General features: G+C 42.2%; 5 protein-coding genes across 12 annotated transcripts; 3 read left to right on the forward strand and 2 right to left on the reverse strand.

Annotated features, from left to right (window-relative positions):
- The first annotated feature begins 10,101 nt into the window (after positions 1-10,101).
- On the forward strand, positions 10,102-11,460 carry LOC139839227 (uncharacterized). Its single transcript, XM_071829277.1, has one exon. It carries the CDS (start codon positions 10,102-10,104, stop codon positions 11,458-11,460), a length of 1,359 nt encoding a protein of 452 aa, XP_071685378.1.
- Positions 11,461-27,739: 16,279 nt separating this feature from the next.
- On the forward strand, positions 27,740-30,780 carry LOC127295420 (nicotianamine aminotransferase 1). Its single transcript, XM_051325367.2, has 8 exons — positions 27,740-27,892; positions 27,975-28,279; positions 29,086-29,428; positions 29,586-29,798; positions 29,884-29,943; positions 30,052-30,207; positions 30,286-30,379; positions 30,470-30,780. Exons 1-8 carry the CDS (start codon positions 27,875-27,877, stop codon positions 30,607-30,609), a joined length of 1,329 nt encoding a protein of 442 aa, XP_051181327.1. The 5' UTR covers positions 27,740-27,874; the 3' UTR covers positions 30,610-30,780.
- On the reverse strand, positions 30,768-33,663 carry LOC127295419 (uncharacterized). 3 transcript variants are annotated; one of them, XR_007847819.2, is made up of 3 exons: positions 31,446-33,663; positions 31,152-31,228; positions 30,768-31,041 (listed from the first exon to the last, which is right to left on the reverse strand). XR_007847819.2 is itself a non-coding variant. In XM_071818964.1 (2 exons), exon 1 carries the CDS (start codon positions 33,584-33,586, stop codon positions 31,484-31,486), a length of 2,103 nt encoding a protein of 700 aa, XP_071675065.1. In that variant the 5' UTR covers positions 33,587-33,663; the 3' UTR covers positions 30,768-31,041; positions 31,446-31,483. The 3 variants fall into 3 exon arrangements, 2 of the variants coding, with proteins under 2 accessions (XP_071675065.1, XP_051181326.1); XM_071818964.1 differs by lacking the exon at positions 31,152-31,228; XM_051325366.2 differs by lacking the exon at positions 30,768-31,041 and having other exon boundaries at positions 31,050-31,228.
- Positions 33,664-33,761: 98 nt separating this feature from the next.
- LOC127295421 (uncharacterized) lies at positions 33,762-37,674 on the forward strand. 6 transcript variants are annotated; one of them, XM_051325368.2, is made up of 6 exons: positions 33,762-35,063; positions 35,189-35,267; positions 35,612-35,685; positions 35,795-35,858; positions 36,170-36,312; positions 36,651-37,665. In XM_051325368.2, the coding sequence occupies exons 2-6, from the start codon at positions 35,201-35,203 to the stop codon at positions 36,741-36,743; spliced, it is 441 nt and encodes a 146-aa protein (XP_051181328.1). In that variant the 5' UTR covers positions 33,762-35,063; positions 35,189-35,200; the 3' UTR covers positions 36,744-37,665. The 6 variants fall into 6 exon arrangements, 4 of the variants coding, with proteins under 4 accessions (XP_051181328.1, XP_071675066.1, XP_051181329.1 ...); XM_071818965.1 differs by having other exon boundaries at positions 33,762-34,818; positions 34,910-35,267; XM_051325369.2 differs by having other exon boundaries at positions 33,762-34,610.
- Positions 37,675-37,703: 29 nt separating this feature from the next.
- LOC127347624 (uncharacterized) lies at positions 37,704-94,005 on the reverse strand. The gene is made up of 5 exons (XM_071829278.1): positions 93,875-94,005; positions 93,553-93,776; positions 93,372-93,444; positions 93,023-93,286; positions 37,704-37,774 (listed from the first exon to the last, which is right to left on the reverse strand). Exons 1-5 carry the CDS (start codon positions 93,969-93,971, stop codon positions 37,704-37,706), a joined length of 729 nt encoding a protein of 242 aa, XP_071685379.1. The 5' UTR covers positions 93,972-94,005.
- Positions 94,006-144,179: the final 50,174 nt, after the last annotated feature.

Genomic DNA, 144,179 nt, shown 5'->3' on the forward strand with positions numbered 1-144,179 from the left:
TGCCACCTACTATGGAGAGTAAATTTTGTTGTGATTATACTATGCCTCCTACACTTGATGAGAATAATAATGATACCTACTTTGTTGAATTTGCTCCCACTACAACTAATAAAATTAATTATGCTTATGTGGAGAGTAATAATTTTATGCATGAGACTCATGATAAGAATGCTTTATGTGATAGTTATATTGTTGAGTTTTCTCATGATGCTACTGAAAGTGATTATGAGAGAGGAAAATATGGTTGTAGAAATTTTCATGTTACTAAAACACCTCTCTATGTGCTGAAATTTTTGAAGCTACACTTGTTTTATCTTTCTATGCTTGTTGCATTATGCTTCTTGAACTTGTTTATTTACAAGATTACTCTTCATAGGAAGCATGTTAGACTTAAATGTGTTTTGTATTTGCCTCTTGATGCTCTCTTTTGCTTCAAATACTATTTCTTGCGAGTGCATCATTAAAACTGCTGAGCCCATCTTAATGGCTATAAAGAAAGAACTTTTTGGGAGATAACCCATGTGTTATTTTGCTACAGTACTTTGTTTTTTATTTTGTGTCTTGGAAGTTGTTCACTACTGTAGCAACCTCTCCTTATCTTAGTTTTGTGTTTTGTTGTGCCAAGTGAAGCCTCTAATCGAAGGTTGATACTAGATTTGGATTTCTGCGCAGAAACAGATTTCTATCTGTCACGAATCTGGGCTGTTTTCTCTGTAGAAAAATCAGAAAAATATGCCAATTTACGTGCGTGTTCCTCAGATATGTACGCAACTTTCATTAGTTTTGAGTTTTCTGATCTGAGCAACGGAAGTATTTATTAAAAATTCGTCTTTACGGACTGTTCTGTTTTGACAGATTCTGCCTTTTATTTCGCATTGCTTCTTTCGCTGTGTTGGGTGGATTTCTTTGTTCCATTACCTTCCAGTAGCTTTTAGCAATGTCCAGAAGTGTTAAGAATGAACATGTGAATTTTTGATTATGTACTAACCCCTCTAATGAAGTTTATGAGAAGTTTGGTGTGAAGGAAGTTTTCAAGGGTCAAGAGAGGAGGATGATATACTATGATCAAGGAGAGTGAAAGCTCTAAGCTTGGGGATGCCCCGGTGGTTCACCCCTGCATATATCAAGAAGACTCAAGCGTCTAAGCTTGGGGATGCCCAAGGCATCCCCTTCTTCATCGACAACATTATCAGGTTCCTCCCCTGAAACTATATTTTTATTCCATCACATCTTATGTGCTTTTCTTGGAGCATCTGTGTGCTTTTGTTTTTGTTTTTGTATGAATAAATGCTTGTGGGAGAGAGACACGCTCCGCTGTAGCATATGGACAAGTATGTCCTTAGGCTCTACTCATAGTATTCATGGCGAAGTTTCTTCTTCGTTAAATTGTTATATGGTTGGAATTGGAAAATGATACATGTAGTAATTGCTATAAATGTCTTGGGTAATGTGATACTTGGCAATTGTTGTGCTCATGTTTAAGCTCTTGCATCATATACTTTGCACCCATTAATGAAGAAATACATAGAGCATGCTAAAATTTGGTTTGCATATTTGGTCTCTCTAAGGTCTAGATAATTTCTAGTATTGAGTTTGAACAACAAGGAAGACAGTGTAGAGTCTTATAATGTTTTCAATATGTCTTTTATGTGAGTTTTGCTGCACCGGTTCATCCTTGTGTTTGTTTCAAATAAGCCTTGCTAGCCTAAACCTTGTATCGAGAGGGATTACTTCTCATGCATCCAAAATCCTTGAGCCAACCACTATGCCATTTGTGTCCACCATACCTACCTACTACATGGTATTTCTCCGCCATTCCAAAGTAAATTGCTTGAGTGCTACCTTTAAAATTCCATCATTCACCTTTGCAATATATAGCTCATGGGACAAATAGCTTAAAAACTATTGTGGTATTGAATATGTACTTATGCACTTTATCTCTTATTAAGTTGCTTGTTGTGCGATAACCATGTTTCTGGGGACGCCATCAACTATTCTTTGTTGAATATCATGTGAGTTGCTATGCATGTTCGTCTTGTCTGAAGTAAGAGAGATCTAACACCTTATGGTTAGAGCGTGCATATTGTTAGAGAAGAACATTGGGCCGCTAACTAAAGCCATGATCCATGGTGGAAGTTTCAGTTTTGGACAACATCCTCAATCTCTAATGAGAAAATTAATTGTTGTTACATGCTTATGCATAAAAGAGGAGTCCATTATCTGTTGTCTATGTTGTCCCGGTATGGATGTCTAAGTTGAGAATAATCAATAGCGAGAAATCCAATGCGAGCTTTCTCCTTAGACCTTTGTACAGGCGGCATAGAGGTACCCCTTTGTGACACTTGGTTAAAACATGTGCATTGCGATGATCCGGTAGTCCAAGCTAATTAGGACAAGGTGCGGGCACTATTAGTATACTATGCATGAGGCTTGCAACTTGTAAGATATAATTTACATAACTCATATGCTTTATTACTACCGTTGACAAAATTATTTCATGTTTTCAAAATCAAAGCTCTAGCACAAATATAGCAATCGATGCTTTCCTCTTTGAAGGACCATTCTTTTACTTTTATGTTGAGTCAGTTCACCTATTTCTCTCCATCTCAAGAAGCAAACACTTGTGTGAACTGTGCATTGATTCCTACATACTTGCATATTGCACTTGTTATATTACTCTATGTTGACAACTATCCATGAGATATACATGTTACAAGTTGAAAGCAACTGCTGAAACTTAATCTTCCTTTGTGTTGTTTCAATGCCTTTACTTTGAATTATTGCTTTATGAGTTAACTCTTATGCAAGACTTATTGATGCTTGTCTTGAAAGTACTATTCATGAAAAGTCTTTGCTTTATGATTCATTTGTTTACTCATGTCATATACATTGTTTTGATCGCTGCATTCATTACATATGTTTACAATATGATCAAGTTTATGATGGCATGTCACTCCAGAAATTATCTTTGTTATCGTTTTACCTGCTCGGGACGAGCAGAACTAAGCTTGGGGATGCTGATACGTCTCCGACGTATCGATAATTTCTTATGTTCCATGCCACATTATTGATGTTATCTACATGTTTTATGCACACTTTATGTCATATTTGTGCATTTTCTGGAACTAACCTATTAACAAGATGCCGAAGTGCCGATTCTTTGTTTTCTGCTGTTTTTGGTTTCAGAAATCCTAGTAACGAAATATTCTCGGAATTGGACGAAATCAACGCCCAGGTTCCTATTTTGCCCGGAAGCATCCAGAACACACGAGAACCGCCAGAGAGGGGGGACAGGGCCACCAGACCCTAGGCCGGCGCGGCCAAGGGGGGCCGCGCCCCCCTATAGTGTGGGCCCCCCAGAAGTCCACCGACCTTGCCCTTCCGCCTATTTAAAGCCTCCGTCGCGAAAACCCTGATACATTGGACGAAACCCACGGAAACCTTCCAGAGCCGCCGCCATCGCGAAGCCAAGATCTGGGGGACAGGAGTCTCTGTTCCGGCACGCCGCTGCCATCTCCACCGCCATCTTCATCACCGCTGCTGCTCCCATGAGGAGGGAGTAGTTCTCCATCGAGGCTCGGGGCTGTACCGGTAGCTATGTGGTTAATCTCTCTCCTATGTACTTCAATACAATGATCTCATGAGCTGCTTTACATGATTGAGATCCATATGATGAGCTTTGTATCGCTACTAGTTGTGTGCTACTCATGTGATGTTATTAAAGTAGTCTATTCCTCCTGCATGGTGTAAAGGTGACTAGTGTGTGCACCGTGTGGTTCTTGTCGTAGGCTATGATCATGATCTCTTGTAGATTGTGGAGTTAATTATCATTATGATAGTATTGATGTGATCTATTCCTCCTTCATAGTGTAATGTGGGTAGTGTGTGCACTATGTTAGTTCTTGGTTTATTTTGCAATGATCTATTATGCTCTAAGGTTATTTAAATATGAACATTGAATTGTGGAGCTTGTTAACTCCGGCATTGAGGGTTCGTGTAATCCTACGCAATGTGTTCATCATCCAACAAAAGAGTGTATGTAGCACATATGAGAAAGAGTTATTTATTATGCGATCAATGTTGAGAGTGTCCACTAGTGAAAGTGTAATCCCTAGGCCTTGTTCCTAAATACTGCTATCGCTGCTTGTTTATCGTTTCTTGTGTTACTACTTTGTTGCGTTACTCGCTTGTTTCTTGTCCTGGGCAAAGCACTTTTCTGGTGCCGTTGCCACTGCTCATATATATTCATACCACCTGTATTTCACTATCTCTTCGCCGAACTAGTGCACCTATTAGGTGTGTTGGGGACACAAGAGACTTCTTGCTTTGTGGTTGCAGGGTTGCATGAGAGGGATATCTTTGACCTCTTCCTCCCTGAGTTCGATAAACCTTGGGTGATCCACTTAAGGGAAAACTTGCTGCTGTTCTACAAACCTCTGCTCTTGGAGGCCCAACACTGTCTACAGGAAAAGGAGGGGGCGTAGACATCAAACATCAACATGTTGATCATATCATCCATATGACTCGTGTTCAACCTTTCGGTTTCCGTTGTCCCGAGGCCATGTCTGTACATGCTAGGCTCGTCAAGCAAACCCAAGTATTCCGCGTGTGCAACATGGATTACACCCGTTGTATATGAACGTTGAATCTATCACATCCGATCATCACGAGATGCTTTGAAACGACGAACTTTGGCAACGGTGCATACGAGGGGAGAACACTTTATTATCTTGATATTAATGTGAGGGATCATCTTATAATGCTACCGTCGCGTTCTAAGCAAAATAAGATGCATAAAGGATTAACATCACATGCAATTCATATGTGATATGATATGGCCCTTTTGTCTTTGCGCCTTTGATCTTCATCTCCAAAGCACGGACATGATCTCCATCATCAACGGGCATGATCTCCATCATCGTCGGCGTAGCATCAAGGTCCATGGCGCCGTCTTCATGGTTGTTCACCTCATGTAGCAACTATTACAACTACTTTGAAATACTACTCAACATGAAAATTAAAGACAACCATAAGGCTCCTGCCGGTTGCCACAATACAATAATGATTATCTCATACATATTCATCATCACATTATGGCCATATCACATCACCAAACCCTGCAAAAACAAGTTAGACGTCTCTAATTTGGTTTGCATATTTTACGTGGTTTAGGGTTTTCGAGTAAGATCTAATCTACCTACGAACATGAACCACAACGGTGATACTAGTGTTGTCAATAGAAGAGTAAACTGAATCTTCACTATAGTAGGAGAGACAGACACCCGCAAAGCCTCTTATGCAATACAAGTTGCATGTCGAACGAGGAACAAGTCTCATGAATGCGGTGGTTAGTCCTCCTAAGGATGGCGTCTCCACCTCCCCCTCCGGTGGCTCCAAGGTGTCTCCCCTGATCGACGTTGATCTCCTCCTTCTGTTCCGAGCATCTTGATCTCTTCTCCAAGGTGATCTTCCCCATGGCTCCTTGCCCCTCCCCCCTTGGTCGTTGGAAAGTTTCCTTTGAATCTCTCTCTGTTGATGGTGTTAGTGCTCTTGGCTCTGGTTTTCTCCTTCTGTGCCCGAAGAACTGGTTGGCTTTGGTAAATCACAAGGATTCTCCTTTGGTTGGCAAAACCCTGCGTGAGGGTGAAACTTTTTATCCTGGATCTTCCATCAGATTTCCTTCCCATTTGATCTTTGTGACAGAATGCCTTGTTTCACCCCCTGGTTTTTCTTCGTTCTCAGAACCTGTTTCAATGAGGTGGAGAGTTACTTACTCTGATCTGGGTAAAATGGACTCAAAAATACCAATGGGTAGATCTGCTTTCCTTATGTTGAAACCCCATGCACAGAGGCTTATTCTCCTAGATCCAAAGGAGCAGGTGATCTCGGCTAGATCTTTGCTTGAGGGTGAACAAGTTGTAACTGGCAATATATTGGATTTCAAGGATCATTCCGTTTTGGTGGGAGAATGTATTGGTTCCCCTGTCTCTGGCCCTCAAGATCCTTCATTTGTTCCTGGAGCTAAGGCTCATGTTGCCTCGAGAAGTTTTGTGGATATTGTGAGAGCTTCAAAAACCCATTCTGTTTCACCTCTCCCTGATGCTCCTCTTGTTCGTTGGAAAGCTGCATGTTCTCATTTTCAGAATGGCTCTTCATCTTCCCAAGCTTTCCTTATTCTTAGGCCTCAAGCCAAAAGATTAGTTCTCCTTGATATGCAAGAGGAGGTGTTGGATGCTAGGTTTCTTCTGGAAAATGAAAAGATTCATTCTGGCATGATATTGGACCTAAAGACACATACTGTGGTTGTTGGTGAACGCATCATTTCTGACTCTCTTGAGTTTGGGGTCAACTTATTAAAATCATCAAGCTCTACAGTTCATCCTGACAAGTCTATACCAGAGCATCTTCAAGAGGATCTTTCACTAGATTTCTCGGCTGGTTTATCTTTTGAAGCTGCATGCAAAAGTAAGTTTGGCCATTCTGTAACTCTGGCAAATTACTCTCGTAGAAGAGCTTTCTTGCTGGTTGCATCATTTGGAAGAGCTCGTTTCAAGCTGGATATTCATACTGTTGCCATTGCTTTACAATCTTGCTTTGGTGGCTCTGCATCTTGCTACAAAGTTAGGTTGCTTAGGGATAGAACTTTTCAATTCTCTGTGGCCTCAACAGCAGTTGGTTTTGAAATTTACAACAAGTCCAAGATTTGCACCCCTATGTTTGATTTGTTCTTGAATCTATGGGGGAATGGAGGGCCAAATTCGTTAATTGAAGAAAAGAATTTTTACAAGGAAACTGATTCTGAATGGCAAGTGGTGCAAAGGAAAAAATCAGCACATTTGGGAACAAAAAGAGTGTCCGTTTTTCAGCGCATGCAGTCTCAGATTCAACATGCATCTCTATCTTTTTCAAATCCACCTTCACAAACGGTAACTCCCGCAAACCGTGCCAATCACTTTCAAACCTTGCCTGCGCAGCGAGCCTCTGTTTTGGCGCATTTACCGGGCCTGTTACCTTTTTTCAAATTTCCATCCTTTAATCCTATTAATTGGCCCGATGATTCCTACTTGTCCTGGTTCAAGGCCCATGGGCCTGCTCCCGCTATCCAGGAGGTTGCCTCTTTTAGAGATTTCTCGTTTTTCTGTTACGGGAAAAAATCCTTTCCTTCCTTTGTCGCTTCTGCCTCCTCGCATTCGCCGCTCTCGACATCTCCGAAACCGCCATCGCCATTGCTAGCAGTTGCAGAGCAGTTGGAGGTTCTTCCTCCGACAATGGCCAACATTCCCATTGATCCGCAGCCTTTTGTGCCCCAAGGCTACCAGATTCAAAACATCGCTGGGAGGGTGGGAGTCAAGCGGGTGGTGGTTCCGCGGCGCCCCAAGGAGCATGAACAGTATGCAATCTCCACCATTGCGCCGTTCCCTGAAGGCTTGGTCCCTTTTCAGAATGTTAGAGATGTTCTTGAAGAATATTTTACAGAAGTTGCTCGAGTGGGATTTGTTAGCCTCCATTCTTGCCCCTTTGGGGCTGCATATGTGCAGTTCAGAAACGTCAGTGATAGGGACAGGCTCATTGCTTCTAGCCCTAATCCGTTTGGGGATGTCAGTATTTCCTTTGTTAAGCATGATGAGGGAGCAAATTGGAGAGGGGTCACTTTCAATAGGGATGCCTGGTTACTTCTTGTTGGCCCACCTCTAGATCACATGAATACTGATGACCTCAATGCATGCTTTGCTGATATTGGTTCTGTGTTACTCTGGGAAAAGGATCCAAACAGAAAATGTTGAATTCTTGTTAAAGTTAGGGTCACTGACCTTATGGATATTCCCAAGAGCATTAGGATGACTGAGAGTTCCAGACCAGAGGCACAATCCTGGACTTTTCTTGTTGAAATCCTGCTAGATAACCTTCTTGGTGGTGGACCAGCAGATGAAGATCCTTTACCAGATGATGGAGTGGACCCACACCCTCTACCTGGACATGCTTTACCTGTTCCACAGTTTAACCCTGCTCCTGTGATTCCAGCTGTGCAAGATGATCAAGTTGACAATGAGGGGTGGGGTCACTGGGCTATGGGGGCTCAACAAGAACAACCTCAACCTATGGAGATTGAACAGCAGCAACCAGCTCAGCAGGAAGAAATGGTTTTGGAAGATCAGCAGCTTGGACCCCCTTTACCTGACACAGGCAGCATGGTTAATATTTCATCCTCTAGCTCTGAGAGCTCTGCTTCTTTTGGTTCTCTTACTGATGTTGGTCAGTGTAGTGGTGCTATTGATCAAGCTACAGAAACTGAACAGCAAATGGATCAGCCTTCCTTGTCCTTGGGTGAAGGCTTATTAAATATACTTCAAGCTTATTCTGCTCAAGAAGATCCTTTGACCAATGTTTCAGAAGAGATTGCAGCTGAACCCTCTTCACTTGCTCTAACTGCACAGGGCTTGTCTACTACTGATGATGGTTTTTTTCTCCCTGCTGATGTCAATATGGCCTCACCAAATGAAGCTCATCTACAGTTAACTTTGGGAAGAGTGCAGACCTTTTTCTCCCCAGTTCCTGAAGAACATGATCTGTCAAAAAAGATATCTGCTGAAGGCATGGCTTTATGGGAAAAATACTTTGCCCCAAAATCTTCTGATTATGCAAATAATGATTACTCATCATTGGTAGACATCCCTGTTAGCTGGTTCAATTTCATAACTCTTATGCTTGTTACCCCTGAAAAATTTGATTGGGCTAAAGGATTTCTATCATCACAGCTCTGGGATATCATGAAGGAGCCTATGCACAAGGAAACATCTGTCAAATTTGCTATTCCTGATAAATGTGTTACCTCAAAAGCTCCTACTTGCTTCTCTCTCACTGAATTGGTGGAGGAGCCTCCTGCACCTGCTGAGGATGCCCATAACACTCCTAAAAGGAAAAGAAGAGATAATAAGATTGCTCTAGTTGAGTCTGAGGTAAGAAGGAGTCCCAGACTTGTCCTGTTAAATGATGGTTATAAAAACCATGACAATAGCTCTGACAAACATTGTCTCACTTGCAATGTTGCTCCTCCCATTATCAACTCTAAAGTGGTTAAGAATTTAGCCATGTCTTTTTGTAAGGTGTCTGAAGATGTTGTGGAGAAAAGAATTCTGAAGAAAGGCAAGAACACCTTAGAGGAGAGCAAGACAGCTGCACCCCATGGAGTGATTGGAAGAAATAAGAGCAAGGCTCTCCCCCCAAGTGACAATGAGAAGGGGCAACAGAAGGCTACTGTCCTTGCACAGCAGGCCAAGAAAAAAAATCCTCCAAGTAGTTCTTAATGCATACTTCTATATGTACTTTTGGTTCCTTTGGGGCTTGCTTCATTCCAGTGTTGTTCCAAGAGTTGTTAAGATATGATATTGCCATGTGGCTTTTGTACTCTGTGAACCTTATGAGTATCCATGCTAATATTGGAGTCATGACAATTGTGTTAATCCTGATGCCTAGAGTACCCCTTTACTTTGGGCAGGTGATAAATTTATCTCCTGGTTTTTATGGATAATTACAAATCCTGGAAAATTATGAACTGGAATTTAAGAGGCATTAATTCAGAGAAAAAATGGATAGCTTTATCCAATAAAATTGAGGAATCAGGCTGTGATATCATTTGCCTCCAAGAAACAAAAAAGAGAGTCCTTTGATCTAGCATACATTAAAAAAATTTGCCCAAAGAAATTCACAAGGTTTGAATTTGTGCCTTCCATGGGGGCTTCTGGTGGTCTGATTATTATTTGGAATGGCTCTCTTTTCAAAGGGGAACTGGCATTTCATAATGAATTTTCTCTCTCTGTGAACTTTCAATGTAATCTATCCAATGATTCCTGGATTTTAACTAATATATATGGACCATGTCAACCTGACAAAAAAGCTGCATTTATTGATTGGTTTGCTAATATTGACATGCCTCAAGACTCTGATTGGATTATTATGGGGGATTTCAATTTCATTAGAAGTCCATCAGATAGAAACAAACCTGGAGGAGATTTAAATGACATGCTGCTTTTTAATGAGGCAATTAGTAACCATGGCATTGTGGAACTACCTCTAAAAGGGAGAAAATTTACTTGGAGTAACATGCAGAAAGATCCCCTGCTTGAAAAGCTAGACTGGTTTTTCACTTCTGCCTCTTGGACCATTTCATACCCTGCAACATTTGCTTATCCTCTTGTGAAACCCACCTCAGATCATGTCCCATGTGTTGTGGTGTTTAATACAAAAATTCCTAAGGCCAAAGTGTTTAGAATTGAAAATCATTGGATGCAACACAGTGAATTCAAACAAATTGTTCAGGCTGCTTGGAACATTCCAGTGAACTACAAGGATAGTGCTAAAAACATCAATGCAAAGTTCAAAAACCTGAGAAGAGGCTTGAAGCTGTGGGCAAAAAATCTTCCCTGTTTAAAGATCTTGATCAACAAAGTAAATGAAGTGATATCTCTGGTGGATACTATGGAAGAATACAGAACCTTGACAGTGCTTGAATGGGATCTTAGATATGTCCTCAAAGCACACCTTCTCACCCTGTTGCAAAATCAAAAATCTTACTGGCAACAAAGAGGAAAAATTAAGTGGGTCAAACTGGGGGATGCAAACACTAGGTTCTTCCACTCAAAAGCCACTATAAACTACAGACACAATTACATATCTATGCTTCAGAATTCAGACCAAGCAGAAATTCATGATCATGAAGGGAAGGCTGCTATTTTATGGCAAGCTTTCAAGGAAAGGATGGGTAATTCTGATAACCCTGATATGCAGTTCAATCTTGAGGGCATTCTGGAATCAAATGTCACTGAAGAAATGAATAATCTTCTACAAGCCCCTTTTTCACATAAGGAAATAGAAGATGTTGTCAAAAATTTGCCAAATGATAAATCACCTGGACCTGATGGTTTCAATAATGAGTTTGTAAAGTGTTGTTGGTCAATTATTGCCCCAGATATCAAAAAACTGATTAGTGACTTCCATGCTGGAAGCATTTCTTTGGAAAGTATCAACTCCTCTTATATTACTCTAGTTCCAAAAACAGAGAACCCTTTGACTCCTGGTGATTTTAGACCCATATCCTTGCTGAACTGTGTCCTTAAGATCATCACCAAACTGTTGGCTAATAGATTACAAGACATTATTCTCTCTCTTGTACACAAAAATCAATATGGATTCCTCAAGAAAAGGTCCATACAAGACTGTCTTGGTTGGGCATTTGAATATCTTTATCAATGTCAAAAATCAAAAGAAGAAATTTTAATCTTGAAGCTGGACTTTGAAAAAGCTTTTGACAAGAATGAACACTCAACAATTCTTCACATCCTCAAAGCAAAAGGATTTGGTGACAAATGGCTACAATGGATATCTATGATCCTCAGTTCTGGGACATCTGCAGTCATGCTGAATGGGGTTCCTGGAAAAAAATTTACTGCAAGAGAGGAGTGAGACAAGGTGACCCTCTATCACCTTTGATTTTTGTCTAGCAGCAGATTTCTTACAATCAGTATTGAACAAAGCTATGGAGATGAATCTCATTACAAGGCCCATTCCTTGTGCATCATGTCCAGATTTTCCTGTGATTCAGTATGCAGATGATACCCTTCTTGTTATGAAAGCAGATGCAAATCAATTACTATGCCTTAAAGCTCTGCTACATTCTTTTGCTGCTTCTACTGGTCTCAAAGTAAACTATTTGAAATCAAATATGATGCCAATTAATATGACTGCAGAAAGGCTGGCACACTTTGCAGCCACTTTAAATTGCAAAATTGGATCACTCCCTTTCACTTACTTAGGGCTTCCTCTTGGCATCACAAAACCATCTCTGGAGTATTTCCTTCCCATGGTTCAAAGAGTTCAAACAAGACTTGGTGGAATTGCAGACTTCCTCAACTATGGAGGAAAGTTACAAATGGTGAAATCAGTTCTAGCTTCTCTCCCAATCTTCTATATGTGCTGCCTGGATGTACCAGTGACAATCAAGGAACAGGTTATTAAATACATGAGGCACTGTCTTTGGAGAAAGAGAAACAATGATGTACAGGCAAAAGGGAATGCTCTTGTCTCTTGGAAAAAAATTTGCAGACCAAAAGAACAAGGAGGTTTGGGAGTTCTTAACTTAGATATTCAGAATAAGACTTTGCTGCTCAAGAACTTGGATAAATTCTTCAATAATCTTGACATTCCTTGGGTGAACCTCATAAGAGATACATATTATGATGAAGACAATCCACCAGGAATTAAAATGGAAGGATCATTCTGGTGGAAATCACATTTGAAGCTCTTTGATACTTATAAAGCTCTAGCAAGATGTAACTTGGGCAATGGAAAAACTGCTTTATTTTGGACAGATTTGTGGGGAGATTATTGCCTTCACCAGAAATTCCCTCATCTTTTCTCATTTGCTAAGAAAATTGATATCTCTGTAAACAAAGTGATGCAAATGGAATTTCTCCAGGACCTATTTCATCTACCCCTCTCCCAACAAGCATTTGTTGAGTTTGAACAGTTGGAAGAATTATGTGATTCTATCCAGTTAAATATGCTTCAATCAGATTCATGGAGCTATATTTGGGGTTCAAACAAGTTTTCTACTGGGCAAGCATACAAGGTTCTGATTGGCACTCAACATACTCCCAAATTTTTCACCTGGTTATGGGAATCTTCCTGTCAGCCAAAACACAAATTCTTTTTCTGGCTACTACTACATGATAGATTAAACACAAGGAATCTTCTGAAGGAGATATGCCCTAGAGGCAATAATAAAGTGGTTATTATTTATATCTTTATGTTTATGATAAATGTTTATATATCATGCTATAATTGTATTAACCGAAACATTGATACATGTGTGATATGTAAACAACAAAGAGTCCCTAGTGTGCCTCTTAACTAGCTTGTTGATTAATAGATGATTAGTTTCATAATCATGAACATTGGATGTTATTAATAACAAGGTTATATCATTGTATGAATGATGTAATGGACACACCCAATTAAGCATAGCATAAGATCACGTCATTAAGTTATTTGCTATAAGCTTTCGATACATAGTTACCTAGTCCTTATGACCATGAGATCATTTAAATCACTTATGCCGGAAAGGTACTTTGATTACACCAAACGCCACTGCGTAAATAGGTGGTTATAAAGGTGGGATTAAGTATCTGGAAAGTATGAGTTGAGGCATATGGATCAACAGTGGGATTTGTCCATCCCGATGACGGATAGATATACTCTGGGCCCTCTCGGTGGAATGTCGTCTAATGTCTTGCAAGCATATGAATGAGTTCATAAGAGACCACATACCACGGTACGAGTAAAGAGTACTTGTCAGGAGACGAGGTTGAACAAGGTATAGAGTGATACCGAAGATCAAACCTCGGACAAGTAAAATATCGCGTGACAAAGAGAATTGGTATCGTATGTGAATGGTTCATTCGATCACTAAAGTCATCGTTGAATATGTGGGAGCCATTATGGATCTCCAGATCCCGCTATTGGTTATTGGTCGGAGTGAGTACTCAACCATGTCCGCATAGTTCGCGAACCGTAGGGTGACACACTTAAAGTTGGATGTTGAAATGGTAGAACTTGAATATGGAATGGAGTTCGAATATTTGTTCGGAGTCCCGGATGATATCCCGGACATCACGAGGAGTTCTGGAATGGTCCGGAGAATAAGATTCATATATAGGATGTCATTTTATGTGAATTAAAATGATGCGGAAGGTTCTATGGAAGGTTCTAGAAGGTTCTAGAAAAGTCCGGAAGAAACCACCAAGGAAGGTGGAGTCCACATGGGACTCCACCTCCATGGCCGGCCAACCCTAGTGGGGGAGGAGTCCCAAGTGGACTCCCCCTTAGGGGGCCGGCCACCCCCCCATATGGAAGGTGGAACTCCCACCTCTAGTGGGAGTCCTAGCTTGGGTAGGTTTCCCCACCATATGGAAGGTTTTTGGTTCGGGTCTTATTCGAAGACTTGGAGACCAACACTTGGGGTTCCACCTATATAATGAGGGGCCAAGGGGAGGGGGCCGGCCACCCAAGAACCACAAGGTGGCCGCACCCCTATAGTGGCCGGCGCCCCCTCTCCCCAAACCCTAGCGGCCTCTCTCCTCCACTAAATCCCGCACGCTTAGCGAAGCTCCGCCGAACTTCTCCACCACCACCGACACCACGCCGTCGTGCTGCCGGATTCAAGAGGAGCTACTACTTCCGCTGCCCGCTGGAACGGGGAGGTGGACGCCGTCTTCATCAACAACCGAACGTGTGACCGAGTACGGAGGTGCTGCCCGTTCGTGGCGCCGGAAGCGATCGTGATCAAGATCTTCTACGCGCTTTTGCAACCGGCAAGTGAACGTCTACCGCAGCAACAAGAGCCTCCTCTTGTAGGCTTTGGAATCTCTTCAAGGGTGAGACTCGATAAACCCCTCGTTGCTACCGTCTTCTAGATAGCATCTTGGCTTGGATTGCGTGTTCGCGGTAGGAAATTTTTTGTTTCCTATGCAACGTTATCCTACAGTGGTATCAGAGCCGTGTCTATGCATAGATGGTTGCACGAGTAGAACACAATGGTTTTGTGGGCGTTGATGCTCTTGTTATCTTTAGTTTGAGTACTTTGCATCTTTGTGGCATAGTGGGATGAAGCGGCCCAGACTAACTTTACATGACCGCGTTCATGAGACTTGTTCCTCGTTCGACATGCAACTTGTATTGCATAAGAGGCTTTGCGGGTGTTTGTCTCTCCTACTATAGTGAAGATTCAACTTACTCTTCTATTGAAAACATTAGTATCAACGTTGTGGTTCATGTTTGTAGGTAGATTAGATCTCTCTCGAAAACCCTAAACCACGTAAAATATGCAAACCAAATTAGAGACGTCTAACTTGTTTTTGCAGGGTTTGGTGATATGATATGGCCATAATGTGATGATGAATATGTATGAGATGATCATTATTGTATTGTGGCAACCGGCGGGAGCCTTATGGTTGTCTTTATATTTCATGTTGAGAGGTATTTCAAAGTAGTTGTAATAGTTGCTACATGAGGTGAACAACCATGAAGACGGTGCCATGGACCTTGACGCTACGCCGATGATGATGGAGATCATGCCCGAAGATGATGGAGATCATGTCCGTGCTTTGGAGATGAAGATCAAAGGCGCAAAGACAAAAGGGCCATATCATATCACATATGAACTGCATGTGATGTTAATCCTTTTATGCATCTTATTTTGCTTACGCGACGGTAGCATTATAAGATGACCCCTCACTAAAATCTCAAGATAATAAAGTGTTCATCCTTAGTAGCACCGTTACCAAGACTTGTCGGTTCGAAGCATCTCGTGTTGATCGGGTGTGATAGAATCAACAAGTACATACAACGGGTGCAAGACAATTTTGCACATGCGGATACTAAGGTGGCCTTGACGAGCCTAGCATGTACAGACATGGTCTCGGAACACGTGATACCGAAAGATAGAGCATGAATCATATGGTTGATATGATGAACACTTTGAGTGTTCACCATTGAAATCACACCTTGTCTCGTGATGATCGGACTTAGGTGCGGTGAATTTGGTTCGTGTGATCACTAAGACAATGCGAGGGATATTGTTTTGAGTGGGAGTTCACCTAGATTTTTAATTATGTTGAATTAAAATTTGAACTCAATTTATCATAAACATAGTCTGAGTAGTATTTTGAATTAATTTTGTAGTACTGGCATCCGTTTACTACTATGCGCTAATCTTGTAATTGAGATAGAAATACTGTTAAAATCTGACAAGATACTTTACGGACTGGTACCGTATTGTTAAAGAATCAAAATATAATTAAGTCCTATTGCAAACTTTTAGCAAACCTCACATTGTTGATTCAAAGAACTATGTACCTAAAGTTATCTTGTCTCCATGAAACTTGAAGTTCAAATCTGTTTGAAAAAGTAAGGAGCTGAAAATTTAGTTTTCAGAAATTATCAAGGTATGAGATATATGTGATATCTAAGACCTTATTGCAAGATGATAGAATATAATTTGGTGAGACTACATAAACTCATAAGTTTTATGGGAATGTATGAAGGTTGAAGACGCCAGACGTCACAATCCTCCAACTATTGGGGCACTAACGATATTCGCATATTCATGAAGTGATTGTCCTTAGTATGCACCATTGCTATGACTCGTAGTTTCGAAACATCACGTGATGATCGGGTGTCATAGATTCTACGTATGCATACAACGGGTGCAAGCCAGATTTGCACATATGAATACCAAGGTTAAACTTTATGAGCCTAGCATCTACAGACATGGTCTCATAAAGTCGTCATGAATTGATGGATAAAATTATGAGTGAAATTATTCATCATATTAAAAGATTACTAATAGTGAAATCCGGAACACTTGTCATATGATGATCAACTTCAAAAATAAGAACCTCAAGATTATTGGTATTTGACCAATAAATCTAGAAGTTATTGATGTTGAAGTGTTTTTCTGAATAATGAGGAAAGCTAAAAGAGAAACTACAAAAGATATTTTGGCAGAAAGAAATAAAAGACTAGAAAGTCTAGCTCAGGTGTATATAAATGATATACATGTTATGGTTGTATTCTTAGTTAGGTCACACAATGAAATTCTTGGGTGTTAGTACTATATTGGTTGGTATGAAGTGTCATACAAAACAACGCAATACAAGAATACAATGGCCTAAGTGACTGACAAGGAATATGATAGGAATGCACGTCTAGAACAAAATAAAGTGTTATTATGTTCGTCGTTGGCATTCTATCTAGCCCTTAGAATTTATAATAAAGAACTTAATAATTGTTATTTTGCTCTGGTCAAATGAAAACAATGAGTTGTTCAAATTATGACATTACTCCATGTACGATGGATAAGTTATTATAAATCTTAATGGTGAAACACACATACATAACACTGACGCTAAAATGCCATAAGGCAAATGATTTGAATTCCACTTATTTGTGGAACTGCCATTTAGGTCATGTTAGAAAGGAACGCATGAAGGAACTCCATGCAAATGGATTTTTGGAGTCATTTGATTTTTGAATCATTTGGCGCTTGCAAATCTTTTCTAAAGAGAATGATTAAAATACCGTTCATAGGCCAAGAGTTGAACGGACAACAAACTTAGTGGAAAAATACATAATGATGTATATGGTTCACTGAGCATAGTTGTGTGCGGGAGATTCTTCTACTTCATGAAAACTTTCAACAATGAATTGAGTATATATATGTGGATATATTCGATAAGGAAGAAGTTTGAAACATTTGAATGGGTTCAAATAAATTTCAGCATGAAGTGGAAATCATCGTAATAGAAAAGTCAAATATCTATGATTGGGTCATGGTGGAAATATTTGAATTACGAGTTTTAGCGAACATCTAAGAGAGTCATGAAATTGTTCTACAACTCACATTTCTTGGAGTATCATAATGATGATATAGTATCCGAGAGATGTATCCAAACCTTGTTGGATCAATGATGAGATAAAATATTGATGCCATTATATTTTGTGGATTATGCTTTAGTGACTACCGCTTTTACACTGTATAGAGCATCATCATGATCCGTTGAAATGACACCATACGAGTTATCGTATGGGTATAAACCCTAATAGTCTTTTCTTTAAATTTTGGTCTAAGAGTTTACAACCAAAATCAGATGAATGTCTTTGTTGGTTATCCCAGAGATTTAATTGGGAATTCTTCCCACGAGACAAAGACAAAAATGTTTGCCAATGTTTCTTATTTCCGAGAAAATTGTTTCTAGTGAAGTATTTGAGTGGGAGGACAATATAATTAGATAAGGTTTATGAACCTGAGCATAATGATCAAAGTAGCGCAGCATCGGAATTGGTTTCGGAAGCGGCCACGACGATCATGGATCCCATGACTACAAAGTGTTTTAGCCATGGAGATCGAAGTACATATTGAACCTTGTAGGTATGGTTTACTTTGTGATCAAATAAATGATTTGTGGACAAAGGATTGATTTTGAAACAATGATAAACCAACTACAAACAAAGAAGTTATGATGGGCCCTGACTCCGTTAAAAATGGCTACACGCCATGAAATCCAAAATAGATGAATACTTTTTGAAAGTAAATGGATCTATAAAATTGATGGACTTGGATGGAATATCCTTGAAGAAGCTCGACTTGTTGAAAAATTGTTTACAACAAAATTCAAAGAGTTGACTACGATAAGATTATATCTTCCGTAGCAATGCTTATAGTCTATGTGGATTATTCTAGTAATCACTACATATTTCTTTTATGAGATATGCTAGTAGGATGGCAAAATACACTACTTAACAGAAGTGTGTATTAAAGGTGTATACAAGATACAACCAATTGATTTGCTAGTCCGTAAAATACTAGATAGGTATACGAACTTCAATTGGATGAAGTGAGTATCACGGAGTTGGAATCTTCACCAGATGAAATAGTCAAAGAGTTTTTGATTTCATCAGAGACGATGAAGAGACTTGCATTTGCAAGAAATTAAGTGGGAGCGCTGAGACATATTTATAATACTTATGTAGATGACATATAGTTGGTTATAAATGAAGTAATTATATACTTGATTAAAAGGTTTCATTGAGAAATTAACTTCAATGAAAGGATATAGGTAGAAACAAATTTTGTGTCAAAGATCTATAAAGATAGATTAAAACACATAATATGTTTAAGTCAAAGTACATAGAATAGATATTGAAATAGTTCAATATAGAAAATATTCTTGTCATGTTAAGTTTTAACAAGACTTGAGTGTATATGACACTCAATGAGTAAAAACACATGAGTGATTATAGATCACGAATAATATGTACACAATCAGATGTCATGTGCTATAAAGTGTTATGAGCATATACCAGAATGATTCATATGATGATCATTGGACGACAGTAAGAGTATCCTTGAGTACTTTAGAAAAAACCAAGGATATATATATAGTTTTGCATGGGAAATGACAAACAAATCACTGTAAGATGTTGCACCGATATTTGTTTTGTCACATATGAAAATAAAATTTCAATCTCAAATTAGACTAAGTGTTGTTTAAAAGGTAGCACGATGAGCTAGAAGTTGTCTATGCTAGATTTAGAAGAGTTCTAAATATTATGACGGATTCTACAAAAGAAGGCAGAATATGTCATTGTTTTGACAATGACAAAGGATGTTAAAGTCAAGAGGTTCTTTGAGAACTTGGTGTAGTTCCGACAGAGTCAGAACTTTGAAGCTATATTGTGTGTGACAATATTAGTGACATATTTCAGACCGCGGAATTAAGGTTCCACCAGAAGACCAAACATATTTAATGCCGCCTCATTTGGAAATGAGTAATGCGATTGAGACGCAAATGAATTACAAAATACATACGTTTCTGAGCATGTCAGATCCGTTGACTAAAACCTCTCCCGTGACCAAAACATGATAAAACACCAGAAGGCCAAGGTGTTATATCTTTACAAATGTAAACTAGATTATTGACTCTAGTGCAAGTGGGAGACTGAAGGAGATATGCCCTAGAGGTAATAATAAAGTGGTTATTATTTATATCTTTATGTTTATGATAAATGTTTATATATCATGCTATAATTGTATTAACCGAAACATTGATACATGTGTGATATGTAAACAACAAAGAGTCCCTAGTGTGCCTCTTAACTAGCTTGTTGATTAATGGATGATTAGTTTCATAATCATGAACATTGGATGTTATTAATAACAAGGTTATATCATTGTATGAATGATGTAATGGACACACCCAATTAAGCATAGCATAAGATCACGTCATTAAGTTATTTGCTATAAGCTTTCGATACATAGTTACCTAGTCCTTATGACCATGAGATCATGTAAATCACTTATGCCAGAAAGGTACTTTGATTACACCAAACACCACTGCGTAAATGGGTGGTTATAAAGGTGGGATTAAGTATCTGGAAAGTATGAGTTGAGGCATATGGATCAACAGTGGGATTTGTCCATCCCGATGACGGATAGATATACTCTGGGCCCTCTCGGTGGAATGTCGTCTAATGTCTTGCAAGCATATGAATGAGTTCATAAGAGACCACATACCACGGTACGAGTAAAGAGTACTTGTCAGGAGACGAGGTTGAACAAGGTATAGAGTGATACCGAAGATCAAACCTCGGACAAGTAAAATATCGCGTGACAAAGGGAATTGGTATCGTATGTGAATGGTTCATTCGATCACTAAAGTCATCGTTGAATATGTGGGAGCCATTATGGATCTCCAGATCCCGCTATTGGTTATTGGTCGGAGTGAGTACTCAACCATGTCCGCATAGTTCACGAACCGTAGGGTGACACACTTAAAGTTGGATGTTGAAATGGTAGAACTTGAATATGAAATGGAGTTCGAATATTTGTTCGGAGTCCCGGATGAGATCCCGGACATCACGAGGAGTTCCGGAATGGTCCGGAGAATAAGATTCATATATAGGATGTCACTTTATGTGAATTAAAATGATGCGGAAGGTTCTAGAAGGTTCTAGAAAAGTCTGGAAGAAACCACCAAGGAAGGTGGAGTCCACATGGGACTCCACCTCCATGGCCGGCCAACCCTAGTGGGGGAGGAGTCCCAAGTGGACTCCCCCTTAGGGGGCCGGCCACCCCCCCATATGGAAGGTGGAACTCCCACCTCTAGTGGGAGTCCTAGCTTGGGTAGGTTTCCCCACCATATGGAAGGTTTTTGGTTCGGGTCTTATTCGAAGACTTGGAGACCAACACTTGGGGTTCCACCTATATAATGAGGGGCCAAGGGGAGGGGGGCGGCCACCCAAGAACCACAAGGTGGCCGCACCCCTATAGTGGCCGGCGCCCCCTCTCCCCAAACCCTAGCGGCCTCTCTCCTCCACTAAATCCCGCACGCTTAGCGAAGCTCCGCCGGACTTCTCCACCACCACCGACACCACGCCGTCGTGCTGTCGGATTCAAGAGGAGCTACTACTTCCGCTGCCCGCTGGAACGGGGAGGTGCACGTCGTCTTCATCAACAATCGAACGTGTGACCGAGTACGGAGGTGCTGCCCGTTCGTGGCGCCGGAAGCGATCGTGATCAAGATCTTCTACGCGCTTTTGCAAGCGGCAAGTGAACGTCTACCGCAGCAACAAGAGCCTCCTCTTGTAGGCTTTGGAATCTCTTCAAGGGTGAGACTCGATAAACCCCTCGTTGCTACCGTCTTCTAGATAGCATCTTGGCTTGGATTGCGTGTTCGCGGTAGGAAATTTTTTGTTTTCTATGCAACGTTATCCTACATCTTCTCCGGAGGAAAAACTGCAATTTACAAACTTACAACTGTGCAACTCTACAATGTAGTCAAGAAGAAAATTTAGGTCATCTTTTCTGGAGTTTCCCATTTGCACAGCAATGCTGGTCATCTATCTGCCCTCTTATTTCAAACCAACAATCTATCATGGAAGCTCTATATGGTATCAAGGACAAGCTGAATTTACCTTTTGCAGTGGAAATCATTATTATCGCCTCATGGTCCATTTGGATAATCAGAAACAGGAAAAATTTTTAAGGACAAACACCAACTTTACAAGCCTGGAAGGCGGTTTTCAAACAAGAGATCTACTTGCTTTCTTTCAGAATGAAGAAAAAATGGGAGAATCCTTTCAAGACTTGGCTTCATAGCTTCATGAGCTTTTAGAGTTCTCTTTTCTTTTCTTCTCGTTTTCTTTTTCTTTCTTTCTTTCTTTTTCTTTCCTTTGTACAACTTGTACATCTGTAACCTTTTTTTTATAAATAAAAATTGCAGTGGGGTTTTTTCCCCACTGTTGACCCTTCAAAAAAGTCTCATGAACGCGGTCATGTAAAGTTAGTCCGGGCCGCTTCATCCCACTATGCCACAAAGATGCAAAGTACTCAAACTAAAGATAACAAAAGCATCAACGCCCACAAAACCATTGTGTTCTACTCGTGCAACCATCTATGCATAGACACGGCTCTGATACCACTGTATGGATTCGTAGCATAGAAAACAAAAATTTTCCTACCGCGAGAACGCAATCCAAGCCAAGATGCAATCTAGAAGACGGGAGCAACGAGGGGATGATCGAGACTCACCCTTGAAGATTTCCAAAGCCTATAAGAGTAGGCTCTTATTGCTGCGGTAGACGATCACTTGCCGCTTGCAAAAGCGCGTAGAAGATCTTGATCACGGTGCCACAATCGGGCAGCACCTCCGTACTCGGTCACACGTTCGGTGTTGATGATGACGTCCTTCTCCCCGTTCCAGCGGGCAGCGGAAGTAGTAGATCCTCCTCGGAATCCCGGCAGCACGACGGCGTGGTGGCGGTGGTGGTGGAGAACTCCGGCAGGGCTTCGCCTATGCGCTGCGGGAGTTGTATGTGGAGGAGGGGAGGCTAGGGTTTGGGGAGAGGGGGGTATGGGCGCCGGCCTCAAGGGGGCAGGGGTGGTGCGGCCAAGCCATGGGCAGCCCCTCCCTCTCCTCCTCATTATATAGGTGGAACCCCAAGGGTTTGCCCAAAGTCTTCGAATAAGACCCCAACAGAAAAACTGCCTTATGGACGAAACCTAGAGGGACAGGGACTCTCCCCTTTCCCTCTTTTCTTGGCCGGCCAAGGAGGTGGAGTCCACCATGGACTCCACCCTCCCACTTGGTTGGCTGGTTAGGGTTTGTGGAGTCCCTTCGGGACTCCTCCTTCCATAGTGATTTATTCCGGATAATTTCTAGAAACCACCTTCCATAAATGCACCGGATCATTTCCAAACTTGGAAAGTGACTTCCTATATATGAATCTTATTCTCCGGACCATTCCGGAACTCCTCGTGATGTCCTGGATCCCATCCGAGACTCCGAACAAAACTTTGAACTCCATTCCATATTCCATATCTACTTAAACGACATCAAACCTTAAGTGTGTCACCCTACGGTTCGCGAACTATGCAGACATGGTTGAGACTTCTCTCCGACCAATAACCAATAGCGGGATCTGGAGATCCATAATGGCTCCCACATATTCAACGATGACTTAGTGATTGAATGAACCATTCACATACGATACCAATTCCCTTTGTCACGCGATATTTTACTTGTCCGAGGTTTGATCATCGGTATCACTCTATACCTTGTTCAACCTCGTCTCCTGACAAGTACTCTTTACTCATACCGTGGTATGTGGTCTCTTATGAACTTATTCATATGCTTGCAAGACATTAGACGACATTCCACCGAGAGGGCCCAGAGTATATCTATCCGTCATCGGGATGGACAAATCCCACTGTTGATCCATATGCCTCAACTCATACTTTCCGGATACTTAATCCCACCTTTATAACCACCCATTTACGCAGTGGCGTTTGATGTAATCAAAGTACCTTTCTGGTATAAGTGATTTACATGATCTCATGGTCATAAGGACTAGGTAACTATGTATCGAAAGCTTATAGCAAATAACTTAATGACGTGATCTTATGCTACGCTTAATTGGGTGTGTCCATTACATCATTCATACAATGATATAACCTTGTTATTAATAACATCCAATGTTCATGATTATGAAACTAATCATCCATTAATCAACAAGCTAGTTAAGAGGCATACTAGGGACTCTTTGTTGTTTACATATCACACATGTATCAATGTTTCGGTTAATACAATTATAGCATGGTATATAAACATTTATCATAAACATAAAGATATATAATAACCACTATTATTTTTGCCTCTTGGGCATATCTCCAACATGTTCGAACTCAGAATTTTCCTAATTACATGTGGGTCGCAACTAGATTTTACCAGTTGAATGTGGGTCGTAACTGAGAGTTGCATGTGGGTCGCAAATGAGACTTTTGAAAGTGCATGGAGCCCCCATGTGTGGTTTTGGTAATTAATGACAATCCCTATGGACTAATGTTTGCATTGAGTTATATTTGTAGGAGTTGTCCATAGGCAATGCTTGAACCATAGGTTTGCAATAAGAAGCTAATGAAGAAGATCAAGTGTCAAGTATGTCTTGAAGATGAAGATGAAGTGAGCCCTCAAGTTCTTCAAGACATCAACATGATGAAGAATGAAGAAATAAAGTGCAAGTTCAAGATGAGCCAACTTGAAGAGGTCATATGCTTGAAGCTTGCCATCCTTATGGTGATCATGGATATGTGAAGACACGCCGAAGAAGTAGCTCTCCCATAGTGGAGTATGGGGAAGCATTTCGCATGACTTCATTTAGCAAGCACAATCAAGAAATGCGTTCCATCTTGTTGCGGTCAAGACCATCATCATCAAGCTCAAGTGGAATGCGCAAGGTTAAGGTTAGCTATTGGTAGGGTTTCTTTCTCACCGGTCTCATGGTGTAGTTGGAGACCGATTTCTAGTTTAGTTGCCGTACTATCAAGAGGGCTCTCAAGTGAGTAACTAGATCGTATCCTTCGGAGAGCTCTAACCTTTGCATCCTTGCATCACCTTTCTTGGTTGTTATTTGGATCTTATCCATGTGATGTTTTAGAGCTTGTGCTTACTCTCATGACAAGCTCTAGTTCATCGAAAACGGATTTTGCATAGATCACTTGTTGCGTTTTCGTGTTTGGTGATTTTCTCGGTTTCTCATGTTGAGGTATTGCACCTCTAAAAATAATAGAAAATCACCCCCCACTGATTTCCATATTTCCACATTTTGTTGAGTAGCTCTTGTCATCCTCTTTCCAACAAAATTGTTTCACTTAAGTCCGAGTTTCCTAACTCAATTTATTGCATTTTCGAGGTTGGAGGTTTTACCGATATGTCTTTTGCTCCTGGCGGAACTTTCGGCCTCTACTGGCGGAAGTTCCGCCCAGATGCTCCTGACAACAGCATCTCCGCGCCTCTCTCGTTGTAACTCGGCGGAAGTAGGCTGGAAGTTCCGGCCAGCGGAACTTCCGCCCTACTTCCGGCCAAGTTCCGGAAACATCGTTTTTGCTCGCAGATGGTTCCAGTATGGTTTTCGCGCTATTCCGGAAGTAGGCCGGAACTTGGCCGGAACTTCCGCCCTAGTTCCGCCCACACTCAGTCCATCAGCTGCACATGTGCGAAGGGGTCCAGCTGGAACTTCCGGCCCCTGTGGCCCGAACTTCCGGTGTTATACAGAAACGTGCATAATGGTCAGATCTGGAGCATCTTCTCATATAAATAGCTTTCTTCCCCATTGGAACAAGTGCTTCTTCTACTCTCTCTCTCCTCCATTGTTGATCTTGAGAAGCTTGCCATATCTCTCTATCCCTCCATGATTCTTGCCCCCTTTTGAGAGAAAAGAGAGAGGAGATCTAGATCCACACTTTGACCAAACCAAATCATCTCTTTGTGAGTGAATCTTTGGGATCTAGATCTTGGAGAATTTTGTGTTCTCCTTTTTGTTCTTCCTCTCTTATTCCCTCAATAGCTTTTGTAGCTTTGTTGGAATTTGAGAGAGAAGGAGTTGAGCATCTTTGTGGTGTTTTTGCCATTGCATTTGGTGCATAGGTTTGAGTTCTCCACGGTGATTCGTGGTGGTGAAAACAAGAAGGTTGTTACTATTGGGTTCTTGGAACCCTAGACGGATTCTAGGCCTTTGTGGCGATTTGTTGGGAGCCTCGAATTAAGTTGTGGATGTGTGCCCCAATCTTTGTGTAAGTTCCGGTTTCCGCCTCGAAGAAAATCCCTTAGTGGAACCGTGACCTAGGCCTTTGTGGCGAGGGTCACCGGAGAATAAGGTGAGGCGCCTTCGTGACGTTCGGTGTGTGGTGTGAGTACCGCATCTTGGGGTGAGGCCTTTGTGGCGTTGGTGTGCATCGAGCAACCACACCTCAAGGTGAGCCTCTTGTGGCGTTCGGGAGCACTAAGCCACCGCACCTCTCCAACGGAGATTATCACTCGCAAGAGTGTGAACTTCGGGATAAATCTTTGTCTCCCGCGTGCCTCGGTTATCTCTATACCCGAGCTATTTACTTATGCACTTTACCTTGTGATAGCCATAGTGCTTGAAGTTATATATATATCTTGCTATCTCATAAGTTGCTTGCATTGCTTAGAATAAGTTGTTGGTGCATATAGGTGAACCATAGTATATAGACTTTGGGCTTGACAAAGTAAACGCTAGTTTTATTCCGCATTTGTTAAGCCCATCTCTTAAAAGTTTTTAACCGCCTATTCACCCCCCCTCTAGGCGACATCCGTGTCCTTTCAACTTTCCAACCAGTTGCATGTTTTTTTAGGTGCATGTTGGTCGCAACCAGTTGCATGTTTGTTCGAACTCAGAAATTTCCTAATTACATGTGGGTCGCAACTAGATTTTACCAGTTGAATGTGGGTCGCAACTGAGAGTTGCATGTGGGTCGCAACTGAGACTTTCCCAGCTGCATGATGATCACAACTGAGACTTTCCAAGTTGCATGTGGGTCGCAACTGAGATTTTTACTTACATGTAGGTCGCAACTGAGATTTTCCAATTTAAGTGTGGGTTGTAAGTTGTAACTGAGATCTTTCTTGTTGTACATGAGTTTAACGGGTATTTTTTTAGTTACATGTGGGTAGCGACTGAGATTTTTTCAGTTCCATGTGGGTTGCAACTAAGTTTTTCAGTTTCACGTGGGTCGCAACTAAGACGTTTTCAATTTCATGTAGGTTGCAACTGAGTTTTTCCAGTTTTACGTTGGTTGCAATTGATATTTTCTTTCAGTTGTGTTTGTATTGCAACTAAGTTTTTTCAAATTACATATGAGGTTGTAGCTAAGTCTTTTTTAGCATTTTTCAGACCGGAAGATGTGAGTACAAACTTTGCTTTTTCTCTTCAACTCTTTATGTAAGGTAGCTAACCTCGCACTACAAAAAAAATTGTAAATGCTTGTGCTTTGTATGTCAAGAAGTGATAGGCAGTTTGCTCTTTGCTGCAGCCCGACGTAGAAACAACAAGCAAAGACCGTTGCGGCTCATGAAACGTGATTGCAAAAATTAGCTCGGAAGCTAAGCACGTAGGGATGGCTTAACAAGCATGTGACGCCAGCGACTGAGCTCAGTTATCAATCATATATTAAATCTCAGTCGACTTAGCTCCAGACATGCCCATATTAATAACCTGTTACATGAGCCCGGTTTTGTTACAATGGGAAAATAGTGAAAACTGCAAAGGTAGCCCTAGATGTTAACAATCATGTATTCCACAAATGTGTAAAATTTCAACTCGAACACCTTGTATTTCAGGCTATTTAAAAAGATAAATTTAACAACTTTTGAAGATTTTAATATTTGCACTATTCATTACTTCACAGTGACGGAGCTATTATTTTATGAGTGGGGGCTCTCTCCAATATATACGGGGAATTGCATTTGGCCTTTACAACAACAGGTGCCTGCTGTTGTAGAGGCTAAATGCAATTCCTATCTTTATGATATTAAAATATATGCTCTTGTAAAAAAAATAGTATAAATCCAACAAGCCAGGCCACCCAAATCAAGGGTGACCAGCTAGCTAGCCTGTTCCGATGGTCATCCCCGTGATCTGAGGTGTGAGCTCTATCTGGTGACACGACAGACGTGCCCTCGTTTGCTTTTGCATCCAGCCATGCATACTTGCAAATCTCTCTCTCTTTCTCCCGCGCGTCTCTCTCTAGCAAACTATTCCTCTGGCTACAACCAAGCAAAACCCCAAAAAATACTCTTGCTAGTTCTGACCATCACTTGTGCGCTTCTGAGCCACAGAACAATCAGCCACCGCTACAAATAAGACTGGGCCTCGTGAATAGCAACGACAAAACTCCCACGCGCGCGCGCACCTAGATCTCATCTCTTGTTCTCTCTCTCGCATTTCCTCTTGTGCTCCGATGGCGCCGACTGCCCAGGTACTGACCTCAGCCTCCTGTCAAATGCCAGCCATCGCGGTTACTTGCCAGATGTGCGTGCCTCATTTTCTTGGTTCCTCAGGTTTTGACGGCACCGGGGCAAGACCGCCGCGGCGATGGCGGTGGCGGGGAAGTGCGCAAGCCGGCGGTGAGGTGCCACCCAGCGCTGTCCTCGGAGGGGAAGGCGTCCATCAGGGGCGTCGTGGGCCAGCTGCTCGCGGCCACCGGCAAGGACAAGGACCTCGTCTCGCTCGGCGTTGGCGACGCCTCCGTGCATGCCTGCTTCCGCCGGGGCGGGGAGTTCGCCGCTGACGCCGTTGCCGGCGCCGCCAGGTCGGGGGAGTTCGACTGCTACGCGCCATCACACGGTTGTCCCGCCGCGCGCCGGTGAGTAGGCATGCCATGCATGGTTGATCATCTATTGCCAGCTGTTTCGACAAGTAGTTCAACATATACTTCCCAAACAGCTAAACAGCCTGACTCTGATGCATTCTAAGTTTCTTTCCGTTTTGTTACATCGATTTTTTTTTTTTTTTGAGATGTTGTTACATCGAATTGATACCGTTAGAAATTGCAAAGCACTTTCATATCATCTTGATTTCTCATGACAAAATAACGCTGTCCCTGAAATTTGGGGAGGAGAAAGTTGTCTTTCATCTTTAGAGACGATGCATGGTAATGGCTTCAGTACTGTTTCCATTTTGCAACACTTACCTTCGCATTGCTGTTTTCCATTTGCAACAACTTACCTCAAAAGATAGTACCAGATGTGGTACGACCTACGTGGCCAGCCCAGCTTCATGCCGTGGACTATCAACTATCAAGTATCTTTCTGAAAGTTCTAACTTGCTAGTCAATTGTACAGTGATTGCTAGCAACCACACATATACACTAGGTATAAAGATAGTCTGAATCTGATATACAGACCACGGGCTCCAAAAAGCTAGACAATCCCAGGCCATTCATGTCACTGGTACACCTTTTCCAAGCAATCTCTTTCAGATTTGTACTTTACCGTAATCCAGTTCGTTGTCACATGATCATGTAGCGAAGAATTTTGTGCATTCTAAAGAGATGTTTCAATTTGTACCGGTAGTTCTAAATACTAATTTTCTCTTGATAATATTTCAATAGGTTTGATGACATCTCTGGTCATTCCGTATCTGATGCAATGGACCTTTTCTTTGTAACAGCGCTGTGGCCGATCACCTCTCCGCCGGTGCGCGCCACCGCACCCGGGAGTCTGACGTGTTCATGACAGTCGGTGGCACGGGCGCAATCACGGCAATCACAACGGTGCTTGGTGGGGCTCCAGGGGCGAATATCCTGCTACCACGGCCAGGTTTCGCGCCCTATGAGTCGGCCTGTGAGCTTGTCGGTGCCGAACCTCGCTTCTACGACCTCCTGCCCCGGCGCGGTTGGGAGGCTGATCTTGCAGGCGTGCGTGCTCTGGCTGACGGTGCCACAGCAGCCATTGTCATCATCAACCCAAACAATCCGTGCGGCGCGGTCTACTCTGTGCAGCATCTTATTCAGGTGATCCTGAAGACGAAATAAAAAGTATTTTTACTAAATAAAATCTCTAAAGAACCAGGATGCTGTGAATAATCTGAAGAAATATACCTTTATGTACCCGTTATATGCATGATTGGTTGACATATCGCTGATCGCCAACTACATCCTTCATCTGCAGATCGCTGAGACTGCAAGAGATTTGGGGATTCCAGTAATAGCAGATGAGATATATGCACATATGGTCTTTGGTGGCAGCAAGTTCATTCCCATGGCCACATATGCTCACATTGCACCGATCATCACCATTGGAGGGATCTCAAAGAGATTCATGGTACCAGGATGGCGTCTTGGTTGGTTGGCCTTCTGTGATCCTAATGGTACACTCAAGCATGTAAGATACTAGATTATTTTCATGTTTCTGCATTTCTAGCTATATTCACTTTTGTATGCAGATCCATAACTTTCTTCTTCTAAAGGTTAGAACTGCGACTGAGATGCTACTGAATGTGACTTCAGGACCAGCCTCAATCATCCAGGTGAGGAACCTACTACTCACCAATGTTTAACCTACACAAGCCCCTACTACTAACCAATGTTTGACCTACACAAGCCCACTAATTCGGATGAATTATTTTAACACGCAGGCAGCAGTTCCTAAGATTCTTACTCATGAACACAATGAGTTCCATCTGAATGTGGTCGACTTGCTCGAATCTGCTGCAGATGCTCTCTACAAAAGAATTAACCAGATTGAAGCTCTCCAATGCTACTCAAAGCCTCACGGTTCAATGTTCATGATGGTTGGTTTTCATATATGTACTGTCATTAGATTATGATGAGTATCCTATGTCTGAACTGATGATCACAAAATCATGCAGGTTGAAATCAATACTTCACTTTTATCAGGCATTGCAGATGATATGGACTTTGCTCGTGAATTGATCAACGAAGAATCCGTCCTGGTTTTACCTGGTATAGTTCACTATATCTTTCAATTCCTAAGACCTTTCTGTCTACTAGCCCTTTTAGACTATATTTACAATTTCAGTATCACCCTTTCAGGTTTTGTCCTTGGGTTGAAGAACTGGGTTAGGATATTCTATGGTGCACCTATTAATCAAATACTGGAAGCCTGCGATAGGATTGAGTCATTCTGCCAGAGAAGGGCATGCCAATCAAAGCTATCAAAAAACAAGTTCTGAAACCAGCACTAGGGTTTTTGTTAGCTCTCTGGCCATTTATAAGGCTTTTAGTTTCATTTCTCAGGAGATGAATTCATGACAATACACGTGAGATTTGTATATAAAATCCTAGGAACAATTATACTAGATAGTAGAACAGAATAAAGTTTGCAACAAAATTTACAGATTAAAGGTGAAGCATTCCTTCTATTACTTCACAGCAGCAATTTGGTTATCATCTAATGGTTGATCAAATAACTAGTGAGCTACAGGCCATATTTCCAGTCGAGCTACAAGCCTACAAACTATTGAAAGAACTGAAAACCATATTGTCATATTGACAGTGGTTGGTATCAGTGTACAAAGTAAGGCATGTGTGCAATGGGGCCCAAGGAGGAACTGCTGAAGTTCATAATCCAATCCCTTCGTGTCCAAAAGCAGAGATCAAATACACTGCATCATAACAAACAAAATGAATTGATTGTATATAAGACAATGGTTTATGCGCTTTCTTCATCTGTTTAAGTTTGGATGTGTTTATTGAACCGATCGGACAGGCATGCCATGGTGTCTTTACTCCTCCTACACGATTCAGTAATTTTCTTCTGTAATTCTGGTTATCATCTCAAGTGACTAGGAACTACAGCATAGAAGATGGATAATCAGTTACTAATTCTGACAGCACACAGTGCAAAACTTGAGCAAAATGACAACCTCAATTCCACGGGCACATGCAAAGTAAAGGTAGAGACACTTCGATTCATAGTACCAACCAAGAACGGTTCATCATATAGCAAGCAGCACGTATAAACATAAGTGGCAGACTGCAGGTTATTCTTATTTAGGCATATACTCACCAGGGAGCGAACAAAACATGGGTAAAAGAGTTTTCTGTTCACCCTCTACGAGCAGCGTAGGCAAAGGACGCGGCGGCGATGACAGTCGTGGTAGGGCACAGCCATGTCCACACCTTGCCGCTCTTCCCCCTCTCCTCTGCATCAGCGACTGCTAGCTGCAGCTTCTTAACCTCTCCATTCAAGGCATAGATCTGTCCACGCTTATTCTGAACTTCGGTCTTCAGCTCCTCAACCTGGCGCGCCTTGTCGTCACTGTTGCTCTCGAGCTCCCCAAGCGTCGACCTGAGCTCATCTCCTTGGGCTCTCTCCTCGCCAAGTGCTTTCTTAACCGTGTCCAGCTCATCTTGGAGTCTAGAGGACTTGGCCCTGAGATCATCACAGAGAACACGTTGTTCAGCAAGGGAGTCACTCAGCCCATTCAGCTGGGATTTCAGCTTTGCAGCCTCGGCATCTTTCTGACGGCAAGAAGTCATGGCAGCATCCTTGTTGGCTCTAATCGACTCAACCTTCCTCTTCAGTCCATCTAATTCCTTGTGCAGCTGCGTCTTCTCAGTAGCAAATGCAGCCGCAGCCGCATCCTTTGTCGCCATCATCTTGGCCATCTCCTTCCGAAGACGATCCGCCTCAGCCATCATTGTGGTGTACTTTTTACCGACATCTGCAACCTCAAATCGGAGCTTCTCCAGATTTCTGTTTGCTTCAGCTAACTCTGTCATGCTGGTCTTCACCTCCGACTCCAGTTCCCAGTTCTTAGCCAGGGCTGCAGAGAGCTCTGCCTCCAGAGACTGGAACTTGTCCTCCATTTCTGCCTTGCTGGAACTCAGAGCCTCCAATTGCTTTGATTTGTCATCAAGCTTCTCCTGGATTTCCTGCTGATACATCTTAGCTTTCATCTTGTAATCGTCCAAGCTTGTCTCCAACTCTGCCTTCTCAGCAAGGACGCTGCGAGCAGAGGCGCTCATCTCCCCCAATTGCTTCTCGAAATCGCCTTTCCGTGCACAGAGCTCAGTACTATTACCCGCCAATTCAGAAACTACGGCCTCCATTCCCGCGACATTCTTGGACGCGGATGCCGCCTCTGCATCCTTCCTCCCGAGGAGCTCCACGAATCGAAGATTCTCCGCTTCGGCCACCTCGAGGCGCGCCGCGGCATCCTCCTTGGCATCCGCCTCGCGAGCAGCCCTGGATTTCGCGGCCTGAAGCGGTTCCTGGGCGTCGACGAGGTGACCGCGCAGCGCCGTGCAGTATTCTCCGGCGGCGACGAAGGGGAAAATAAGGCCGGCCTGGAGAACATGTTGTTCCAGGTCGGCAAGAGCGGCGGCGTCGGCGGAGCGCTCGTCGACCTGCGCGGCGAGCGCGGCCACCTGGCCCCGCGTCTCCACCGCCTCCTTGACGAGCTTGCTGTTGAGCGCCTTGAGTTTCTCCGCCTGACGGTCAGGTTGCGACGACGAGTCCGGCATCACCTCCGGCGCCTTGTCGTTCAGGCCCCTCTCCGCCTTGAGCTCGCCGACATTGTCCGCCTTTTGAACCGCCGGAGAATCCATAGGCGGCGGAATCACGTCTCCCTTGGCCTCCGCCGCAGAATCGACCGGCGTGTTGCCGTTGATGGGCGCGGGCGGCTCGACCGGAAACGGAGGCGGCGGCAGCGGTCCGTCCTCGTTGGCCGCTCCCGCAGAACCCAGCGGCAACTCGTCGTCATTGGCCGGCTCAAGCGATGGAGGCGCATCCCCGTCCCCGTTGGCCGGATCAACGGAAGTGGGCATTGGCGGCGGAATCCCATCTCCGCCGCCCGCCGCTCCAGAATCGACGATCGGGTCGCCGCCACCGGCCGCCTGAACCGAAGGAGGTTGCGGCGGGACCTCTTTTCCGTTGGGCGCCGCCGCGGAATCCGGCGGCAACTGGTCGCCTTTGGGCGCCTGAGGTGAAGTCGGCCTTGGCTGCTGGTCGCCGTTGGTCGGCGGCGGGATCCCATCTCCGCTGGCCGCCGCTTCAGACTCCACCTTTGGTTCGTCGGCCTTGGACGACGCTGCACCAGCAGTGCCGGCGGCGGCGGCGGCGGCGGCGGCGGGGGGCGCCTTCTTCTTGTTTTTCTTGCCCATTGGTTCGTGTTTCGTATTACGGTTCCTACCTTTGCCCCCCATGTCTACGTGTCTGTACCTAGGGTTAGCGACCTCGGAAGGATGGAAAGCACAGAGATTACGCCATGGGAGTGCCGCTTAATATAGTACCGAGCTTAACTGAAACTGACGCGTGGGTCTGGGCAGGTTGTGCCCCGAACCGTCAGTGGCGCGGGAGCGGGAAGTGGGGAGTGCGTGCGGGAGGCGAAGGGGACTCGACGGGAGACCGTTGGGGTTCGAAACACGCGGTGCGGTGGTGGAGCGGAACGGAACGGACGGTCCGGATGCGGCGGAGGCTTATCGCGTCCTGCGCCGCACGCACATGGAGACGAGCAGCCCGGGGAAAGGTGCGCAAAGGTCGCCGTCGATTGTTCTTTTTGTTTTTGTGTTTCTGTGGACGGCGTTACCTGTGGATCTCGATGTGCCGCCCGTCGCGCATGCGTCGCACGTCGCATAGCATGCTATCTTCTCTTCGCCTCTTCGGCCTGTGTTACACCGTGTAGCATGATGTTTTTTCTCTAACAAATCCACCGATTTATTTGTAATTATCTTTACTATTATATTGCAGTTGGTACGTCATCAAAAATGTTTGATGTTAAAGATTAGAGACATCTGAACCGTCTAATTGTACTAAATGTCTCCCGCTTTCATCCAGCCATCCGTCCGATCCACCTACTCAAAATCTCCTAAACGCGGATTACTTTCCAAAATCAACGTCAAGAATAATAAAACTATCATGCCAGATAAGGAAGTAAATAACCAGTATTAGTTGTGAGATAGCCACAATCACGCGATAGGCAGGATCAAATAATCGCCACAATCAATTAGTAGATTGATTCCTCACGGATAGCTCCTATTACCAAGGAAAAACGGGAGCACTGCAGGCTAACTCATCGGAGTGGAGGCGTCTGTGTATTCCCCTCCTCTTGGTGGCCAGCCGCCATACTCGTGGTCTCGTAGTCTCGTGGTCTCTCCGGTGGTCGCATCCGCCACGGTGAGCAGCAGAGGACAGGGGCAAGCGAGCCAAGACCAGCGTACACGAGGCCTGGTATCCTCCGGATCGCGTGTTCCAGTCCTCACTCGTCCTTTCTAGCCTCTCTGCCTTCTTCCCTCTGAAATCCCCCTCCATCATCTCCAGGGAGCTCGTATTGGTTGGGTTGCATTGCACCGGCGTTGCTTTTTTCTGCTCGCGTTGGGTTGTGGGCCTGGGAGAGGTGGTTTGATTGGTGTTCGGATTACCAACTGATTAATCTCGAGTAGGTCTCCCATTCTATAAGAAACGGAACGAATTAAAGCACGTCGCTGCTTGGATCGGATGAATACTTTTCACATCGTTTTTATGTGTAGGTCGCCGACGCTGGGGTTTAGTCGGACAACATTTGTGGGCCAAACATGATCTTTCATTTGCTCATAGTTTGTGACTGTGCCAGGTCACGCTACAAGTTGGATCATCCAGTTTGCTTAACGAAATTGGGAGCAGCTCCTGCTAAAAATTATTCTGGTTGCAATAGTTGTTTGGCTTACTTTCCTTCATTCCTTTCTGGGCCACTGCTAAATTGCTAATGCTTGCAAGTTGACCATAATGAGCTTGTCTGATGAATCAAACATTTTTTCTTGTGATTGCAGAGAGAGGATAAGATGATATTTACCCCTAATGATCCACGCCCTCTAATGAAGCTCAATGTCGATTTTCGGACCATCAAAGGTACTTACCCTTCTGTCCTATGTAGTGTTGGTTTCAGGAACACACTGGAGTGTGTTACAAAATCAAAGAACTGTCATTGTCCCGATGACTTATGTGTCATGAAACTATTAACTGTGTACATAGCTGAGTATCTACTGGATGTAGTTTGTGCTTTACTGTGGAGCTTTTTGAAATTATGTACCAGAAGAGTACATAGTAACTGAATAAATACATCCAAGGTTACATATTAAGCTGTATTAGAGTAGGTCATGCATGGTGGTTGAGGAAACAACTTAAATTGATTTCATGGACATTGCAAATATGCTTGATGGTAATTATGTAGTTTATTCTTCCATGCGCTTCAGGTGACAAGTTCAACAAAGTAGATGGCAGCAAACCAACACAACAATTATTGAATCTTTTAAAAGATCCTGACAAGGTACGATCAATTAACTTGAAGCGTCATGTTGTGTTCTGGTTTATAGGCATATGCTCTACATTTGTTTCTTTCACCAAGGAGATTGTGATGTGCATGCTTTTTTTCTCAGGGCGGTGGCTACATATTTGAGTTTGATAATGTTGGTAACGGTGATTCATGTCCTGACTTTGTAGGTAATGCTCATTCAGTGTAATCCATTTGCTACAATCTTTTGCGTCAGACTTGGTTTTAGTACGCTGTTATGCAAAAAAATATGTATCACATATTTATATTATGAACCCTTTCAATATTATGAACCCTTTCAAAAATATGCAGTGGTTAATTCGATATGTGTATTGAATATTTTATCACGTTCAATAATTGTCATGTACCCTTTATATGGTCTTTGGCCCTGTACTTGCTCTTATTCAGGCAATTCTTCCCTTTGCTCTAATTCAGTCCACCAATTGGTCTCACACTTTCTGCCTTTTCTACTGATTTGAAGACAACCATGAAGAAATCTCATGTGGACAGATTGAAAGCTTATATTACTTCTGCTTATACTACTCTACTATTGGTAGTCATGTGTGTATGCTACCTTTATCACTGTTTGGGAGTACTCTATTTTTAAGCAGCTCCATCTCAGAGGTTACCTTCTCATCTATATGCCCAAGAAAATTCTCAAAACATATGATAAAATGGAATCATGGATGACAGTTAGAATAATTAGTTTTTTCCTACCTATATGATAGGTAAATTAAATATTTTGATATTATCTAAAGAACTTCAATATAAATTTACATCACTTCAAGGAAATTCAAATTATTGTATTTTACTTGATTAATATGTAATTCATAGCTTATCATGAGCACTTCAGTTTTAATGAATGTTATGATGGATAACTATTTTCATGAATAGAAATCTGAGGAGACATGTAGACAAAAGGGGAATTGACTTATTTCTTCAATGGTCTTAAATGGAACTAGGCATGCTTTGGACAATTAATTATGGGGAATACATGCAATGCTATTCTGGAATTTCTGAGGGATATTTCTTGCCTTTTAAGATGGTTATTCTAGAAGTTTGGATGCAACACCAAGTAGCTGCAAGTAGCAATGAGTCTATGGTGGTGCATTGGGAATTTGGGATTTTATCAACTGGACACAGATTTGGGTTACAGAAATTCAAAGATAATTTGATTGGAGTGTTGGTAATTTGATTGATCCTGCTTGTTACCTGATCCCATCATGAAACTGGGTTTCGTGTTTTAGCTAATGGAGAGTGCGATATATCTATTGGGGCATTTTAATGTATTTCTTTATCTGCGTATGTGACAGGGCTATATCCTACATAGGGGATTATTGATATGGTTTCGTCTCTAAAGGTATTCTCAACAGATGATATTTTGCTTGAAAATATGACTTGCTTCTGATGGTTATACGGTTATGCCATACTGGCAGGTATAAGGACTATTGTTATTGAGTTTTTAGTGGACGGTGTAATATTCTTTTTATGGTATGCACACATCAAAGAAATGAGATAACTATGTTTAAATATTTGAAGCTTACATGACAATTGTGGATGCAGATGTCAAAGAGTGCGATGCCAGTTTTTGTAGCCCGACGTTGGCTTATTTCCACATTTTAATTATTCAGTTAATTACTATGTATACTGCAATAGCTAGCTTGACCGACCAGACAATTCTTATTTAATGATGGTTTTCTGTACGAGTCAAATCTAAAAGCCATCGATTTTCCTTAATCTTTGATCTGGTAAATTCGTTTATATATTATGTGTATGCAGCTGGTGCCATCATCAAATCATATATAACTTCTGATGTTGCTTTGGATTGTTAACTACACATTTTATTAAGTAGAATCAAGAATTGTGCATCGCGTTAAAGGGATTATATTATGATTGTACTATCGCTCCATGTGTTGAAACTCTTCGGCTACTTGTGCTAAAGCATTGGATGAGTGGAGACAAATAATTAAGTGATAGATAGTTGCTCGAGAGCTATTGCGAAGATGTTCATTGGGCTAGGTCACAACTAGAAATATGGGGTCGGCTAGGCCCAGAAGAATGGACCTTGCGCTGCTTGAAGCCGATACTGACGATATATCACAAGTTAAGCAACAAACACATGCATTAATTTTTACTTTCTCTCTTACTCTATAATTTTAGAGATACAACTAGAAAAAACACCTGGGCATGACAAGTTAACAGGCTTAACAAACATGTAATTAACTTGGCTAATAAAATGAGACGAGATGAACAAAATGATGATAAAGGAGCCGTGGCAACGCACGGGCACTCAACTAGTCAGTACTAGTATAACAGTTTTAATAAAAGATACAAATTACGGTTTGGACCATGTACGGAAGACTATAAACACTGGAGCGAGCGAGCTGAAGGCGTGCCGTCGTCCTTGCCTCTAACTCAACAGAGCCGGGCAAAATTTATCGTATATAGGATAAACGAACCAGAGTAGCAACCGTTGGAATTTTAGCCCATATTGGATCAACACAATAAATATTCCAGAAATTTTTAATAAATCCTAGAGGCCCACATGGCCCATTCATGCATGGCAGGGGTGGAACAAAAGTTTAGTCCCACATTGCTAGTTGAAGAAGAGTTGGAGCAGCTTATAAGGGGAGCTCTTCATACCTTTTGTAAGAGAGAAATAATAGGAGGAAATAGGAGCTGACCACACGCGTGCTCCTCCTCCGACGACGCTCGCCGTGCCGCGGTTTGCGGGAATGCCTCGAGCCGAGAGCCTCTCTCTCTTTCTTTTTGCCAGCTTCGGCGATAAGGTTTTTGGGGAGCGTTCTACCGCGACTGCTGGCTTCAACATCGACACGGAGGCCGACGACTTGTTCCCCGACATCACCAACCTCTTCAGCGACATGGCTCTCAACAGCGATAACGGCAACGCTAGTTCCTCTTCTGGACCGTATGTGTTCTCCTTTACTCTATGGTGATTTGCATGACTAGTTTAATCTCAAACTTTTTAGTCATGTTTTATCCAATGTTTTATTTGATTAAATCATGGGAAAAATTGCTAATATATTCAACAGCAACCATCGCCAAAGATGAGAAACATAGATCGAAGGTGCCAGTCTGCAAACCACGCCTACTAACACGAATGCCAGCCGGATCTCAGGAGATTCGCCGAGAAGACAACTCCACACGAGTGCTAGCCGCAAGAGATAGGGCAGGGAGGGAGAACTTTATTTTTACTTTAGGACGTAGCCATTAACTCACCTTGCTAAACAAGACAAGACGTTGCAAATATTTCAATAAAAAGGACGAGGGATATTTCCTTGATTTTTTTTACTGTTCAATACGAAACAATATTCTCGATAGAAGACGACATGTTGCTTTTCGCTATCCACTCCTATTTGTTTGTTCAATCCTAATCACATGGATGCCCATATTTGTTATCTTATCTTAGAAAATACATTTGACAAATTAAGATACAGACGGAAATAAGGATTGTTTTTGGTTTCTTCATGGAAACGTTGTCCTAACTAAAGGTAATCTTGCAAGAAAAACATCGGCATGACATGTTGTTTTTGTAATCAAAGGTAAAAAAATTTAAGATTTATTTTATGATTGTCCCATTGCTAAAGTTATTTGGGGTGTCATTCTGATGAGTAGACATTCATGGATTATAATGATTCTGCATGTTTGAGTTGGAAAGAAATATTGAGCCTCGTTCAAAAATATCACAAGGTGAATTCGTTCCTAGTTGGACATGATACTTTGATTGCTAAGAACTTTATACTGCCTAGATTATTTTGTTTGTGTATCATTAGAATTGAAGTAATAAAGAGTATGGCACATGTACAAGAAGGTATCCGCAAAGATTGGGAATCATTGACAATCATCAAGATGGCAAGCACGAGGGAGGCGTGGGAGGAAGTACTGCCATCATGGAGGAAGAAAAGCATGTTACAAACAAGAAAATACCTCCTACAATTCGGATTCAAATCGAAATCAAAATCAGTTCTGATTCGGTTCAGACAGATAGAAGTTCTGAATTTAAAACGGACATGGTTTCTTTATACCAACTCCGAATCAGACAAATAAGTACTTGTTGGAAAGATAATTCCATGTAATTTCCAATGGGTAGGCCCTGATATACCGGTTCGTCATGTACATGTCCTGCTGATGGAAACAACTCGACGGTCGTTTCTGTCAGTTTCCAAACATAGGTTTTTCAAGTTACAAAAGTTAGAGATACGATAGATTTCGACCCCAACCCTATGTTGGACGTCCAATAGCCTTTATATATCCTTGTAAGTTGTGGATTTTAGGTTTTAGAATAGTTTAAACAAAACCCTAGTTTCCAGACAGATTGCTTTGCAATTCTCTGAAATATATATACACCCTCCAATTTGTTTCGATCTGGAGTTCTATGCTACTAAAGTTTGTGTTATTAGTTGTTCCATTGGGAATTAGACGCTTACAGTTTACTGCTTCATGGTCGGCGGTTATGTGCGCAAGTATGTGGAGTTGCGAATATCTTGCAGGATTGAGAGCTGTTGCATTGGCTGTACGGATCAATCGAGAGAGATCGACAACATCATACAAGTTATCTTCCACCATATTCATCGACATCACCATTGAGTTCATCATCTACTGACGAGGGATCACCTCGCCAATACCTACGTATTGTAGACTTGGGTTTCGGGAAGAGCGACGATGGAGATTCCGGGAGCGAGATTCGGCACACGATATACCCAGCTTCGGGTCCCCTCGGTGGAGGATCCCTACGTGCTGCTAGCAATCTACTATATGATCATAAGTATGTTTACAAGGTGCCGCCGTAGGCGGAGCTATGTTGTCTATCTGTTGGCCTCCCTCCATCGGGTGCCCTGGCTGACTTTATATATGCAACCAGCCTAGGGTTTTACAAGAGTCCTAGTCGACTACTTCTTCGGGTTGCCTTGTTAGGCCTTCTCCATATTGGGCCGAGCCAAGCCAGGTATACTAATAATGGGTACCCGAAGGGTATGCCCATGTCAGTAGCCCCCGAGTGTCTAGGGAAGTCGAAGACTTGCGTAGAGACTTGTTGCGCGTGGTTGACGTATGTCTTTTCCGTTCAACACGCGTCCGTTGGGAACCCCAAGAGGAAGGTGTGATGCGTACAGCAGTAAGTTTTCCCTCAGTAAGAAACCAAGGTTTATCGAACCAGTAGGAGCCAAGAAGCACGTTGAAGGTTGATGGCGGCGAGATGTAGTGTGGCGCAACACCAGGGATTCCGGCGCCAACGTGGAACCTGCACAACACAACCAAAGTACTTTGCCCCAACGAAACAGCGAGGTTGTCAATCTCACCGGCTTGCTGTAACAAAGGATTAGATGTATAGTGTGGATGATGATTGTTTGCAGAAAACAGTAGAACAAGTATTGCAGTAGATTGTATTCGATGTAAAAGAATGGACCGGAGTCCACAGTTCACTAGTGGTGTCTCTCCCATAAGATAAATAGCATGTTGGGTGAACAAATTACAGTTGGGCAATTGACAAATAGAGAGGGCATGACAATGCACATACATGATATGATGAGTATAGTGAGATTTAATTGGGCATTACGACAAAGTACATAGACCGCTATCCAGCATGCATCTATGCCTAAAAAGTCTACCTTCAGGTTATCATCCGAACCCCTTCCAGTATTAAGTTGCAAACAACAGACAATTGCATTAAGTATGGTGCGTAATGTAATCAATAACTACATCCTCGGACATAGCATCAATGTTTTATCCCTAGTGGCAACAGCACATCCACAACCTTAGAACTTTCTGTCACTGTCCCAAATTTAATGGAGGCATGAACCCACTATCGAGCATAAATAATCCCTCTTGGAGTTAAGAGTAAAAACTTGGCCAGAGCCTCTACTAATAACGGAGAGCATGCAAGATCATAAACAACACATAGATAATAGATTGATAATCAACATAACATAGTATTCTCTATCCATCGGATCCCAACAAACACAACATATAGCATTACAGATAGATGATCTTGATCATGTTAGGCAGCTCACAAGACCCGACAATGAAGCATAATGAGGAGAAGACAACCATCTAGCTACTGCTATGGACCCATAGTCCAGGGGTGAACTACTCACTCATCACTCCGGAGGCGACCATGGCGGTGAAGAGTCCTCCGGGAGATGATTCCCCTCTCCGGCAGGGTGCCGGAGGCGATCTCCTGAATCCCCCGAGATGGGATAGGCGGCGGCGGCGTCTCTGAAAGGTTTTCCGTATCTTGGCTCTCGGTACTGGGGGTTTCGCGACGAAGACTATATGTAGGCGGAAGGGCAGGTCAGGAGGCGTCACAGGGGCCCCACACGCTAGGGCCGCGCGGGCCCCCCTGGGCCACGCCGCCCTATTGTGGCGGCGCCCCGTGGCCCCACTTCGTCTCTCCTTCGGTCTTCTGGAAGCTTCGTGGCAAAATAGGCCCCTGGGCGTTGATTTCGTCCAATTTCGAGAATATTTCCTTACTAGGATTTCTGAAACCAAAAACAGCAGAAAATAGCAACTGGCTCTTCGACATCTCGTTAATAGGTTAGTGCCGGAAAATGCATAAATATGACATAAAGTATGCATAAAACATGTAGATATCATCAATAATGTGGCATGGAACATAAGAAATTATCGATACGTCAGAGACGTATCAGCATCCCCAAGCTTAGTTTCTGCTCGTCCCGAGCAGGTAAACGATAACAAAGATAATTTCTGGAGTGACATGCCATCATAACTTTGATCATACTATTGTAAGCATATGTAATGAATGCATCGATCAAAACAATGGTAAATGACATGAGTAAACAAATGAATCATATAGCAAAGACTTTTCATGAATAGTACTTCAAGACAAGCATCAATAAGTCTTGCATAAGAGTTAACTCATAAAGCAATAATTCAAAATAGAGGTATTGAAGCAACACAAAGGAAGATTAAGTTTCAGCGGTTGCTTTCAACTTGTAACATGTATATCTCATGGATAATTGTCAATGTAAAGTAATATAACAAGTGCAATATGCAAGTATGTAAGAATCAATGCACAGTTCACACAAGTGTTTGCTTCTTGAGGTGGAGAGAAATAGGTGAACTTACTCAACATAAAAGTAAAAGAATGGCCCTTCGCAGAGGGAAGCATCGATTGCTATATTTGTGCTAGAGCTTTGATTTTGAAAACAAGAAACAATTTTGTCAACGATAGTAATAAAGCATATGTGTTATGTAAATTATATCCTACAAGTTGCAAGCCTCATGCATAGTATACTAATAGTGCCCGCACCTTGTCCTAATTAGCTCGGATTACCGGGATTATCATCGCAATACATATGTTTTAACCAAGTGTCACAAAGGGGTACCTCTATGCCGCCTGTACAAAGGTCTAAGGAGAAAGCTCGCATCAGATTTCTCGCTATTGATTATTCTCAACTTAGACATCCATACCGGGCCAACATAGACAACAGATAATGGACTCCTCTTTAATGCATAAGCATTCAACAACAATTAATTTTCTCATATGAGATTGAGGGTATTTGTCCAAAACTGAAACTTCCACCATGGATCATGGCTTTAGTTAGCGGCCCAATGTTCTTCTCTAACAGTATGCATGCTCTAACCATTCTAGTGGTAAATCTCCCTTACTTCAGACAAGACGGACATGCATAGCAACTCACATGATATTCAACAAAGAGTAGTTGATGGCGTCCCCAGGAACATGGTTATCGCACAACAAGCAACTTAATAAGAGATAAAGTGCATAAGTACATATTCAATACCACAATAGTTTTTTAGGCTATTTTTCCCATGAGCTATATTGTAAAGGTAGAGGATAGAAATTTAAAGGTAGCACTCAAGCAATTTACTTTGGAATGGCGGAGAAATACCATGTAGTAGGTAGGTATGGTGGACACAAATGGCATAGTGGTTGGCTCAAGGATTTTGGATGCATGAGAAGTATTCCCTCTCGATACAAGGCTTAGGCTAGCAAGGTTATTTGAAACAAACACAAGGATGAACCGGTGCAGCAAAACTCACATAAAAGACATATTGTAAACATTATAAGACTCTACACCGTCTTCCTTGTTGTTCAAACTCAATACTAGAAATTATCTAGACCTTAGAGAGACCAATTATGCAAACCAAATTTTAGCAAGCTCTATGTATTTGTTCATTAATGGGTACAAAGTATATGATGCAAGAGCTTAAACATGAGCACAACAATTGCCAAGTATCACATTATCCAAGACATTTTAGCAATTACTACATGTATCATTTTCCGATTCCAACCATATAACAATTTAACGAAGAAGAAACTTCCGCCATGAATATTATGAGTAAAGCCTAAGGACATATTTGTCCATATGCAACAGCGGAGCGTGTCTCTCTCCCACACAAAGAATGCTAGGATCCATTTTATTCAAACAAAACAAAAACAAAAACAAACCAACGCTCCAAGCAAAGTACATAAGATGTGATGGAATAAAAATATAGTTTCACTAGAGGAACCTGATAATGTTGTCGATGAAGAAGGGGATGCCTTGGGCATCCCCAAGATTATACGCTTGAGTCTTCTTGATATATGCAGGGGTGAACCTCCGGGGCATCCCCAAGCTTAGAGCTTTCACTCTCCTTGATCATATTGTATCATCTCCCTCTCTTGATCCTTGAAAACTTCCTCCACACCAAACTCAAAACATCTCATTAGAGGGTTAGTGCAAAATTAAAATTTACATGTTCAGAGGTGACATAATCATTCTTAACACTTCTGGACATTGCACAAAGCTACTGAAAGTTAATGGAATCGAAAAATCCATCAAGCATAGCAAAACAGGCAATGCGAAATAAAAGGCAGAATCTGTCAAAACAGAACAGTTCATAAAGACGAATTTTATTGAGGCACCAGACTTGCTCAAATGAAAATTCTCAAATTGAATGAAAGTTGCGTACATATCTGAGGATCACTCACGTAAATTGGCATAATTTTCTGAGTTACCTACAGAGAATTTGGCCCAGATTCGTGACAGCAAAGAAATCTGTTTCTGCGCAGTAATCCAAATCTAGTATGAACCTTACTATCAACGACTTTACTTGGAACAACTATGCAACAAAATAAGATAAGGAGAGGTTGCTACAGTAGTAACAACTTCCAAGACTCAAATATAAAATAAAGGTACTGTAGTAAAATAAACACATGGGTTATCTCCCAAGAAGTTCTTTCTTTATAGCCATTAAGATGGGCTCAGCAATTTTAATGATGCACTCGCAAGAAATAGTATTTGAAGCAAAAGAGAGAATCAAGAGGCAAATTAAAAACACATTTAAGTCTAACATTCTTCCTATGCATAGGAATCTTGTAAATAAAAAAGTTCATGAAGAGCAAAGTGACAAGCATAGGAAGATAAAACAAGTGTAGCTTCAAAAATTTCAGCATATAGAGAGGCATTTTAGTAACATGAAAATTTCTACAACCATATTTTCCTCTCTCATAATAACTTTCAGTAGTATCATGAGCAAAATCAACAATATAACTATCACATAAAGCATTCTTATCATGAGTCTAATGCATAAAATTATTACTCTCCACATAAGCATAATCAATTTTATTAGTTGTAGTGGGAGCAAATTCAACAAAGTGGCTATCATCATATATAGGAGGCATATTGTAATCATAAAAGAAAATTTTCTCCTCAATGCTTGGGGGACTAAAAAGATCATGCTCATCAAAGCCAGCTTCCCCAAGCTTATAATTTTCCATAGCATTAGCAACAATGGTGTTCAAAGCATTCATAGTAATAACATTCCCATTAGCATGCATATAAAGTTCCATAGGTTTTTTAATTCTCTCTTCAAACACATCATGTCCTAATTCAAGATAAAGTTCATAAAGATCTCTCATATTTTTGTTGTTTTCCATTATGCTTAACTAGTGAAATAAAAACATGCATGATATTAAGTAAAGTAAAACAAGTAACTAATTTTTTTTGTGTTTTTAATATAGCAAACAAGATAGCAAATAAAGTAAAACTAGCAACTAATTTTTTTGTGTTTTGATTTAGTGCAGCAAACAAAGTAGTAAATAAAGTAAGGCAAGACAAAAACAAAGTAAAGAGATTGGATTGTGGAGACTCCCCTTGCAGCGTGTCTTGATCTCCCCGGCAACGGCGCCAGAAAATCTACTAGCCGCGCGTGGTTGACGTATGTCTTTTCCGTTCAACACGCGTCCGTTGGGAACCCCAAGAGGAAGGTGTGATGTGTACAGCAGTAAGTTTTCCCTCAGTAAGAAACCAAGGTTTATCGAACCAGTAGGAGCCAAGAAGCACGTTGAAGGTTGATGGCGGCGAGATGTAGTGCGGCGCAACACCAGGGATTCCGGCGCCAACGTGGAACCTGCACAACACAACCAAAGTACTTTGCCCCAACGAAACAGTGAGGTTGTCAATCTCACCGGCTTGCTGTAACAAAGGATTAGATGTATAGTGTGGATGATGATTGTTTGCAGAAAACAGTAGAACAAGTATTGCAGTAGATTGTATTCGATGTAAAAGAATGGACCGGGGTCCACAGTTCACTAGTGGTGTCTCTCCCATAAGATAAATAACATGTTGGGTGAACAAATTACAGTTGGGCAATTGACAAATAGAGAGGGCATGACAATGCACATACATGATATGATGAGTATAGTGAGATTTAATTGGGCATTACGACAAAGTACATAGACCGCTATCCAGCATGCATCTATGCCTAAAAAGTCCACCTTCAGGTTATCATCCAAACCCCATCCAGTATTAAGTTGCAAACAACAGACAATTGCATTAAGTATGGTGCGTAATGTAATCAATAACTACATCCTCGGACATAGCATCAATGTTTTATCCCTAGTGGCAACAGCACATCCACAACCTTAGAACTTTCTGTCACTGTCCCAGATTTAATGGAGGCATGAACCCTTTATCGAGCATAAATACTCCCTCTTGGAGTTAAGAGTAAAAACTTGGCCAGAGCCTCTACTAATAACGGAGAGCATGCAAGATCATAAACAACACATAGATAATAGATTGATAATCAAAATAACATAGTATTCTCTATCCATCGGATCCCAACAAACACAACATATAGCATTACAGATAGATGATCTTGATCATGTTAGGCAGCTCACAAGACCCGACAATGAAGCATAATGAGGAGAAGACAACCATCTAGCTACTGCTCTATGGACCCATAGTCTAGGGGTGAACTACTCACTCATCACTCCGAAGGCGACCATGGCGGTGAAGAGTCCTCCGGGAGATGATTCCCCTCTCAGGCAGGGTGCCGAAGGCGATCTCCTGAATCCCCCAAGATGGGATTGGCGGCGGCGGCGTCTCTGGAAGGTTTTCCGTATCGTGGCTCTCGGTACTGGGGGTTTCGCGAGGAAGACTATATGTAGGCGGAAGGGCAGGTCAGGAGGCGTCACGGGGGCCCCACACGCTAGGGCCACGCGGGCCCCCCTGGGCTGCGCCGCCCTATTGTGGCGGCGCCCCGTGGCCCCACTTCGTCTCTCCTTCGGTCTTCTGGAAGCTTCGTGGCAAAATAGGCCCCTGGGTGTTGATTTCGTCCAATTCCGTGAATATTTCCTTACTAGGATTTCTGAAACCAAAAACAGCAGAAAACAGCAACTGGCTCTTCGGCATCTTGTTAATAGGTTAGTGCCGGAAAATGCATAAATATGACATAAAGTATACATAAAACATGTAGATATCATCAATAATGTGGCATGGAACATAAGAAATTATCGATACGTCGGAGACGTATCAAGACTCCAAGCATAATCATCTCCGAAGTCGAAGAAATACAAGGCGAGGTCCATGTCGTAGATCATGTGTAGCGTAGATGATGTTGACGATTCTCGAAATTACTTTTCTATCGGGTGCGCGGCAGCGCTCTCGATGGGAGTAGTCCCCGAGTCTATGGGCAAGTGCTTGCACTTGCGCATAGACTCAAGTTGTACTACTCGATGAAGAACTTGACTATACTTCTGGGCGCATCCTCTTTTTTTATCGACTCCTGTTAGAGGACTTAATAAAATCCAGCGCTCCCGATGGGAGTAGGCTCCACTCGAGTCGCAGAATCGAGTCGAGTCTTCAAACCTTTATATATTTACCTGCAAAACAAAAACACGAAAATTTGGGTCGAGTAAACTATTTTGCTATCTTGTCTTACTTTGATATACATTTTTCTTCATGAAGCCGAAGATTTAGGTAAACAACTTTGCTATATTTTATTTGAGTTGCAGAATAGGATGAAATCAGATGAAATCTCCAGACTTCATTTCTTTGTTTTTCATATATTTCGAGTGCACGGAAACACTATATTTTTCTCGACTTCTATATTGCACAGGGATATTGGTAAATAGGGCTGGTTCATCCGAAATCTCGGGTACCAGTTAATGCACTTGTGGCAATCCGTATAAACCTACTTCAAACTCGCGTCCCCGGACACGAATTCGGGATACTGGCGTAATTCGACATGTGATGCTGATAACCCACAAGTATAGGGGATCGCGATAGTCTTCGAGGGTAGTATAACCCAAATTTATTGATTCGACACAAGGGGAGGTAAAGAATACTTATAAGCCTTAACAACTGAGTTGTCAATTCAGCTGCACCTGGAAAAGCACTAGCAACAGGGGTGATGTGAAAGTAGCAGTAATATGAGAGCAGTAGTAACAAAGAATAATAAAGAAAGAATAGCAATATGAGAGCAATGGCACCAGAAAATAGTAGATACTACTTCCAATGACAGATAGAACGAGTATATGATGATGAGAGATGGACCGGGGTTCCCAGCGATCTACACTAGTGGTAACTGTCCAATAAGTGACAAGTGTTGGGTGAACAAATTACAGTTGGGCAATTGATAGGAATCAAAGGCATTAAGAAAGAACATCAGGCTTATTAATTATGTAGGCATGTTTTCCGTATATAGTCGTACGTGCTCGCAATGAGAAACTTGCACAACATCTTTTGTCCTACCAGCCGGTGGCAGCCGGGCCTCAAGGGAAACTACTGGATATTAAGGTACTCCTTTTAATAGAGTACCGGAGCAAAGCATTAACACACTGTGAAAACATGTGATCCTCACATCACCGCCATCCCCTCCGGTTGTCCCGATTCTTGTCACTTCGGGGCCTTTGGTTCCGGACAGTGACATGTGCATACAACTTGTAGATACAATCTAAGCAATAAGTATAGAGCTCAAATCTAAGATCATGCCACTCGGGCCCTAGTGACAAGCATTAAGCATAACAAGATTGCAGCAACAATAACTTCACAAACTTTATAGATAGACTAATCATAATGTATCATCCATCGGATCCCAACAAACACAACACCGATTACATCAGATGAATCTCAATCATGTAAGGCAGCTCATGAGACCATTGTATTGAAGTACATGGGGGAGAGTATACCGACATAGCTACTGCTAGAACCCGTAGTCCATGGGGGAACTACTCACGGAGCATGGTGGAGGCGGTGGCGTTGATGGAGATGGCTTCCGGGGGCACTTCCCCGTCCCGGCAGGGTGCCGGGACAGAGTTCTGTCCCCCGAATTGGAGTTTCGCGACGGTGGCGGCGCCCCTGGAGTCTTTCTGGAGTTTCGTCAATTGGTACGGTGTTTTTAGGTCGAAAGGGCTTTTATAGGCGAAGAGGCGGCGCAGGGGGGCACCTGGGGGCGCCACACCCTAGGCCGGCGCGGCCTAGGCCTAGCCCGCGCCGCCATGTGGTGTGGTGGCCCCCTGGCCCCTCTCCGACTCTTCTTCGGTGTTCTGGAGCCTTCCGGAGAAAATAGGAGGTTTGGCGTTGATTTCGTCCAATTCCGAGAATATTGCCCGAACAGCCTTTCTGGAACCAAAAACAGCAGAAAACAGGAACTGGCACTGTGGCATCTTGTTAATAGGTTAGTTCCGGAAAATGCATGAAATCATCATAAAGTGCAAGCAAAACATGTAAGTATTTTCATAAAACAAGCATGGAACGACAGAAATTATGGATACGTCGGGGACGTATCAGCATCCCCAAGCTTAGTTCCTGCTCGTCCCGAGCAGGTAAACGATAAAAAGAATAATTTCTGTAGTGACATGCTACTTACATAACCTTGATCATACTATTACAAAACATATGAAATGAATGAAGTGACTCAAGGCAATGATCTATAGTTGCTAACAAGTAGATAACATATAGCAAAACTTTTCATGAATAGTACTTTCAAGACAAGCATCAAAAGATTGCACAAGAGTTAACTCATAAAGCGATAAGTTCATAGTAAAGGCATCGAAGCAACACAAAGGAGGATATAAGTTTCAGCGGTTGCTTTCAATCTTTCAACATGTATATCTCATGGATATTGTCAACATAGAGTAATATGATGAATGCAAATATGCAAGTATGTAAGAATCAATGCGCAGTTGACACAAGTGTTTGCTTCTAAGGTGGAAGGAAGTAGGTAAACTGACTCAACATAAAGTAAAAGAATGGCCCTTCGCAGAGGGAAGCATCGATTGCTATATTTGTGCTAGAGCTTTGGTTTTTGAAAACATATAGAGAGCATAAAAGTAAAGTTTTGAGAGGTGTTTGTTGTTGTCAACGAATGGTAATGGGTACACTAACTACCTCGCCAACCGGACTTTTAAGAGCGGCTCCCATTTTATTTTATTTTTGGGTGGCACTCCTTCCAACCTTTCTTTCACAAACCATGGCTAACCGAATCCTCGGGTGCCTGCCAACAATCTCATACCATGAAGGAGTGCCTTTTTATTTTAGTTTTATTATGATGATGACACTCCCCCCAACCTTTGCTTACACAAGCCATGGCTAACCGAATCCTTCGGGTGCCGTCCAACAATCACATACCAAGAAGGAGTGTCTATTTTTGTTAATTAATTTGGGACTGGGAATCCCATTGCCAGCTCCTTTTGCAAAATTATTGGATAAGCGGATGAAGCCACTAGTCCATATGAGAGTCCGTCAAAAGTAAATGACAAGGTTGAAAGCTAAACACCACATACTTCCTCATGAGCTATAAAACATTGACAAAAATCAGAGGTGATAAATTTTGAATTGTTTAAAGGTAGCACTCAAGCAATTTACTTTGGAATGGCAGGAAATACCACATAGTAGGTAGGTATGGTGGACACAATTGGCATAGTGGTTGGCTCAAGGATTTTGGATGCATGAGAAGTATTCCCTCTCAATACAAGGTTTAGGCTAGCAAGGTTGTTTGAAGCAAACACAAGTATGAACCGGTACAGCAAAACTTACATAAGAACATATTGCAAGCATTATAATACTCTACACTGTCTTCCTTGTTGCTCAAACACTTTTACCAGAAAATATCTAGACCTTAAGAGAGATCAATTATGCAAACCAATTTTAACAAGCTTTACGGTAGTTCTCCACTAATAGGTTTAAACTACATGCAAAAACTTAATCATGATCTACTTGAGAGCTCAAAACAATTGCCAAGTGTCAAATTATCCAAGACATATGAGGCATTTTCTGTTTCCAACCAAATAAGAATAAGTGATGTAGCTTCCAACTTTTATCATTGAACATTAAAAGTAAAACGAAGAACAAGTGTTCATATGAAAAAGCGGAGCGTGTGTCTCTCCCAAACAAGGATTGCTAGGATCCAAATTTATTCAAACACAAACAAAAATAAAACATACAGACGCTCCAAGTAAAGCACATATGATGTGATCGAATAAAAATATAGTTTCAGGGGAGGAACCTGATAAGTTGATGAAGAAGGGGATGCCTTGGGCATCCCCAAGCTTAGACGCTTGAGTCCTCTTGAAATATGCAGGGATGAACCATCGGGGCATCCCCAAGCTTAGACTTTTCACTCTTCTTGATCATATATCATCCTCCTCTCTTGACCCTTGAAAACTTCCTTCACAACAAACTTCTCATAAACTTCATTAGAGGGGTTAGTACTCAAAAAATTTGAATCCACCTTGGTCCTGTAGTGGCACATTGCAAGAACTCAATAAAACATTAGCTACAGCCCTCTACATCTAGAAAACCTCGCTTAAAGTCCGCAAGAGACAATGCAAAAAACAGAGACAGAATCTGCCAAAACAGAACAGCCAGTAAAGACGAATTTTAATAAAATACTTCCGTTGCTCAAATCAGAAAACTCAAAACTAATGAAAGTTGCGTACATATCTGAGGAACACGCACGTAAATTGGCATGTTTTTCTGATTTTTCTACAGAGAAAACAGCCCAGATTCGTGACAGATAGAAATCTGTTTCTGCGCAGAAATCCAAATCTAGTATCAACCTTCGATTAGAGGCTTCACTTGGCACAACAAAACACAAAACTAAGATAAGGAGAGGTTGCTACAGTAGTAAACAACTTCCAAGACACAAATATAAGACAAAGTACTGTAGCAAAATAACACATGGGTTATCTCCCAAGAAGTTGCTTTCTTTATAGCCATTAAGATGGGCTCAGCAGTTTTAATGATGCACTCGCAAGAAATAGTATTTGAAGCAAAATAGAGCATCAAGAAGCAAATTCAAAATACATTTAAGTCTAACATGCTTCCTATGCAAAGGAATCTTGTAAATAAACAAGTTCATGAAAAGCAAAGTAACAAGCATAGGAAGATAAAATAAGTGTAACTTCGAAATTTTATGCATATAGAGAGGTGTTTTAGTACCATGCAAATTTCTACAACCGTATTTTCCTCTCTCATAATAATTTTCAGTAGCTTCATGAATAAACTCAACAATATAACTATCACATGAAGCATACTTTTCATGATTTCCAAACACATAATTTTTATCAAGTTCAAGAATAGTGGAATTAAAACTTTCAAACTTACTTTTATTAATAATATAACAAGGTAGTTGATCAATCTCAAGAGATATGGGACTCATAGAATAAGTCAAGAACTCTCCAATCCCATTTTCATTAGTAGTACAATTAATATTATCAAGTAACATAGGACCGTCATCTAGAGCTTTATCATAAACATTTGCTAAGCAAAATTCTTTAGTACCATGCATTTCGACATCAGGCACAAACAAAGCATTATCATAAGATTTATCAAAGTAGCATGGATTATCATAAATAACAGTAGCATAATTATTTTCACAAGTTTTACTCATAGGCAATATTTCAAGAGAATCCACAGGAACATAACATTCAACCTCTTTCGGTAAGCATGGAGGACAATCAAATAGTGTAAGAGATAAAGAGTTACTCTCATTAGAAGGTTGGCATGGGTAGCTAATCCATTCTTCCTCCTTTTGTTCATCGCTCTCCTCTTCTTTTTCATCCAATGAGCTTTCAGGTTCATCAATTTCCTCCTCTTTTTCATCCAATGAGCTTTCAGGTTCATCAATTTCTTCTTCCACCGGTTCCTGCAAATTGTGAGTGCATTCTTGTGCATTAATGTGTCTCTCTTTATAATCAATGATATAAGGATTATTACCGAAGCATTCTATGCAACAATTAAGGATAGAAGAGACATAATCTTTAAGGTCCTTACAAACAACACAAGTTTCATAATTCTCAACCATGAAGGATTCGATCTCAGAGGCTCCCATAAACACGACAAATTGTTCTACCTCTTCGAACCCATAATGAATATAGCAATTCCGATTATAGTTCTTAATTAAAAATTCCTCACTAAAGCCACATTGAAATTTAAGATGTTTAGTATCCTGTTGAGAGCAACAGTTTATATCATGGCGTTTAAGCAAGATTTTAGCAATTGTATTCACTTTTTCTATCATAGCACTCATTACTTCACCAGCTCTTGATTTCCTATAATTATTATAACATTCTATAAGCTCCAAGTAGGTTGTAGGTTCTCCCATAACAGCAGTTTTTAATTTTTTTGGTTTTTCAAATTTTTATGGATTTTTGGGTATATGGGACAAATAAAACAAGACAAAAATAAACTAAGCAAAAGTAAACTACGCAAAATAATACTAGACAGAAATAAACTAAGCACAAATAAACTAGAAAAAAGTAAACTAAGCAAAACAAAATAAAATAAAACAGAGAGAGAGGTAGAGTGTACTCCCCAGGTGAACTTATGAGTAGAGCTATGCCTCCCCGGCAACGGCGCCAGAAAACAGTCTTGATAACCCACAAGTATAGGGGATCGCGATAGTCTTCGAGAGTAGTATAACCCAAATTTATTGATTCGACACAAGGGGAGGTAAAGAATACTTATAAGCCTTAACAACTGAGTTGTCAATTCAGCTGCACCTGGAAAAGCACTAGTAACAGGGGTGATGTGAAAGTAGCAGTAATATGAGAGCAGTAGTAACAGTAACACAGCAGCAGTAATAGCAATATGAGAGCAATGGCACCAGAAAATAGTAGATACTACTTCCAATGACATATAGAACGAGTATATGATGATGAGAGATGGACCGGGGTTCCCAGCGATCTACACTAGTGGTAACTCTCCAATAAGTGACAAGTGTTGGGTGAACAAATTACAGTTGGGCAATTGATAGGAATCAAAGGCATTAAGAAAGAACATCAGGCTTATTAATTATGTAGGCATGTTTTCCTTATATAGTCGTACGTGCTCGCAATGAGAAACTTGCACAACATCTTTTGTCCTACCAGCCGGTGGCAGCCGGGCCTCAAGGGAAATTACTGGATATTAAGGTACTCCTTTTAATAGAGTACCGGAGCAAAGCATTAACACACCGTGAAAACATGTGATCCTCACATCACCGCCATCCCCTCCGGTTGTCCCGATTCTTGTCACTTCGGGGCCTTTGGTTCCGGACAGTGACATGTGCATACAACTTGTAGATACAATCTAAGCAATAAGTATAGAGCTCAAATCTAAGATCATGCCACTCGGGCCCTAGTGACAAGCATTAAGCATAACAAGATTGCAGCAACAATAACTTCACAAACTTTATAGATAGACTAATCATAATGTATCATCCATCGGATCCCAACAAACACAACACCGATTACATCAGATGAATCTCAATCATGTAAGGCAGCTCATGAGACCATTGTATTGAAGTACATGGGGGAGAGTATACCGACATAGCTACTGCTAGAACCCGTAGTCCATGGGGGAACTACTCACGGAGCATGGTGGAGGCGGTGGCGTTGATGGAGATGGCTTCCGGGGGCACTTCCCCGTCCCGGCAGGGTGCCGGGACAGAGTTCTGTCCCCCGAATTGGAGTTTCGCGACGGTGGCGGCGCCCCTGGAGTCTTTCTGGAGTTTCGTCAATTGGTACGGTGTTTTTAGGTCGAAAGGGCTTTTATAGGCGAAGAGGCGGCGCAGGGGGGCACCTGGGGGCGCCACACCCTAGGCCGGCGCGGCCTAGGCCTGGCCCGCGCCGCCATGTGGTGTGGTGGCCCCCTGGCCCCTCTCCGACTCTTCTTCGGTGTTCTGGAGCCTTCCGGAGAAAATAGGAGGTTTGGCGTTGATTTCGTCCAATTCCGAGAATATTGCCCGAACAGACTTTCTGGAACCAAAAACAGCAGAAAACAGGAACTGGCACTGTAGCATCTTGTTAATAGGTTAGTTCCGGAAAATGCATGAAATCATCATAAAGTGCAAGCAAAACATGTAAGTATTGTCATAAAACAAGCATGGAACGACAAAAATTATGGATACGTCGGGGACGTATCAGCCGCTTAAGGTCTTACCAGATGCCGAATTCCAGTCATGTTTTATCGTGTACCTAACACGTCCTGTAGGATTTTTCTTCGTATCTGTTGATACGGAAAAAAGTAGCAAAGCGCCGTCAGAGGCGGTGCCACGCCGCGCAGGACGGATCCTGGGGACTTACCTTCGCAAAGTATTGCGGCATTCAGAGATTAATTCGCAACTGAGGCGCTCTGAGAATATATTGTCAAGTGCCTTTTGTTCGGCTAATGGAATGCTCTATTTCTTCGGGTTGAACCATTTTTCCGGGTTGCTATCTTTTGTCGAATAGGATCTTGAAGCTCCTTCTGTATTGACTTGCTATATTGATTTCATTTCTTTGGGCGCGCGACCAGCGCTCCCGATGGGAGTAGCCCCCGAGGCTACATCCGAGTGTTTGCACTTGGGTGTAGGCTAAACTTTCTTTATTGACTTCCTTGAAGTATGCGTTTCATCGAATATGCGACTGGAGTAAATGACGAGTATATGGACTCGAAGATTTTTCCATTCTCTTTTTTTTGTCGGGTTCCTCCTTGAAGAGATTTTTGTCGAGTTCCTCCTTGAGTAAAATTTCTTTGGTTCATCCTTGAGGAAAATTCTTCAGGTCCTCCTTGAGGAATTTTCTTCGGGTTCCTCCTTGAGGTTAATTTCTTGGGGTTCTTCCTTGAGGATAATTTCTTGGGGTTCCTCCTTGAGGATAATTTCTTCGGGTTCCTCCTTGAGGTTAATTTCTTCGGGTTCCGCCTTGAGGATATTTTCGTCGGGTTCCTCTTTGTTTTTTGTCAACCTGAGATGTATAGTGAAGAAATATGGCGCATCCCCCAAGTATCAGGTACGGCGAAAGTAAATGATAATCAACTTTATGTAAAGGAACACTTAGCTTATTGGGCACGACGGAGTCGATGTGATGAAGTCTTCGAGTGCAGAGAAGAAGTCGAGCTGAAGTAAAAACCACCAAATAGCGAAAGTAGATGCCGCCATATTGTTGATGAAGAAATAACCGAGCCCACGAGCGCTGCTGGGGTGACGTCATTATTGTTGCTTAGATGTTGTGTCATAGTTGTTACTCGGGGCGAAGTCGTTGTTGATCCCCCGAGTGATAATCGTGACGTCGGAAGAAGTTGACGGAGTCGCAACATCATATAAGGTGAAACCATTTAGGATGAAACCATTTGAAAATAATATAATATGGATCCACTAAAAATTTACGCCATTGGAGATGAAATTGTTTGAAGAATAAACCATTGAAGATTACTTCATTAAAGATGAAGTACTGAAGATGAATCCGAGATGAAGTATTTTGAGATGAATCCACATTGGAGATTACGCCATATGAATACGACGATATTATAGAGGATGAATCCATTGACCCGAAGAAAATAATTCCAATAATAGTTATAGACGATAAATCCATTTAACCTGGAGATGTGTCGGGTAATATTATATTAGAAGGAACCAATGATAACCCGAAGAAAACCAATCCAGTAAGCCGAAGAAATAAATCCAACGAGCCGAAGAAGATAAATCCACTTAAGCCGAAGAAAATAATTTCACTGAGCCAGAAAAGCTAATTCCACTGAGCCGAAGAAAAGAAATTGACCACGTAACCGAGTATATTTGCGGTAACGAATTCATGGCGCAGCCCCGGATGTCAGGTAAATTTGCTGTAATGATGCGATGTTGCAGCCCCCGAGTATTCGGGTATAGCAAAAGTAAATAAACGATTGAATCTTGTAGGAAGATGAAAACTTAGCTTTTTATCGGGTGCGGTGGAGCCGACACAGGAGCAGGCCGTCCGACGGATGGAGTCGACGAAGCGGACGCAACCGATGAAGTGGAGCAGGTCATCCGATGGATGAAGTAATCGGCCTAGAGGAGTGAATCGTTGAGTTCGCGGTGGGCGAGCCCCCGGACGAGGCGAGTGCGCGTTGTCGGATTCACGGCGGGCGAGCCCCCGAGCGTGGCAAACGCACGATGTCGAGTGTGCAACGACGAACATGTGCGGGGTTGCCGGAGTGACAGAAACCTAAGCCCCCGTTGGTATATCGATGCAGGAGGGATAGCAGGATCTCAGAGTTTAAGGCTGTGGTTAGATTTATCTTAATTACTTTCTTGTAGTTGCGGATGCTTGCAAGGGGTATAATCACAAGTATGTATTAGTCCTAGGAAGGGCGGTACATTAGCATAGGTTCACCCACACAACACTTATCAAAACAATGAAGATTAATTAGCCGTATGTAGCAAAAGCACTAGACTAAAATCCCGTGTGTCCTCAGGAACGTTTGGTCATTATAAGTAAACAAACCGGCTTGTCCTTTGTGCTAAAAAGGATTGGGCCACTCGCTGCAATTTTTACTCTCGCACTTTAATTACTCGTACTTTATTCATCTGCTACATCAAAACCCCCTGAATACTTGTCTGTGAGCATTTACAGTGAATCCTTCATCGAAATTGCTTGTCAACACCTTCTGCTCCTCGTTGGGATCGACATTCTTACTTATCGAAGATACTACGATACACCCCCTATACTTGTGGGTCATCAAGACTATTTTCTGGCGCCGTTGCCGGGGAGTGAAGCGCTATTGGTAAGTGGAATTGGTAAGGGAAACTTCTACTGTTTGTGCTGATTTTATTTCTGCCTGCTGCCATAATTCATTATGGAGAGATCTTCTCTTGAGTTTTTATTTGGCAAATCTACTACTACTGCAAAGGTAGTGGATGAGGCGCCAGGTGAGGAAGAGATACCATACAAAATACCTATGAAAATTATTGAACGTGTAGTGGATAACCGTTATACAGGGGATGGAACTGTCCACCCTGGAGATCATTTACTGTTCTTACATGAATTATGCGGTTTATTCAAGTGTGCAGGTATTGCTATGGATGAAGTGAGGAAGAAACTATTCTCTATATCGTTGTCTGGTAAAGCGGCGCATTGGTATAAATTACTGGATAATGGGGATTCTCTTGAATGGAATGATATTGTGCCCCGGTTTTATTCTAAGTTCTATCCTCCAAGTGAAATTCACAAAGACCGGAACCGCATATATAATTTTTGGCCTCATGATGGAGAGAGTATTGCCCAAGCGTGGGGGAGGTTGAAGTATTTAATGCTCAAATGCCCCATTCATGAGCTTCCTGGTAATGTTATTATTGATAATTTCTATGCAAGACTTTCTTTTGAAGACAAGACCTTGCTGGATACTTCTTGTTCTGGATCATTTACGCGCAACAAGGAGGAGTTTAAAAGGGACCTTCTTAATCGGATCCAGGAAAATACTGAAGGATGGAAGAACGACAAAGATAGAGAATCAGGTATAAATTATGATTATAAATGCATTGAAGCTTTTATGGATACTGATAAATTTCGTAATATGAGTGCTACTTATGGTCTTGATTCTCAAGTTGCTGCAAATCTTTATAAAGCTTTTGCCTCTCATTATGAATTGCCTAAGAAGAATTTTGATAAGTATCATGAACCGTATAAAGATAAAATTGATTCATCTATTAAAAAATGTGTTGTAGTTGAAACTGTTGATCATGTTATTCCTGAAGCTTATATTGAAAAAACTCCTTTCCCTGCTAAAATAAAGGAGTACTCTGTTATAAATAGTGCGGTTCATAAAAGTGAAAAGAAACCTATAGAACCTGAAGAACAAATAAAAGTTGAACCTACTGTTGCAATAGTTAAAGATCTTGTGACTGAAAATGTGGAGGATGGTCATATTATTTTCTGTGAAGATGCTTCTAATATTGTTTCACATCCTAATAAGTCTAAGAAAGCTAGTGTTCCTATGGTATCTATTAGAATTGGAGATCATTGTTATTATGGTTTATGTGATATTGGTGCAAGTATTAGTGCTATTCCTTATGAGCTTTACACGGAGATTATGCACGAAATTGGTTCTTGGGAACTTGAAGATATTGATGTGGTTATTCTGCTGGCTAATAGAGAAACTATCTCTCCAATTGGTATCGTTCGAGATGTGAAAGTTTTATGTGGTAAGATTAAATATCCTGCTGACTTTTTGGTACTTGGTTCTGCTGCTAGTAAATATTGTCCTATCATTTTTGGTAGACCTTTTCTAAATACTTGTGGAGCTATTATAGATTGCAAGAAAGAGAAAATTTTGACTAAATTTGCTAGTGAATCTTATGAGTTTAACTTCTCTAAATTTACCAAAACCCCTTATAAAGCTGATTTGCCTAATAATGATTTTAGAGTTGAACAGTGTGCATCTATTGCTCTTGCTCCTAATAATCCTTTACAGCAACATTTGGAGAATAGTGAGAGTGAAGTTTTTAGGGAAGAAAGAGATGAGCTTGATGAAATTTTCCTTCGTCAACCTATTCTTAAGCATGATTTACCGGTAGAAGATCTGGGTACAACACCGCCACCGAAGGAAGATCCTGTCTTTGATTTAAAACCATTGCCTGATAATCTTAAATATGCTCATATTGATGATAAGAAAATATATCCTATTATTATTAGTTCTAAGCTTTCAGAGTTTGAAGAAGAAAGCTTATTGGAAATATTGAAGAAACACCGAGGAGCTATTGGCTACACTCTTGATGACTTGAAGGGGATTTCTCCCTCTATTTGCCAACACGCCATTAATATGGAAGATGATGCGAAGCCTGTTGTTGAACCTCAGCGTCGTCTAATTCCTAAGATGAAGGATGTGGTAAGAAATGAGGTATTAAGACTTCTTGAAGCTGGTATTATATATCCTGTTGCTGATAGTAGATGGGTTAGTCCTGTGCATTGTGTTCCTAAGAAAGGAGGAATGACTGTTGTGCCTAATGATAATGATGAGCTCATACCTCAAAGAGTAGTTGTAGGGTATAGAATGTGCATTGATTATTGTAAAGTTAATAAAGTTACTAAGAAAGATCATTACCCTTTGCCTTTTATTGATCAAATGTTAGAAAGGTTATCCAAAAATACTCATTTTTGCTTTCTTGATGGTTATTCTGGGTTTTCACAAATTGCTGTTAAAACTAAGGATCAAGAGAAAACCACTTTCACTTGTCCCTATGGAACTTATGCTTATAGACGTATGCCTTTTGGTTTATGTAATGCTCCTGCTACTTTTCAAAGATGCATGTCTGCTATTTTTCATGGCTTTTGCGAGAGTATTGTAGAGGTATTCATGGATGATTTTTCTGTCTATGGAAATTCCTTTGATAATTGCTTGCGGAACCTCGATAAAGTTTTGCAGAGATGTGAGGAAACTAACCTTGTTCTTAATTGGGAGAAATGCCACTTTATGGTTAATGAAGGAATTGTATTGGGACATAAAATTTCCGAGAGAGGTATTGAAGTTGATAGAGCTAAAGTTGAAGCAATTGAGAAGATGCCCTATCCCAGGGATGTTAAAGGTATTCGTAGTGTTCTTGGTCATGCTGGGTTTTATAGGAGGTTTATTAAAGACTTCTCCAAGATTTCAAAGCCTCTTACTAATCTTCTTCAAAAAGATGTACCTTTTGTTTTTGATGATGATTGTAAAGAAGCTTTTGAAACTCTAAAGAAAGCCTTAACAACTGCTCCTATAGTTGAACCTCCTGATTGGAACTTACCATTTGAAATTATGTGTGATGCTAGTGATTTTGCTGTAGGCGCTGTTTGACCCACAAGTATAGGGGGTGTATCGTAGTATCTTCGATAAGTAAGAATGTCGATCCCAACGAGGAGCAGAAGGTGTTGACAAGCAGTTTCGATGAAGGATTCACTGTAAATGCTCACAGACAAGTATTCAGGGGGTTTTGATGTAGCAGATGAATAAAGTACGAGTAAGTAAAGTGCGAGAGTAACAATTGCAGCGAGTGGCCCAATCCTTTTTAGCACAAAGGACAAGCCGGTTTGTTTACTTATAATGACCAAACGTTCTTGAGGACACACGGGATTTTTAGTCTAGTGCTTTCGCTACATACGGCTAATTAATCTTCATTGTTTATATAAGTGTTGTGTGGGTGAACCTGTGCTAATGTACCGCCCTTCCTAGGAATAATACATAATTGTGATTATACCCCTTGCAAGCATCCGCAACTACAAGAAAGTAATTAAGATAAATCTAACCACAGCCTTAAACTCTGAGATCCTGCTATCCCTCCCGCATCGATATACCAACAGGGGTTTAGGTTTCTATCACTCCGGCAACCCCGCAATTGGCAAACGAGTACAAGATGCATTCCCCTAGGCCCATAAAGGTGAAGTATCGTGTAGTCGACGTTCACACGACACCACTAGAAGAATAACACCACAACTTAAATATCATAACATTGAATATTACTCAACCATACTTCACTACTAACATTTAGACTTCACCCATGTCCTCAAGAACTAAACGAACTACTCACGAGACATCATATGGAACATGATCAGAGGTGATATGATGATGAATAACAATCTGAACATAAACCTTGGTTCAACGGTTTCACTCAATAGCATCAATAACAAGTAGAAATCAACACCGGGAGAGTTTCCCCTATCAAACAATCAAGATCAAACCCAAATTGCTACAGCGGTGACGATGTGCAGCGGTGGAGACGGCGGTGATGATGATGAAGATGATGATGATGGTGATGGAGACGATGTCCAACTTGATGGCGGTGACGATGGCGTCGATTTCCCCCTCCAAGAGGGAATTTCCCCGGCGGATCTCAGCCTGCCGGAGAGCTCTTTTCTCTCTGGTGTTCTCCGCCCCGTAGAGGCGGCTGTAACTCTTCGCGAGGTACCCTCTGGAGCTTAGGTTTTCGGGACGAAGGCATACGCGAAGAAAAGGAGGCGAGAGGGGGCTGTGGGCCCCCTCCTCACAGGGCGGCGCAGCCAGGCCTTGGGCTGCGCCGTCCTATGGGGTGGGCCCACCTCGGGTCCCCTCGGCTCCCCCTTCTGGCTCACTTCATCCTCTGGAAAAATAAGGTTTTTCGTATAATTTCCGTCAACTGTTGATCTTCCGAAATATTGCATTCTGACGGCGCTTTTTCCAGCAGAATCCTGGCTCTAGTGCGCGATCCTCCAATAATCATGAAACATGCAAAATAGATGAAATAACATAAGTATTATCTCCAAATATGAAATATATCAATGAATAACAGCAAATTATGATATAAAATAGTGATGCAAATTGGACGTATCAACTCCCCCCAAGCTTAGACTTCGCTTGTCCCCAAGCGAAACTGAACTCGGTAAACAGGACCACATGTTTATGGAGTGAAGAGTCGATAAATAAAATACGGACAAGAAGCATCATATTCATTCACACAAGACATTCTAGTAAACAACTTCCTCATATAACTCAACTTGAAGCAAGTATAAGGTAATCACAAATAAAGGTGCATAAGAAATCATAGTTGGTGATGGCAAACTTCGTTCTTGGTCAGAGAACAATTAATAGATTATACTTATCTTATTGAGCAGCGCTCTCATGTTAAAGTTTATATGGCACAACTTGCATACTCAATAAGCTATATTCATTTAGATAAAACTCGTACTAAACAAGGAAGAGTAAAATACATGATGAAGCAAATCACAATATAATGGTTTGATCACAACTACTCAAATGCTTGCTTGAGATGGAAGGAAATAGGTTTACTGACTCAACATAAAGTAAAAGACAGGCCCTTTGCAGAGGGAAGCAGGGATTAAATCATGTGCTAGAGCTTTTTCAATTTTGAAATCATATAAAGAGAATAAAAGTAACATTTTGAGAGGTGTTTGTTGTTGTCAACGACTGGTAGCGGGTACTCTAACCCCCTTGTCAGACAAACTCTCGAAGAGCGGCTCCCATTAAGTTTTATTTTGGTTTAGCACTCCTTCCAACCTTGCTTTCACAAACCATGGCTAACCGAATCCTCGGGTGCCTGCCAACAATCTCATACCATGAAGGAGTGCCTTTTTATTTTAGTTTTATTATGATGACACTCCCCCCAACCTTTGCTTACACAAGCCATGGCTAACCGAATCTTCGGGTGCCGTCCATCAATCACATACCATGGAGGAGTGTCTATTTAGGTTAATTAATTTGGGACTGGGAACCCCATTGCCAGCTCTTTTTGCAAAGTTATTGGATAAGTGGATGAAGCCACTAGTCCATTGGTGAAAGTTGCCCAACAAGATTGAAAGATAAAACACCACATACTTCCTCATGAGCTATAAAACATTGACACAAATAAGAGATAGTAAATTTTGAATTGTTTAAAGGTAGCACACGAAGTATTTACTTGGAATGGCAGGAAATACCATGTAATAGGTAGTTATGGTGGACACAAATGACATAGGTTTGGGTTAAGGTTTGGATGCACGAGAAGTATTCCCTCTCAGTACAGGTCTTTGGCTAGCAAGGTTAATTAGCAAGCATAAGAGTCGAGGGAAACAAACAAATATACATGTGATAGAAACAACCATGCATCTTCCTTGCAAGCACAAACAGTTTTAACTTCAGAATAATAAACTATGAGCTAACAAGAAAGAAAGATAATGAAACATCTACATGTATTTCTCTTTTCTACTTAAACCTCAAAGTGTTGTTGCTATTGACCAATGCTAAGTTTTCCAAAACCAAATAGATTTATTCAATGCTCCCAAAGTGATACCAATGCTAAAATCAAGATCAATCATATAATAAGGATTGCAAACTAAAATAAGATGTGCAATATGTAAATGATAAGACTTCTCATTAATATTCCATAACGATAACTCACACCAAGGGATACATAGACAATCAACTAAAGGAGAGATACTTCCACACTGCAACCCATCTTATATGATAACTTCCCTACTCATGATATGACACTACTTGACAGTAAAAAGGTAAAAGGTAGTGATGATGTGATACCGCGGCACTCCCCCAAGCTTGGAACAAACCAAGGGGATGCCAATACCGATGATGAATTACTCCTGCGGCGGTGGTGGTGATGAATCCCTCCCGCGCTTCTTACAGATCTCCTTCAGCTTCAGCTTCTCAGTTTGGCAATTCTGCACTAAGACTCGAAGAGATTCATTGTTATCTGAAGTTGGCGGTGCCGACCTCGTGATGGGCATCGAGTAATATTCCAGCATTCTACGGAGACGGTAATTCTCCTCCTGGAGTATCTCCACTTCTCTTCTTAGAGCCCGGTATTGATCACAAAACTCATCGGTAGTCCGTAGAGCTTCTTCCAACACGGGGAAAGAGTCGAGGCTAAGAGCAGGTGGTAAGGGTCCCTGCAAGTTATGAGAAAAAGAACGTCGAGTGTCAATAGATCCCACCAAGATTTGCTTACTCCCAACGGCTTGTTGCTCTTGTTGTTGGAGGCCATGGTGCTCCTAGATTGAAAACAAATCCTGGCAGAAACAGCTCGAAACAAAACACGTCGAGAAAACGATATACGGACCTCCAGGGGTCCGGGGGATTATATAGCAAGAATTTTTCACGACAAAAGGAAAGTACCAGGTCGAACTAGAGTCGGAAAGGGGCGATGAGGCGGCCAGCTCATAGGGTGGCGCGGGCCAAGGCCTGGCCGCGCCGGCCTATGGGGGCACGCCCTCGTGCATCTCCTCCACTCCGTTTCGATCTCGTAATTTTTCATATTTTCCAAAAACAGCAAAAACATTGTTCGGAAAGTAAATTGCAAACTTTTTATTACCAGTACTGTTACGTATTCAAAGTCGAGTTCTGGCGGACTGTCAATTTGTCCTTTGATGAAGACCTCCGGTGTTTCCACTCGAATAACATCAACATCTACATTGTAAGAATCACCTGAGATATAATGCTTGAGTCTTTTTCCATTCACCACTTGTGTGTCATTGCCTTGGAGAGAGCTAATTTTAATTGCTCCTGAACGATACACCTCCTGAACAACATATGGTCCTTCCCATTTCGAGAGTAATTTCCCTGCAAAGAATCTGAGACGAGACCGATACAATAGGACTTTATCCCCAATATTAAATTCTCTTTTGATAATCCTTCTATCATGCCATTTTTTAACTTTCTCTTTAAAGTGTTTAGCATTTTCATAAGCTTCACTTCTCCATTCATCTAGAGAACTCAATTGCAGCAACCTCTTATTACCAGCTAGTTTAGGATCTTTATTTAGTTCTCTAACAGCCCAATAAGCTTTGTGCTCTAGTTCTAAAGGTAAATGACAAGCTTTTCCATAAACCTTTTTATAAGGTGACATTCCCATGGGATTTTTATAAGCATTTCTATAAGCCCATAGTGTATCCTTCAATTTACTAGCCCAGTTCTTTCTAGTTTTATTAACAGTCTTTTCCAAGATAGATTTAATCTCTCTATTTGATAATTCTACTTGCCCACTAGTTTGAGGATGATAAGCGGAAGCAATTCTATGATTAATACCATATTTAGCAAGAGTTTTTCTAAAACCACCATGAATAAAATGAGAACCTCCATCAGTCAGAATATATCTAGGAACTCCAAATCTAGGAAAAATAATATCTAAAAGCATTCTTAAAGAGGTCTCACCATCAGCACTTTTTGTAGGTATGGCTTCCACCCATTTAGTAACATAATCAACAGCAACAAGTATATGAGTGTTACCTTCCGAAGAGGGAAAAGGTCCCATGAAGTCAAATCCCCAACAATCGAACAGTTCAATAACAAGAGTATAATTCATAGGCATTTCATTGCGTCTGGAGATATTTCCAACCCTTTGGCATTCATCACAAGATAAGATAAACTTCCTTGCATCTTTGAAGAGAGTTGGCCAATAAAAACCTGATTGTAGAACCTTTTGCGCGGTTCTATCTCCGGCGTGATGTCCTCCATAAGCACTACCATGACATTTACTCAATATCTCTTGCTGTTCATATTCGGCAACACATCTTTGCAGAATACCATCCACTCCTTCTTTATATAAGTGTGGGTCATCCCAGAAATAATGCCTCAAGTCATAAAAGAATTTCCTCCTTTGCTGAGCTGAAAAGGTTGGCGGCAAGTACTTGGAAACAATAAAGTTAGCATAATCAGCATACCAAGGACTGTCTCGCGAGCTCACCTTTATTACAGCCAATTGTTCATTTGGAAAACTATCATTAATAGGAACAGGATCATAAGCAATATTTTCCAATCTAGACAAATTATCAAAGAACAGGATTATCAGCACCTTTCCTATCTACAATATGTAAATCAAATTCTTGCAACAGAAGTACCCATCTAATAAGCCTTGGCTTAGCATCTTTCTTTTGCATAAGGTATCTGATTGCAGCATGATCAGTATGTATAGTAACTTTTGAATCAACAATATAAGATCTAAACTTATAACAAGCAAAGACTACAGCTAACAATTCTTTTTCAGTAGTAGCATAATTTCTTTGAGCAGCATCAAGAGTTTTACTAGCATAATGAATAACATTCAATTTTTTATTTACTCGCTGTCCAAGAACAATAGCCTACAAAGAAAATCACTAGCATCACACATAATTTCAAATGGTAAATTCCAATCAGGAGGTTCAACTATAGGAGCAGTTGTTAAGGCTTTCTTGAGAGTTTCAAAAGCTTCCTTACAATCATCATCAAAAACAAAAGGTACATCTTTTTGAAGAAGATTAGTAAGAGGCTTTGAAATCTTGGAGAAGTCTTTAATAAACCTCCTATAAAACCCAGCATGACCAAGAACACTACGAATACCTTTAACATCCCTAGGATAGGGCATCTTCTCAATTGCTTCAACTTTAGCTCTATCAACTTCAATACCTCTCTCGGAAATTTTATGTCCCAATACAATTCCTTCATTAACCATAAAGTGGCATTTCTCCCAATTAAGAACAAGGTTAGTTTCTTCACATCTCTGCAAAACTTTATCAAGGTTCCGCAAGCAATTATCAAAAGAATTCCCATAGACAGAAAAATCATCCATGAATACCTCTACAATACTCTCGCAAAAGCCATGAAAAATAGCAGACATGCATCTTTGAAAAGTAGCAGGAGCATTACATAAACCAAAAGGCATACGTCTATAAGCATAAGTTCCATAGGGACAAGTGAAAGTGGTTTTCTCTTGATCCTTAGTTTTAACAGCAATTTGTGAAAACCCAGAATAACCATCAAGAAAGCAAAAATGAGTATTTTTGGATAACCTTTCTAACATTTGATCAATAAAAGGCAAAGGGTAATGATCTTTCTTAGTAACTTTATTAACTTTACAATAATCAATGCACATTCTATACCCTACAACTACTCTTTGAGGTATGAGCTCATCATTATCATTAGGCACAACAGTCATTCCTCCTTTCTTAGGAACACAATGCACAAGACTAACCCATCTACTATCAGCAATAGGATATATAATACCAACTTCAAGAAGTCTTAATACCTCATTTCTTACCACATCCTTCATCTTAGGAATTAGACGACGCTGAGGTTCAACAACAGGCTTCGCATCATCTTCCATATTAATGGCGTGTTGGCAAATAGAGGGAGAAATCCCCTTCAAGTCATCAAGAGTGTAGCCAATAGCACCTCGGTGTTTCTTCAATATTTTCAATAACCTTTCTTCTTCAAACTCTGAAAGCTTAGAACTAATAATAACAGGATATATTTTCTTATCATCAATATGAGCATATTTAAGATTATCAGGCAATGGTTTTAAATCAAAGACAGGATCTTCCTTTGGTGGTGGTGTTGTATACCCAGATCTTCCACCGGTAAATCATGCTTAAGAATAGGTTGACGAAGGAAAATTTCATCAAGCTCATCCCTTTCTTCCCTAAAAACTTCACTCTCACTATTCTCCAAATGTTGCTGCAAGGTATTATTAGGAGCAAGAACAATAGATGCACACTGTTCAACTTTAAAATCATAATTAGGCAAATCAGCTTTATAAGGAGTTTTGGTAAATTTAGAGAAGTTAAACTCATAAGATTCACCAGCAAATTTAGTCAAAATTTTCTCTTTCTTGCAATCTATAATAGCTCCACAAGTATTTAGAAAAGGTCTACCAAAAATGATAGGACAATATTTACTAGCAGCAGAACCAAGTACCAAAAAGTCAGCAGGATATTTAATCTTACCGCATAGAACTTCCACGTCTCGAACAATACCAATTGGAGAGATAGTTTCTCTATTAGCCAGCCGAATAACCACATCAATATCTTCAAGTTCACAAGAACCAATTTCGTGCATAATCTCCGTGTAAAGCTCATAAGGAATAGCACTAATACTTGCACCAATATCACATAAACCATAATAACAATGATCTCCAATTCTAACAGATAGCATAGGAACACTAGCTTGCTTAGACTTATTAGGATGTGAAACAATATTAGAAGCATCTTCACAAAAAATAATATGACCATCCTCCACATTTTCAGTCACAAGATCTTTAACTATTGCAACAGCAGGTTCAACTTTTATTTGTTCTTCAGGTTCTATAGGTTTCTTTTCACTTTTATGAACCACACTATTTATAACAGTGTACTCCTTTATTTTAGCAGGGAAAGGAGCTTTTTCAATATAAGCTTCAGGAATAACATGATCAACAGTTTCAACTACAACGCATTTATTAATAGATGAATCAATTTTATCTTTATACGGTTCATCATACTTATCAAAATTCTTCTTAGGCAATTCATAATGAGAGGCAAAAGCTTTATAAAGATTTGCAGCAACTTGAGAATCAAGACCATAAGTAGCACTCATATTACGAAATTTATCAGTATCCATAAAAGCTTCAATGCATTTATAATCATAATTTATACCTGATTCTCTATCTTTGTCGTTCTCCCATCCTTCAGTATTTTCCTGGATCCGATTGAGAAGGTCCCTTTTAAACTCTTCTTTGTTGCGCGTAAATGATCCAGAACAAGAAGTATCCAGCAAGGTCTTGTCTTCAAAAGAAAGTCTTGCATAGAAATTATCAATAATAACATTACCAGGAAACTCATGAATGGGGCATCTGAGCATTAAAGACTTCAATCTCCCCCACGCTTGGGCAATACTCTCTCCATCATGAGGCCAAAAATTATATATGCGATTCCGATCCTTGTGAATTTCACTTGGAGGATAGAACTTAGAATAAAACCGGGGCACAATATCATTCCATTCAAGAGAATCGCCATTATCCAGTAATTTATACCAATGCGCCGCTTTACCAGACAGCGATATATAGAATAATTTCTTCCTCACTTCATCCATAGCAATACCTGCACACTTGAATAAATCGCATAATTCATGTAAGAACAGTAAATGATCTCCAGGGTGGACAGTTCCATCCCCTGTATAACGGTTATCCACTACACGTTCAATAATTTTCATAGGTATTTTGTATGGTATTTCTTCCTCACCTGGCGCCTCATCCACTACCTTTGCAGTAGTAGTAGATTTTCCAAATAAAAACTCAAGAGAAGATCTCCCCATAATGAATTATGGCAGCAGGCAGAAATAAAATCAGCACAAACAGTAGAAATTTCCCTTACCAATTCCACTTACCAATAGCGCTTCACTCCCCGGCAACGGCGCCAGAAAATAGTCTTGATGACCCACAAGTATAGGGGGTGTATCGTAGTATCTTCGATAAGTAAGAATGTCGATCCCAACGAGGAGCAGAAGGTGTTGACAAGCAGTTTCGATGAAGGATTCACTGTAAATGCTCACAGACAAGTATTCAGGGGGTTTTGATGTAGCAGATGAATAAAGTACGAGTAAGTAAAGTGCGAGAGTAACAATTGCAGCGAGTGGCCCAATCCTTTTTAGCACAAAGGATAAGCCGGTTTGTTTACTTATAATGACCAAACGTTCTCGAGGACACACGGGATTTTTAGTCTAGTGCTTTCGCTACATACGGCTAATTAATCTTCATTGTTTTGATAAGTGTTGTGTGGGTGAACCTGTGCTAATGTACCGCCCTTCCTAGGACTAATACATACTTGTGATTATACCCCTTGCAAGCATCCGCAACTACAAGAAAGTAATTAAGATAAATCTAACCACAGCCTTAAACTCTGAGATCCTGCTATCCCTCCTGCATCGATATACCAACGGGGGTTTAGGTTTCTGTCACTCCGGCAACCCCGCAATTGGCAAACGAGTACAAGATGCATTCCCCTAGGCCCATAAAGGTGAAGTGTCGTGTAGTTGACGTTCACACGACACCACTAGAAGAATAACACCACAACTTAAATATCATAACAATGAATGTTACTCAACCATACTCCTCAAGAACTAAACGAACTACTCATGAGACATCATATGGAACATGATCAGAGGTGATATGATGATGAATAAAAATCTGAACATAAACCTTGGTTCAACGGTTTCACTCAATAGCATCAATAACAAGTAGAAATCAACACCGGGAGAGTTTCCCCTATCAAACAATCAAGATCAAACCCAAATTGCTACAGCGGTGACGATGTGCAGCGGTGGAGACGGCGGTGATGATGATGAAGATGATGATGATGGTGATGGAGATGATGTACAACTTGATGGCGGTGACGATGGCGTCGATTTCCCCCTCCGAGAGGGAATTTCCCCGGCGGATCTCAGCCTGCCGGAGAGCTCTTTTCTCTCTGGTGTTCTCCGCCCCGTAGAGGCGGCTGTAACTCTTCGCGAGGTACCCTCTGGAGCTTAGGTTTTCGGGACGAAGGCATACGTGAAGAAAAGGAGGCGAGAGGGGGCTGTGGGCCCCCTCCTCACAGGGCGGCGCGGCCAGGCCTTGGGCCGCGCCGGCCTATGGGGTGGGCCACCTCGGGTCCCCTCGGCTGCCCCTTCTGGCTCACTTCATCCTCTGGAAAAATAAGGTTTTTCGTATAATTTCCGTCAACTGTTGATCTTCCGAAATATTGCATTCTGACGGCGCTTTTTCCAGCAGAATCCTGGCTCCAGTGCGCGATCCTCCAATAATCATGAAACATGCAAAATAGATGAAATAACATAATTATTATCTCCAAATATGAAATATATCAATGAATAACAACAAATTATGATATAAAATAGTGATGCAAATTGGACGTATCACTGTTCTTGGACAGCGAGTAAATAAAAAAATGAATGTTATTCATTATGCTAGTAAAACCCTTGATGCTGCTCAAAGAAATTATGCTACTACTGAAAAAGAATTGTTAGCTGTAGTCTTTGCTTGTGATAAGTTTAGATCTTATATTGTTGATTCAAAAGTTACTGTACATACTGATCATGCTTCAATCAGATACCTAATGCAAAAGAAAGATGCTAAGCCAAGGCTTATTAGATGGGTACTTCTGTTGCAAGAACTTGATTTACATATTGTAGATAGGAAAGGTGCTGATAATCCTGTTGCTGATAATTTGTCTAGATTGGAAAATATTGCTTATGATCCTGTTCCCGTTAATGATAGTTTTCCAAATGAACAATTGGCTGTAATAAAGGTGAGCTCGCGAGACAGTCCTTGGTATGCTGATTATGCTAACTTTATTGTTTCCAAGTAGTTGCCTCCAACCTTTTCAGCTCAGCAAAGGAGGAAATTCTTTTATGACTTGAGGCATTATTTCTGGGATGAACCACACTTATATAAAGAAGGAGTGGATGGTATTCTGCGAAGATGTGTTCCCGAATATGAACAGCAAGAGATATTGAGTAAATGTCATGGTAGTGCTTATGGAGGACATCACGCCGGAGATAGAACCGCGCAAAAGGTTCTACAATCAGATTTTTACTGGCCAACTCTCTTCAAAGATGCAAGGAAGTTTATCTTATCTTGTGATGAATGTCAAAGGGTTGGTAATATCTCTAGACGCAATGAAATGTCTATGAATTATACTCTTGTTATTGAACCGTTCGATTGTTGGGGATTTGACTTCATGGGACCTTTTCCCTCTTCAGAAGGTAACACTCATATACTTGTTGCTGTTGATTATGTTACTAAATGGGTGGAAGCCATACCTACAAAAAGTGCTGATGGTGAGACCTCTTTAAGAATGCTTTTAGATATTATTTTTCCTCGATTTGGAGTTCCTAGATATATTATGACTGATGGAGGTTCTCATTTTATTCATGGTGGTTTTAGAAAAACTCTTGCTAAATATGGTATTAATCATAGAATTGCTTCCGCTTATCATCCCCAAACTAGTGGGCAAGTAGAACTATCAAATAGAGAAATTAAATCTATCTTGCAAAAGACTGTTAATAAAACTAGGAAGAATTGGGCTAGTAAATTGATGGAAGCACTATGGGCTTATAGAACTGCTTATAAAAATCCCATGGGAATGTCACCTTATAAAATGGTTTATGGAAAAGCTTGTCATTTACCTTTAGAACTAGAGCACAAAGCTTATTGGGCTGTTAGAGAATTAAATAAAGATCCTAAACTAGCTGGTAATAAGAGGTTGCTGCAATTGAGTTCTCTAGATGAATGGAGAAGTGAAGCTTATGAAAATGCTAAACTCTTTAAAGAGAAAGTTAAAAAATGGCATGATAGAAGGATTATCAAAAGAGAATTTAATATTGGGGATAAAGTCCTATTGTATCGGTCTCGTCTCAGATTCTTTGCAGGGAAATTACTCTCGAAATGGGAAGGACCATATGTTGTTGAGGAGGTGTATCGTTCAGGAGCAATTAAAATTAGCTCTCTCCAAGGCAATGCCACACAAGTGATGAATGGACAAAGACTCAAGCATTATATCTCAGGTGATTCTTACAATGTAGATGTTGATGTTATTCGAGTGGAAACACCGAAGGCTTTCATCAAAGGACAAATTGACAGTCCGCCAGAACTCGACTTTGAATAGGTAACAGTACTGGTAATAAAAAGTTCGCAATTTACTTTCCGAACAATGTTTTTGTTGTTTTTGGAAAATATGAAAAATTACGAGATCGAAACGGAGTGGAGGAGATGCACGAGGGCGTGCCCCCATAGGCCGGCGCGGCCAGGCCTTGGCCCGCGCCGCCCTATGAGCTGGCCGCCTCGTCGCCTCTTTCCGACTCTGGTTCGACCTAGTACTTTCCTTATGCCATAAAAATTCTTGCTATATAATCCCCCGGACCCCTGGAGGTCCGTATATCGTTTTCTTGACGTGTTTTGTTTCGAGCTGTTTCTGCTAGGATTGTTTTCAATCTAGGAGCACCATGGCCTCCAACAACAAGGGCAAGGGGCTTTCGGAGGAAGAAGTGAAAAGGGTGTCATCAAAACAAGAGCAACAAGCCGTTGGGAGTAAGCAAATCTTGGTGGGATCTGTTGACACTCGACGTTCTTTTTCTCATAACTTGCAGGGACTCTTACCACCTGCTCTTAGCCTCGACTCTTTCCCCGTGTTGGAAGAAGCTCTACAGACTACCGATGAGTTTTGTGATCAATACCGGGCTCTAAGAAGAGAAGTGGAGATACTCCAGGAGGAGAATTACCGACTCCGTAGAATGCTGGAATATTACTCGATTCCCGTCACAAGGTCGCCACCGCCAACTTCAGATAACAATGAATCTCTTCGAGTCTTAGTGCAGAATTGCCAAACTGAGAAACTGAAGCTGAAGGAGATCTGTAAGAAGCGCGGGAGGAATTCATCACCACCATCGCCGAAGGAGTAATTCATCATCGGTATTGGCATCCCCTTGGTTTATTCCAAGCTTGGGGGAGTGCCGCGGTATCACATCATCACTACCTTTTACCTTTTTACTGTCAAGTAGTGTCATATCATGAGTAGGGAAGTTATCATATAAGATGGGTTGCAGTGTGGTAGTATCTCTCCTTTAGTTGGTTGTCTATGTATCCCTTGGTGTGAGTTATCGTTATGGAATATTAATGAGAAGTCTTATCATTTACATATTGCACATCTTATTTTAGTTTGCAATCCTTATTATATGATTGATCTTGTTATTAGTATTGGTATCACTTTGGGAGCACTGAATAAATCTATTTGGTTTTGGCAAACTTAGCATTGGTCAATAGCAACAACACTTTGAGGTTTAAGTAGAAAAGAGAAATACATGTAGTTGTTTCATTATCTTTCTTTCTTGTTAGCTCATAGCTTATTATTCTGAAGTTAAAATTATTTGTGCTTACAAGGAAGCTGTATGATTGTTTCTATCACATGTATATTTGTTTGTTTCCCTCGACTCTTATGCTTGCTAATTAACCTTGCTAGCCAAAGACCTGTACTGAGAGGGAATACTTCTCGTGCATCCAAACCTTAACCCAAAACCTATGTCATTTGTGTCCACCATAACTACCTACTACATGGTATTTCCTGCCATTCCAAGTAAATACTTCGTGTGCTACCTTTAAACAATTCAAAATTTACTATCTCTTATTTGTGTCAATGTTTTATAGCTCATGAGGAAGTATGTGGTGTTTTATCTTTCAACCTTGTTGGGCAACTTTCACCAGTGGACTAGTGGCTTCATCCACTTATCCAATAACTTTGCAAAAAGAGCTGGCAAAGGGATTCCCAGTCCCAAATTAATTAACCTAAATAGACACTCCTCCATGGTATGTGATTGATGGACGGCACCCGAAGGATTCGGTTAGCCATGGCTTGTGTAAGCAAAGGTTGGGGGGAGTGTCATCATAATAAAACTAAAATAAAAAGGCACTCCTTCATGGTATGAGATTGTTGGCAGGCACCCGAGGATTCGGTTAGCCATGGTTTGTGAAAGAAAGGTTGGAAGGAGTGCCACACAAAAATAAAATGGGAGCCGCTCTTTGAAGGTTTGTCTGGCAAGGGGGTTAGAATACCCGCTACCAGTCGTTGACAACAACAAACACCTCTCAAAATGTTACTTTCATTCTCTTTATATGATTTCAAAACTGAAAAAGCTCTAGCACATGATTTAATCCCTGCTTCCCTCTGCGAAGGGCCTGTCTTTTACTTTATGTTGAGTCAGTAAACCTATTTCCCTCCATCTTAAGCAAGCATTTGAGTTGTTGTGATCAAACCATTATATTGTGATTTACCTCATCATGTCTTTTACTTTTCCTTGTTTAGTACAAGTTTTATCTGAATGAATATAGCTTTGAAAGTTATCAATGATCATGAGGAGACTATTTTGATTGAGTATGAAAGTTGTGCCATACAAACTTTAACATAAGAGCACTGCTCGGTAGATAATTATAACCTGTTAACTGTTCTTTGACCAAGAACGAAGTTTGCCATCACCAACTAAGATTTCGTATGCACCTTTATTTGTGATTACCTTATACTTGTTTCAAGTTGAATTATATGAGGAAGTTGTTTACTAGAATGTCTTGTGTGAATGAATATGATGCTTCTTGTCCGTATTTTATTTATCGACTCTTCACTCCATAAACATGTGGTCCTGTTTACCGAGTTCAGTTTCGCTTGGGGACAAGCGAAGTCTAAGCTTGGGGGGAGTTGATACGTCCAATTCGCATCACTATTTTATATCATAATTTGCTGTTATTCATTGATATATTTCATATTTGGGGATAATACTTATGTTATTTCATCTATTTTGCATGATTCATGATTATTGGAGGATCGCGCACCGGAGTCAGGATTCTGCTGGAAAAAGCGCCGTCAGAATGCAATATTTCGGAAGATCAACAGTTGACGCAAATTATATGAAAAATCCTATTTTTCCAGATGACGAAGGGAGCCAGAAGGGGGAGCCGAGGGGACCCGAGGTGGGCCCACCTCATAGGCCGGCGCGGCCCAAGGCCTGGCCGCGCCACCCTATGAGGAGGGGGCCCACAACCCCCTCTCACCTCCTTTTCTTCGCGAACGTCTTCGTCCCGAAAACCTAAGCTCCAGGGGATAGGTCGCGAAGAGTCACAGCCGCCTCTGCGAGGCGGAGAACACCAGAGAGAAAAGGGCTCTCCGGCAGGCTGAGATCCGCCGGGGAAATTCCCTCCCGGAGGGGGAAATCGACGCCATCGTCACCGTCATCGAGCTGGACATCATCTCCATCACCATCATCATCATCTCCATCATCATCACCCCCGTCTCCACCGCTGCACCTTGATAACCCACAAGTATAGGGGATCGCGGCAGTCTTCGAGGGTAGTATAACCCAATTTATTGATTCGACACAAGGGGAGGTAAAGAATACTTATAAGCCTTAACAACTGAGTTGTCTATTCAGCTGCACCTGGAAAAGCACTAGTAACAGGGGTGATGTGAAAGCAGCAGTAATATGAGAGCAATAGTAACAGTAACACAGAGCAATGGCACCAGAAAATAGTTGATACTACTTCCAATGACATGTAGAACGAGTATATAATGATGAGAGATGGACCGGGGTTCCCAGCGATCTACACTAGTGGTAACTCTCCAATAAGTGACAAGTGTTGGGTGAACAAATTACAGTTGGGCAATTGATAGGAATCAAAGCATTAAGAAAGAATATCAAGATCATTAATCATGTAGGCATGTTTTCCAATTATAGTCGTACGTGCTCGCAATGAGAAACTTGCACAACATCTTTTGTCCTACCAGCCGGTGGCAGCCGGGCCTCAAGGGAAACTACTGGATATTAAGGTACTCCTTTTAATAGAGCACCGGAGCAAAGCATTAACACTCCATGAAAACATGTGTCCCTCACATCACCGCCATCCCCTCCGGTTGTCCCGATTCTTGTCACTTCGGGGCCTTTGGTTCCGGACAGCGACATGTGCATACAACTTGTAGATACAATCTAAGCAATAATATAAAGCTCAAATCTAAGATCATGCCACTCGGGCCCTAGTGACAAGCATTAAGCATAACAAGATTGCAGCAACAATAACTTCACAAACTTTATAGATAGACTAATCATAATGTATCATCCATCGGATCCCAACAAACACAACACCGATTACATCAGATGGATCTCAATCATGCAAGGCAGCTCATGAGATCATTGTATTGAAATACATGGGATAGAGAGTACCAACTAGCTACTGCTAGAACCCGTAGTCCATGGGGGAACTACTCACGGAGCATGATGTAGGCGGTGGCGTTGATGGAGATGGCTTCCGGGGGCACTTCCCCGTCCCGGCAGGGTGCCGGAATAGAGAGTTCTGTCCCCCGAATTGGAGTTTCGCGATGGCGGCGGCGCCCCTGGAGTCTTTCTGGAGTTTCGTCAATTGGTGCTGCGTTTTTAGGTCGAAAGGGATTATATAGGCGAAGAGGCGGCGCAGGAGGGTCGACAGGGCAGCCTCCTCATAGGGGGGCGCGGCCTAGGTGTGGCCCGCGCGGCCCACCCTTCTGGTGGCCCCCTGGCTCTCCTCCGACTCTTCTTCGGTGTTCTGGATGCTTCCGGGAAAAATAGGATGTTTGGCGTTGATTTCATCCAATTCCGAGAATATTGCCCGAAAAACCTTTCTGGAACCAAAAACAGCAGAAAACAGGAACTGGCATTGTGGCATCTTGTTAATAGGTTAGTTCCGGAAAACGCATAAAAACATTATAAAGTGCAAGCAAAACATGTAAGTATTGTCATAAAACAAGCATGGAACATCAGAAATTATGGATACGTTGGAGACGTATCAGCATCCCCAAGCTTAGTTTCTGCTCGTCCCGAGCAGGTAAACGATAAAAAGAATAATTTCTGTAGTGACATGCTACTTACATAACCTTGATCATACTATTACAAAGCATATGAAATGAATGAAGTGACTCAAGGCAATGATCTATAGTTGCTAACAAATAGATAACATATAGTAAAACTTTTCATGAAGAGTACTTTCAAGACAAGCATCAAAAGTCTTGCACAAGAGTTAACTCATAAAGCAATAGATTCAAAGTAAAAGCATCGAAGCAACACAAAGGAAGATATAAGCTTCATCGGTTGCTTTCAACTTTCAACATGCATATCTCATGGATAATTGTCAACATAAAGTAATATGATGAATGCAAATAAGCAAGTATGTAATAATCAATGCACAGTTGACACAAGTGTTTGCTTCTAAGATGGAAGGAAGTAGGTAAACTGACTCAACATAAAGTAAAAGAATGGCCCTTCGCAGAGGGAAGCATTGATTGCTATATTTGTGCTAGAGCTTTGGTTTTGAAAACATATAGAGAGCATAAAAAGTAAAATTTTGAGAGGTGCTTGTTGTTGTCAACGAATGGTTGTGGGCACTCTAACCCCCTTGCCAGACAAACCTTCAAAGAGCGGCTCCCATTTTATTTTATTTTTGGGTGGCACTCCTTCCAACCTTTCTTTCACAAACCATGGCTAACCGAATCCTCGGGTGCCTGCCAACAATCTCATACCATGAAGGAGTGCCTTTTTATTTTAGTTTTATTATGATGTCACTCCTCCACACCTTTGCTTACACAAGCCATGGCTAACCGAATCCGTCGGGTGCCGTCCAACAATCACATACCATGGAGGAGTGTCTATTTTGGTTCATTAATTTGGGACTGGGAATCCCATTGCCAGCTCTTTTTGCAAAATTATTGGATAAGCGGATGAAGCCACTAGTCCATTGGTGAAAGTTGCCCAACAAGAATGAAAGATAAACACCACATACTTCCTCATGAGCTATAAAACATTGACACAAATTGAGAAGCATTTTGAATTGTTTAAAGGTAGCACTCAAGCAATTTACTTTGGAATGGCAGGAAATACCACATAGTAGGTAGGTATGGTGGACACAAATGGCATAGTTTTGGCTCAAGGTTTTGGATGCACGAGAAGCATTCCCTCTCAGTACAAGGCTTAGGCTAGCAAGGTTATTTGAAGCAAACACAAGTATGAACCGGTACAGCAAAACTTACATAAGAACATATTGCAAGCATTATAATACTCTACACTGTCTTCCTTGTTGCTCAAACACTTTTACCAGAAAATATCTAGACCTTAAGAGAGATCAATTATGCAAACCAATTTCAACAAGCTCTACGGTAGTTCTCCACTAATAGGTTTAAACTACATGAAAAAACTTAATCATGATCTACTTGAGAGCTCAAAACAATTGCCAAGTGTCGAATTATTCAAGACATTATGAGGCATTTTCTGTTTCCAACCAAATAAGTATTGTAGCTTCCAACTTTTATCATTGAACATTAAAAGTAAAACGAAGAACAAGTGTTCATATGAAAAAGCGGAGCGTGTCTCTCTCCCAAACAAGGATTGCTAGGATCCGAATTTATTCAAACACAACAAAAATGAAAATAAACATACAGACGCTCCAAATAAAGCACATATGATGTGACCGAATAAAAATATAGTTTCAATAGAAGAAACCTGATAAGTTGATGAAGAAGGGGATGCCTTGGGCATCCCCAAGCTTAGACGCTTGAGTCTCCTTGAAATATGCAGGGATGAACCACGGGGGCATCCCCAAGCTTAGACTTTTCACTCTTCTTGATCATATATCATCCTCCTCTCTTGACCCTTGAAAACTTCCTTCACACCAAACTTCTCATAAACTTCATTAGAGGAGTTAGTACTCAAAAAAAAATTGAATCCACCTTGGTCCTGTAGTGGCACATTGCAAGAACTCAATAAAACATTAGCTACAGCCCTCTACGTCTAGAAAGCCTTGCTTAAAGTCCACAAGAGACAATGCAAAAAACAGAGACAAAATCTGCCAAAACAGAACAGCCAGTAAAGACGAATTTTAAATAAATACTTCCGTTGCTCAAATCAGAAAATTCAAAACTAATGAAAGTTGCGTATATATCTGAGGAACACGCACGTAAATTGGCATATTTTTCTGAGTTACCTACAGAGAAAACAGCCCAGATTCGTGACAGATAGAAATCTGTTTCTGCGCAGAAATCCAAATCTAGTATCAACCTTCGATTAGAGGCTTCACTTGGCACAACAAAACACAAAACTAAGATAAGGAGAGGTTGCTACAGTAGTAAACAACTTCCAAGACACAAATATAAAACAAAGTACTGTAGCAAAATAACACATGGGTTATGTCCCAAGAAGTTCTTTCTTTACAGCCATTAAGATGGGCTCAGCAATTTTGATGATGCACTCGCAAGAAATAATATTGGAGGCAAAAGAGAGCATCAAGAGGCAAATCCATAACACATTTAAGTCTAACCCTCTTCCTATGCATAGGAATCTTGTACACAAATAAATTCATGAAGAACAAAGTGACAAGCATAAGAAGATAAAACAGGCGCAACTTCAAAATTTTAAGCATATAGAGAGGTGTATTAGTACCATGAAAATTTCTACAACCATATTTTCCTCTCTCATAATAATTTTCAGTAGCTTCATGAACAAACTCAACAATATAACTATCACATGCAGCATACTTTTCATGATTTCCAAACACATAATTTTTATCAAGTTCAAGAATAGTGGAATTAAAACTTTCAAACTCACTTTTATCAATAATATAACAAGATGATTGATCAATCTCAAGAGATATGGGACTCATAGATAAAGTCAAGAACTCTCCAATCCCATTTTCATTAGTAGTACAATTAATATTATCAAGTAACATAGGACCATCATCTAGAGCTTTATCATAAACATTTGCCAAGCAAAATTCTTTAGTACCATGCATTTCGACATCAGGCACAAACAAAGCATTATCATAAGATTTATCAAAGTAGCATGGATTATCATAGATAATAGTAGAATAATTATCCTCACAAGTATTACTCATAGGTACTATTTCAAGAGAATCCACAGGAACATAACATTCAACCTCTTTCGGTAAGCATGGAGGACAATCAAATAGTGTAAGAGATAAAGAGTTACTCTCATTAGAAGGTTGGCATGGGTAGCTAATCCATTCTTCCTCCTTTTGTCCGTCGCTCTCCTCTTCTTTTTCATCCAATGAGCTTTCAGGTTCATCAATTTCCTCCTCTTTTTCATCCAATGAGCTTTCAGGTTCATCAGTTTCTTCTTCCACAGGTTCCTGCAAATTGTGAGTGCATTCTTGTGCATTAATGAGTCTCTCTTTATAATCAATGATATAAGGATTATTACTGTAACATTCTATGCAAGAATTAAGGATATAAGAGACATAATCTTTAAGGTCCTTACAAGCAACACAAGTTTCATAATTCTCAACCATGAAGGATTCTATCTCAGAGGCTCCCATAAATAAGACAAATTGTTCTACCTCTTCGAACCCATAATGAATATAGCAATTCCGATTATAGCTCTTAATTAAAAATTCCTCACTAAAGCCACATTGAAATTTAAGATGTTTAGTATCCTGTTGAGAGCAACAGTTTATATCATGGCGTTTAAGCAAGATTTTAGCCATTGTATTCAATTTTTCTATCATAGCACTCATTACTTTACCAGTTCTTGATTCTCTATAATTATTATAACATTCTATGAGCTCTAAATAGGTTGTAGGTTCTCCCATAACAGCAGTTTTTAATTTTTAGGTTTTTCAATTTTTTATGGATTTTTGGGTATATGAGAAAAATAAAACAAGACAAAAAGTAACTAGACATAAGTAAACTAGACAGAAATAAACTAGGCACAAATAAACTAGACAAAAGTAAACTAAGCAAAACAAAACAAAACAAAATAAAAACAGAGAGAGAGGTAGAGTGTACTCCCCAGGTGAACTTATGAGTAGAGCTATGCCGCCCCGGCAACGGCGCCAGAAAACAGTCTTGATAACCCACAAGTATAGGGGATCGCGGCAGTCTTTGAGGGTAGTATAACCCAATTTATTGATTCGACACAAGGGGAGGTAAAGAATACTTATAAGCCTTAACAACTGAGTTGTCAATTCAGCTGCACCTGGAAAAGCACTAGTAACAGGGGTGATGTGAAAGCAGCAGTAATATGAGAGCAATAGTAACAGTAACACAGAGCAATGGCACCAGAAAATAGTTGATACTACTTCCAATGACATGTAGAACGAGTATATAATGATGAGAGATGGACCGGGGTTCCCAGCGATCTACACTAGTGGTAACTCTCCAATAAGTGACAAGTGTTGGGTGAACAAATTACAGTTGGGCAATTGATAGGAATCAAAGCATTAAGAAAGAATATCAAGATCATTAATCATGTAGGCATGTTTTCCAATTATAGTCGTACGTGCTCGCAATGAGAAACTTGCACAACATCTTTTGTCCTACCAGCCGGTGGCAGCCGGGCCTCAAGGGAAACTACTGGATATTAAGGTACTCCTTTTAATAGAGCACCGGAGCAAAGCATTAACACTCCGTGAAAACATGTGTCCCTCACATCACCGCCATCCCCTCCGGTTGTCCCGATTCTTGTCACTTCGGGGCCTTTGGTTCCGGACAGCGACATGTGCATACAACTTGTAGATACAATCTAAGCAATAATATAAAGCTCAAATCTAAGATCATGCCACTCGGGCCCTAGTGACAAGCATTAAGCATAACAAGATTGCAGCAACAATAACTTCACAAACTTTATAGATAGACTAATCATAATGTATCATCCATCGGATCCCAACAAACACAACACCGATTACATCAGATGGATCTCAATCATGCAAGGCAGCTCATGAGATCATTGTATTGAAGTACATGGGATAGAGAGTACCAACTAGCTACTGCTAGAACCCGTAGTCCATGGGGGAACTACTCACGGAGCATGATGGAGGCGGTGGCGTTGATGGAGATGGCTTCCGGGGGCACTTCCCCGTCCCGGCAGGGTGCCGGAACAGAGAGTTCTGTCCCCCAAATTGGAGTTTCGCGATGGCGGCGGCGCCCCTGGAGTCTTTCTGGAGTTTCGTCAATTGGTGCTGCGTTTTTAGGTCGAAAGGGATTATATAGGCGAAGAGGCGGCGCAGGAGGGTCGACAGGGCGGCCTCCTCATAGGGGGGCGCGGCCTAGGTGTGGCCCGCGCGGCCCACCCTTCTGGTGGCCCCCTGGCTCTCCTCCGACTCTTCTTCGGTGTTCTGGATGCTTCCGGGAAAAATAGGATGTTTGGCATTGATTTCGTCCAATTCCGAGAATATTGCCCGAACAGCCTTTCTGGAACCAAAAACAGCAGAAAACAGGAACTGGCACTGTGGCATCTTGTTAATAGGTTAGTTCCGGAAAACGCATAAAAACATTATAAAGTGCAAGCAAAACATGTAAGTATTGTCATAAAACAAGCATGGAACATCAGAAATTATGGATACGTTGGAGACGTATCACACCTCGTCACCGCTGTAACAATTTGGGTTTGATCTTGATTGTTTGATAGGGGAAACTCTCCCGGTGTTGATTTCTACTCGTTATTGATGCTATTGAGTGAAACCGTTGGACCAAGGTTTATGTTCAGATTGTTATTCATCATCATATCACCTCTGATCATGTTCCATATGATGTCTCATGAGTAGTTCGTTTAGTTCTTGAGGACATGGGTGAAGTCTAAATGTTAGTAGTGAAGTATGGTTGAGTAATATTCAATGTTATGATATTTAAGTTGTGGTGTTATTCTTCTAGTGGTGTCGTGTGAACGTCGACTACACGACACTTCACCTTTATGGGCCTAGGGGAATGCATCTTGTACTCGTTTGCCAATTGCGGGGTTGCCGGAGTGATGAAACACGAGCCCCGTTGGTATATCGATGCAGGAGGGATAGCAGGATCTCAGAGTTTAAGGCTGTCGTTAGATTTATCTTAATTACTTTCTTGTAGTTGCGGATGCTTGCAAGGGGTATAATCACAAGTATGTATTAGTCCTAGGAAGGGCGGTGACATAGGCATCCCAAATGGGCCTGCTGAAGATAGTACCCGGGGTTTACTGAAGGCCCTCTACCCGAAGAATAAGAAGATTCGGAAGCCCAAGATAGTACTAAGGAAAGCTAGAGTTGTAATAGAAAGATTTATTTGTAATCTTGCGGGATGAGTTAGAAACCTTCCCGGACTCTGTAACTTGTACGGCACGAATCCCTCGGCTCCGCCTCCTATATAAGGGGGAGTCGAGGGACGCAGAAATCATCGAATCATTGTTTACAAACCCCAGTTTTCATAATCGTCGAGTACTTTTCGGCTGAAACCTTCGAGATCTACTTGCCCTCTACTTCCAACTAAACCCTAGCCTACAATCCATAGGCATTGACAAGTTAATACCTTGTCAATTGGCGCCGTCTGTGGGAACTAGAGGCGTAAGGATCTGATCTCGATGGCACGTTCAAGATCTTCGACATCATCAACCGCAAGCAACGCAATGGATCGAGGTAAACAGATCGCTGCTGGTCCTGTCGATTTTGTTCCTCACCCACCCTCCCGTTTGGATGCATATGCGTATCTGGCGGAGCCTATGGAGATGACGTTCGGAAGGTTTCGCTTTCGCGTCGAGAAGGAAGGATCGTATCGTGTCGAAATTCCGATTTCGTCGGGATCGTCGGCGGTCGATTCCGATTTTTCAAGCTATACATCGTTAACCGAATCAGGAGAAGAAGAAACTTCGTCGACACGCTACGTCAGCACCAGGGCAAGAGAGAAACTCGCCAAGATCTTCAGTGACATGTCGTTTGAGTCATCTGCGGACTCATATATAAGCGATGGCTCAAGCAGTGTCGACAGTTATGACTTCATCGACAAATCTACTACAGTGGGCAAGGTCTTCACCAATCTCAATGATGGTGTCACCAAACCCAACATAGATCTGAACACAAAATATCATCAGATTTATGTCATTGGAGAGCCAAGCAATGACCAAGTGGAAACATCTGAGGCTTTCGACGATCTGGGAAATCCATACGTCGATCCCTCCGATCTGCGACGAGGCCTGGGCAATAAGTACGTCGGGCCACAGCCACGACACAGAGTTCAACTCCCACAAGCAGCGTGGGATAGAGCCGCGAGAGCTATGGACGGCTCAGAACCAATGGCCACCACAGCCACGCCAGAGGAATTGCAAGCATATCAATATAGGCTCGCACGAGCTGCAAGAGAATTGGAAAAACAGACAGCTGAGTTAAACAGAAGAAAGGAGGCAGCTTCTGCATCTAGCAGGAGAAGGGTAGATCTGAGTCGACAATCTAGAACTTCGGGTGATAGCCACAGGGAGGCTCGGAACAGAGCAAGATCAAGGTTACAACACATACCCGAAGCAGAAAGAGAGCACTTGGTCCAAAACCTAGACATGTCCTTTATGTCGATAGATACAAGAGGAAACATCATCCCTAAGACACCAGAGGCTGGGTATATGGCGACATATGCTTTTATCCTCGCATCTAAACCACCTCCAGGAGATCCAAGGGAAACACTATACAATATGGCGATAGCAGGAGTTGGAGCTATGGGGACAGCGTTTGTATCAACGCCTCCCGAAGGAGCGGCAAGGCAAAATAGTCCACGACCTGCAGCAGCAACAGCGGCAGCCCCTGAAGGACCAAGTGGAGCAAGAGACACGGCAGCACAAGCAAGGGTCGACAGAGCGCGGCAAAGCAGAAGGGAACATCGGCAATCCCCAGAGCTTAACGACGAGGATATGTGTGGCTTGCCGTGCTTCACGAGGAGAGTCCGAAAAACTCGAGTCCCTTCAGGATTCAAGTTACCTGACAACTTCAAGAAATTCGATGGCCTTCAAGATCCAGAGGACTGGCTAGTTGATTATCTCGAGACGGTGAAGCTCATAGGAGGAACAAGGGCAACAGCTATGCAAAGCATCCAGGTGCATTTGAGTGGAGCCGCACGATCTTGGATAAAGAAACTTCCTCCAGGATCTATCGATAGCTGGGAAAGCTTCGAGGATGTGTTCGTCAAGAACTTCCGGTCCACATGCAAAAAACCTGCGTCGTTAGAGGAGTTGAGAGCATGTCGACAAAAGCCAGATGAGCCAATGAGAAAATATATCCAAAGGTGGAACATCATCAAAAACTCGGCAGAAAATATATCTGACGAGAGAGCGATAGATGCGTTTGTCGCAAGAATCAGGCGTGGAGATTTTGTCGAAGACTTGGGAAGGACCAACCCAAAGACAGTATCCGCGTTAATGGAAATAGCAAACAGATGGGCAGATGGAGAAGATGCTGTCCACAACAAACGGCACAGGTCACCAGAGGAGGACCGTGGTCGAAATTATCAACCGAGGCGACGATTTCCTCGGCAGTACCCGAACTATGATGCTCCAGGACAAATTTCGGCAGGTTTTCGGGCAAACACAGGAGGAAACAACAGAGATGATTATCAGAGAAGCAATGAGCAGCGAGGCGATAATAGAGACGATTCTCAAAACAACAGGCAAAATAGCGGGCCTAGGTTCCCGAGGCCTTTCCTGTCTCCCGAAGAGATGATGAATGGGCCGTGTCAGATGCACTTTTTCCTTGACAACAACGGAAAAAGACAGTCAGGACATCTGCAGAAAGATTGTCGCAATTTCCAGGCAATGTTAAGGTGGGCAGAGCACGCTAACGCTCGGGCAGCACAGAGAAATCCTCGAGAACCCAGGAGCGAGATTCACTTGCCACCTCCCCCCGCGATTACAGAAGACAATCGACATCAGCTCAGAATAGCGGCAGCACCTCCACCACCACCTTACGTTGATCCTAACTCCAATGGAGCGGTGTCGATGATCCAGAAGGGAAGGCCATCCAATAGAGCTCAGAAAGTAATCTCACGACAAGTGTTCATGGCAGAAAAAATGCCTCCACCAACAGTCGATTATCTTAATTGGTCAGGGCAAGATATTGGCTTCACCATAGCAGATCATCCGCAGCAAGTTCCTCGACCAGGGCAGTCAGCACTTATCTTACCAGCAGTTATTGCAGGATTCGATGTCTCTCGAGTGTTCATAGATGGCGGCAGCAGCTTAAACCTTATGTATGCAGATACATTGAGGAAGATGAGCATATCCCTAGCAAACTTGAAGCCAACAGACACGAGGTTCCATGGTATCACACCGGAGAAACCAAGTTATCCATTGGGGAAGATCAATCTCGACGTTCAGTTTGGAACCCGAGAGAATTATAGAATCGAGAAGCTGGAATTTGAAGTTGTGGATTTTCCGTCGCAGTACCACGCTCTGTTGGGACGACCAGCGTATGCTAGATTTATGGCGGTGCCACACTATACATACCTGTTGTGGAGGATGCCTGGACCGAAGGGACCAATCACAGTCAAAGGAAGCTTCGCCTTAGCCGATAAGTGCGATAAGGATTTTCATCGGATATCAGAAACTTTCGGGATGCAAGCTGAGTATTTGGCGTCAAGGAGTATGACTGACTACGACGTGCTGCCAGACATTGGAAGGCCAAATAAAGAATCAACTTTCAATACCGAGAAAAATTCTAAGGAGGTACAGATTCACCCGACAGACCCGAAAAAGACGACGTCCATCGCAAACGACATGGACCTCGCATAGGAAAGCGCGCTCGTCGAGTTCCTCCGTGAGAACTGGAAAATCTTCGCATGGTGTCCAGCTGACATGCCAGGAGTACCCAGGGAACTTTCCGAGCACCACCTAAACTTGGATCCACTAGCGAGACCAATCAAACAACCCTTGCGGCATTTTTCGGAACCAAACCGCAAGGCCATGCTGTCAGAAATCGATCGACTACGAGAAGCTAGTTTTATCAAAGAGATATCTACAGAAGCCACATGGGTAGCTAACCCAGTGATGGTGCCGAAGAAACACACGAAAGTCCTTCGCATGTGCGTTGACTTTACGTGTCTCAATAAACATTGTCCTAAGGATCACTTTACCCTCCCAAGGATCGATCAAATCATCGACTCCACGGCAGGATGTGAACGTCTTTCCTTCTTGGATGCATACTCTGGTTATAACCAGATCAGACTAAAAGAAGACGATGAGGCCAAAACAGCGTTCGTAACACCTTACGACGTGTTTTGCTACAAAACAATGCCCTTTGGTTTGAAAAACGCGGGAGCAACATATCAGCGGATGATGCAGAAGTGCCTTGCAACACAGATTGGGAAAAATGTACAAGTCTACATCGACGATGTCGTGATAACATCAAAGAAGGGGTCAACACTGATCGAAGATTTGAAAGAAATCTTCGACAACCTTGACAAGTTTTGCCTCAAGTTGAACCCGACAAAGTGCTCCTTTGGCGTTCCTGCGGGAGAACTTCTTGGATTCTTAGTATCAGCAAGAGGGATCGAAGCTAATCCCGAAAAAATACAGGCCATCGTAACTATGAGGAAGCCAACAAAGTTGAAAGAAATACAACAGCTAACTGGGCGAGTCGCAGCTTTGAGCAGATTCGTCGCCAGGTTGGGAGAAAAAGCGTTACCATTTTACGCTCTGATAAAGCAAGGAGAGAAATTCCAGTGGAACGAAGAGGCCGACAGAGCTTTCGAGGATTTGAAGCGCACAATCTCGACACCACCAATCTTGGTGGCGCCGAAGGAAAAGGAACCTCTCCTGCTGTATATTGCAGCCACGCCTCAAGTGGTTAGCACGGTGCTAGTTGTTGAAAGAGAAGAAGAAGGAAAACTCCATGGAGTGCAAAGGCCAGTATATTTCATCAGTGAAGTTTTATCGCCTTCCAAACAGCGGTACCCGCAGTACCAGAAACTAGCATATGGAGTAATTGCAACGGCAAGGAAGTTGCGCCACTATTTTTCGGCACACCCGATAATAGTAGTCAACGAAGCACCTCTTTCAAATATACTAAACAATCCAGAAGCTACAGGGCGTGTCTCCCTTTGGGGAATAGAACTTTCCCCTCGGGACATCACGTATGAAAAAAGAAAGGCAATCAAGTCGCAAGTTCTGCCAGATTTCATTGCAGAGTGGATGGAGCTACAAAACACGGGACCCCCAGATTTGTCGAGAACCTGGACCATGAACTTCGATGGGTCCAAGAGAGCAGAAGGAGCTGGCGCAGGAGTAGTACTTATATCACCTGAAGGCGACAAAATGAAATACGTCCTTCGGATGATGTTCCCTAACGCATCCAACAATGAAGCAGAATATGAAGCCCTCATACACGGGATGAAGATGGCGAAAGCTTGCGGTGCAACTCGACTAAAAATCTTTGGCGACTCACAATTGGTGGCTCAGCAGGTTATGAACCAATGTGACGCAGTCAACGATAGCATGATGGCATACAAGGAGGTGTACAATGAGCTAGAGAAGCTGTTTGATGGATGCGAGGTAAATCACATCAGTAGATTGAGCAATGATGAAGCCGACGTTCTCGCAAACATCGGGTCGCAGTGCCTCCCAATCCCGCCAGGAGTATTTTGGGAAGAAATAGCGGAGAGATCCACGAAGCCAAAAAAGGTGCAGAAAAAAGCAAAGGAAGAGAAAACTTCGGCACCCCTCAAAGAAACCACGGAGGATGAAGAGGACCAAGAGCTTGTGATGATGGTAGAAAATCCTTGGATGCAAGCATATATATCATACATCCTCAGGAAAGAAATACCCGACGATCCAGTTGAGGCAAGGCGAGTTATTCGACGATCCAAAGCTTTCACAGTGATCAAAGGGGAATTATACAAGCGAAGTATTTCAGGCGTCCTGCAAAGGTGTGTCACACCCGAAGAAGGAAGAATAATTCTGAAGGATGTACACGAAGGAATATGTGGCCACCACGCAAGTAGTCGAGCTATTGCAGCCAAGGTTTTTCGGGCAGGATTCTATTGGTTGACAGCAATCGAGGATGCCAAGGAAATAGTACGAACCTGCGACGCGTGTCAAAGGTTTGCCGCAAAACCTCACTCTCCAGCGGCAGAATTAACACCAATACCATTGTCATGGCCCTTTGCCCAATGGGGACTCGATATGGTGGGCAAGTTGCACAAAGCTTCACCTGGAGGGTATGAGTACTTGCTGGTCGCTGTCGACAAATTCACCAAGTAGGTAGAAGCGAAGCCAATAAATTCACCAGATGCAGCGTCAGCAATAAAGTTTGTGAAAGGCCTCGTTTTTCGGTTTGGGGTGCCTCATAGCATTGTTACAGATAATGGTTCAAACTTCACATCCAAGGAATTCAAGGAATACTGCGCAGAAGTAGGCATTAAATTGCACTTTGCGTCAGTTGGGCACCCGCAAACTAACGGACAAGTCGAGAAAGCCAATGGTATCATCTGCAACGGCCTCAAAAAGCGCCTGCTAGGACCGCTTGAAAAAGCTCGACATACTTGGCCAGAGGAATTGCCAAGTGTTTTGTGGAGCATCCGAACAACACCAAATACGGCGACACAAGAAACTCCGTTTTTTCTCGTCCACGGAGCCGAAGCAGTACTACCAATTGAAATAGAGCATGATTCTCCAAGGGTAACAGAGTATGACGAAGAAACATCACAAAAAGCTCGGGAGGATGATATGGACGCACTCGACGAAGCTCGCGATGAAGTACTTTCACGAGTCACCAAATACCAGCAAGACCTCAAAAACTACCACAGTCGACGGTTAAGACCAAGATCTTTTCAAGTTGGGGATTTGGTCTTGCGGTTAAATCAAAAAAGTACTGAGAAGCTCGAATCACCATGGTTGGGGCCTTACGTTGTCACGGAAGTCATCGACGGAGGTGCATACAGGAGCAAGGACAAGAAGACAGGGGCTCCCGAGAAAAACCCCTAGAACGTAGCGCAGCTCAGGCGGTTCTACGCCTAGAGTCGAAATATAGTCCTTCTCTGTAAAAATACAATGTACTGAAACGCCCGCGAGTTTTCAGACGCACTCTTTTCCTTTTCGGGGCACCGAGTGGGGCCGGAAAGGTTTTTAATGAGGCGGGCTCGCGGTGCTGCAATATAATAAAGATAGTGGAGATATATTTCTTATTCTTCGACACGCTCGGGGGCTCAACGCCTTCAAGTCTCAAAATACGCACAATATAGACAAACTAGACTTACCGAAATATTTCGCCTTGGTATACTTATACCTCGCCAAATATAAAAATCGGAAGCTAACAATTATAAATATAGTCTACACGGAAAAAATCTTATTGCTTTGGTCTAAGAACCTCGCAACAAAAATATAGAACTTCGACATTAAGATACTCGGAGGCTTGCAACCTGTTTGGTGAAAAAATAAAGATATCTTCTTACGGAAAGAGGAAAAATCTTCGAGATAGAAAAAACAGTACAAAACTCTAGCCAGAAGGCTCGGGGGCTCCAACAATATAGAGCACTTTACAATATACAAACAAATTTCTTCGGAAATAAAAAAGAAATCAAAAAAGATACAGACATAATGTTTTCCAATATGGTACAAATCAGTCAAAGCCTAAAATACTATCTATGGACAAACCTCTGGTTGTTTTATGTTCAGCATAGGACCCCTTGACGAAGAATTCTGAGTCCATCCGAAGAAGCTCATCTATCATCGACTCGGCCACAGGAGTTACCATCTCATTGATTGTGTCAATATCATTTTTTCGCCGCGATTTCTTGGCCAGGCAATCAGCAACAATCTTCGTCAGGTCTAATTTTGGATGGCAAATATTTATCATAATCATGGCGAACCTCGCTCCAGCAGTCAATTGAGCTCGCACAAAATTATGAATGCGGGGAGCATCTCTGAATATCTCCAGCAATTCAGGAAGAGTTTTGGGAACTTCATTTCGAGGAAACAAAGTCTTGTAAACAAGGGTTAATGTTGTCGTGCAAAAATTGAGAAATTCGCGCACTTGGCAAGCACGATCTTGGAACCTGACAATTTGTTGGGTTCGTTCAGGGGAGGCCCAGAATAAACAGCCATGGTTAAGGGAAAGATTGACAAGAAGATTTGTTCTCTCGTTTACTCTTCGATCTTCGGCGGCAGCATCAAGAACCGAGCCTATTAAGCGACAAGGCAAGAAATTTGAAGGGGGGCACAGCAAAATAAAGAGGAGGCATTGTGAGGTTGGAAAAACATACCTAACATATCTGTGCTAGCCTCCAACATTAGCTCGAGCATGCTATTTTCTCGGGTAGTGGCTCCCTTTGCTTCCAATACACCAGTATCCTTGGCAGCCATAGCCTCTTTGGCTTGTTGGAGAGCAAGTTTTTCTTGTTCGGATGCTTTCCGAGACTGTTCTATCATTGCCAGAGTTTGTTTCTTCATGGATTGAAGTTGTTGTCGAAGTTCTTGCAAATCCTCCGAGAAATGTTTGCTCGAAGAACCTTCAAGGGGGTCGTTATCAACTAGCATTTTCTTCGAGAAGGAAGAAGCAGGTGAAGCATCGGCAGAGCAAGGATTGGTCGAATAGTTATCAAATATTAACTAGAAAAGAAAGCGCCAGGATCAATGATAGTGCCAGAAGGAATTTCATTAATTTCTAGAAAAATTTACATAGACATTACAAAAGAAGTTTCTCCAAAAGGACTACCAGGATAATTGTCGCCACAGCTAAATTGGCGAAAAGGGAAAAAGAGACAGAGAAAGCAAAAAACAAAGAGGCATGCAACTAGACCTCCGGCCTCGATGAGCTAGGAGTTGAAGATGGCTTGATCCCGAGATAGGCCAGAATTTTCTTCGTATTGGGTTTGGCTGCCTTGATCAAAGACCGCCATTTTGATTGCTCTATCTGCTCGGTGTCGCCAACCTTCATCCGATCCAACGGTTGTTATTGTCGGCGACCAAGGCAACAAGGTTTCTCGACAGCAATCTTCATGTTCTCCTGGCGCATTTTCAGCCCAAGGTCCTCTGATGGATTGAAGCTCTGGGCAAGGGCAAGGAAAGTCTTGGGCTCCTCTTTCTTCGGGAAGAAGTAGGGGAATAGCTTCGACAATCCTGCGTCAGCATTCACCACGCCTTCACGAATTTCGGATCCATGAAACTCTAGATAAGAAAGTGCATCAAGGAGAGGATCATTGTCGGGATTCTCCAGATCAAACTCTTGGTTTGTTTGGCCTGCCACAGGAAATAAACGTTGGTCAAAAGCAAGAAAAAGCAGGTCCTATAAAAATAGAAGGGATCGATAAAATTACCTTTGAAGCGCCGACTTTGCGAATTCAGGCGCTTGAGGATTCCCTTTCCACGAGCAGCCTGTGCGGCTTTGTGCTCATTTAATGCAGCTTCAGCATCCTCAAGTCTCTTCTGCAGCTCCTCGACACTAGCAGCTTTTGCCTTGGCTTCATCAGCCTCTGCTTTAGCTTCGCTAGCAACAAGTTCGGCTTTCTTGCGGGCCGCTTCACTTTGCTCCAGTTTTTGAGCAAGAGCGTCGGCAAGCTTGTTGGCCTCTGCAAGTTTCTCTGTCGAAATAGAAAAGAAAGGTCAAAATTGCGACAAAAAACAGGAGCAAGAAGACAGAAACAACGACAGCAAAAAAGTTATTACCTTCAGTTCTGCTGGCATACTCACGGTACCCAATGAATTGGGATCCGATGCGAATAAGCTCTTTGATCATGGGCTGTCAACGAAGAACAAAGAAAGAGAAACATCGGTATGGAAAAAGAATGAAGGCGTAAAAAAAAAGCAAATAGAGGAAATATAGATACTGGCAAGAAAAAAAACTTACATCATCCAAGAGCGGAGTAGAAGAGCTACCCAATTGAGGGGCAGGCTCAATGATCGTTTCAATCCTTGTCCTTTTTGGTGAAGGAGCAAGGGGGCTTGATGGCGGAGTAGTGGTGACGACGTTTTGTTGAGGAGGCGAGGATTCTTCTCCTTCAACTAGCGTATCCGAGGCAAGTAAAGTATGTGACGTGCTCGTCCGAGGAGCCACGTCAAAAGTTGGTACTTCTTCCTCATCATCGCTGTGATTAAAAATCGACAGCATAAAAAGCAAGACAAGACAAAAATTTCGAGTACAGAAATAAAGAGAAATAAAAATGACTTACGAGCTGACGAGGGATTCAAGATAAGGATCATAAGCTGCCTTCTGACGTGAAGGATCAACTTCTTCGGCTTTGGAAGTGCCGGAATCTTCGACGTCATTCCTCTTCCTTTTGCCTTTTGGAGAAACAGCGGGAGGAGGAGATAGTGCCGACGTAGTACCTTCGGAAGATCCCGCAGATTTTCGAGAATCCACGGGTTCATTCACAAAAGACGGAGCTTCTTGATTGTCATCAGTGACAATGGCCCTTTCTTCGACCTCTCCACCTTCAGGAAGAGGAGGAAGCGAGACAAGGTCTGGATGATTCTGTGCAAAATAAAACAGGGAGAGACATCAGAAAAGAAGTTATATATATAAAAAAAGACAGCAAAGCAACAACAAGACAATAGACAAAGGTTACCTTGGGAAGTGGATTGGCGGCCCTGAATGGTGTCACACGGCAAGAAGAAGGGACAGCATCTTTTTTGCTGAGAGACGAAATTTTTCGGACAAGTTTTTCTAAATCCTTGACCTCCAAATTCACCGACAGCCGATCTATGTCCTCGTCGCCAGCATATTTCCATAGAGGATATTTGCGAGCCTGAAGCGGCTGCACTCTAGTCCTAAGAAAGTATGCAGTGATTTGGATACCCGATAATTCTTTGCCGCGAGTATTTTGCAACTCGTGGATACGAGCCATCAAGGTTTCTGTCGACGCCCTTTCTTCTTCGGTGGCCTCCGCGTCCCAGGAGCGGCGGCGAAAGATTTTCTCGGCGCCATCAAAAGGAGGGATGTTGTCCTCCGCACATCCATGGTTCTCCTCCTGAATGTACAACCACTTCTTGCGCCATCCTTGAACTGAGTCAGGAAGCTTGACGTCGAAGTAGTCGACAGTGGGCCGAACAGAAATCACAACGCCGCCTATATTATAGGCGACATTGGGCGAGCCATTACGGTGGCAGAAGAAAATGCGCTTCCATAGCGCCCAATTAGGCTGGACGCCAAGGAAGGCCTCGCACAGAGTGATGAAAATGGAGATATGGAGGATTGAATTTGGCGTGAGGTGGTGGAGTTGCAGACCGTAGATAAAAAGAAGTCCACGGAGAAAAGGATGAATGGGGGCGGAAAGACCGCGGATGAGGTGGTCGACAAAACTTACCCGGTACCCCATTGGAGGGGTTGGGTAGCTTTCCTCCCTGGGGAAGCACAGTGCCTTGGGTTTCTTGCTGATCCCCAGCTTCTTGAGCATGTTGATGTCTTGAGTGGAAATCTTCGATCTTTCCCACTCCGGCGTGCTGTGCCTTGTCAATCGACGCGGTGGCATCAACAATGGCGCATGGTTTGCAGCTTGGAGGTGAGGAGCTTAGGAGGTTATGGATCGCAGGAGGAAATTTGCAGATGGGAGAAGGAGGACGGAGCGAGCGGAAGTGCTCGAGGAGGAAGAAGACGATCTTATATAGGGGTGCGATGAACCGGCGGACCGTTGGATAAGGAAAGTGTGTGGCAGATGATAGCCACGTGGCAACAAGGGTAAAAAAGTAATTCAACGTTGGGGAAGTTACGGTACGTGTGCCAGAAAAAGCGGAGGACGTGTGTCCCCCACTTGCACGACGTGTCAAGATAGTGGATTAATTGGGCCCGCATGGCAGCGAGAAAAGACTTGTCGCAAATTTTTGACTAGCAATCGTGGCTATCGTCAGCAACAACGTCATCTTGGCAGAAGAAAAAATTCGACTCAACAGCTTCATAAAAGGCGACATGGAAAAATAATGCTGAGCCTTTGATCAAATACAAGTTTTTGATCAAATGCTCGGGGGCTACTTTGGAAAAAAGAAAAAAAATACAGAAAGACAAAATAGAAATGGCGTGAGCCTATGATCAAATACAAAATATTTGCTCATAGCCTCGGGGGCTACTCCCATCGGGAGCGCTGTTCGCGCACCCGAGGAATTATAAAACTTCGGGAGATAAAAAGAAAATATAGCGGCATAAGGCGTGGAGCCTACAACCAAGTACAAGTCCTTGGCTGTAGCCTCGGGGGCTACTCCCATCGGGAACGCTGCTCGCGTGCCCGATGAAATCATAAAAAAAAAAAGGAGAGAAGACAGAAAGACGAGAAAAGAATGAAAGAGCAAAAAGAAAGATAGCAAAGCAAAAGAGTATATTTAGAGTTATAAATAACTCTGCATATACTCCCATCGGGAGAGCAATATAAGTCATCTTTGACTCGATAAAATGTGCCATTCCAACAGCCGAAAAAGCACTCGACAATATATTCTCAGAACGCCAAAGTTGCGATCAATTTCTGAATGCCGCAAATTTGCGAAGGTAAGACCCCAGATCCGTTCTGCTGGGCGTGGCATCGCCGAAGACTGCGCTCTGCTACTTTTATCCGTATCAACAGATACGAAGAAAAATCCTAACGGACACGTTAGGTACTCGATAAATTTTACTGGGACTCGAAAGAATGGTAAGACCTTAAGCGGCACCTGTCGAAGTTTACACCGGTATCCCGAGGTCATGTCCAGGGACGTGATCTTGAAGTAGGTTTTTGCGGATTGCCACTAGAGCAGTTAACTAGTACCTGATCCGTCAGATGAACTAGCCCCAACTACCATTATCCCTGTACAATATAGATGTTTATGAGAAGAAGTATAGAAAAGTCGAAGCTGTCGAATAAAAATAAACAGTGGAGATTTTCCTTGACCCTACGATTCAAGCAAAATCTCGGGGGCTACTGACATAGGCATCCCAAATGGGCCTGCTGAAGATAGTACCCGGGGTTTACTGAAGGCCCACTACCCGAAGAATAAGAAGATTCGGAAGCCCAAGATAGTACTAAGGAAAGCTAGAGTTGTAATAGAAAGATTTATTTGTAATCTTGCGGGATGAGTTAGAAACCTTCCCGGACTCTATAACTTGTATGGCACGAATCCCTCGGCTCCGCCTCCTATATAAGGGGGAGTCGAGGGACGCAGAAATCATCGAATCATTGTTTACAAACCCCAGTTTTCATAATCGTCGAGTACTTTTCGGCTGAAACCTTCGAGATCTACTTGCCCTCTACTTCCAACTAAACCCTAGCCTACAATCCATAGGCATTGACAAGTTAATACCTTGTCAGGCGGTACATTAGCATAGGTTCACCCACACAACACTTATCAAAACAATGAAGATTAATTAGCCGTATGTAGCGAAAGCACTAGACTAAAATCTCGTGTGTCCTCAGGAACGTTTGGTCATTATAAGTAAACAAACCGGCTTGTCCTTTGTGCTAAAAAGGATTGGGCCACTCGCTGCAATTGTTACTCTCGCACTTTACTTACTCGTACTTTATTCATCTGCTACATCAAAACCCCCTGAATACTTGTCTGTGAGCATTTACAGTGAATCCTTCATCGAAACTGCTTGTCAACACCTTCTGCTCCTCGTTGGGATCGACATTCTTACTTATCGAAGATACTATGATACACACCCTATACTTGTGGGTCATCACAACCCCACAATTAGTAGCCAAATACACGATGCATTCCCCTAGGCCCATAAAGGTGAAGTATCATGTAGTTGATGTTCACATGACACCACTAGAAGAATAGCACTACAACTTAAATATCAAATCATTGCATATTACTCAACATAGTTCCAGTACTAACATCAAGACTTATCACATGTCCTCAAGAACTAAGCAAACTACTCACGAGACATCATATATGGATCATAATCAGAGGTGATATAATGATGAATAACAATCTAGACATAAACCTTAATCCAATGGTTTCACTCAATAGCATCAACTACAAAGAGTAATCAACACCAGGAGAGTTTCTCCCATGAACTAGACAAGTATCAAACCCAAGATGTTACAGCGGGACGGAGTGGAGACAGCGGTGATGATGGTGCTGGTGGTGGAGATGATGGTGATTTTGATCCCGGTGAAGTCCAGCTCGATGACGGTGATGATGGCGACGGTTTCCCCTCTCCGAGAAGGAATTTCCTCGGCAGATTTCTGCATGCCAGAGAGCTTTTCTCTCTCTGTGGTTTTCCGCCCTGTAGCGACGGCGGAATATTTCTCTGGTTGCTCCCCCGATCTTAGGTTTCTCGGGGGTTGAAATACGCGGGGGGGCATTGTTGGAAGTGGGCCAGGGCGCCCAGACCATGACTAGGCGCGGCCTAGGGTGGGCCCGCACCTAGGGGTGGCTGGCACCCTCCTGGTCCATCTCGGCCTCCCCCTCCCGCTTCCTCCGTCATCTAGTAAAATAGTATTTTCTGTAAATTTTCTGGGAATTGTTGTTCTTCAGAAATATGGTGTCTTGACGGTCCTTTTTCCAGCAGAATCCTGGCTCCGGTGGTTAATCCTCCAATAATCATCAAACATGCAAAAATAGATGGAAAGACATAAGTATCACCTCTAAATATGAAATATATCAATGAATAACAATAAATTATGATATAAAATAATGATGCAAATTGGACGTATCAACTCCCCCAAGCTTAGACCACGCTTGTCCCCAAGCGAAACTGAACTTAGTAAACCAAACCATGGGTTTATGGAGTGAAGTGTCGATAAACAAAATACAGACAAGAAGAATCATACTTACTGATAACCCACAAGTATAGGGGATCGCGATAGTCTTCGAGGGAAGTAAAACCCAAATTTATTGATTCGACACAAGGGGAGGTAAAGAATACTTATAAGCCTTAACAACTGAGTTGTCAATTCAGCTGCACCTAGAAAAACACTAGTAACAGGGGTGATGTGAAAGTAGCAGTAATATGAGAGCAGTAGTAACAGTAACACAGCAGCAGTAATAGCAATATGAGAGCAATGGCACCAGAAGATAGTTGATACTACTTCCAATGACATGTAAAACGAGTATATGATGATGAGAGATGGACCGGGGTTCCCAGCGATCTACACTAGTGGTAACTCTCCAATAACAAGTAACAAGTGTTGGGTCAACAAATTACAGTTGGGCAATTGATAGGAATCAAAGCATTAAGACAGAACATCAAGATCATTAATTATGTAGGCATGTTTTCCAATTATAGTCGTACGTGCTCGCAATGAGAAACTTGCACAACATCTTTTGTCCTACCAGCCGGTGGCAGCCGGGCCTAAAGGGAATCTACTGGATATTAAGGTACTCCTTTTAATAGAGTACCGGAGCAAAGCATTAACACTCCGTGAAAACATGTGTCCCTCACATCACCGCCATCCCCTCCGGTTGTCCCGATTTCTGTCACTTCGGGGCCTTTGGTTCCGGACAGTGACATGTGCATACAACTTGTAGATACAATCTAAGCAATAAGTATAGAGCTCAAATCTAAGATCATGCCACTCGGGCCCTAGTGACAAGCATTAAGCATAACAAGATTGCAGCAACAATAACTTCACAAACTTTATAGATAGACTAATCATAATGTATCATCCATCGGATCCCAACAAACACAACACCAATTACATCAGATGGATCTCAATCATGTAAGGCAGCTCATGAGATCATTGTATTGAAGTACATGGAGGAGAGAATACCAACTAGCTACTGCTAGAACCCGTAGTCCATGGGGGAACTACTCACGGACCATGATGGAGGCGGTGGCGTCGATGGAGATGGCTTCCGGGGGCACTTCCCCGTCCCGGCAGGGTGCCGGAACAGAGAGTTCTGTCCCCCGAATTGGAGTTTCGCGATGGCGGCGGCGCCCCTGGAGTCTTTCTGGAGTTTCGTCAATTGGTACTGCGTTTTTAGGTCGAAAGGGGTTATATAGGCGAAGAGGCGGCGCAGGAGGGTCGACAGGGTGGCCTCCCCATAGGGGGGCGCGGCCTGGGTATGGCCCGCGGGCCCACCCTCCTGGTGGCCCCTGGCTCTCCTCCGACTCTTCTTCGGTGTTCTGGATGCTTCAGGGAAAAATAGGATGTTTGGCGTTGATTTCGTCCAATTCCGAGAATATTGCCCGAACAGCCTTTCTGGAACCAAAAACAGCAGAAAACAGGAACTGGCACTGTGGCATCTTGTTAATAGGTTAGTTCCGGAAAACGCATAAAAACATTATAAAGTGCAAGCAAAACATGTAAGTATTGTCATAAAACAAGCATGGAACATCAGAAATTATGGATACGTTGGAGACGTATCACTTACCAATACACAAGTTATGATAGACATCCACTTCTTCTTATATAATTCAACTTGCAATGAGTAAGGAGTCACTAAATAGAAGCGCGTAGAGAACATCATAATTGGTGATGGCAAACATTCATTCTTGGTCAGAGAACAATTAACAAATTGTACTTATATTTCAAGCAAAGTCTTTATATTAGAGCTTATTGTACAAATCACATACTCAATCATTACAATCTCTTTACAATCATAGATAGCTTTCAGAGTTATATTCATTCAGATAAACACATTGTGCTAAACAAGGAAGAATAAAAGAGAGGATCGAATGGATCAACACACATAAATGGTTAGATCACAACAACTCAAATGCTTGCTTGAGACAGAGGGAAATAGGTTTACTGACTCAACAGAAAAGTAAAAGAAAGGCCCTCCACAGAGGGAAGCAAGATTACTCATGTGCTAGAGCTTTTTGTTTTAAATACAATGGGAGTGTTGAAAATATACATTTTGAGAGGTATGCATGTCTATGTCAATGAATGGCATCAAACAATCTATCATCATTTCATATAGTGACCTGAGAGCGGCTCCCATGTAGTTCTCCATTGCACACCATTATTTAGGATCTCTCCGATACATAATGTGCGAAGCATTGTTTATTTATTTGTTTTATTTTGTTTGGGACGGGCACCCAACACCTTGCTATTTTTGCAAAATTAAGGACTTAGCACATTATTCATGCTAGTCACTAAATGAAGTCATGAAAAGACAATAAACCATTCAATACTACCTCATGAGCTAATGACAAAACACAAACATGTAGTAATGTTTGAAGGTTTAAAGGTAGCACACAAGCAATTCACTTTAGAGCGGCAGCGAAATACCACATATAGGTAGATATGGTGGACAAAAATGACATGAGTTTTTGGATCATGGTTTGGATGCACGAGAAGCATTCCCTCTGAGTACATGTCTTTGGCTAGCAAGGTTGTGTAGCAAGCATAAGAGTTGAGCGAAACAAGCAAATATACATGTGATAGAAAACAATCATGCAATATTCCTTGGAAGTACAAACGATTCAATCTTAAGAATATTAACCTTATGATTAAACAAGAAAGAAAGATAATGGAATAATATATCTACATGTATTTTTCTCTTTTCTACTTAAGCCTCAAAGTAATGTTGCTACTGACCAATGCTAAGTTTGCCAAGACCAACTAGAATTACTTGATGCTCCGAAAGTGGTACCAATACTAACCAACAAGATTAATCATATGAAAGAAATTACAAACTAAAATAAGATGTGCAGAAGGTAAATGATAAAAAACTTCTCATTAATATTCCATAACGGCTACTCACACCAAGGGATAGATAGATAATCAACTAAAGGAGAGATACTTACACACTGCAAACTATCATATATGATAACTTTGCTACTCATGATATGACTCCATTGAAAAGTAAATAGGTAAGAGATAATAGTGTGATACCGCGACACTCCCCCAAGCTTGGAACAAGCCAAGGCGATGCCAATACCAATGACAAATTACTCCTTCGGTGGTGGTGCATCCTTAATAAGGTTATCAACCAGTTCCTTCAACTCATCAATATTGTATGTGAGAATACGAATCAATTCCGTGTTGTGATCAATACAATTCATAAATCTGTCAGACTGTGAATCCCAACTCTTGGAATTATTCCCCCATCCTTGCTCAAAGTCAGAACTTCCTTTCCGCTTGCGTGAAGACGGTGTCCTCTCTGCTAGGATGTGATGTTGAATCCCTCCTCTAGCACTTATCCGTGCTCCGTCCTTGAACTTGAGAGGGTCTTCCACCACTCCAATACTTGCAATGATGGTGCGAGGAGGTGAACGCTGGTCTTCTCCCGCCTCCTCTCTAGCTTCGCTCTTGACCTCCTCCTCTAGCTTTGTATCTTGGAGATCATCTTCCGGCAGCTCCTTGCCCTTGTCGTTGTTGGTGGAGACCATAGTGCCTCTAAAACCACGAATGAATCCTGGCAGAAATAGCTCGAAACGAAAACACGACGAGAACACGATATACGGACCTCGGGGGATCCGGGGGATTATATAGCAAAAAATTTCGTAACAAAAGGAAGCGAACAAGGCAAAACTGGGTCGGAAAGGGGCTCCAGGGCACCCAGACCATGCCTAGGCGTGGCCTGGAGCTGGCCCGCGCCTAGGGGTGGTCTGGTGCCCCTAGGAACCTTCTCCTACCCGTTTCCATCTCGTAATTTTTCATATTTAGCAAAAACAACAAAACATAACCTAGAAAGCTTAACGTGAACTTTTTCTTATTAAAACTATTACCTATTCGAAAACGGACTCTGCAGATTCCTGGATTTGCTCCTTAATGAATTCTTCTGTAGTCACTACTTGAATAATATCAATATCTTCATTATAAGAATCTCCAGAAATATAATGTTTGAGTCTTTGACCATTCACCACTTGTCTAGTATTATCCTTGAACGAAGCAAGTTTTATTGCACCGGAGTGATACACCTCTTCAATAATAAAAGGTCCTTCCCATTTCGAGAGTAATTTTCCTAATCTGAGACGAGACCTATACAATAGAACTTTATCACCAACATGGAACTCTCTCTTAAGAATTCTCTTATCATGCCACTTTTTAACCTTCTCTTTAAATAGTTTAGCATTTTCATAAGCTTCATTCCTCGATTCATCTAGAGAACTTAAGTCAAGCAACCTTTTCTTACTAGCTAGTTTAAAGTCTCTATTAGGTTCTTTCACTGCCCAATAAGCTTGTGTTCTAATTCTAAAGGCAAGTGACAAGCTTTTCCATAAACCATTTTGTAAGGAGACATACCCATAGGGTTTTTATAAGCAGTTCTATAAGCCCATAAAGCATCATTTAACTTACTAGCCCAATTCTTCCTAGATTTATTAACAGTCTTTTGCAAGATAGATTTAATCTCTCTATTTGATAATTCTACTTGCCCACTTGTTTGAGGATGATAGGCTAAATCCATTCTATGATTAACATCGTATCTAGCAAGGGTATTTCTGAAACCACCATGAATAAAATCAGAACCTTCATCAGTCATAAGATATCTAGGCACACCAAATCTATGGAAAGTAACATCTTTAAGCATTTTTTATGAGGTCTCACCATCAGAATTTTGTAGGTATAGCTTCTACCCACTTAGTAATATAACAAAAATAATTTTTGAGGTGACATGAAGCCAACACAATCTTGATCAAGCATGTAAAGCATTGTGTGCTAGGATCTAAGTACTCTAACATAGGCATGATAGATATAATTGAATTGAACTTAGCAACTATGTTATAACATGAAGAGTAACTCAAACAAAGGATTATGAATAATACTGCATTCAACGCAACTGTGTGTTTATGATCATAGAGTAAACATAACAAAGTGGTACTCAACATATCCTTTATGGCATAGCAAAACATAAATGCTAGGACACCTTCAAAGTTCAGAGGGTGACTAGATACAAGTAATTTGAGAGCAAGAAATAGCACAATCATGAATCAATCAATAATAATTTTGGGACTATGCACTAAGAATGACAACTATGCTCTCTTAACCGGTGCATAAAGCTGAAGATGAAGACTCAACATAATAGTAAAAGAGAGACTCTTTGCAGAGTAAGCAAGATAAACAAGTTTTATAAACCTTCCAAAAAGTATGGTACTTATTAGCTTTGATCTATCATTGCCCCTATCATAAGCATCTTGAATGGTTAAAGTTAATGTGAGTCAAATATGAGCTATATGCTTGCAAATCACAAGTTGAAAATCTCATGCCCCTTGAATGCGAGTACCTAAACCTCATGCTACTCAAATTAGGTCCCGAATAAGTTCTTGTCATTGTAAGTATGCATGTATCATTGAGAACCGCCAATGGGGTACCTCTTGACTGATGATATGGAGGTACTCTTGTGGAGCAATCCTAGGCCAAAATGACAAGACAAACATACAGTGAGCATCTCAGCAATTTTTTATTTACTATGAGTATAGCTTTTTTATTGCAAATGCTTAGTAGAATGCTCACTATGGTTCGCTGTAAATTTCCACCATGAATGATGCATGGCTTAGATTAGCGGCCCATGTGTTTTCCCTAACTCGTATACAAACTCCATGGACTTATAAGTTTCTATTTTATTTCGCACCGCTAGACATCCATAAACAAAAGAACATGACATCAACTAAATATAAGTGCAATGCTGAAAGTGTTCCCCATGAAAGCATGGCTCTACTAACTCCCAACTTGCAATTTGCAAACATATAAACTTCATAAGATAGGCACAATGATCAAGCTTATTAATTACAAGAAAGTAAATATGCCATCAACTATGTGAGAGCTTTACTGACTAATTTTCTCGTGCCAAAATTTAATTTGGAAGATAAAAACATGATGAATTACTTAGAATAGCATTAATGCTACTAGGTAGATATGGTGGATGCAATTGGAAAACTTTGTTTCATGATGGTTGGATGCACGAGTAGAAATCATACTCAGCACAGGTGAAGGCTATCAAAAGACTGGGAGTGACCAACTAAGAGACCAATAATAGCCATAATCATGCATAGTGACAAAATATTATCAGTCAAAGCATAAAGTGATATTACAAGTAAAAAACTAAATGATCATAAAGGCCTTAGTTGACTGTTTATAATCATAACATGGTGTAATAATGTGCCAAGTCAGCCCAACAAAGCATCAAAGGAGAATACCACAATATTATGCTTTTATGATAGAAACAACACATGATTCTTTCAATAACACATTATGCACTCTCAGTCATCTATAATATCTAAATAGGAGCAACCCACTAAGTTGATTTCTCTTCACATGCAAGGTATCCACCTCACCAGGTCTCATTGAGCAATCCTAGGGTGCCATGTAAGCAAATCTGCCACCTAAGAATAACCCCCTAAGTCTGTGCGTTTCAGTTCCACGCCGGTCCAGGTTCACAGTAGTTTTCGTCTCTTCCGTTTATTACTCTCCCTTTCCATCTTCTATGGTTTCACAGGAAACTAATCGAAAATTATTGACGGGTTCATTAATTCCTGCTTCTTCGTATAGAGAGGCTATTCTCTGATTGTTCCCTTCATCTCCCCGTGTCTATAAATCCCCGGCGAACGTTGCCTGAAATAATCCTCAGTGTCACAGTTCCCCTTTACGCCCTTTGTCTTCATGTTCGTAATATCAATGGCGATGGCTACTTCAAGAATTTCACCACCGCACCAGCATCCGAGCCATCTACAAGATTTTGCCGTGTGCATGCTGAACGCCTGAGACAAGATCCGATCCAGCAGTACCTGCATCAATCGGCTGTTGCGTGCGCCATGACTGTAACACCATCAGATCACCCAAACCTGAAGAAAGATGTTTCTCCAAATTTGCATCCATGTGCTACGCCCAGATCCCGTATTTCTCATTCTCTCTCTCTCATGTTAGTTTACTACCAATTTTATTTGTATTTTCCCGCAGCTCTCTCTCTCTCATGTTAATTTGCTAGCAGATGTCTCTCCAACTTTGCATCCATGTGCTACGCCCAGATCCCGTATTTCTCATTCTCTCTCTCATGTTAGATTACTACCAATTTTATTTGTATTTTCCCGCAACTCCTCTCTCTCTCTCTCATGTAAATTTTCTAGCAATTTTATTTGTATTTTTGGTTACTTTCGTAGAATCAGAGCATATGGCATATTTCAGTCCATTTTGAGGGTATGCTATTCCATGGCAGTATTTTCAACTGTGAATGACATGGGATTCGTTTGATCTAATACTGCAATGGGATTGAGCATTTGATCTAATAGCTGGGTTATTAAATTAATCATATGATTGGTATTTGTTGTTCTTCTCCAGGTACAAAAGGAAGGAATTTGCATCTGATAACTACGGTGGTTGTAGTATATGCTTGCTAACAAATATTGGGTACACACCGAGGACCTGTATACTATCGGATAAATATATTGCCAAACATCTATGCCCTTCAGGTATGTGATAAACCTGTTTTTTTACAATTCAGTAGTAATATCTATTTTTCTACTTTTACAATTCAGTACTAATATCCATGCCCTTCAGGGCTCCCGGATCCACTCTTAGCCCTTGCTCTTTAGCAACAAGATGAATACTTCATTATTCTGGTGTTACTGACCATCATACAAGGTTTTTCCTCGCTGGATGGTCCGTGTTATGGCCTGTTCTTATTTGTGTGTTTATCTTTTCCACTGGCTTCCAGCGTGTTAAATGACGAGGTTCAGTAAATGTATATATGGTGTCCTCACTAGAAGCCAAACTATTGTGTGTACTTTTGGGTATGTATTTCTACTTGAGATGGTCCAAGGTGACTGCAAGAAATTCGTGTCCGTGCCATTTACGCCTCAAGGCTCGCAATTACCTGCATGAGCATGATCTCACCTCTTTAGTTGCAAGCTATGCACATGGTCTCGAAAAAGCATGTAACTGTGCAGCCGTGCGAGTGATTGTACGTTTTCTTATCAGTTCGCTCGGCTTTGTGGTGTTGGACTCATGGCCTGATTAAACCAATGAGGATACGGGGGTTGATTTGGTAATATACATCACCCCTGGCTTTGGCTACTAACAAATCATCCTTGGTTTTGGCAATACTGCAGATGTATATACCACAAGAGAATTCTCGCTGCAACCACAACAAAGTTTGTTTTCATGTGCATTTGTAATACTTAAGTTCAAACAAGGTATTTACTTTTGTGCTTGCAACAAGTGCTGGTGTCTTGGACAATTTACCTCTTCTTAGTATCTCATACAGTATTTAACATACTCTACTACTCAGTCCTGTATGTAGCAGCAGCTCTGCAACAAGTATTCATTTCTGTAAGGTTTGACAAATGTTCTTTATATATCTTCTCCATGGTAATTGTGGAGTTCAATCATTGATATTCGATTTAGTGATCATGCAATCACTAATTATTTTGCACAAGTTTCATATTTTAAACAAACTGTACAGATTGCCACATATTTCCGCAGCAACGCGCGGGAAATTATCTAGTTTGAAACAAGTCATGCTACAACAATAAATACTGAGAATGTGACAAGAATAACATCCAACATGACATGCCAAAGTCTATGCCACAGTCTAGACAAGCTTCCTTTTGCATCACTATAGTCATGAAATATTTTACTTGTATCCAACATCAATCAACTTATTTGAAATAACTCTCAGAGATGAAATACATTATGGACCAGAGAGCTAATCATACACAAATAAATAATACTAACATGCTCTGAACATAATTCAAGTGAAAAAAACAAGAGCTAAACGCAGTACCCGAAAACTAGGACACCCGTAGAACAATAGCAGTGAAAACTAGAGCGTTCTATGCAATAAAAAAGGAGTGGGTATTTCTCCAAAACAAATGTATCGGGATCCAACATACAGCAAAGAAAACAAAACTAAAACAAAAATAAATACGCTCCAAGAACAACACATAGCGTATGAAGCAATAAAAATATAGCGCATAGAGAGATGACATGCTGCTTTGTTGATGAAGAGGGGATGCAAGGCATCCCCAAGCTTTGACGCTTGTACCTCTTGAATATGTCTTGAGGTGCAAGGGAATCCACAAGCTTGAACTTTTGTCCATTCTTCATCTCATCACACCATTCTTCTTCCCCTACACTTCAAAACTTCCTTCATACAAAACTTAACACAATTCTTCATTAGCAGCATTAGTACAATTAAAATAAACAAATCCACTTGTGTTTAGTACTAACATTTATCGAACATATATTAAAGCATAAGCTAATGTAGCAAACTTTCAAAAAATTCTTTGATCAAAATAACTCAAAAAGAAAGAGATTTAAGAGGTAAATGCAAATAATGCAGAAATCTGTCAAAACAGAATAGCAGGTAAAGATTGATTTTTTCGAAAATCCTCTGTTGCTTATCTAGAAAAGTGGTAAACTAACAAAAGTCAGATAATAACCTGGGGCATATGCATAATAAATGACAGCTCAAAATTCCGCTCTGGATATTTTTACGAAGTTTTATGGTAACAACACGGAATCTGTTTTCTGGACAACAACTTCCCCAAATATTACTTTCTTCCTATTAGAGGCTATTCTTGGCACAAAAAATAAACAAAAATGATAAGGATAGGTTATTACAGTAGTAATAACTTCCAAGAATCAACAAAAAGAAAAGTTAATGTAAATAAAACATGGGTTGCCTCTCATAAGGGCTTTTCTTTAACGCCTTTCAGCTAGGCGCAGTAAAAATGTGAGCATCAAGTATTATCAAGTGAAGAAGCATTAAGATCAATGCGAGAAGTATTTTTGACAAAGATTTGTATCTTATCAATATGAGTCTTAGAAGACTCTTTCTCTGCACTCTTAGGTTCACTACTTTCATCAAATGAATTTTTAGGAACAATCCAATCAAAATTCTTTTCCCAAGCATCATGCATTGCTACTAATTTGAAAGGTAATGGTATTTTACCCTGCTCTCTACTATTTTTGGTTTGGTCAAGTGTACCAAAGATATTTACACATGAGCCTACCTTATCAAACCAAACAAAAATTTCCTAGCTTCTATAACCACATCTTTAAATTCTCGGAGCAAAGTTTCTAGGATAAATCTTTTTTTTCATCATCCTCAATTTCATGGAGTTTAAGAAACATTTTCTACATAAATGGGTTAAAGCTAACAAATATAGCCTCCAGCATTTGAACTAAACAAGCTGCAGCAGTTTCATAAACCGGAGCTAGTTCTACTAGGGATTTATCCTCTATATCTTTATGCTTACTAACATGATTGAAGAATTTTTCAATGTTGTATTTCCCAATTATAGAACCACTACCTACAGACACGTCCTTCAGGTCGTACTTACGAATCAACATAATGAACTATAATCAAAATAACAACTATGTAAGAAACTAATTGTTTGTGTGTGTTTTTGAGATAAAGGCGACTATAAAAGTACACTATTTTTGTGTGTTTTGGTATAATAAAGCAAAAAAAAACAGAATAAAGTAAACTAAGCAAACTATAACAAAGTAAAAAGATTGGAGATGAGAGACTCCTCTTGCAGAAATCCTCTTTGTCCCCAGCAATGGCGTCAGAAAAAGTCTTGTTGTGCGCAGATTGCCGTGGGAGTTGGGAATCTCGATGGTGTAACTTTTCTTCGGTCCCCGGTAACGGCGCTAGAAAAAGTCTTGATGGTGCTTATCCTTACGCTGACTTCACACTGTTGAGGAACTCCAAGAGGAAGGTGTGATGAGCATAGCAGCAAGGTTTCCCTCAGTAAGAAACCAAAGTTTAATCGACCAGTAGGAGAAAGACGTGACTTCTGAAGGTGTTGCTAGCTGACTAGTGGCAGGGCGCACTACCGGCGTCAGCAACAACGTGGAACCTACACACAACACAACCAAAGTACTTTGCCCCAACCTACAATGAGGTTGTCAATCTCACTGGTTTGCTGAAAACAAAGGATTAGACGTATCAAGTGGAAAGAGATATTTACAGAAAGTAAACATAACAGGATTGCAGTTGAATTTATCAATAAAGGAAATAGGACCGGGGTCCATAGTTCACTAGAGGTGTCTCTCCATAAATAAATAGCATGTTGGGTGAACAAATTACAGCTGGGCAATTGATAGAATATCGACCATACATGACAAGATGATTGATGTCTACGGGTGCTTCTATTCTTGTAGACAGTGTTGGGCCTCCAAGAGCAGAGGTTTGTAGAACAGCAGCAAGTTTCCCATAAGTGGATCACCCAAGGTTTATCGAACTCAGGGAGGAAGAGGTCAAAGATATCCCTCTCATGCAACCCTGCAACCACAAAGCAAGAAGTCTCTTGTGTCCCCAACACACCTAATACACTTGTCAGATCTATAGGTGTACTAGTTCGGCGAAGAGATAGTGAAATACAGGTGGTATGAATATATATGAGCAGTAGTAACGGCACCAGAAAATATCTTGATGCTACAACTGGCGTGTGGTTGATGGTGGTAATATTGCAGGCAGTACAAATGCAGTAGATCAGTAAACAAGCGATGATTGCAGTATTTGGGAACAAGGCCTAGGGATTATACTTTCACTAGTGGACACTCTCAACATTGATCACATAATAAAACCACTCTACACTCTCTTGTTGGATGATGAACACCACTAATTGTGTAGGATTACACGAACCCTCAATGCCGGAGTTAACAAGCTCCACAATATTCGATATTCATATTTAAATAACCTTAGAGTGCATGATAGATCAACACAACTACACCAAGTACTAACATAGCATGCACACTGTCACCATCACACTATGAAGGAGGAATAGATCACATCGATACTATCATAGCAATAGTTAACTTCATAATCTACAAGAGATTACAATCATAACATACGCCAAGTACTACACGATGCACACACTGTCACCTTTACACCGTTCAGGAGGAATAGACTACTTTAATAACATCACTAGAGTAACACATAGATGAATAGTGATACAAAACTCATATGAATCTCAATCATGTAAGGCAACTCATGAGATCATTCTATTGAAGTACATAGGGAGAGATGAACCACATAGCTACCGGTACAGCCCTTAGCCTCGATGGAGAACTACTCTCTCCTCATGGGAGACAGCAGCGGTGATGAAGATGGCGGTGGAGATGGCAGCGGTGTCGATGGAGAAGCCTTCCGGGGGCACTTCCCCGTCCCGGCGGCGTGCCGGAACAGAGACTCCTGTCCCCAGATCTTGGCTTCGCGATGGCAGCGGCTCTGGAAGGTTTCTCGTACCGTGGTTTTTCCGTATCGAAGATTTAGGTCAGGGACCTTCATATAGGCGAAGAGGCGGAGTCAGAAGGTCGACGAGGCGATGACACAGTAGGGCGGCGCGGCCAAGGCCTGGGCCGCGCCAGCCTATCATCTGGTGGCCATGTGGGCCCCCTCTGGTCCCTCTCGGGTGTTCTGGAAGCTTCGTGGAATTTTAAGACTCTGGGCCTTGATTTCGTCCAATTCCGAGAATATTTCCTTACTAGGATTTCTGAAACCAAAAATAGCAGAAAACAGGAACTGGCACTTCGGCATCTCGTTAATAGGTTAGTTCCGGAAAACGCATAAAAACGATATAAAGTATGTATAAAACATGTAGATATTGTCATAAAACAAGCATGGAACATAAGAAATTATCGATACGTCGGAGACGTATCAGCATCCCCAAGCTTAGTTCCTACTCGTCCTCGAGTAGGTAAACGATAACAAAGATAATTTCTGAAGTGACATGCTACCAACATAATCTTGATCCAATAATAATGTAAAGCATATGAACTGAGATCAAATCACTCAAAGCAAATGTCTATATTGATATAAGAAATGATAATGCAAGAGTTAAACAAGCTAGAAGTTTTCATGAACTATTGCTTAAAAGACATGAAACCGTACAAAGTTCATTAAAGATGTGTTAAGTATTCAGTGTAGAAGTTCTATCCTTCATTCCAAGCATCAAGTAAATTTTCACAACATAAGAAGGATTCAGTCAAGTAAACATAAACATGAACGTCATGAATCAACTGTTTCGAAGTCTACTCAACTGGTGAGCGCAAGCATTTGGTATTAGCACCAGGATGTTATGGCATAAAGAACGTTAATGGGGGTTTGGAAGGCCAAATGGAAGAAAGGCTTGCAAAGCTGTTAATGACCATTAGACAAGAGGAAGCCTTATGATCGAAGCTATGCAAGGAGTAGTGATTGCCATGCAACGGATGCACATAGAGCTATATGTGTATGAAAGCTCTCCAATGGAACTAGTGGGGGTGCATCCAACTTGGTTGCTCACAAAGACCTAGAGCACTTTTGAGGAGGCTCATCATTGGAATATACAACCCAAGTTCTATAGTGTAAATTCCCCACATAGTTATACTAATAAAACATGAAAACTCTCTCATATGAAGTGTTGGTGCTAAACATGAGCACAAATGATGACTATGAATAATGCGGGTGCTAAAACATGAGCACAAGTGTGGATAAAAGATAGTAATGCTGCCCCCTTTTTCTTTATTCTCTTCTTTTTTCTTTTCTTTTTCTTTTCTTTTCTATTTTCTTTTCTTTCTTTTATTTTTCTCTTTTTGATGGCCTCCATGGCTCTTTTCACTTTTAGGGGCAACATCCTAATATGACAACACACTTTTTGGTACAAATAACTCATGATGAATAAAACATGATGTATGAAACTGTATGCCTCTGCCAGTGTAGCAGGATGTGCAATGATCTAGCGTAACATGGGTAAACCACACATCAGCTGTATATGATCATGCAAATCAATATATAAATAATAAATGACAACATGACATGTAATGTAAAATGGATGTTGCATGGCAATATATCTCGAAACAGCTATGGAAATGCTGTGGTAGGTAGGTATGGTGGCTGTTTTGAGGAGATGTATGGGCTTATGTGTAGGAAAACAAGAGAAAGTCCTCCCACGGGTTTGGATGTACTGGCGAAGTATGCACAGTTCTCAATGTGAGCACAAGGCAATGCACAGTACCGAAGAGGCTAGCAAATTTGGATGGTGGAACTGCCAAAAACCGTAGCTTAACATTAGTCAAAAAGAACTCACAAGCTTATTGCAAACAACTAGCAGGTTCATCATTAAGAGCATGATTAAAATTTACTCCAAGGAGGGCCGTTCACGGTGGCACAAGTACCCCGCTAGCTCCCTCGACCTTCATCACAACTTAGTTATTACGATGAACTCTCAGACATGGAAAGCTATCAAGTCCAACTACACCTTCAACTATTTAAATAGAGTTTGTAGTACGGCACAAGCTTTAAAGACAACAATCCACTACTAATTTTAACTTTTTCATCCAGCAAGCTTTACCATCTAAATACCTCAAAACATTTGCAAAGAATCAAGTTATCAAAGCTCAATGATCTACAAGATTATGCAAGTGTTTCATTATACCACTACCACATGTAGCATTTCCTGGACCGACCAAATAACAATGAACGAAGCAGTTTCAACCTTCGCCATGAACATTAAAAGCTAAGAACACATGTGTTCATACGAACCAGCGGAGCGTGTCTCTCTCCCACACAAGCATTTATTCAAACAAAAACAAAAACAAAAACAAACAGATGCTCCAAGTAAAGTACATAAGATGTGATGGAATAAAAATGTAGTTTCACTAGAGGAACCTGATAATGTTGTCAATGAAAGAAGGGGATGCCTTGGGCATCCCCAAGCTTAGATGCTTGAGTCTTTTTGAAATATGCAGGGATGAACCACCGGGGCATCCCCAAGCTTAGAGCTTTCACTCTCCCTGATCATATTGTATCATCCTCCTCTATTGACCCTTGAAAACTTCCTCCACACCAAACTCAAAACAAACTCATTAGAGGGTTAGTGCATAATCAAAAATTCACATGTTCAGAGGTGACATAATCATTCTTAACACTTCCCAAAGCTTCTGAAAGTTAATGGAACAAAGAAATTCATCCAACATAGCAAAAGAGGCAATGCGAAATAAAAGGCAGAATCTGTCAAAACAGAACAGTCTGTAAAGACGAATTTTAAAGAGGCACCAGACTTGCTCAAATGAAAATGCTCAAATTTAATGAAAGTTGCGTACATATCTGAGGATCACTCACATAAATTGGCAGAATTTTCTGAGTTACCTACAGAGAATTCAACCCAGATTTGTGACAGCAAGAAATCTGTTTCTGCGCAGTAATCCAAATCTAGTATGAACCTTACTATCAAAGACTTTACTTGGCACAACAATGCAACAAAATTAAGATAAGGAGAGGTTGCTACAGTAGTAACAACTTCCAAGACTCAAATATAAAACAAAATTACTGTAGCAAAATAAACACATGGGTTATCTCCCAAGAAGTGCTTTCTTTATAGCCATTAAGACGGGCTCAGTGATTTAAATGATGCACTCATAAAGATAAGAGTTGAAGCAAAAGAGAGCATCAAGAAGCAAATTCAAAACACATTTAAGTCTAAAATGCTTCCTATGCATAGGAATCTTGTAAATAAACAAGTTCATGAAGAGTAAAGTGATAAGCATAGGAAGATAGAACAAGTGTAGCTTCAAAAATTTCAGCACATAGAGAGGCATTCTAGTAACATGAAAACTTCTACAACCATATTTTCCTCTCTCATAATAATGTCTAGTAGCATCATGAGCAAACTCAACAATATAACTATCACATAAAGCATTCTGATCATGAGTCTCATGCATAAAATTATTACTCTCCACATAAGCATAATCAATTTTATTAGTTGTAGTGGGAGCAAATTCAACAAAGTAGCTATCATTATTATTCTCATCATCAAATATAGGAGGCATATTGTAATCATAATCAAATTTACTCTCCATAGTAGGCGGTACTAAAAGACTATTATCATTATAATCATCATAAATAGGAGGCAAAGTATCATCAAAGTAAATTTTCTCCTCAATGCTTGGGGGACTAAAAAGATCATGCTCATCAAAACCAGCTTCCCCAAGCTTAGAATTTTCCATATCATTAGCAACAATGGTGTTCAAAGTGTTCATACTAATATGTTCCATGAGTTTTTTAATTTTCGCATCAAACCATCCATGTCTTAACTCAGGAAAAAGAATAAAAAGCTCCATGTTGCTTTCCATTATGCCAAACTAGTGTAAAACAAGAAACAAAAAGATGCAATTGCAGGATCTAAAGGAAATAGCTTCGAGTACTTACAACGGCGCCGGAAAATAGCTTAGTAGCCGAGATCCGGAGTGTGAGTACCTTTTACCTTTCCTCCCCGGCAACGGCGCCAGAAAAGTGTTTTGCTGTCCACAACTGGCGCGCGGTTGACGAGGGAGGAAATGGTGTAGCTTTCCTTCGTTCCCCGGCAACGGCGCCAGAAAAGTGCTTGATGTCTACGGGTGCTTCTATTCTTGTAGACAGCGTTGGGCCTCCAAGAGCAGAGGTTTGTAGAACAGCAGCAAGTTTCCCTTAAGTGGATCACTCAAGGTTTATCGAACTCAGGGAGGAAGAGGTCAAAGATATCCCTCTCATGCAACCCTGCAACCACAAAGCAAGAAGTCTCTTGTGTCCCCAACAAACCTAATACACTTGTCAGATGTATAGGTGCACTAGTTCGGCGAAGAGATAGTGAAATACAGGTGGTATGAATATATATGAGCAGTAGTAACGGCACCAGAAAATATCTTGATGCTACAACTGGCGTGTGGTTGATGGTGGTAATATTGCAGGCAGTACAGATGCAGTAGAACAGTAAACAAGCGATGATTGCAGTATTTGGGAACAAGGCCTAGGGATTATACTTTCACTAGTGGACACTCTCAACATTGATCACATAATAAAACCACTCTACACTCTCTTGTTGGATGATGAACACCACTAATTGTGTAGGATTACACGAACCCTCAATGCCGGAGTTAACAAGCTCCACAATATTCGATATTCATATTTAAATAACCTTAGAGTGCATGATAGATCAACACAACTACACCAAGTACTAACGTAGCATGCACACTGTCACCATCACACTATGAAGGAGGAATAGATCACATCAATACTATCATAGCAATAGTTAATTTCATAATCTACAAGAGATTACAATCATAACCTACACCAAGTACTACACGATGCACACACTGTCACCTTTACACCGTGCAGGAGGAATAGACTACTTTAATAACATCACTAGAGTAACACATAGATGAATAGTGATACAAAACTCATATGAATCTCAATCATGTAAGGCAGCTCATGAGATCATTGTATTGAAGTACATAGGGAGAGATGAACCACATAGCTACCGGTACAGCCCTTAGCCTCGATGGAGAACTAGTCCCTCCTCATGGGAGACAGCAGCGGTGATGAAGATGGCGGTGGAGATGGCAGCGGTGTCGATGGAGAAGCCTTCCGGGGGCACTTCCCCGTCCCGGCGGCGTGCCGGAACAGAGACTCCTGTCCCCCAGATCTTGGCTTCGCGATGGCGGCGGCTCTGGAAGGTTTCTCGTACCGTGGTTTTTCCGTATCGAAGATTTAGGTCAGGGACCTTTATATAGGCGAAGAGGCGGAGTCGGAAGGTCGACGAGGCGACGACACAGTAGGGCGGCGCGGCCAAGGCCTGGGCCGCGCCAGCCTATCATCTGGTGGCCCTATGGGCCCCCTCTGGTCCCTCTCCGGTGTTCTGGAATCTTCGTGGAATTTTAAGACTCTGGGCGTTGATTTCGTCCAATTCCGAGAATATTTCCTTACTAGGATTTCTTAAACCAAAAACAGCAGAAAACAGGAACTGGCACTTCGGCATCTCGTTAATAGGTTAGTTCCAGAAAACGCATAAAAACGATATAAAGTATGTATAAAACATGTAGATATTGTCATAAAACAAGCATGGAACATAAGAAATTATCGATACGTCAGAGACGTATCAATGATTACTATGAGATTTGATATGGGCATTACGACATAATACATAGACCGTAATCCAACTGCGTTTATGACTAATAATCCACCTTCAGGTTAGCGTCTGCACCCCTTTCAGTATAAAGTGGCAAGCAACAGACTATGACATTAAGCAATCTGTGTAAAGTAAACAATAGAATTACCCTCGGATAAAACATTGTTGTTTTCTCCCTAGTAGCAACAACACATCTACAATCTTTGAAGTTATAAAGTCACTCCCCCAGAAAACTAGAGGCATGAACCTAATATCGAGCATGAATAACCTCTCTTGGAGTTACAAGTATCCACCTGACCAGAGTTTCTACTAGAAACGGAGAGCATGCAAGATCACAAATAACATATGACATGGATATATAATAAATCTCAATGTAGTATACAATATTCATCGGATCCCAGCAAACCAAACATATAGGATTACAAAAAGATGATCTTGATCATGTAGGGCAGCTCACAAGATCGATACATGAAGCACAAATTGGAGAAGACAACCATCTAGCTACTACTATGGACCCATAGTCTAGGGATGAACTACTCACGCATCACTTCGGGGACGGGCATGGCGATGTAGATGCCTCCAGCGATGATTTCCCCCTCCGGCAGGGTGCCGGGAAGAGCTTCAGAACCCCCCGAGATGGCTTCAGCGATGGCGGCCGTGATGGAACTTTTCATGGATGGAGGCTCGGGTCTCCAGGGTTTTCCCGAGAAGATGTATAAATAGGGGGAGGATTTAGGTCGGTGGGACGCCTGGTGGGCCCAGACCTACCCTAGGCGCGGGGCAGGTCCAGGCCGCGCCTAGGGGTGGTTTGGTATCCCTGCTACGCCTCTTCGACCCCCCTGCGGACTTCGTATTCATTTCGGTAAAATATTATCTTCGGTTTTTGTTTCGTCCAATTCCGAGAATATTTCTTGTACAAATTTTCTAAAATACAAAAAAGCAGAAAACAGTGAAGTGGCACTATGGCATCTTGTTAATAGGTTAGTGCCGGAAATCTTATAAAAGTGCAACAAAGTGTAAACAAAACATGTATGAATTGGTGTAAAACAATCATGGGGCATCAAAAATTATAGATACGTTTGAGACGTATCAGTCAACAAAAAATTATCGGACAAGTCTTACTAGCAGCTGAACAAAGTACTAGGAAATCAGAAGGATATTAAGTCTTACCAAATAAAACTTCCACATATCTAACAATACCAATCAGAGAGATGGTCTCTCTATTAGGAAGCTAAATAACAACATCAATTTCTTCAAATTCACAAGAACCAATTTCATGCATAATTTGTAGGGATTCGTTGCATAGAAAACAAAAAATTTCCTACCGCGAGAAGGCAATCCAAGCCAAGATGCAATCTAGAAGACGGGAGCAACGAGGGGATGAACGAGACTCACACTTGAAGATTTCCAAAGCCTACAAGATGAGGTTCTTGTTGCTGCGGTAGACGATCACTTGCCGCTTTCGAAAGCGCGTAGAAGATCTTGACGGTGCCACAATCGGGCAGCACCTCCGTACTTGGTCACACGTTCGGTGTTGATGAAGACGACGTCCTTCTCCCCGTTCCAGCGGGCAGCGGAAGTAGTAGCTCCTCCTTGAATCCTGCAGCACGACGGCGTGGTGGCGGTTGATACGTCTCCGACGTATCGATAATTTCTTATGTTCCATGCCACATTGTTGATGATATCTACATGTTTTATGCACACTTTATGTCATATTCGTGCATTTTCTGGAACTAACCTATTAACAAGATGCCGAAGTGCCAGTTGCTGTTTTCTGCTGTTTTTGGTTTCAGAAATCCTAGTAACGAAATATTCTCGGAATTGGACGAAATCAACGCCCAGGTTCCTATTTTGCCCGGAAGCATCCAGAACACACGAGAACCGCCAGAGAGGGGGCACAGGCCCACCAAACCCTAGGCCGGCGCGGCCAAGGGGGGGGGGGGGCGCGCCCCCCTATAGTGTCGGCGCCCCTTCGACCTCCTGACGCCGCCTCTTCGCCTATATAAAGCCCCTGGACCTAAAACCTCGATACGGAAAAGCCACGGTACGAGAAACCTTCCAGAGCCACCGCCATCACGAAGCCAAGATCTGGGGGACAGGAGTCTCTGTTCCGGCACGCCGCCGGACGGGGAAGTGCCCCCGGAAGGCTTCTCCATCGACACCACCGCCATCTCCATCAACGCTGCTGTCTCCCATGAGGAGGGAGTAGTTCTCCATCGAGGCTCGGGGCTGTACCGGTAGCTATGTGGTTCATCTCTCTCCTATGTACTTCAATACAATAATCTCATGAGCTGCCTTACATGATTGAGATTCATATGATGATGCTTGTAATCTAGATGTCGTTATGCTAGTCAAGTGAATTTTACTTATGTGATCTCCGGAGACTCCTTGTCCCACGTGTGTAAAGGTGACAGTGTGTGCACCGTGTGGGTCTCTTAGGCTATATTTCACAGAATACTTATTCACTGTTATGAATGGCATAGTGAAGTGCTTATTTATATCTCTTTATGATTGCAATGTGTTTTGTATCACAATTCATCTATGTGCTACTCTAGTGATGTTATTAAAGTAGTTTTATTCCTCCTGCACGGTGTAATGGTGACAGTGTGTGCATCCGTGTTAGTACTTGGCGTAGGCTATGATTGTGATCTCTTGTAGATTATGAAGTTAACTATTGCTATGATGGTATTGATGTGACCTATTCCTCCTACATAGTGTGAAGGTGACAGTGTGCATGCTATGTTAGTACTTGGTTTAGTTGTGTTGATCTGTCATGCACTCTAAGGTTATTTAAATATGAACATTGAATTGTGGAGCTTGTTAACTCCGGCATTGAGGGTTCGTGTAATCCTACGCAATGGTGTTCATCATCCAACAAGAGAGTGTAGAGTATGCATTTATCTATTCTGTTATGTGATCAAAGTTGAGAGTGTCCACTAGTGAAAGTATGATCCCTAGGCCTTGTCCCTAAATACTACTATCGCTGCTTGTTTACTGTTTTACTGCGTTACTACTGCTGCGTTACTACTGCTGCGTTACTACTGCTTGTTTACTGTCCTGGGCAAAGCACTTTTCTGGTGCCGTTGCTACTACTTATTCATACCACCTGTATTTCACTATCTCTTCGCCGAACTAGTGCACCTATTAGGTGTGTTGGGGACACAAGAGACTTCTTGCTTTGTGGTTGCAGGGTTGCATGAGAGGGATATCTTTGACCTCTTCCTCCCTGAGTTCGATAAACCTTGGGTGATCCACTTAAGGGAAACTTGCTGCTGTTCTACAAACCTCTGCTCTTGGAGGCCCAACACCGTCTACAGAAAAGGAGGGGCGTAGACATCAAGCTATTTTCTGGCGCCGTTGCCGGGGAGGAAAGGTAAAAGGCACTCATACTCCGGTTCCAGGTAACAGTACTTTTCTGGCGCCATTGTGTTTGTGCTCGAAGCTATTTCCTTTAGATCCTGCAATTGCATCTTTTTGTTTCTTGTTTACACTAGTTAGGCATAATGGAAAACAACAAAAATATGAGAGATCTTTATGAACTTTATCTTGAATTAGGACATGATGTGTTTGAAGAGAGAATTAAAAAACCCATGGAACTTTATATGCATGCTAATGGGAATGTTATTAATATGAATGCTTTGAACACTATTGTTGCTAATGATATGGAAAGTTCTAAGCTTGGGGAAGCTGGGTGATGTCTACGTTCCCCCTCCTTTCCTGTAGACAGTGTTGGGCCTCCAAGAGCAGAGGTTTGTAGAACAGCAGCAAGTTTTCCCTTAAGTGGATCACCGAAGGTTTATCGAACTCAGGGAGGAAGAGGTCAAAGATATCCCTCTCATGCAACCCTGCAACCACAAAGCAAGAAGTCTCTTGTGTCCCCAACACACCTAATAGGTGCACTAGTTCGGCGAAGAGATAGTGAAATACAGGTGGTATAAATATATATGAGCAGTAACAACGGTGCCAGAAAATAGCTTGCTGGCGTGTAGTTGATGGTGGTAGTATTGCAGCAGTAGTAACGCAAAGAAACAAGAAACAAGCAGCGATAGCAGTATTTAGGAACAAGGCCTAGGGATTACACTTTCACTAGTGGACACTCTCAACATTGATCACATAACAGAATAGATAAATGCATACTCTACACTTTTGTTGGATGATGAACACATTGCGTAGGATTACACGAACCCTCAATGCCGGAGTTAACAAGCTCCACAATACTGTTCATGTTTTAGTAACCTTATAGTGTAAGATAGATCAACACTACTAAACCAAATACTGACATAGCATGCACACTGTCACCTTCATGCATATGTAGGAGGAATAGATCACATCAATATTATCATAGCAATAGTTAACTTCGCAATCTACAAGAGATCATGATCATAGCATAAACCAAGTACTAACACGGTGCACACACTGTCACCTTTACACACATGCAGGAGGAATAGAACTACTTTAATAACTTTGCTAGAGTAGCACATAGATAAATTGTGATACAAACTCATATGAATCTCAATCATGTAAAGCAGCTCATGAGATTATTGTATTGAGGTACATGGAAGAGAGATGAACCACATAGCTACCGGTACAGCCCCGAGCCTCGATGGAGAACTACTCCCTCCTCATGGGAGCAGCAGCGGTGATGAAGATGGCGGTGGAGATGGCAGCGGTGTCGATGGAGGAGCCTTCCGGGGGCACTTCCCCGCTCCGGCAGGGTGCCGGAACAGAGACTCCTGTCCCCCAGATCTTGGCGTCGCGATGGCGGCGGCTCTGGAAGGTTTCTGTGGTTTTCGTCAATCGTATCAGGGTTTTCGATCCAGGGGCTTTATATAGGCGAAGAGGCGGCGCAGGAGAGCTTCTGGGGGGCCCACACTATAGGGTGGCGCGGGCCCCCCCTGGCCGCGCCGGCCTAGGGTTTGGGTGGCCTGTGCCCCCTCCCTGGTGACTCTCGGGTGTTCTGGATGCTTCCGGGTAAAATAGGAACCTGGGCGTTGATTTCGTCCGATTCTGAGAATATTTCGTTACTAGGATTTCGTCCGATTCCGAGAATATTTCGTTACTAGGCACTTCGGCATCTTGTTAATAGGTTAGTTCCAGAAAATGCACGAATATGACATAAAGTGTGCATAAAACATGTATATAACATCAATAATGTGGCATGGAACATAAGAAATTATCGATACGTCGGAGACGTATCACTGGCTTTGATGAGCATGATATTTTTAGTCCCCCAAGCATTGAGGAGAAAATTTACTTTGATGATACTTTGCCTCCTATTTATGATGATTATAATGATAGTAGTCTTTTGTTTCCACCTACTATGGAGAGTAAATTTGATTATGATTACAATATGCCTCCTATATTTGATGATAGCTACTTTGTTGAATTTGCTCCCACTATTACTAATAAAATTGATTATGCTTATGTGGAGAGTAATAATTTCATGCATGAGACTCATGATAAGAATGCTTTATGTGATAGTTATATTGTTGAGTTTGCTCATGTTGCTACTGAAAGTTATTATGAGACAGGAAAATATGGTTGTAAAATTTTTCATGTTACTAAAACACCTCTCTATGTGCTGAAAATTTTGAAGCTACACTTGTTTTATCTTTCTATGCTTGTCACTTTGCTCTTCATGAACTTGTTTATTTACAAGATTCCTTTGCATAGGATGCATGTTAGACTTAAATGTGTTTTGAATTTGCTTCTTGATGCTCTCTTTTGCTTAAAATACTATTTCTTGCGAGTGCATCATTAAAACTGCTGAGCCCATCTTAATGGCTATAAAGAAAGAACTTATTGGGAGATAACCCATGTGTTATTTTACTACAGTACTTTGTTTTTATTTTGTGTCTTGGAAGTTGTTTACTACTGTAGCAACCTCTCCTTATCTTAGTTTAGTGTTTTGTTGTGCCAAGTAAAGTCGTTGATAGTAAAGTTCATACTAGATTTGGATTACTGCGCAGAAACAGATTTCTTTGCTGTCACGAATCTGGGCAAAATTCTCTGTAGGAAACTCAGAAAATTATGCCAATTTACGTGAGTGATACTCAGATATGTACGCAACTTTCATTCAATTTGAGCATTTTCATTTGAGCAAGTCTGATGCCTCGATAAAATTCGTCAATACGAACTGTTCTGTTTTGACAGATTCTGCCTTTTATTTCGCATTGCCAGTTTTGTTATGTTCGATGGATATTTTATTCCATTGACTTTCAGTAGCTTTGTGCAATGTCCAGAAGTGTTAAGAATGATTATGTCACCTCTGAATATGTATATTTTGATTGTGCACTAACCCTCTAATGAGTTGTTCTAAGTTTGGTGTGGAGGAAGTTTTCAAGGATCAAGAGAGGGAGATGATACAACATGATCAAGGAGAGTGAAAGCTCTAAGCTTGGGGATGCCCCGGTGGTTCACCCCTGCATATATCAAGAAGACTCAAGCGTCTAAGCTTGGGGATGCCCAAGGCATCCCCTTCTTCATCGACAACATTATCAGGTTCCTCCCCTGAAACTATATTTTTATTCCATCACATCTTATGTACTTTTCTTGGAGCGTCGGTTTGTTTTTGTTTTTGTTTTTGTTTTGTTTGAATAAAATGGATCCTAGCATTCACTTTGTGGGAGAGAGACACGCTCCTCTGTAGCATATGGACAAGTATGTCCTTAGGCTCTACTCATAATATTCATGGCGAAGTTTCTTCTTCGTTAAATTGTTATATGGTTGGAATTGGAAAATGATACATGTAGTAACTGCTAAAATGTCTTGGATAATGTGATACTTGGCAATTGTTGTGCTCATGTTTAAGCTCTTGCATCATATACTTTGCACTTATTAGTGAAGAGATACTGTAGAGCTTGTTAAAATTTGGTTTGCATAATTGGTCTCTCTAAGGTCTAGATAATTTCTAGTATTGAGTTTGAACAACAAGGAAGACGGTGTAGAGTCTTATAATGTTTTCAATATGTCTTTTATGTGAGTTTTTCTGCACCGGTTCATCCTTGTGTTTGTTTCAAATAACCTTGCTAGCCTAAACCTTGTATCGAGAGGGAATACCTCTCATGCATCCAAAATACTTGAGCCAACCACTATGCCATTTGTGTCCACCATACCTACCTACTACATGGTATTTCTCCGCCATTCCAAAGTAAATTGCTTGAGTGCTACCTTTAAATTTCCATTCTCCACCTTTACAATATATAGCTCATGGGACAAATAGCCTAAAAACTATTGTGGTATTGAATATGTACTTATGCACTTTATCTCTTATTAAGTTGCTCGTTGTGCGATAACCATGTTCACTGGGGACGCCATCAACTACTCTTTGTTGAATTTCATGTGAGTTGCTATGCATGTTCGTCTTGTCTGAAGTAAGAGCGATCTACCACCTTATGGTTAGAGCATGCATATTGTTAGAGAAGAACATTGGGCCGCTAACTAAAGCCATGATCCATGGTGGAAGTTTCAGTTTTGGACAATATCCTCAATCTCAAATGAGAAAATTAATTGTTGTTACATGCTTATGCATAAAAGAGGAGTCCATTATCTATTGTCTATGTTGTCCCGGTATGGATGTCTAAGATGAGAATAATCAATAGCGAGAAATCCAATGCGAGCTTTCTCCTTAGACCTTTGTACAGGCGGCATAGAGGTACCCCTTTGTGACACTTGGTTAAAACATGTGCATTGCGATAATCCCGGTAGTCCAAGCTAATTAGGACAAGGTGCGGGCACTATTAGTATACTATGCATGAGGCTTGCAACTTGTAAGATATAATTTACGTGATACATATGCTTTATTACTACCGTTGACAAAATTGTTTCTTGTTTTCAAAATCAAAGCTCTAGCACAAATATAGCAATCGATGCTTTCCTCTTTGAAGGACCATTCTTTTACTTTTATTGTTGAGTCAGTTCACCTATTTCTCTCCACCTCAAGAAGCAAACACTTGTGTGAACTGTGCATTGATTCCTACATATTTGCATATTGCACTTGTTATATTACTCTATGTTGACAATATCCATAAGATATACATGTTACAAGTCGAAAGCAACCGCTGAAACTTAATCTTCCTTTGTGTTGCTTCAATGCTTCTACTATGAATTATTGCTTTATGAGTTAACTCTTATGCAAGACTTATTGATGCTTGTCTTGAAGTACTATTCATGAAAAGTCTTTGCTATATGATTCATTTGTTTACTCATGTCATATACATTGTTTTGATCGCTGCATTCACTACATATGCTTACAAATAGTATGATCAAGGTTATGATGGCATGTCACTCCAGAAATTATCTTTGTTTATCGTTTACCTGCTCGGGACGAGCAGGAACTAAGCTTGGGGATGCTAATACGTCTCCGACGTATCGATAATTTCTTATGTTCCATGCCACATTGTTGATGATATCTACATGTTTTATGCACACTTTATGTCATATTCGTGCATTTTCTGGAACTAACCTATTAACAAGATGCCGAAGTGCCAGTTGTTGTTTTCTGCTGTTTTTGGTTTCAGAAATCCTAGTAACGAAATATTCTCGGAATTGGACGAAATCAACGCCCAGGTTCCTATTTTGCCCGGAAGCATCCAGAACACACGAGAACCGCCAGAGAGGGGGCACAGGCCCACCAAACCCTAGGCCGGCGTGGCCAAGGGGGCCCGCGCCCCTATAGTGTCGGCGCCCTTCGACCTCCCCGACGCCGCCTCTTCGCCTATATAAAGCCCCTGGACCTAAAACCTCGATACGGAAAAGCCACGGTACGAGAAACCTTCCGAGCCGCCGCCATCGCGAAGCCAAGATCTGGGGGACAGGAGTCTCTGTTCCGGCACGCCGCCGGGACGGGGAAGTGCCCCCGGAAGGCTTCTCCATCGACACCACCGCCATCTCCATCAACGCTGCTGTCTCCCATGAGGAGGGAGTAGTTCTCCATCGAGGCTCGGGGCTGTACCGGTAGCTATATGGTTCATCTCTCTCCTATGTACTTCAATACAATAATCTCATGAGCTGCCTTACATGATTGAGATTCATATGATGATGCTTGTAATCTAGATTTCGTTATGCTAGTCAAGTGAATTTTACTTATGTGATCTCCGGAGACTCCTTGTCCCACGTGTGTAAAGGTGACAGTGTGTGCACCGTGTGGGTCTCTTAGGCTATATTTCACAGAATACTTATTCTCTGTTATGAATGGCATAGTGAAGTGCTTATTTATATCTCTTTATGATTGCAATGTGTTTTGTATCACAATTCATCTATGTGCTACTCTAGTGATGTTATTAAAGTAGTTTTATTCCTCCTGCACGGTGTAATGGTGACAGTGTGTGCATCCGTGTTAGTACTTGGCGTAGGCTATGATTGTGATCTCTTGTAGATTATGAAGTTAACTATTGCTATGATGGTATTGATGTGATCAATTCCTCCTACATAGTGTGAAGGTGACAGTGTGCATGCTATGTTAGTACTTGGTTTAGTTGTGTTGATCTGTCATGCACTCTAAGGTTATTTAAATATGAACATTGAATTGTGGAGCTTGTTAACTCCGGCATTGAGGGTTCGTGTAATCCTACGCAATGGTGTTCATCATCCAACAAGAGAGTGTAGAGTATGCATTTATCTATTCTGTTATGTGATCAAAGTTGAGAGTGTCCACTAGTGAAAGTATGATCCCTAGGCCTTGTCCCTAAATACTGCTATCGCTGCTTGTTTACTGTTTTACTGCGTTACTACTACTGCGTTACTACTGCTTGTTTACTGTCCTGGGCAAAGCACTTTTCTGGTACCGTTGCTACTACTTATTCATACCACCTGTATTTCACTATCTCTTCGCCGAACTAGTGCACCTATTAGGTGTGTTGGGGACACAAGAGACTTCTTGCTTTGTGGTTGCAGGGTTGCATGAGAGGGATATCTTTGACCTCTTCCTTCCTGAGTTCGATAAACCTTGGGTGATCCACTTAAGGGAAACTTGCTGCTGTTCTATAAACCTCTGCTCTTGGAGGCCCAACGCTGTCTACAAGAATAGAAGCACCCGTAGACATCAAGCACTTTTCTGGCGCCGTTGCCGGGGAACGAAGGAAAGCTACACCATTTCCTCCCTCGTCAACCACGCGCCAGTTGTGGACAGCAAAGCACTTTTCTGGCGCCGTTGCCGGGGAGGAAAGGTAAAAGGTACTCACACTCCGGATCTCGGCTACTAAGCTATTTTCCGGCGCCGTTGTAAGTACTCGAAGCTATTTCCTTTAGATCCTGCAATTGCATCTTTTTGTTTCTTGTTTTACACTAGTTTGGCATAATGGAAAGCAACATGGAGCTTTTTATTCTTTTTCCTGAGTTAAGACATGGATGGTTTGATGCGAAAATTAAAAAACTCATCTTGTACTCGTTTGCCAATTGCGGGGTTGCCGGAGTGACAGAAACCTGAGCCCCCGTTGGTATATCGATGCATGAGGGATAGCAGGATCTCAGAGTTTAAGGCTGTGGTTAGATTTATCTTAATTACTTTCTTGTAGTTGCGGATGCTTGCAAGGGGTATAATCACAAGTATGTATTAGTCCTAGGAAGGGCGGTACATTAGCATAGGTTCACCCACACAACACTTATCAAAACAATGAAGATTAATTAGCCGTATGTAGCGAAAGCACTAGACTAAAATCCTGTGGTCCTCAGGAACGTTTGGTCATTATAAGTAAAAAAACCGGCTTGTCCTTTGTGCTAAAAAGGATTGGGCCACTCGCTGCAATTGTTACTCTCGCACTTTACTTACTTGTACTTTATTCATCTACTACATCAAAACCCCCTGAATACTTGTCTGTGAGCATTTACAGTGAATCCTTCATCGAAACTGCTTGTCAACACCTTCTGCTCCTCGTTGGGATCGACATTCTTACTTATCGAAGATTCTACGATACACCCCCTATACTTGTGGGTCATCATTGCTTTCCATTATGCCAAACTAGTGTAAAACAAGAAACAAAAAGATGCAATTGCAGGATCTAAAGGAAATAGCTTCGAGCACTTACAACGCCGCCGGAAAATAGCTTAGTAGCCGAGATCCGGAGTGTGCATGCCTTTTACCTTTCCTCCCCAGCAACGGCGCCAGAAAATACTTGATGCTGTCCAGGACTGGCGCGTGGTTGACGAGGGAGGAAAGCTTGTTCCTTTAGGTCCCCGGCAACGGCGCTAGAAAATAGCTTGATGTCTACTCACGCTTATTTTCCTGTAGACAGTGTTGGGCCTCCAAGAGCAGAGGTTTGTAGAACAGCAGCATGTTTTCCCTTAAGTGGATCACCCAAGGTTTATCGAACTCAGGGAGGAAGAGGTCAAAGATATCCCTCTCATGCAACCCTGCGATCACAAAGCAAGAAGTCTCTTGTGTCCCCAACACACCTAATACACTTGTCAGATGTATAGGTGCACTAGTTCGGCGAAGAGATAGTGAAATACAGGTGGTATGAATGAATATGAGCAGTAGTAACGGCACCAGAAAATAGCTTGCTGCTACAACTGGCGTGTGGTTGATGGTGGGAATATTGCAAAAGATGATGCAGTAGAACAGTAAACAAGCGATGATTGCAGTATTTGGAAACAAGGCCTAGGGATAATACTTTCACTAGTGGACACTCTCAACATTGATCACTTACCTGAATAGATAAATGCTATACTCTACACTCTCTTGTTGGATGATGAACACCACTAATTGTGTAGGGCTACAAGAGCACCTCGATGCCGGAGTTAACAAGCTCCACAATATTTGATATTCATATTTAAATAACCTTAGAGTGCATGATAGATCAACACAACTATACCAAGTACTAACATAGCATGCACACTGTCACCTTCATACTATGAAAGGAGGAATAGATCACATCAATACCATCATAGTAATAGTTAACTTCATAATCTACAAGAGATCACAATCATAAACTACGCCAAGTACTACATGATGCACACACTGTCACCATTACATCATGAAGGAGGAATAGAGTACTTTAATAACATCACTAGAGTAGCACATAGATAAATAGTGATACAAAACACATTGTAATCATAAAGGGATATAAATAAGCACTTCACTATGCTATTCATAACAGTGAATAAGTATTCTGTGAAATATAGCCTAAGAGACCCACACAGTGCACACACTGTCACCTTTACACACGTGGGACAAGGAGTCTCCGGAGATCACATAAGTAAAATCCACTTGAATAGCATAACGACATCTAGATTACAAGCATCATCATATGGATCTCAATCATGTAAGGCAGCTCATGAGATCATTGTATTGAAGTACATAGGGAGAGAGATTAACCACATAGCTACCGGTACAACCCTTAGCCTCGAGGGAGAACTACTCCCTCCTCATGGGAGACAGCAGCGGTGATGAAGATGGCGGTGGTGTCGATGGAGATGCCTTCCGGGGGCACTTCCCCGTCCCGGTGGTGTGCCGGAACAGAGACTCCTGTCCCCCAGATCTTGGGTTCGCGATGGTGGCAGCTCTGGAAGGTTTCTCGTACCGTGGCTTATTCGTCTCGAAGATTTAGGTCAGGGACCTTTAAATAGGCGAAGAGGCGGAGTCGGAGGGCTGACGAGGCGGTGACACACTAGGGGGCGCCCCCCTGGGCCACGCCGCCCTGTCATCTGGTGGCCCTGTGGCCCCCCTGTTAATCGCCAAAAACCCACCGGCGGGCAGCGGCCTGTCAACACGGTAGAGCCGGGAAGAGCCTAGAGCTGCGGCTGGCTGAGACCCCTCCGAGCGACGGCCCGCAATGCTCTTCTGGTCACACGCGGCGATGCGAAGTGCAAGGGCGTGCCACCTGACCTATACCTGGTCAGGAAGGTGATGGGGATGCCTCGCTTAGTTCCTGCATGGCATACACGTAAACATTAAATACGAGCCTCGATCGGCTCTCAGGTTATCCTGTGAATCGGCTCAAAGAGCCGATCCACCCATGATTCGTACGGGGTGCACGAATACTTGGTGATCCTGCTTGATCAAGATAAAGCTAATGAGATCTACGACGATTTAGGGTTTTCACCGCATAATCGGATCATCCTACTCCAGGTTGGGCCTCGCGGCCACGCACGGTGCTCATAAGCCGATCCTAAACAAGGCCAAAGAACCAACAATGATGTTGATCCGCGGAACATCCTGTTTAGGACTTGCGAACGCCACCCTACGTGCCACTGGATCCTCCCCCCCTTTGTAAGGCCTAACTATTGCAGATATTAAACTAATCCTTGCATAACAAGGAGCAATCGTAACGGATCAGATCTACTAAATAAAGAACAAGCAGGTGCCGCCCCACACCCGAGATAGGCGTGAGGGCGGCTAGACATGCAAGGGTTGCACTACGTAAGCATGTTATACGAAGAACTATGCTAACCCTAACACATCTATGATAACTACGTTGCCCGCCATCAAAGACGCTTCAAGACGGCAACGCATGAACAACGTGGAGCTTGTGCTGCCTAGATCGCAAGATGCGATCTAGGCAGCATGTCGCTACCTGATTGAAACCCTCGAGACGAAGGAGTTGGCGATGCGCCGAGATTGGTTTGTTTTTGGGGTGAACGTTGTGTTGTTGTTTATTCCATAAACCCTAGATACATATTTATAGTCCAGCGGACTTTCTAACGTGGGAATATCCCACCGTGCACAGGTAAAACTCTAACTTCTAACTTAAGATACGATCTAATTAATTTCTGATAAATGGGCAATCTAGCCCAACTTTGCATATAAGGCCGATCTTCGTATTTTCTCCATATATAACCTTCAAGCTTGTCTTGATCGTGGCCCACCTCCGCCTTGGTCAAATTCTGGTGATAACACATGCCCCCCTGGTTTTGGAAATGACATTTCCAAAATCATTATGCTTTTCCCGTCGGGTCATGTCATGGCAGAGCAGTAACCATTGCAGTATTTTTCGTCATGATACCCTGTCTTCTTGGCTGCTCCGCATGATTTGACCGTTGTCTATGGGCACTGCCTCCTCGAAAACTGCTGTGGCATTGAATTTCACCATAGCCCCCTTTTACTTAACCGCTCTGAGCAGTTCGCCACTTCACCATCCTGCTCTGTTACGCCATCGGCACCCAAAACCCCAATCTCCCACAGCCATGTCTTCCTCTTCTTCCTCTTCCTCGTCGGTCTTCCACGACTCCTCCTCCGAGCTTTCCTACGGGTCCTCCTCCTCCCGCGAGACGCCGCCGGACATCCGTGCCCCAGAAGCATGGGATCTGGAAGACCATGCCTCCTCGGTTTGGTCCGAAGACGACCAGTCCCTGACCAGCGGGGACGAAGATCTTCAGTTCCTCGCCGTCGGGGAACTGGAGTCGGAGAGCGAGGACGATCAGTTCCCCTGGGACGGCTGCCCCACCTCTGAAGAAGAGGAAGAGGAAGACGACGATGACGACGACGACTCCCTCGAGGGCTACCCGCCAGCGAAGCGCCTCCGCATGTGGTGGGACGACGACAAACAGCGACGATGAAGACGAAGATGAAGCTCCCGTAGAGGGCTATGGGAGCAGCGACGAGGAACCCATCGGCAGCAGTGCCGATGAGAGTTCCGAGGATGACGACGAAGGAAGCAATGGCCCGTAGATTAGGATCTACTAGTGTAGGCCTAGCAGTAGTAGATTGGTCAATAGACCCTTCTTTTGTTCTTCCTTCTTAAGAAATCGGCTCTTTCTTTGTAAGAAATCCCCTTATCAATGAAGAAAATCCCTTAATTAATTTCGCTCCCTTGCCGATTGTCGAATGGAGTCGTCGCACAGGGAGCCGATAGCAGAACATCGGCTCATATCGCTGCCTGAAGCCAAGCTGTTGTATAAACTTATTTCGCTAAAGTCGATATCAGCGTATCGGCTTTGTTTTCTGAAGTCGATGCCTACGCATCGGCTGTACTTTCATACTGTTAATCTCCATATGTCTTCTCAAGTCGATGTCTGTACATCGGCTGTGATTTATCTTATTATATTTTTTCTTACTGGCCGATTCTGAAATCGGCCCCCACATCTTACTGTCCATCATCCCACATGCTTGGGAAATATTTCTTGAGGTGTTGACCATTTACAGCCACTGGGAATTTTTCGCCGCTCAACTCCTCCGCATGTATGCATTACCCTTCAAGGCCTGGACAACTTTGTACGGACCGTGCCAATTAGGAGACCATTTGCCATACGCCTTATCCCTGGTTCCCAATGGCAACACAGCTTCCCACACAAGATCACCAACTTGGAACTCCTTTGGCCTAACCTTTTTGTTGTAAGCACGAGCCACCCTGGCTTTGTTCTCCTTAATCTTCTCCAACGACCAAAGCCTGAGTTCTGTTGCGTCCTCAATAGTGTCGCTCATCAAAGCTGCATATTCTTCAACCGCTGATCATTCTCAAACGTGACACGTCTTGATCCAGCCGTAATTTCCCAAGGCAATACGGCTTCTGTCCATAGACAAGTTGGTACGGCGAAGTCTTTATGGCTCCATGGCGCGACATGCGGTAGGCCCATAATGCTTCTGATAACTTCTCATGCCAATCCCGAGGGTTCTCGTCGATTTTTCTCTTGATCAACTTGATCAGACTCTGATTGGACGCCTCAGCCTGCCCGTTAGCTTGAGCATAGTACGGGGATGATCGGATCAATTTAATCCCTAAGTCATCACAGAACTTCCTGAATTCTTTAGAAGTAAAGACCGAACCTCCATCGGTCGTGATAGTTTGGGAATCCCAAATCTATGAATGACGTGTTCTTTCACAAATTTGATCACATCTTCGATTTCACCTTTTTCATAGGGACGGCTTCCACCCACTTAGTGAAGTAATCTGTGATAACCAATATCCATTCATGTTTTTTACCCGACGCCGGATGGATTTTACCGATCATATCCATTCCCCACCCCGAAACGGCCAAGGTTTGATGATTGGGTTCATCATTGATGCTGGCACCATCTGAATCTTTCCAAACATCTCGACACGCTTGGCACCCCTTATAATAATTGAAGCAATCTTCAAGCATAGTGGGCCAATAAAACCCTGATCGCTTGATCAACCACTTCATCTTATGAGCCGATCGATGCGTTCCACAGCACCTTCATGTACCTCATGTAAAAGCCGATTAGATTCAGTCGGTCCTAGGCACTTGAGTAGCAACCCTTCCAATGTCCTCGTAAAACATGTCGTCTCCTATAAGGACATACTTCATGGCTTTGTATCTTATCCGTGTGGGTGCCCCCCGAGCCGAATCTTTTAAATAATCGAAGATCTCGGCTCTCCAATCATTCTGTTCCAGGAATTGTATCTGAACTTCCGATCCGTCGGCTATATCTATGTAGCCTGACGCCATCTGTGCGAGATTGTTGGCATCGGTATTCTGGGATCTTGGGATCCAATTAAAGTTGATGTACCGAAACTGTGTCATCAACTCACGGCATTCCATCCAATATGGGAAAAGCGATTCACTTTCGCAATTATATTCATCCGTGAGCTGGTTAATCACCAACTTTGAGTCTCCAAAAGCTCCACAGCTTCCGCTCCAGCCTTCCAATAGCAATTCCATTCCCTTGCGTATTGCCTCATATTCTGCTACGTTGTTGGTGCAAGGGGTAGATAATCTGATGGAGAAGGAGTATTCTGCCCCCGAGGCGACACAAGCGTAATGCCGATGCCACAACCACCGTCACAAACCGATCCATCAAAGAACATAGCCCATGCTCGTATAGATAGTGCTGCTATATTGGTACTGATCCGTTCAGCGATGAGATCGGCCAACGCTTGGCCCTTGACTGCCTTCGCCGGCTGGTACCGGAGATCAAATTCTGACAGCGCCAACATCCACTTACCGAGTCGGCCTTTCAAAACAGGAGCCGACAACATGTGCTTGACAACGTCTGATTTGCAGATGACGGTGATTTCTGCCGTCAGAAGGATGTGATGAAGCTTGGTGCAGGTAAAGAACAGGCAGAGGCAAAGTTTCTCGACCTCAGGATATCTTGTCTCCGCGTCCAGCATCCTTCTGCTGAGGTAGAAAACGACTCTCTCATCGCCCTCGTAGAGTTGCACCACTACCGAAGCAATGGACGTGTCGCCATCGACAGTAGATGTAGAATGGCCTGTCTTGTCGGGGCGGAACTAATACAAAGTGCGGTGTCGTCGATATCGCTTAATTTCATCAAACGCCCGTTGCTGTTCTCGCCCCTGCTGAAACTCGTCGTCAGATTTAGTCTTCACCAACGCCATGAACGGCTCGATTCGTCCTGATAAATTAGAGATGAACCGCCGGACGAAATTGATCTTGCCGATGAGGCGTTGGAGCTCCTTTTTCGTGGTGGGCGGCTGCATGGTACGCACCGCCTCCTGACTTTTCAGGCCGATCTCAATTCCCCGCTCATGAACCAGAAAACCTAGGAATTGACCAGCCGTCACGCCAAAGGCGCACTTCTTCGGATTCATTCTCAGCCCGAATTTCCGAGTTCGGTCTAGGACGCGCCGTAAATCGTCCAAATGCCCCTCCATGGAGACCGATTTGACCACCACGTCGTCGATATAGACCTCCACCAACTTGCCGATCAGATCATGAAATATATAATTCATGGCTCGTTGGTATGTTGCACCAGCATTCTTCAGTCCAAAGGTCATGACCACGTACTCAAACAAGCCTACTGCCCCTGGTACTCTGAATGCGGTCTTGTGTATATCTTCCGGAGCCATGAAAATCTGGTTATAACCGGCGTTGCCATCCATGAAGCTCAACACCTTGTGGCCAGCAGCAGCGTTTATCAATGTTTCTGCCACAGGCATTGGATATTCGTCCTTTGGGGTGGCTCTGTTAAGATCTCGGAAATCGATGGCCACGCGCCATCGGCCATCCTTCTTCTCCACCGAACGATCATCGGAGATCCACTCAGCATACCTGCATGGCCTGATGAATCCAGCGGCCAACATTTTCTCGATCTCCTTCTTGACTTCTTCCAGGATCTCGGCCCTCATCTGACGTGCTCGCTGTTGGAACGGCCGAAATCCTTTCTTAAGGGGGAGCCGATGCTCAATGATGCTCCTGTCCAACCCAGGCATCTCCGTGTAATCCCATGCAAAGCAATCTGGGTATTCCTTCAACAGGGCTATCATCTGTCCCCTGAGCTGTGGATCTAACTTCTTGCTGATAAAAGTGGGTCGAGGCTTGTCCCCAGGACCGATGTCGACTTCTTCTAGCTCATCAGCTGATGTAAACCCGTACCCTAGCTTTCCGTCACCTGTGAGGTCGACGCCACATACCGGGAGAGCATGTGATACGGATACTACGGGCCGATCGCTAGCATCGGCTTCTACCTTGATCATCACCAAGATGTTTTGGCGGTGTCGGGGCCGATCGCATGGAGCAGCCTCCTCCTTATCTTTGCCACGAGAGCAGTTGCCCTCGCCTTTTTCTCCATCCAGGGGGTGTCCCAGTCCTATCATGTTGATGTTGAACGAGTGCCCTGGTTGGCACCTCCCAAGGCAAGTACCGTTAATCCTGTCAACGGTGCGCGACGGTGAATGAGGTACTCCTGGTGCCGCCGATGTGCACGACAACGGCAGACGGGGCTGGAGTGGCACTTCTCCTCGGTAGGTCCTGAGAGTTGGCTCTAATAGAGAGTGCTGATTCTTCATGACCTCCTTGACCAACCGAACGGCGACGTGCTCCAAAGTATTCACCAGGCTCTCGGAATGGAGACGCAACGAGTGAGCCACCATGCCACCAATCTCCTGGCGCACGGCCCTGGTACGTTCCTCTGACGGGACAGATAGATCCACTTCATCGAGTGCGCCTTCCGGTGAGAACCCCTTCCGCCTGACGCCATGTGAACGAGTTCTGTGATATGAGCCGATGAGGTCGGCTTCGAGGGTGGCCTTGATCTCGTCATGTTTCTTCTTGAGCTCAGCAGGCAGCTCCTCGTAGGTGACTGGCGTGCCGTCCGTCGCCATCTCAGATGTAGATGGCGATGTGGTTGATGTAGATGATTGCCCCACCGGGCATGCCAGAATGTGTTGATCGCCAAAAACCCACCGGCGGGCAGCGGCCTGTCAACACGGTAGAGACGGGAAGAGCCTAGAGCTGCGGCTGGCTGAGACCCCTCCGAGCGACGGCCCGCAATGCTCTTCTGGTCACACGCGGCGATGCGAAGTGCAAGGGCGTGCCACCTGACCTATACCTGGTCAGGAAGGTGATGGGGATGCCTCGCTTAGTTCCTGCATGGCATACACGTAAACATTAAATACGAGCCTCGATCGGCTCTCAGGTTATCCTGTGAATCGGCTCAAAGAGCCGATCCACCCATGATTCGTACGGGGTGCACGAATACTTGGTGATCCTGCTTGATCAAGATAAAGCTAATGAGATCTACGACGATTTAGGGTTTTCACCGCATAATCGGATCATCCTACTCCAGGTTGGGCCTCGCGGCCACGCACGGTGCTCATAAGCCGATCCTAAACAAGGCCAAAGAACCAACAATGATGTTGATCCGCGGAACATCCTGTTTAGGACTTGCGAACGCCACCCTACGTGCCACTGGATCCTCCCCCCCTTTGTAAGGCCTAACTATTGCAGATATTAAACTAATCCTTGCATAACAAGGAGCAATCGTAACGGATCAGATCTACTAAATAAAGAACAAGCAGGGTGCCGCCCCCACACCTGAGATAGGCGTGAGGGCGGCTAGACATGCAAGGGTTGCACTACGTAAGCATGTTATACGAAGAACTATGCTAACCCTAACACATCTATGATAACTACGTTGCCCGCCATCAAAGACGCTTCAGTACGGGCAACGCATGAACAACGTGGAGCTTGTGCTGCCTAGATCGCAAGATGCGATCTAGGCAGCATGTCGCTTACCTGATTGAAACCCTCGAGACGAAGGAGTTGGCGATGCGCCGAGATTGGTTTGTTTTTGGGGTGAACGTTGTGTTGTTGTTTATTCCATAAACCCTAGATACATATTTATAGTCCAGCGGACTTTCTAACGTGGGAATATCCCACCGTGCACAGGTAAAACTCTAACTTCTAACTTAAGATACGATCTAATAAATTACAGATAAATGGGCAATCTAGCCCAACTTTGCATATAAGGCCGATCTTCGTATTTTCTCCATATATAACCTTCAAGCTTGTCTTGATCGTGGCCCACCTCCGCCTTGGTCAAATTCTGGTGATAACACCCCCTCTGGTGGCTCTCGGGTGTTCTGGAAGCTTCATGGAATTTTAAGACTCTGGGCGTTGATTGCGTCCAATTTCGAGAATATTTCCTTACTAGGATTTATGAAACCAAAAACAGCAGAAAACCTGAACTGGCACTTCGGCATCTCGTCAATAGGTTAGTTCCGGAAAACGCATAAAATCATCATAAAGTGTGAACAAAACATGTAGGTATTGTCATAAAACAAGCATGGAACATCAGAAATTATAGATACGTTGGAGACGTACCAATCTTATGCTACGCTTAATTGGGTGTGTCCATTGCAGCATTCATATAATGATATAACCTTGTTATTAATAACATTCAATGTTCATGATTATGAAACTAATCATCTATTAATCAACAAGCTAGTTAAGAGGCTTACTAGGGACTCATTGTTGTTTACATAACACACATGTATTAATGTTTCGGTTAATACAATTATAGCATGGTATATAAACATTTATCATAAACCCAAAGATATATAATAACCACTTTTATTATTTCCCCTTGGGCATATCTCCAACTGTCTCCCACTTGCACTAGAGTCAATAATCTAAATTACATTGTAAGGTACCTAACACCCATGGCATTCTGGTGTTGGTCATGCTTTGCCCTAGGGATAGCTTTAGTCAACAGATCTGCTACATTCAGATCAGTGTGTACTTTGCAAATCTTTACTTCTCCATCTTCGATGTACTCGCGAATCGAGTGATAACGCAGCTTGATATGCTTCAGCCTCTTGTGTGACCTTGGTTCTTGTGCATTGGCGATGGCACCCATGATGTCACAGTAGATGACTAGTGGGTCCAATGCACTAGGAACCACACCGAGCTCTACAATGAACCTCTTCATCCATACCTCTTCTGATGAAGCCTCTGAAGCCGCTATGTACTCTGATTCTGTTGAAGACTTCGCCACCGTGCACTGCTTCGAGCTAACCCAGCTTACTGCAGCACCATTCAATATAAACACGCATCTGCATCGAGACTTAGAGTCATCAGGATCAGTGTTCCAACTTGCATCGGTGTAACTGGTTACAACGAGCTCTTGGTCACCTCCATAGCAAAGAAACATATCCTTAGTTCTTTTCAAGTACTTCAGGATATTCTTGACCGCTGTCCAGTGTTCCATTCCTGGATCACTTTGATATCTGCTAGTCAAACTAGCAGCATGTGCTATATCCGGTCTAGTACATAGCATGGCATACATAATAGAGCCTACTGCCGAGGCATAGGGGATCTGACTCATCCTTTCTCTTTCTTCTGCCGTAGCCGGACCTTGAGTCTTACTCAAGACCTTGCCTGGTAACATAGGTAAGAATCCTTTCTTACTTTCGTCCTTTCTAAACTTCTTTAGAATCTTGTCCAGGTATGTACTCTGTGATAGCCCTATTAGGCGTCTTGATCTATCTCTATAAATCTTGATGCCTAATATATACGATGCTTCACCAAGGTCTTTCATTGAAAAACTATTATTCAAATAACCTTTTACACTGCTTAATAGTTCTATATCATTCCCAATCAATAATATGTCATCTACATATAATATTAGGAACGCTGCAGAGCTCCCACTCACTTTCTTGTAAATACAGGCCTCTCCATGACACTGTATAAACCCGAAGTCTTTGATCACTTTATCAAAGCGTCGGTTCCAACTTCTTGATGCTTGCTTCAGTCCATAAATTGAACGCTGAAGTTTGCATACCTTGTCAGCATTTTTAGGATCGACAAAACCTTTGGGTTGTACCATATACAACTCTTCCTCAATGTCTCCATTAAGGAACGCCGTTTTGACATCCATCTGCCAAATCTCATAATCGAAAAATGCAGCTATTGCTAACAAAATCCTCACAGACTTTAGCTTCGCTACAGGTGAGAAAGTCTCATCGTAGTCAACACCTTGAATTTGTCGGAAACCCTTTGCGACAAGTCGAGCTTTATAGACAGTAATATTACCATCAGCATCTGTTTTTCTTTTGAAGATCCATTTATTCTCGACAGCCTTGCGGCTATCAGGTAAGTCTACCAAAGTCCACACTTTGTTATCATACATGGATCCCATTTTGGTTTCATGGCTTCTTGCCATTTGTTGGAATCTGGGCTCATCATCGCTTCTTCATACGTCGCAGGGTCTTCATCATTGTTGTCCACAATCATGACATTTAGACAAGGATCATACCAATCAGGAGTGGCACGTTCCCTTTTCGATCTACGAGGTGCAGTAGTTTCCTCGTTCGAAGTTTCATGATCATTATCATTAGCTTCCTCTATTGCCGGTGTAGGCGGCACAGGAACAACTTCCGGTACTGCGCTACTCTGATCAACGAGTGAAGATTCAGTAATCTCGTCGAGTTCTACTTTTCTTCCAGTCACTTCTTTAGTGAGAAATTCTTTCTCAAGAAAAGTTCCGTTCTTAGCAACAAAGATTTTTCCTTCGGATATGTGATAGAAAGTGTACCCTATAGTTTCTTTAGGGTATCCTATGAAGACGCATTTCTCCGCTTTGGGTTCTAGCTTGTCCGGTTGTAACTTTTTTACATAGGCTTCGCAACCCCAAACTTTAAGGAACGACAGCTTAGGTTTCTTATTAAACCATAATTCATACGGTGTCGTTTCAACGGATTTAGATGGTGTCCTATTTAAAGTGAATGCAGCTGTCTCTAATGCATAACTCCAAAATGATAACGGCAAATCAGTAAGAGACATCATAGAACGAACCATATCTAAGAGAGTTCGATTACGACGTTCGGACACACCGTTTCGTTGTGGTGTTCCTGGCGGTGTCAATTGTGAAAGTATTCCACATTTCTTCAAATGCATGCCAAACTCATAACTCAGATATTCACCTCCGCGATCAGATCGTAGAAATTTAATCTTCTTGTTACGTTGATTTTCTACTTCACTTTGGAATTCATTAAACTTCTCGAAACTTTCGGATTTATGTTTCATGAATAGATATACCCATATCTACTCTGATCATCTGTGAATGTTAGAACATAACGATAACCACCGCGCGAGGCTACACTCATTGGTCCGCACACATCGGTATGTATGATTTCCAATAAAGTCTGTAGCTCACTCCATAATACCAGAGAATGGAGTCTTAGTCATTTTTTCCATCAGACATGCTTCGCATCTATCAAGTGACTCAAAGTCAAGTGATTCTAGTAATCCATCGGTATGGAGTTTCTTCATGCGTTTCACTCCAATATGACCAAGACGACAGTGCCACATATAAGTAGAATTATCATTCAATTTAATTCGCTTAGCATCAATGTTATTAATATGTGTATCACTACTATCGAGATCTAATAGAAATAAACCATTCTTTTCAGGTGCTCGACCATAAAAGATATTATTCATAAAAATAGAACAACCTTTATTCTCAGACTTGAATGAATAACCATCTTGCATTAAACAAGATCCAGATATAATGTTCATGCTCAACGCAGGTAGAAAATAACAATTATTGAGGTTTAAAACTAATCCCGAAGGTAGATGTAGAGGAAGTGTGCCGACAGCGATCACATTGACCTTGGATCCATTTCCAACGCGCATCGTCACTTCATCCTTTAATAGTCTTCATTTATTCCTTAGTTCCTGTTTCGAGTTACAAATATGAGCAACCGAACCAGTATCAAATACCCAGGTACTAGTACGAGAACCAGTAAGATAAACATATATAACATGTATATTAGATATACCTTCTTTCTTCTTCTTGACATAGCCGCTCTTCAGATCAGCCAAATACTTGGAGCAATTACGCTTCCAGTGTCCCTTCTCCTTGCAGTAATAGCACTCAGCATCAGGCTTAGGGCCATTCTTAGGTTTCACAGGAGGCGTGGCAGCTTTCTTGCCACCCTTCTGGAATTTTCCCTTAGACTTGCCCTGTTTCTTGAAACTGGTGGTCTTGTTGACCATCAACACTTGGTGCTCTTTCTTGATCTCAATCTCAGCAGATTTTAGCATGGCGAAGAGTTCAGGTAACTCTTTGATCATGTTCTGCATATTGTAGTTCATCACAAAGTTCTTGTAACTAGGTGGCAGTGATTGAAGGACACGATTAATCCCCAGTCTGTTAGGAATCACTATTCCCAAGTCACTGAGTTTCTTCGCATGCCCGTTCATGGCGAGCATGTGCTCACTAACAGAGCTGCCTTCTTCCATCATGCAGCTGAAGAAGTGTTTCGATGCTTCATAGCATTCCACGGCCGCATGAGTTTCAAAGATAGCTTTCAGCTCATTGACCAACTCATGAGGATCGTGGTGCTCAAAATGTTTTTGAAGATCGGCTTCTAGACTGCATAGGATGGCACACTGAACTTGAGAGTACCGAGTTTTCTGAGTTGCGTAAACATTCTTTACTTCATCGGTTTCAGTTTCTGCAGGAGGGTCACCTAGCGGTGCATCAAGCACATATTGCAGGTTTCCACCAGCGAGGAAAATCCTCACATGACGGAACCAGTCGGTGAAGTTGCTACTGTTGCTCTTAAGCTTTTCTTTCTCTAGGAACTGGTTAAAATTGATTGGGGACGCCATATCTACAACATATATTTGCAATAGTTTAGACTAATGTTTATGACAAATTGAGTTCAAATTTTAATTCAACAAAATTAAAAACTAGGTGAACTCCCACTCAAAACAATATCCCTCGAATTGTCTTACTGATCACACGAACCAAATCCACTACACCAAGTCCGATCATCACGAGACAAGATGTAATTTCAATGGCGAACACTCAAAGTGTTCATCATATCAATCATATGATTCATGCTCTACCTTTCGGTATCACGTGTTACGAGACCATGTCTGTACATGCTAGTCTCATCAAGGCAACCTTAGTATCCGCGTGTGCAAAACTGGCTTGCACCCGTTGTATGCACTTGTTGAATCTATCATACCCGATCATCACGAGATGTTTCGAAACGACAAGTGTTAGTAACGGTGCTACTAAGGATGAACACTTTATTATCTTGATATTTTAGTGAGAGGGGTCATCTTATAATGCTACCGTCGCGATCTAAGCAAAATAAGATGCATAAAAGAATTAACATCACATGCAGTTCATATGTGATATGATATGGCCCTTTTGTCTTTGCGCCTTTGATCTTCATCTCCAAAGCACAGACATGAACTCCATCATCAACGGGCATGATCTCCATCATTGTGGGCGTAGCGTCAAGGTCAATGGCGTCGTCTTCATGATTGTTCTCCCATGTAGCAACTATTACAACTTCTTTGAAATACTACTCAACATGAAATTTAAAGACAACCATAAGGCTCCTGCCGGTTGCCACAATACAATAATGATCATCTCATACATATTCATCATCACATTATGGCCATATCACATCACCAAACCCTGCAAAAACAAGTTAGACGTCTCTAATTTGGTTTGCATATTTTACGTGGTTTAGGGTTTTCGAGAGAGATCTAATCTACCTACGAACATGAACCACAACGGTGATACTAGTGTTGTCAATAGAAGAGTAAATTGAATCTTCACTATAGTAGGAGAGGCAGACACCCGCAAAGCCACTTATGCAATACAAGTTGCATGTCGAGTGTGGAGCAAATCTCATGAACGCGGTCATGTAAAGTTAGCCCGAGCCGCTTCATCCCACTATGCCACAAAGATGCAAAGTACTCAAACTAAAGATAGCATAAGAATCAACGCCCACAAAACCATTGTGTTCTACTCGTGCAACCATCTATGCATAGACACGACTCTGATACCACTGTAGGGATTCGTTGCATAGAAAACAAAAAATTTCCTACCGCGAGAACGCAATCCAAGCCAAGATGCAATCTAGAAGATGGGAGCAACGAGGGGATGAACGAGACTCACCCTTGAAGATTGCCAAAGCCTACAAGATGAGGCTCTAGTTGTTGCGGTAGATGATCACTTGCCGCTTTCAAAAGTGTGTAGAAGATCTTGACGGTGCCACAATCGGGCAGCACCTCCGTACTCGGTCACACATTCGGTGTTGATGAAGACGACGTCCTTCTCCCCGTTCCAGCGGGCAGCGGAAGTAGTAGCTCCTCCTTGAATCCGGCAGCACGACAGCGTGGTGGCGATGGCGATGGAGATCTCCGGCGGAGCTTCGCTAAGCGTTGCGGGAGAGGGGGAGGAGTGGGGCGGCTAGGGTTTGGGGAGAGGGGGTGGCCGGCCTCCTTGGGGTGCGACCAAGGTAGTGGTGTTGTGGTGGCCGGCCCCTCCCCTTGGCCCCTCATTATATAGGTGGAACCCCCAAGTGTTGGACTACAAGTCTTCGAATAAGACCCCAACCCAAAACCTTCCATGTGTAGGGAAACCTACCCAAGGTGGGACTCCCACCTCAAGTGGGATTCCCACCCTTCCATGAGGGGGGTTGGCCGGCCCCCTTGGTGGAGTCCACTTGGGACTCCACCCCTCTAGGGTTGGCCGGCCATGGGTGGTGGAGTCCCTTCGGGACTCCGCCTTCCAAAGTGATTTCTTCCGGACTTTTCTAGAACCTTCCATAAATTCACTGGATCATTTTCAAAATTATAAAATGACTTTCTATATATGAATCTTATTCTCCGGACCATTCCGGAACTCCTCGTGATGTCCGGGATCCCATCCGAGACTCCGAACAAAACTTCGAACTCCATTCCATATTCAAGTTCTACTATTACGACATCAAACCTTAAGTGTGTCACCCTAAGGTTCGCGAACTATGTAGACATGGTTGAGAACTCTCTCCGACCAATAACCAATAGCGGGATCTGGAGATCCATAATGGCTCCCACATATTCAACGATGACTTAGTGATCGAATGAACCATTCACATACGATACCAATTCCCTTTGTCACGCGATATTTTACTTGTCCGAGGTTTGATCATCGGTATCTCTCTATACCTTGTTCAACCTCGTCTCCTGACAAATACTCTTTACTCGTACTGTGGTATGTGGTCTCTTATGAACTATTCATATGCTTGCAAGCTATTTAGATGGCATTGCACCGAGAGGGCCCAGAGTATATCTATCCGTCATCGGGATGGACAAATCCCACTGTTGATCCATATTCCTCAACTCATACTTTCCGGATACTTAATCCCACCTTTATAACCACCCATTTACACAGTGGCGTTTGATGTAATCAAAGTACCTTTCCGGTATAAGTGATTTACATGATCTCATGGTCGAAAGGACTAGGTAACTATGTATCGAAAGCTTATAGCAAATAACTTAATGACGTGATCTTATGCTACGCTTAATTGGGTGTGCCCATTACATCATTCATATAATGATATAACCTTGTTATTAATAGCATCCAATGTTCATGATTATGAAACTAATCATCTATTAATCAACAAGCTAGTTAAGAGGCTTACTAGGGACTCATTGTTGTTTACATAACACACATGTATCAATGTTTCGGTTAATACAATTATAGCATGGTATATAAACATTTATCATAAACACAAAGATATATAATAACCACTTTTATTATTTCCTCTTGGGCATATCTCCATCATAATTTCGCTGTAAAGCTCATAAGGAATAGT

The sequence above is a fragment of the Lolium perenne genome, chromosome 4, assembly GCF_019359855.2.
Source record: "Lolium perenne isolate Kyuss_39 chromosome 4, Kyuss_2.0, whole genome shotgun sequence".
In the NCBI taxonomy this organism is placed as follows: Eukaryota; Viridiplantae; Streptophyta; class Magnoliopsida; order Poales; family Poaceae; genus Lolium; species Lolium perenne.

Coding starts and splice junctions, on each gene's coding strand:
- LOC139839227 (XM_071829277.1), top strand. CDS start 10,102: ATGCAGAAAGATCCCCTGCTTGAAAAGCTAGACTGGTTTTTCACTTCT.
- LOC127295420 (XM_051325367.2), top strand. Junction 29,799..29,883: donor CTAATGGTACACTCAAGCAT/GTAAGATACTAG, acceptor CTTCTTCTAAAG/GTTAGAACTGCGACTGAGAT. Junction 29,944..30,051: donor GACCAGCCTCAATCATCCAG/GTGAGGAACCTA, acceptor TTTAACACGCAG/GCAGCAGTTCCTAAGATTCT.
- LOC127295419 (XM_071818964.1), bottom strand. CDS start 33,586: ATGGGGGGCAAAGGTAGGAACCGTAATACGAAACACGAACCAATGGGC.
- LOC127295421 (XM_051325368.2), top strand. CDS start 35,201: ATGATATTTACCCCTAATGATCCACGCCCTCTAATGAAGCTCAATGTC. Junction 35,859..36,169: donor TTCATGTCCTGACTTTGTAG/GTAATGCTCATT, acceptor ACTGATTTGAAG/ACAACCATGAAGAAATCTCA. Junction 36,313..36,650: donor TAAGCAGCTCCATCTCAGAG/GTTACCTTCTCA, acceptor AAATGGAACTAG/GCATGCTTTGGACAATTAAT.
- LOC127347624 (XM_071829278.1), bottom strand. CDS start 93,971: ATGACGTCGAAGATTCCGGCACTTCCAAAGCCGAAGAAGTTGATCCTT. Junction 93,777..93,874: donor CTTGAATCCCTCGTCAGCTC/GTAAGTCATTTT, acceptor ATGATGAGGAAG/AAGTACCAACTTTTGACGTG. Junction 93,445..93,552: donor CTACTCCGCTCTTGGATGAT/GTAAGTTTTTTT, acceptor CTTCGTTGACAG/CCCATGATCAAAGAGCTTAT.